Source organism: Aythya marila (genome assembly GCF_965140915.1).
Source record: "Aythya marila genome assembly, chromosome: 1".
In the NCBI taxonomy this organism is placed as follows: Eukaryota; Metazoa; Chordata; class Aves; order Anseriformes; family Anatidae; genus Aythya; species Aythya marila.
Window position 1 is genome coordinate 149290916 of NC_139042.1, and position 141310 is coordinate 149432225.

The following is a 141310-nucleotide window of genomic DNA, read 5'->3' on the forward strand; positions in this document are numbered from 1 at the left end:
GATGGAGAATTTAATCAGCTCAGCAATGAGTCTGACATATGCCAGAGCCAGTACAGTGAGAGAAGAACTTTTTTACAGATGGAGCCAAGGAAGATTAGCTGGCTAATTTAGCTGGTTAAACCAAATACCCAAAGTTGGGTCATATGAACTCCTCAGTTTATCTCTACAGCTATTTCTGGCAAGGTAACACTTCTTGCTAGTTACAGCTTACAGCTGGAATTGCGTGGCTTGCTTCAGTGAGCAGGCTTCTCCTAGGACAGGTGGGTGAGCTGATATGTTGCACTCAGAGTACTGGAGAGGCTTGCTCTACTGTTTGCATGGAAAAACACATAACCTGTACCGTGTTTCTCTTATCATCACATGCACTCATGTTTTTAGTCAAAAGAGTAAATACAGCACTTAAATACACTTTCAGTCATTATACACACAATCAAGAGTGTGCAGAATTGCTTTACAGGACCTTTGATGTAGCTAAGTTCTCATCCTGAAGCACTGTTAGGTCTTAGCAGTTACACCTTTTATTTGGTATTAAAAGCTGAAAGGTGATATTCAGGCTTCTTTTGAATGTCAGCACAACTAAGATTTTTAAAACTCCTTTGATTTTTCTTAAGCAAAAATTAAGAACGAATTAAATAAATTTAAGTGGAAATTCTGAGATTTGCTTAAAACGTTAACTTGATGATATGTTCGTAGCTTTAAAATAGCTACAATAAACAATTTTTAGAAGTTTAATATTAAATCAAAGTTATTTTCTTCAATTGCCAACCTCCCTGTAAAGAGGTGAAACTTTCTTTGAGAGAGCATAAGTACACAGTTGCCTCATTCTTACCTATCACTTTTGTGCTACGTAATACAACTGGGCTTTGAGGAAACCAAACAGTGTAATCTATATGCAGCAAACAAGGCTAGTCTTGACCTCTAAATTCGAAGCATAGAAACAGATTTATCAGATTTCATGTCTCCTTCAAAAAGTAAAAAAATTTAAATACCTATATTGTATAATAATAAGAGTAAAGTAATCAACAAGAATTGGATTTCAACAAACTTAATCTAAAATCTCTGTTGGTTTAGCATAGTCAACAACAGAATTGGTTTGCATTTCTGCTACTCCAGCTGCCAAAGTTCAAAAAGATTGCAATGAAGCATTACATTTTCCCATTGCCAAGAAAATAACTACTATAACAAAACTGCCACAAAACGTGTTAAGGCAAGAGTTCTACGGGTTGGAGATAAGTTTACTCTGCAAATATGTATGGACATTAAATGCCTATTCAGTCATTGAGCAACATACCTCCCTCTAGGAACATACACATTATTAGGAAATCAAATCATGAAACTGCTTGTTAGTGAGTTTTAGAAAGGACTAACTTTGTCTGTTTGAGAGTGACAAAACTGTACTTCCAATTAAGTACTTGTAAAGTAATTCTCTGAGTTCAAATAGGCCTTCATGAAAACATGGCAGGTTTTTACATATAATCCTGGCACTGAACCCTCCCATACATATTTTCCTAGTCATTCTCACAGACATTTCAGCAGAGTAACTTTCTCAGGAAGGCAAAATGAGGCTGTGACACTTCAAGTATCTTATTAACATAGACATGCAGGTGCATTAGATTTGATCACTTTGTCAGCTGTCAGGGATGGAAATATCCAGCCTTCTGAACATGAGGCCTACTTTTACTCAAATTCACAGACTGTAGCAGGTTTTCACATTAAATTCTCTGACATTGTCACTGCAGGAGCCGGGTACGTGCATGCTTGTGGGTCCCCCCATGTCAGTGACTCGTGGTGGCAGCTGAGGTGGGCACCACTAGCATGCAGCGGGCAGGGACCCCCAGGCATGAAGGGAACCATGGCTCTCGGCCTCGAGCTGACAATGATGTCCTTCTTCCAAGCACACTCAACACCACGGCCCCAAGGGCAGGCTGAGGAGTCAGAATAAGAGGGTGGCTGTTGTGATGAGCACCACTAAGCTAGAAAGCACGGGGACCTGCCAAGTGCCCAGCTCGTTTTATCCCAGCTTGCTTTTTGTACCAGGGAGGTTGGAATTGGGTATCGGGAGGAATTTTTTCACGGAAAGATGTGGTCAGGGTTCAGGACAGGCCACCAGGGAGGCGGCGGCGTTGGCAGCCCTGGGGATGTTCAGGGGATGCGTGGACGCGGTGCTTAGGGACACGGGTCGGCGGTGGGTTTGTGGTGGGTGGACGGTTGGATGTGAGGATTACGAAGGTCTTTTACAAGTTTTTATTTTGTTTGGTTGTTTTTGTTTTGTTTTTTTTGTTTTTTAAGTGACTCTAGGGCTCCGTGACCCCCACGAACACCGCCCCTCAGGGCCGCATGAGGGGCAGCCGCGCCCAGCCCAATCCCCCCTCACAGCCCCGTAATGGCGGCCCCGCCCCACCCCGCGCCGCCAGGGGGCGCCTTGTGCCCCCCTCAGGACTACAACTCCCAGCATGCCGCGCGGCGCCACCGCGCACGCGCACTCGCCAGTAGCAAGGGGCGGAAGAGGAGGCCCTCGGGGCTGCCGGGAGAGGCCCGCCGGCGCCGCCACGACCGGAAGCTCCCGTTGCCGTGGCAACCGTGTCCCCGGTAAACATCCCGGGTGCCCCCGGAAGCCGTCGGGGCCGCGCTGCCCACGCGGGGCCGCTGTCACCGCTGCCCGGCCGCGGCCGCGCCCCACGCGGCCGGGGCGCCAAGCATCGACGCCTGATTGGTCGAAAACCCGCCGCCGGCCCCGCCCCTTGAGCCCCTCCGCGCAAACGATTGGCCGTCCGCAACGCCGCCCGGCCAACCGGCGCCGGCCACGCTCCGTCCGCAGGAAACCGCACATGGAAAGCCGCGATTGGCGGCCGCCGCCGCGCGCCCCGCCCCCGCCGGCTCGCCATTGGCCGCGTGTTTGGCGTGGGGCGCCGCCATTGGCCGGCCGCCGGCTGCCCCCCTCGCGCTGCGGCGGGGGCGCCGTTGATAAGGCGGAGGGGGAGGGACGCGGCTGCGCCAGCGGCATCGGCGGCGGCGGGGCCGGCTGGGCAGGGCTGGGCCGTGCTCGTCTCCGCCATGAGGTCGGCCTGGGCGCTCGCTCTGGGCTGCGCGCTGCTGCTGCTGGCCGGTGAGTGCCCCCCACACACGCACAGCCCCTCAGGGCGGCCGCCTTCTGGAACCTTCTGGCGGCGGAGGCTGAGGGGAGGGGGTGTGGGGTGTGTGGGGGGGGCGCCGGGCCTGCTCATGGCGGGTGGGGGGGCGCCTGCGTGCGGGTCTGGGCGTTATTCCCACCCCAGGAGGTGGTGGGGGTGCAGGGGTTGGGGGTGGGGGGCTGGTAATTTCTGTAGGGGCACCCCCGGGGGCTCAGCTCGCTGCCTGTCTCGTCCTGTCCAGCGTCCGTTAGCGCCGAGGAGGTGGATGTGGATGCAACGGTGGAGGATGACTTGGGGAAAAGCAGGGAAGGGTCCCGGACCGACGATGAAGTTGTTCAGAGGTTAGTAGGCGTGGGGTGCTGGGTAAGCGGCTTTTAAAGCATCAGGAGGTTTTCTCGCGTTCAAAAAAAAAAAAATCGGTTTTGGTATCAGGCATGCTTAAACTGGCAGAGCGTGGGGTGTGGGGGTGTAACACGCAAAAAGAAACCCAGTCAGATGTTAAAAATAAAATATATGAAGAGATTGTTGCCTTCTATAAAGAGGTGAGCCTGAAGACTCGGACTCAGAAGTTTTCAACTTGGTTTTGTCCAATATCAGTAGTACTACAAGAACCAATAAATAAATAGGGGTTATTCTTGCACATAACTGTATGTGGCAGGTTAGTGCCCACTGGTTGAATAGCTCTACACCAATGAACTGCTTCAGATCCTCAGATGTGTACCTCACATTGAGCGTTGCAGCAGTTGTAATATGCCTCTGTTTTTCCCTCAACTTCATAATAAAATAGTCTTACTTGCAGTCATGGACTTTCACTTGCATTTTAGATTGTGGTTAGGCAGTTGACGATAGCAAGTCTCACAGATCTCATTTGGTCACCACATTTGGGCTATCAGTGTCAGTGGTTTAAAGTTACTGTTTCTCTAGCTAGACCATCGTTGTGGGTGCTAGACAATTAGTGGAAACTGTACGTAGGCAGGGTTATTTGACAGTTTTTCATTATTCTTACAGAGAGGAAGAAGCTATCCAGCTAGATGGCCTAAATGCATCCCAGATTAAAGAAATTAGAGAAAAATCTGAGAAGTTTGCGTTTCAAGCAGAAGTTAACAGGATGATGAAACTTATCATCAATTCTTTATATAAAAATAAAGAGGTTAGTACCTGTATCAGTAGAACATGCTAGAACTGTTCATGTGTGTTCTTGAATTCCTGACAACTGGATTCTGTTTCAGATTTTCCTGAGGGAGCTTATTTCAAATGCTTCGGATGCTTTAGATAAGATACGGTTAATATCCTTGACTGATGAAAATGCTCTTGCTGGTAATGAGGAGCTCACTGTCAAAATCAAGGTAAGAAATGTCAGATATATCATCTACATCGTCTCTTACTGAAGAGCAGTGGCAGGAATGTAAGAAGACTGTATCATTAGGGTATTCAATTTATTGCCTAATACTGATGCAAATACAAATTAGGACTGTGTTAGGATCAAGTCTCCTTAATACTCTTCCGTGATAAGTGTATTAGGTAGTGAGATTTAAAATAAAGTCAAACTTAATCTTTTTCTTTCTTTTTTTAGTGTGACAAAGAGAAGAACATGCTTCACGTTACAGATACGGGTATTGGCATGACAAAAGAGGAGTTGATTAAAAACCTGGGTACTATTGCAAAGTCTGGTACAAGTGAATTCTTAAACAAGATGACTGAAATGCAGGATGATAGCCAGTCAACATCTGAGTTAATTGGCCAGTTTGGTGTTGGCTTTTATTCTGCCTTCTTAGTAGCAGACAGAGTTATTGTCACATCAAAACACAACAATGATACCCAGCACATCTGGGAATCAGACTCAAATGAATTCTCTGTGATTGATGACCCAAGAGGAAACACTTTAGGACGTGGCACAACCATAACGTAAGTATTAAGTTTCCTTGGAAAAAAATAAATGTTTTATAGATAAATCTTTCTCACTGGAATATGTGGATGACTTTAGCATTGTGACTACATGTAGCATTTGATTCTTGGAGTATGGATGTTTTCAGTTCAATAGAAACCTCCAAACTATTAATTGCATGCAGAATGTGAACTGGTAATGTAGCAATATGATTCTTTATTCTGTTAGATGAATGAAAAAAATCAATGAGCTTACTGCCAACTAACTGTTTGCAAGCAATTTCAGACTTTAACAGACTGTAGATTCATTCAGTTTCTCGATGCAGTTGTGGTACAACAAAACGTCTACAGGGTTGTAGAGCCTTCTCTCAGAAACAAGTGACTGTTAATACACCAGTCAGACTGGTCTGATGCGACTTTGAAGTTAGATGTAGTTTGACAGCCCTATTTTTTTTTTTCCACTTTCATGTGCACATAAGTTTCTTTGATCTGGGCTTAGAGGAGCCCTTCAGTCATTTTCAGGACTTCTTTCTACTGAAAGGTAGGGCATTGGCATGCCAATGATACTGGAAGGAAAACGTTTGTCTTGGTCCTCTGGGTCCAAATGAAGTCAGAATGCATCAAGGTCCTGATCACTGTTAATTTGAGGCCTTTGTTTTGATTTACAGGTGGTGTTATGCCCCTAATTGTTTTAAAAAAAGTGATTCTATCTGATTGAAGTAGTCTTAAAAGAGATTCAGTTTTTGAAGGAATAACTGAATATTTGCTAGTTGAGCTGCAGTTGAATAATTTTGGGTCACTAGAGCTGCAATAGTGGAAAGATGAGTCTCCTCCAGTAAGACTGCTTTAAACTACTAGTCCAACACTCTTACTTGTGTATTTTCTTCTAGCCTTGTCTTGAAGGAAGAAGCATCTGACTATCTTGAGTTGGATACTGTTAAAAACCTTGTCAAGAAATACTCACAGTTCATCAACTTCCCCATATATGTGTGGAGCAGCAAGGTAAGTGCATTCAACAGAGCATTGTACGCTGAGCTGTATTTCATAACTCATGGTCTTTCAAGGGCCAGATACTTCAAGAAGGAGGGCATAGTATAGAATTTTTACTAGTCTAACTTTCTAAATTTTTACTGGTTTTGGCTACTCAGATTTAGTGGAAAGGAAGAACTGGCTAGTATTTTGCTAGTTACTTACTACTAAAGGCACGAACTTGTGCTAAGATCACAGACTTTGAAGGAACTTGGTTTTATTAACTCATTTTCTTTATTACCCAAAGAAGCAAAGCTTTGCAAAATACTAGGAAGGAATCTTTATTTCACATGCTTTGATTAGTATCTGGAAGCTTTGGAAAGCTCTCAAGCATGCTTAGGTGTCCTTCTCAATATTGGGCAGCACTTTAACTTTAAGGATTGTTCTTGCAATGTTTTTCTTGGTGTAGCACTAACTTGACATCACCCAGTCTGATTAAAGTTGGTGTTTTGGTAAAGGTGAACTGTAAAGCTATGAAGAACTTAAATTTTAAGTACAGTGTACCAGAGTAGCAAAGGATAGCATGTGGTCATGAAAAACGTGACTGAAAAAACACGTCTGTGGGGAAATGGTTGCTACAGGCAATCAGTCTCTCAGCACTGCTTTAACTTGGGTGATTGAGGACACTTGAGAGAATAGTTTCCTGGCAGGTACTTCTAGTAAATAGTCTAAACACCACTTTGAAATGTCTACTTAGACAGAGACTGTTGAAGAACCTGTAGAAGAAGAGGAAGCAAAAGAGAAAGAAGAAACAGAAGATGATGAAGCAGCAGTGGAAGAAGAAGAGGAGGAGAAGAAGCCAAAAACGAAGAAGGTAAGCTGTTTCAGACTACATGAGGTCTTCTAAGTCATGTCAGATACTTCAGCAGCTTTCATAGTCTTCTACAGGAGTGTTTGCAAACAGTCCCACTCAGCTGTAGTAAGACACCTTGTAAGATGGTAAATAACATGTGGTAGAAATGAGGTGAATAGGGAGCCCGCCGGCCCTACTACAGGCAGGGAGCCCGCCGGCCCTACTACAGGCAGGGAGCCCGCCGGCCCTACTACAGGCAGGGAGCCCGCCGGCCCTACTACAGGCAGGGAGCCCGCCGGCCCTACTACAGGCAGGGAGCCCGCCGGCCCTACTACAGGCAGGGAGCCCGCCGGCCCTACTACAGGCAGGGAGCCCGCCGGCCCTACTACAGGCAGGGAGCCCGCCGGCCCTACTACAGGCAGGGAGCCCGCCGGCCCTACTACAGGCAGGGAGCCCGCCGGCCCTACTACAGGCAGGGAGCCCGCCGGCCCTACTACAGGCAGGGAGCCCGCCGGCCCTACTACAGGCAGGGAGCCCGCCGGCCCTACTACAGGCAGGGAGCCCGCCGGCCCTACTACAGGCAGGGAGCCCGCCGGCCCTACTACAGGCAGGGAGCCCGCCGGCCCTACTACAGGCAGGGAGCCCGCCGGCCCTACTACAGGCAGGGAGCCCGCCGGCCCTACTACAGGCAGGGAGCCCGCCGGCCCTACTACAGGCAGGGAGCCCGCCGGCCCTACTACAGGCAGGGAGCCCGCCGGCCCTACTACAGGCAGGGAGCCCGCCGGCCCTACTACAGGCAGGGAGCCCGCCGGCCCTACTACAGGCAGGGAGCCCGCCGGCCCTACTACAGGCAGGGAGCCCGCCGGCCCTACTACAGGCAGGGAGCCCGCCGGCCCTACTACAGGCAGGGAGCCCGCCGGCCCTACTACAGGCAGGGAGCCCGCCGGCCCTACTACAGGCAGGGAGCCCGCCGGCCCTACTACAGGCAGGGAGCCCGCCGGCCCTACTACAGGCAGGGAGCCCGCCGGCCCTACTACAGGCAGGGAGCCCGCCGGCCCTACTACAGGCAGGGAGCCCGCCGGCCCTACTACAGGCAGGGAGCCCGCCGGCCCTACTACAGGCAGGGAGCCCGCCGGCCCTACTACAGGCAGGGAGCCCGCCGGCCCTACTACAGGCAGGGAGCCCGCCGGCCCTACTACATTCTTAAGGTTTATACAGTGAGCTTCTCAAAGCAGTACTGGATTAAATAAACAGAAACTGAGTGGTTTAAATTGAACATAGTCTTTGCTGGGATGTCTTTTTCAGTGTGGTAGAGGAAGAGTAATCACAACACTTGAGTGAATATGAAATGTGCATAGGGTACACTGAAGTGTGGACTTGCGTTCTGTTGCCATGTGCTTATTGCTAATACATACACTTGTGTGACATTATCCAGGCCACTCTCTAATTTAGTTTGTTGATTAGAAATACATATTTTTCTAATGCTGTTATAGGACTTTATCCTCAGTGGAGATTCTGTAATGGACTCAAAACCTGAATTAAAGAACACATCTTTATTCTTGTGTTTACATGCCTAGGTTGAAAAGACTGTCTGGGATTGGGAGCTCATGAATGACATAAAACCAATCTGGCAGAGACCATCTAAAGAAGTCGAAGAAGATGAATACAAAGCTTTTTACAAAACCTTTTCCAAGGTAAGCTGTAAGCTTCAAAACTTTTCCAAAGCAGTAGGCTTGCTGTAGTATTTTTTTGTTGTGTAAACAACACTGAGTGCTTTGTTCTTAAGAATAAATTGCTGCCAGGAAGAGGACTGAACTGAAAGCTTTCTGTGAGGTGTAGCGTTCAGCTAGGAGCTGCTCTCTTCTTCAGAGAGAAATTTTAAAAACTGACAGGGAAATTTTAATGTAGTCTAAGAGTGTCTATGTTTGTGTTGTACATGATAGGAGGAAACAGTGTGTTTCTACAAAGCCCTATTTACAAGTAAAGACAGTCTTAACATGACTTAAGAATATCTTACTGTGGTCTTGGCATCGCCTTGGTTGGCTTTAAAAAAGGGAAGCATCTTGTAGTTCTTAGAAGGTAACTTCTGTGCAAGTAACTCAGTAAAATCTGGAAATTTTGGTTCTTTAAATCATGGTTAGGTAGCTTAATTATGTAATAACTTGCAAATTCATCTTATAAGTAGAAGAACTGACTTGCCAATACTTTGCCAACATAGACTTAAATGAAATTTCACTTCACAGGAACATGATGATCCAATGGCTTACATCCACTTTACTGCTGAAGGGGAAGTCACTTTCAAATCAATCTTGTTTGTTCCTAATTCTGCTCCACGTGGCTTGTTTGATGAATATGGATCTAAAAAAAGCGATTTCATTAAGGTAAGACAAGCAAGTGATTATTGATATGGTTTTCTGTTTAAAAAAAAAAACAATAATCCATGACCTGATCATTGTTCTTTCTGTAATTCAGCTGTATGTTCGAAGAGTGTTCATCACTGATGACTTCCATGACATGATGCCCAAATACCTTAACTTCGTTAAAGGTGTTGTAAGTATTTAAAAAAAAAGTAAGTAAGACTTAATTTTTATTTCCAAATGCTGCTAGCTATACTTAGAACATTTCTTCTTCAATTAGGTGGATTCTGATGATCTTCCTCTGAATGTATCTCGTGAAACACTTCAGCAGCATAAATTGTTAAAGGTAAGATCCTGTCTTTAATTGGGGGCACATCCAAAGTGAGTAAGTAGATAAGTCAAGACACTTAGCATCTAAATCTTAACTGTTTTAAATATTGTTAGGAGTGTGAAAGTAAAGTATTGGTAACCAAGCATTGCTGTTTTCAGACTAGTTTTGTTTAAGTCAGAACACTTGAGTGTCCTGATCCCGTTCTTTGCAGTGAGGCTGAATAGAGGGATCTTTCAATTGCACATTGCTGCAACTCTGTATTACTGCTTTTTCTAGGTGATCAGAAAGAAACTTGTTCGTAAAACTCTTGATATGATCAAGAAAATTGCAGAGGAAAAATACAATGACACCTTCTGGAAAGAGTTTGGTACTAATGTCAAGCTTGGAGTTATTGAGGATCACTCCAATCGTACACGACTGGCTAAACTTCTTCGCTTCCAGTCCTCTCATCATGAAAGTAACCTTACAAGCCTTGACCAGTATGTGGAAAGAATGAAAGAGAAACAAGACAAAATATATTTCATGGCAGGTGCCAGCAGAAAGGAGGTAAGTGAGCAGGGAAGGAAAAAAATATTACTGCTATGGTTTTATGGTACAATAAACATCGTGAACTGCCTGTACTCGCTGTAAAGCGTGGTGTAGCCATGGTCATGTTACTACAGTTCAGTTTTCCTTGTGTTAATATTTGTAAAATAGCAGTACAATTCTCAGTAGCTGCTAGTATTAGTGTTAAACTGGTATCTTGGTCTGTCCTCATTATAGGCTGAGTCCTCACCGTTTGTTGAACGTCTTCTGAAAAAGGGCTACGAAGTGATCTACCTGACTGAACCTGTAGATGAATACTGTATTCAAGCTCTGCCAGAATTTGATGGCAAGAGGTTTCAGAACGTAGCAAAAGAAGGCGTTAAGTTTGAAGAAAGCGAAAAATCTAAGGAGAGTCGAGAAGCCTTGGAAAAGGAATTTGAACCACTCTTGAACTGGATGAAAGACAAAGCTCTGAAGGACAAGGTTAGAAATATTTAATGCCTGTTTGTAAATGCTGCTCTAGTTCATACAAAGCCTTGCAAATTCTGGGGATGTGGAGCTGACCATAACTTCTTGGTCTGTTCTTCTCTGGATAAAGAAGTGTTTTAACACCTTTACTTCAGGAAGGCAGTGAGTTAGAATGTCACCTTAGAGCTTTCATAAAATACTGAAGTGGCCATGTGGTAGCAAATTTGAGCTGTTTAATTCCCTTGAAGAGTTGTTCCTTGAACTAATATCGAGGCTTTTTTCTGCAGATTGAAAAAGCTGTGCTCTCTCAACGTTTAACCCAGTCTCCATGTGCACTTGTGGCTAGTCAGTATGGATGGTCTGGTAACATGGAAAGAATCATGAAAGCTCAAGCTTACCAAACTGGGAAGGACATATCTACAAAGTAAGCTTTCAGATAGCAGCAAATGTGAAATGCAGTTGATAAACCTTGGTTGGTGTGGGCACAAGAAGCTTCCATGTGGTTCAAATGATCCTCCATAATTTAAGGTCATTTCTAAATAAGCTGCAACCTCTATAATAGTCACTGTTTCAAAGCCTGTTAGGTAAAAGTCTGCTTACTGAGCAATACTTCTCAATACTTGTCAGTAGTATTTGCATCTGTCATTTGGTGACAAAAGATGAACTATCACAATAACTTGTATTTTTAGAGGATCACTAATACTGAAGCAGGGAGGGGGGGGTAACAAGGTTAGTAAGCGTTCTTGAGTTTAAAGGGGTACCTGGGTCCCATTCTTCAAAACTTAATGATGTGATTATTCCTGTTTCTTCTATTCTTTCCAGTTACTATGCTAGCCAAAAGAAGACATTTGAAATAAACCCCAGGCATCCACTGATCAAAGACATGCTGAGGCGAGTCAAGGTAAATAAGTAACAGTAGTGAAATGCTGACTGCAAAGCTGTCAGTGCAGCCTAATTAACAGCTGTGTTTGTGGGGTTTTTTGTGCTTCCATATTAGGAAAATGAAGATGACAAAACAGTTTCAGATCTTGCAGTGGTACTGTTCGAAACTGCAACTTTGAGATCAGGATATATGTTACCAGACACCAAAGAATATGGAGACAGAATAGAAAGGATGCTTCGTCTGAGTTTAAACATTGACCTGGATGCAAAGGTTAGTTGCCAACAACTTATAACTGATGAAGAAGCAGATATTTAAATCTATTAAGATGTAACTGCAGTGGTGTAGATTTGCATATGTACCTAGTATCCTATACTGAAGTGGTGTCAGGAGTCTGATCCAAGTTTCTGTCTGGGAAAGTGATGAGCTAATGAGCCTTTTGTGCTTGTATCCTCTTCCACTGCCACTGCTCTTTGCAGTTGAATGGGATTCTACTCTTCCATTATGCTCTTTTCAAGTATTGCTGTCTTTAAGTGGTGGTTCTATGGGAATAAATTAGGGGCAAGATAGAGGCATGTGCCCACTTCACAAATGGAGAAATTCATAAGTTGAGTATAGGTCTTCCCTCAATGCTGTGCAAGAACTTAGGCTGGTATTCTGCCAGGGGAAATACAATAATGTATTAGTGCAAAAAGAGAATCCAGTTTCTCCTTCAGTTATCCTGGCGCACGTTATGAACTGATAGTACCATAGCCTGTATTTAGCTAGTCTGTAACTAGCAAACATTGTAAGCAAAACTTTGAATGCATAGTGAGGTGTTTATGACCTTCCCACAGGTGGAAGAAGAACCTGAAGAGCCTGAAGATGCAGCTGAGGAGGCAGAGCAAGAAGAAGAAGAGGTGGATGCTGATGCTGAAGACAGTGAAACACAGAAGGTAAGATCTCAAGTTTGATTATTCTTCATTCTTTTATATCTATGTGCAGCTTTACCTGGTGCTTCCTGACAACAGATTTCTTCACCTAGCATTCTGTGACCATAGCTGTCAGTGTAAAGGGTTTTCCCTCCAAGAAAAGCTTGGAAAAACACCTACTGCACAAATCTTTATTCCGTATCAAGTTTCTTTATAAGAAGAAAAAAACAGGTGTATTCAGGGTTTGGAGCTAAATTAAGCTAAAGATATTGTAATGAGTGCCCTGTGGCAAAAAGTAGTAGTAAATCGCCTACCATGAGCTTCCTATTACCTTTTCACTTTCCACAGCTTGTGGGCAGTAGTCTCAACAAATTGGCTATCAAGTACTGTGGTTTCTCAGTGATGTTAACTTGTAAGTTACTGTGAAGTCCTGACTGGACCTGCTTGCTTAGGCTGCTTTTGGAAGAGTCCTGTAGCAGTACATCTTGAGACTAATAAAAATACAAAGCTTTTAGAGATGTATTTGCCTACTACTATCTGTCAGATCACGGAAGAATACATTGAAGAACAATACTTACTGTATTGTAAATAATTATATTAGTTTTGATGCTATCACTACTGCATTTACAGAGTAGTATAACCTGTGTGATAGCAATAAATAAGGGAGCAAAGTTATGGGATGTTTACTAATACTATCCCTGAAAGGTAACTTAAAGTATTAAAGATAGTAAACTAAATTTGAGTGGACTGAAGTTTTGTTTTTTCAATGTCTCTTCAAAAGTTATATCACTTCTGTTAGTGCTTTGGGAAGTATCAGCAGTCTTTCAGTTCATCTGAAACAGCTTTTGTAACCTTTTGCACTTTGAAAAAGCAATGTTCTGATTCTCTTGTTTGTCTCCACAGGAATCCACAGATGTGAAAGATGAACTGTAAACTGCACTTGCCTACCATCCTGCATTGGAGGGCTAGGAAGGGATGTGAATTAGGTTTTGTTTTTTTCCACTGTAAGAGGTTGAGGGATGGTGTGGGGGTTAAGGGCAGAGGAGATTTTTTTTAAGTTGACTTTTCTAAAACATTCCTCATGAATGTAAATTTGTATTATTTAACTGACTTGGTGTAAAATCTTGTCATGTACAAAATAAAATGTTCCCAAACACCATTAACTCTAAATTTTACATAGTAAGCTCCCCTCATCTTAAAGAATTAAAGGGGTTGTCTTGAGTGTTCAGGTCCTTTGTCCAACAGGGAGTTTGCTGTCCTGAGGTTGTTCCACACTGGTACAGCCGCACAGTCAAAAACATGCTTAAGGCTGGGTTTTGTGTTAACAGATGTGCTGTGCTGTTCAGTCCCAAGTATACCTGGCATTTAAGAGTTCTACTGAAACTTGTTTGTGTGGAATAAGTATTCAGGAAATTTTATAGTACTGACATCTTAAAGATGAGAGGGCATTTAAAAATAAGTGTTGGAATTGAAAGTCCTGCTGGCAATGTTTATAAAAAAAAAAAAGTGGGTTTGTAGCAGGCTTTCTGAAATATGCTTAAAATACAGGGGCACTGGATGTGACTTTACTGCACTTTACAGAACAGGCAGTGGTAGCTATTGCAGCTGAGATGAGCAAAAGCTTGTCCTTTCATTAAAAGGTTGAAGAATAGCTGGAAGTGATTTACTCTCTGGGAGCCTATCCTTATCCTCCACTGTAGTAACCCTGCCTTTAACTCAGGTAGCTTTCCCAACAGCTGCAGTAGTCCTTTCTCCATTTTTTCATGTGGAAGTTCTTTGCTGTTACAGTTCCTCTTTAATGCTATTATTTCTGAACTTTTTAGCTCTTGTTCTGTGTCCCTACTGTGACAAATCACTGTACCTACTTAAGCTAATTCAAGCCACATCTGTTGACACCAAATGGAATACTGTGTAATGTAGACAAGTTGGACACGCCACTGTCTCTTCTACTTCCTGCATTAGTTTTGTGGTTGCATGAAGCACTGTTTTCTCACTAGTGCCTCTACTTCTGAAACAAATTTTCACAGAGTTGGCAGGAAAGGTTTACATTGATTCTTCATTTGCCTTCTGTGAAAGTACAGAGTTGTTGTCTAAGTACTGTTCCTACTTGAGAACCACTCTTGTTAACTAGGCAGGCAAAAGAGTGGACTTCAAATCTTATTATCTTAGGTGAAATCACCTATAATTGGGTGAAGACACCTAAACACTGAGGTGAAAAAGCTTGTGTTCCCATTTACTTTTACTAGCCTGTGTTGCCCAAATACTTAATTAGGGTTTATTTGTGGGCGTAGAGTTTATTAAAGTATGCTGTTTAAGACTGCCTGGAAAATGAGCTTAATTGGGGTGGGGGTTCACTGCTGAAGCATCTTTAATACACAAAGTTGAGTTAGGAGTGGTCCAACTCTTGAGTTGTTTAGCAGGTAGCAGTATCAGCTGTAATAGCAGCAGTCCTTTGTTAGTAAGTTCTTAAATAGGGCAAAAGCACCATTTTTAAGGCATGTATTTTGTAGCAATTAACTACTTCTAAGGTTTTCATTTAATATTTCCTAAAAATAACTTGCAGTGTTCCAGGTTCACTATATAAAGCTTGAAATATGAAGTAAATCCTTTAATGCATTAAAAGTACGCATGCCCATCTTACCTATGCTTGACCAGCAGGCGTGGCTTAGGCCTGCTGTCTGGTTTTGCAGCTCAGAAACCTGGTAGGAATGTTACTGGAGGTGTAGGCTTGTTTGCTGTGGAATCCTTTTCTGTTTATTCCTTACAAACTTTAAACCACCTTTTGCTCTGTCCCATGGCTGGAGTTCTGAAGGCATTGATGGGTTACAGGATGCCCTGTCTGCTTCAGTGTCAAAAATAAAGAGCACACTTTGGAGTCATGCTTTGTGCTTCTTCATCTTCCTCAGCTGAGGCTATCATGTGCAGCACGGTTGTGGTCCAGCTGCTTTATTTACCCTGGAGTGACAAGTGTTTGCTATTAATAGGCACAAACATGCAGCTGTAACTTTTTATCAACTCTGAAACAGTGTCACTGCTGGAAGAAGGGTCTTGCAGTCATACTGAGTTGTTTTTTTCACTCCTGTAGGTATTCTGATTCAGGGCAGTAATTGCTATTCAAACCAGGCACAGTGGTGGCTTTGCTGCCACTAGGTGGGCACTCATGAGAGGTTCCCCCTGTGCTAAACCATGCTCCTTGTTGCTCAGTTTCCACTACAAGCAGGATGCATTTGGAAAAACGAAGCTGAATTTGTGATTAAATTTGCTGCAGCCTTTAGATCTGAAGTCAGTCAGCAGCAAAATGACAGAGTCTGATAAACTGTAAGTGAATCAGGTAAGGTACCTGTCCCTTTAAAGAGAAACCACAGTGGGTTTCAGTTATCCCTATTTAGAATAAGAACAAAATACTGCCGAAGTGTCTCACCTACCTTCAATAAGCTGTTACCTGGCTCTCAAAGCTATTGAGGTGTACAGTTATCAATCTAACCACTGATAGGTGCAGCAAAGCACAAATTGCCACCAGCACTGAGCCTAGTTAGATGTCTTCTGCTAGATTGTTTAAATTTCACATTTTGTGCCCAAATGAAGTCTTTTACTGTTGGTGCTGGTGGAGGGGTCATTGAGGTGGTCTCTGATCTAGCAATGCTAACCCCAGGCTGCAGCCTAAACATCCGTGGGGGCAGGTGAGAGCAGGGAATGATCTCATCCCACCTCAGCTGCCTTTCTCAATCAGCAAATAATTGCAAGAGCTGTGTGAAAGGGGAGGCCTGTAGACATGCAAAGGGGCTACAACCTTTTCCCTAGGAAAACCAGTTCCAGCTTAAGCAGGTATAAAATACCAACTTCACAGCTGAAGTAGATGTAAAAGTATTGTGCAATCATTTCTAGACACCTGTGTTACTACAGGAACTCCACGTATGCTGCCAGTAGCAATTAGTGAGCTTTTTGTTTCCTAATATGAATCATCTGCCACCCCATGTTTTCTCTTCCCAAGCCCAATGGGAGTGAGATTTGAGGTTGAAGCCTGTGCCTAATCTGGGTGCCTTTGTCAAGGGAAAGCAATTCCTAGCCTTCACATGCTCTGCTGCAGACTGTGCAAAAAGTGGTTGGCATGCCATCCTTGTCATGCCAGGTCAGTGTGTATCTTCTTGAGTTCCTTGTGCAAGAATGTCGTGGGGAGCCTGAGCCCTGAAAGGTAAACCTGCACTTACAGTACCTGCACAGAGTTGGAGGACAAACGATTTTGCTGTTATCTGCACATATTTGCTCCATTTTAACTAATACAATCAAATAGATTTCCCATCAGTAATACAGATGAACCCAATGTAACTGCTGTAACAGCAGTTAACCAGCATTAGTCCTGTACAAGAAGAGCTGCAGTAAGGAGTCTTTATTTGTTCATGCCATAATTTACTGCACTAGGTTCTGTATTATATAAAACAAAACATCTTGTAGTATAAGAAGAGGGTAAGTGCCAACAGTCAATGTACTAGAACCCCCAGAAGAACAGACACTCATAAAGCTAATGAGTGTCAATAAAAGTTTGATTTTTTTTTAATGTTTTTACATGCTTCTCTAGCTTCCTATGCTTGTTCATCAGCTGTTGTGGTTTAACCCTGGCAGGCAGCTAGGCACCAGACAGCAGTTACCTCATTGGCCCCACTGGAGGGGGATGAGAATGGGAGAGGTAAAGGTTAGGAAACTCAGAGGTTGAGACAAAGATAGGTGGGTAGGTCAAGTAAAAGCTATGCCCCCAAGCAAGGCATTCAGTTGCTGCTTCCCCTCAGCAGGCGGATGTCAGCCATTCACAGGAAAGCAGAGCTCTGGCACAACAGCTTCCTGGGAAGACAAAGGCCATCGCTCTGTTCACACATTTCTTCACCGTCCAGTTTTAAATTTGAGCACATCCCAGGGCACAGGCTGTCCCTTGGGTCTCCTCCCAGCTCTGGGTGCATCCCCAGCCTCCTCACTGGCAGGGCAGCATGAGAAACTGAAAAGACCTTGCCTCTGGGCAGGCACTGCTGCAGCAACTTAAACATCCATGTTATTGCTGCTATTTTAATCAAAAATCCAGAATGTAACATTATGTAAACATCTATGAAGAAAACTTCCTGTACCAAAACGAGGGCATCATCTGAAAAGCTTCAAACTCCAACAGACGTGGTCAATGTGAGTTCACACCTTTTATTTTGGAGGATATTTACACTGCAAATCAAGACTAAAATAAAATCATACACTCTTTGGTAAACAACTGATTGGATTTTTGACAGTATTCATCACGCATTTATTTACAAGATATGCCACCTGTAAATTCTACTTTGGTGAAACTAAAAAGCATAAAGAACATCCCATGTGGATTTCTGTAGTTGAGATAGTTGAACAAACGCTTTTATCAGTCCCAGTTCTCGGAAGTAAATGTGGTCAGTGCTGAGATGTTTCAGCTTTGTTCGATCTTGCTTTCACACCCAACAGTTCTGTTCTCAGCTCTCCAGGCTTAGGAGGTATTTCAGGTATACTCTGTTAAAAACAGAAAGACATCAGTGCTGTACCAGAAAAAAAAAAATAAATAACAGAAACAGCACATTAACATACCTGTAAGAGGTGGCATTATATCCAAATTGTCATTACGTCTCCCTCATTTTTGAGCAGAGTATAATTTTTACAAGCAAAACATATTGAAAATTAACCTACTGCCTTTTTGTATTTTGACTTCTATTTCAAAGTAGCAAAACGCACGGAGTGAAAGGAGGAGGAAGGCAGCGCAGGCCGGTGAAAGGCACCGAGCTGCCCTTTGCCGTTTGGGGCAGAGAGCTTGGTGTAAGGAGCTTGGTAAGGAGCTTTCCTCCTTAAAAAATCTTGCTAGTCTAGAGGGATACAGATCACTCTGAATATTTAACTCTAATAAAGTTCAGATACTGAAACCCCGTGTGTCCTTCCACTTCTCCCTGAGCAGCGGGGCTTGTATTTTGTTGCCGCTTCTATTTTGACACGGCTGCGAGTTCTCAGGCCTCGAGGAGCCCGAACTGACCCACCCCAAAGCCCGGCCGCCCCCTGCCCCTATACCCCCCGCAGCACTCACGAGGTCGGGCCCGTAGTACCTGTGCACCACCTCGGCCCCCGCCAGCATGGCCAGCAGGCTGGCCGCCAGCGTCTTCAGGTAGGTGGGCCAGGGCACGCCGGCGGGCATGGCGGCGGGGCGGGGAGACGAAAGGCGAGGAGAGGAGAGCAGGGGAGGAGCAGGATGCGCGTCAGGGGGACGGGGCCGCCGCGGAACCGGGCACCGAGACCGCTTCCAGGTCGGGCGGGCGGCGAGCGGGCGGCGGGCAGGGGGCGGCGGGCAGGGGGCGGCCGGCGCGGACAAAAGCCCCATGGCCGCCGGCGGCGCTCCGGGGCCGGGCGGGGAGGCTGAGGAGCTGGGCAGGTAGCGCCGGCCTTCCCTTCCCTTCCCTTCCCTTCCCTTCCCTTCCCTTCCCTTCCCTTCCCTTCCCTTCCCTTCCCTTCCCTTCCCTTCCCGGGAGGGGACGCTTGGTTTTTCGGACGGGCACCGAGAACAAAGCGCCGGGGGTCCCGGGGGCTTTCATCTCCTCAGCCCGGCTGCCGTCCCCTGTGAGGCCTCGCGGTTAAAGGGAGCTTGCCCGTAGTGGCAATTCCTTCACGGGAAGGGGATTTCGTTCATGTTCCCAGCAATGAGACGTGCGTGACAAGGAGACATCTTGGCAGAGGCCACCCGTGGCTTAGACGCCTTCGTGTTGCTCTCGCTTCGCGTCTCTCTCGCTGCTCTGCTCTGGATTTAGGCCGCTATGAACCAGGCTCTTAATCTCTCGGCTGCGCTTTCCTATGTAAACCTGGAAATCTGCCTTGTTGGGTTCAGTAACCGCATCGGTATTTTACATAAAATGCGACCGTGCCGGCTGCTGAGGGCTGCGCTGTGCCCAGCACATCCCCTGCCGCTTTGCCAGGCAGCCCCCCAGAAACCTGGGCACCAAAGTTCAAATTTATTCTCCCCGATTCAGGGCAGGTCCTTGGGTCGCAGTTAGTGGCCTGATGGCACACCTGCGGGCTGCCCCAGCCTAAATCTGACTGACAAGGTGGTTATTAAAGATTATTAAATATCCACTGCGCAACAGAGGATGACCCCTTCACATCGCAAGGGCGGCCTTTGAGTTATTTCCGTACACCTAAAAATTATTTGATGTTTTTATTGAATAGCTTTCATGAAAATATTTCCAGAAAATTTACTGTTTGTGCCGTCTGCTCAATGTATTTGTGTTGCCGTGTAATTCACAAGCAAAGCAGCTACGTAGGCACAAGGGAATGATAGTATGAAGCAGAATTTATTTGGGGGTGAGAGGGCTTTGTATGTGTCTTAACAAATATGTGGCACAAAAAGCTGTAAATAGCAAGATGTCTGTGTGCATAGATGGAGATCGAATCCGTGTGTGTGAGCATCAAATACAAGCAATATTTGTGTTAGGATCCAGTGTGGGATAACTGGACAGCATCTGCCACGCTCTTTGTTAAAGCTCTTTAATAATCTGCACTGTAACTGATGATTTGTGTAGTTGTAATTTTCCGTAGCCCGAAATGATTCATCCATCCATTCGTTGTCACATCAGATAAAGTAACCGATGTAGCATTAAGAAATCGAAAAGTTGGGAAACTTTTAGAAGGCCAAAGAGTTTCAACTCCATTCTGTTGAGAGTTGTTTGGTAGACAGTGGGGCTAAAATATCACTAAAATATCACTAAATTTCTAAATTGTTGATGACTTACGTCTTTTTTTTTTTTCTCCCTTTTAAAGATACTACGCGTACCTTCAGCAAGCTCAAGCTTTTTACACGTTTCCATTCCACCAAATGATGACAGCGCCGCCTAACATGGAAATCATGACTGAGCAGCCGACTGTAGAGGGCACGCCAGAGCCAGAGTTAGCTCAGGAACCTCCTAAAGGTAGTTTGACTGGGCCTACACTAAGTGAGCAAAACTGTTAGGAGTTGTTGGAAAAAACATGCGTCTGTATTGGTCTCAATAAACAGCTTCCTTAGAGCTGTTGGATTTCCTTTCCTTGGTGCTCTTTGAGAAAGTATTTGGTTAATTGTATTCTTCTAGTAACATTTGTTATCGTACAAGGAAAAAGCTGAGAAGAAAACCCTGGTCATAGCATTCACGTTGTTCAGTCTCACAAAATTATCTTGTTCCAGGAAAATCAGGCTTTTGCTTCAATGGGTAAATGTATCATTTTTAGCTGACTTTGTGGGTTTTGGTATTATGTTAGAGAAGGAAGTTTTCTTTTTTCCAGGCTCAGTTGAAATTTATTTATTTATAATTTCTGCCAGAGAAGTACAGTATGATATTGTTTGTTTGAAATATTTAGCTGGTGGTTTAGTGTGTTGCAACCGCAAATATTGAATTGCTAATAGACGCTAAGGTTTGTTTGTTTGTTTCAGTGAAGCTTATTTAAACAAATACAAAAAATTATGGAATCTGTCCCATGTATGACACAAGTTCTGTATTTTATGCACTTGTGTATTGCCTTTCTTTTCTCTCACTAAGGATTTGTAGAGTTAGATTTCACAGTAACCATGCCAAGGAAAGAAACTTTGTTACTCTTATGCCTGCTGTTTACCACTTAAAAAGGCAGTGGTTTCTGCCGTGCTTAAATTCCGATTCTGCAGCAAATATGAATGCAGAGTTTAGTCTTGCTTTTAACACCTAGGTGGTCAGAGCTCTATGTACCAAAGCAATACAGCAGCCTATTCATGCAATGATGTTGCTTACGTGCATCCTTTGAAAAGCTTCAATTTTTCTTTATAAGTTGTAATGCTTGGCCAGGTGAAATCCTAGGAAGAAAGCTCAATTTTTAAATAGATGGGACTGCTGAGTTCATTCACTGCATTACTCACTGCAGTTAGTGTGCATCCCCCATACTGTATGGTAAGGCTTCTTTTGCAGCTTTATTCTTGGAATAACGTGAGTTACCACGAACACAGGGACTGTACTTTCAAGTATTTTTAGATGACTTCAACCTCGCATTATTAAGCTATTCACTAATATTTTTGTAAGAATTGGAAGCTGAATAAAGCCTTGGAAGGCAGGGCTTGCAAACTTACCAAATAGCTGTTAAATCTGCAGGAGTGTGTATGAAAGGCAAAGATTTGACGTCCAACTACGTGCTGTGATAAAAAAGGAAAATGTTCAGGATTGCCCTCTGAAGGGCTGCCCTGGCATTGTGGCCAGGCAGTTCATCTTTCATGGCAGTGTCTGGTTGGTAGGTGTCTCACCAGCTTGAGAATTAGGAGAATTTATCCTGCCTCATTTGAAATACTTTAACTACTCTGAGCTGGATGACTCTCCTGCATTTGGTCATTACATGAAAACCTCCTAGTTCTTCAAGGGATAGGAAAGAAAAGCTGCTCGTATGCCTCACCAAGTCTGCACCTTTCTTGTCTTTCCTTCTTGTGACTCTCCTGGCTGGAGTACTGTTACTACAGCTTTCCTAAGCAGTTGCTCCAAGGGTGTGGTGGGAATTTCACGTGGCTTTTGTCCTGCTTCTTGCAAGAAAGCTGACTGCAAACAAAAACAGCCCCCCAAGAAGTTAGCAGGCTTAGGGCAGTGCCTCAGTATCAATCGTATTTGTTTTCTGAGGGAGAATGTCAGCTAGAAACTGAAAACATGATGAAGTCTCAATGTTAAATTAATAGATTACTTTGGCTCTTTGCTGATTGCTGCCATGTAAGTTTCCCTATTTTCAAGTGGTGTTCTGCAACTTGACGTTATTAATGAACAACGATAGAGAGTGATTTCTAGGTTTGTGTTGTGACTATTACCTGTGCTGTTTCAATCTCCAAGCTTAAGGGACCAGAAGACAAGGAAATTTCAGTTGAGTGGGTAGTGACTACTTTATATTTGAATTTTGTAAATAAAAATTGTTTGGTGTCAATCCTTCAAATTGAGACCTATAAGCTCTCATACATAGCCTTGCCATATGATGCACTGAGCTGTATCTGTTCTGTAAATGATAAATTGTGAATAGCTAATGCAGTGCTCAGTTCCTGTGTTTGTTTGTCTGACAAGTTTATACCTTACACTGTAGGTAATATTTGAGACCTGTTGCTCTTGGTGTGCAGTTTGGTTTCTTTGATATGTAATCCATAACAAACATTCATATTTGGAAGCTGAAGTGTGGATTGTAGGCTATAATTTAGTTTAGCATTGTTTGGAATGCTAAATAAGATTTTAATCTATAATGCTAATAAGATTTTATGCTCTGGCATATTCTCCAAAAGAAATGAAACTATTTCCAAAAGATTGTTGCATTCAGCATGTAAGCAACATAACCTAGCCAAGAAATTATTCTTTGCTTGTATCCTAATTCAGTGCAGTTGCCTGTAAATAGAGTGTGTGCCTGTGGTGCAGAGACACGAAAAGTGGCTCCGTGCTGGGCCTGGAAAACTAAAATTCATCTGGTAATTGTTTAAGTTCTTAAATTTTGAAGACAAATTTTTGTTTGATTTCTTTTTGTATTCATGCATTCCGTTCAGTCTGTCTGAATGTCCATGCTGCAGCATTTGAAATGTACAGAATATATATTTGCTGTGTTTCAGAAGTTAAAAAAGGAGGAAGGAAGAGAAAAGCCAAAGCAACTGAGCCAAAGCAACCCAAAAAGCCTGCTGCTAAAAAAGAAAAACCAACTAAGTCAAAAGGCAAACAGGAGAAGATCACAGATACTTTTAAAGTCAAAAGAAAAGTGGACCGCTTTAATGGAGTATCTGAAGCTGAACTTCTGACCAAGACTTTACCTGATATCCTGACCTTCGATCTGGACATCGTAATAGTAAGTAGCTCACAAAGACCTGGTAGAAATGCTCTGCGTCGTCACTTGCAGTGGTTGTGACTTACATTCCTCCTGCATGCTCATCTGTATTACTTATACAGCAAGATCTTGCAAGATAAAGTATCTGAACTGCTTCCTGTGTGTATAGCTGCTTTGCATTTTCTGTTAAAATTAATAGTAATATAATTCTGATTTCTAAGAAGTCTAAGGCTTACGTATACTAAATAGTCATGGAAGCCCATTACTTGACAGTTTACTGGAAGTGCTACACCAGTGGTTATATAAAACATGCCACGAGCTGCTCCTTTGACATTGTACCTCTAAATGAGACCCTGCTCTAAAATTGTCAATTTTTTGTACTAGTGATGGAAGATATCAATAACGTGGTTTTGTTTATTGACTTCGGAGAATTGAATAAGCTTCCTGGCTGTAACTTGATGACATTTTTGACTAGAAAGCCATGTTCTAATCGTTAAAACAGACTGGTATCTTGCTTTGTAGATTGGCATAAACCCTGGCTTGATGGCAGCTTACAAAGGACATCATTACCCTGGACCTGGAAACCATTTTTGTATGTTTTTCATTTTCCTTTCTTTTTAACTATTTCCTTATGTTTTTTCTTTTCCTGTCTTTTTATTGAACTTGTAGAGCCCTGTTAGAACTTATGGCACTTTAAACCAGTTTGGTTTTGTTTTTTTTGGGTGGGCAGCAAGATTTTGCTTTTAACACTCAGAGATTGACTTAAATGCTGTAACTTTCTGACAAACAGCATACATAAAAAGGAATAAAATAAAAGAGGAGTAATCAGTGACTTTCAATGCAGGTTTAGAATTGTCAGGTAAATGCAGTTTAACAGGTTATATTAGTAAATAAAAATAGGTTATATTAGTAAATAATTTCTTAGTGTGTTAGTGTGCAATATAAGGAATAAAAAATTCAATTTCTAGTGCTTGACTTAACAATGGTAAGTGAGTAGGCATCAGTTTCTAATACAGAATACGACTACATGCATTTTCCCCAGAAAGTATTTCAGCAAACCCTTTTCTTCTTGCATTTACTCATTTCTGCTGAACAAGCTTTCTAACTTAAAAAAAAAAAAAAAAAAAAAAAAAAAAAAAAAAAAAGCAACAACCACTGCCTTTTCCCAGCAGGCATATGTATCTAGCATACCCAATTCTCCAGACAGTTGTGGGTTTTTTTCGAATGTGTTTTTGCATTTAAGTAACATTTTCTGCAGCACGTTCTCATACCTGAACTCTGTTGAAATACTCTGGTTTGCTCGGTGGGAGTCATTCTACCTGTGGTGGTAGGGAGTTCCCCGTAGGCTAATTTGCAGCCCTGTGATACTCCAGCCAAAATGCTTCAGGTATCCAGCAGACCAGTAAATCAGGCTTGGTTATATTTTCTAGTGTTCTTTACCAAGAAGCAGGCCAGATATACGTGCTCTGACAAATCCAAGCATCTGTAAGTTTCTTGGATCATTAAGAACTACCTGTGCTTAATTTGTCCTTAAGAGATTGGCACTGTACATCACACACACTATACTTTTTTTTTTACATTAACTGTTGATATAAGATGTTAACACGTTCTGTTGGAGAGAGCCCAGCACAAGAAGCAATTACAAAGATGTAAACCAAAACTGTTTCTCCTTACATTTGCCAGGTCTTTCCCTTAAAATCCGTATTCACATTCATACCCTTTCTAAGTGATTTACAAAATGTGAAGCTCCATACTGAGCTTCTAGAGTGTAAGTCTGCTTTCCATACCAGTGATGGTGGTGAGGGAGTCTTGTTGCTCACAGGGCATTTTGTGTCCTCTTGGAATAGGTGAAGTGAATTTGGTCATTTTAAACTTATGTAGATAGGGCAATAGATGTTTTTGTTGGTGGTGTGGGTTGGTTTTGGTTTTGTTTTTTGTTTGTTTTTAAAGACAAATACATATCTTCCTACTTCTCAGGGAAGTGTCTCTTCATGTCTGGTCTAAGCAATGAACAGCTGAACCATATGGATGATCACACCTTACCACATAAATACGGGATTGGGTTTACAAACATGGTGGAAAGGACAACACCTGGAAGCAAAGACCTCTCCAGGTAGGATAACACAGGAGAATGTCACACTTGTTAATGAATTAATTGTTACAATTTTGAATGATTCTTTTTTTTTTTTTTTTACCTTCTCTTTTAGTAAAGAGTTTCGGGAAGGAGGGCGAATTCTGATGCAGAAATTACAAAAGTATAAACCCCGTATAGCAGCTTTCAATGGAAAATGTGAGAATCTTAATTTTGAATGAGTTTGTTTTATCAGTGGCTTTTTTTTTTGTCTACTCATCCCATCATCTTCTCATTTTTAGGTATTTATGAAATTTTTAGTAGAGAAGTTTTTGGAATAAGAGTTAAGAACTTGGAATTTGGATTGCAGCCACACAAGGTGCCAGATACAGAAACTGTAAGTACTGATACTGAAGAACAACAGCAGAGCACTCCATTTGGGTTGTTCCAAAAGCAATGAAATCTTAGGGCTTACCCCCACTTACAGTAATGTCAAAGTTTGACCAAAGTACAAGGAATGTGAAAGGCTTTTACTTGAACAGAGAAAGTGGGATTGGGCAATCTTCAGACACATCTTTCATACAGCTTCATCAGACTTGAAGATTTTATTTAGGGAATTGTATATTATGGCTAGTAGGGTAGCTCATTCTCTGAGGTGTATTTAAAATATGAATAAAACGTGCATGCCCTTGTAACCATCATCTACTTTCCTCTGATTATCTGTGTCCAATTCTCTGTATGCTGCCACTGAGTCTTGATACTGAACATGACCGTGGTGCGGGTAGTGCCACAGTAGAGGAGAAAGAATAGCAAATCCATCATTGTGCTGTTCCACACTACAGCACTGCTGCTCTGGGCATGCCCAAGCACTTTAATCAGACTCAGTCTTTATAAGCTGATTTGCAGCTTGAAATTAAGTTAGACACTTAAAGTACAACATCTTGATGAAGAGTGCATTAATCATAGACATCTAGCGCTGGAAAATACCTCATTCATCACAGACATCTGCTGCTGGAAGGTATCTCAAGAGACCAGCTATGTATCATCACAAATAGGTTTGTTTAACCTGCTCTTACAAACCTCCAGCAAAGTCAATTGCACTGCCTGCCCAGGCAGCTTATTCCGAAGCTTCATTGCCTGTTCAGTTCAAACTTTTGGGTTGTTTTTCTTTTTCTATCTATCCCAAATTACTGGTGCTTCAAGTCTAATGGCGGAGTGTTACTGTTGGAGTCTAAAGGGCTGTTGGCGATAAAATGCTTCCCTCTTAAGTAGTATTTGTAAAAGATAAATAATCCTGTTTACAAGTACTTGTTCAGAAATTCTGCGCTGTAATAAATGCACTGGATACAATTCCTTCTTTCTGAACTAACTTCAAGCCTTTAGAAAGGGCTGTTGGCAGAGACAGGGACACTTAAATTGGCTTCACCCATGCTGACTCCAGAATTTCAAACCCTGGCAAGCATGATGCAGACGTACTTGGCCAAGAAGCAAGGCTAATTAACCCGTGATGCCTTTCTGACTGGGGTGGGGATTTTGCATACTAGCACGTACTCCTCTGTGGACTTCCTGGCTCCAAACTCCACTTGCTCAGAGAGCTCTGTCGTGTGCTCCACTCTCAGGCATACACTTGTAGATTTTAAGTATTGTAACACACACTTGCACTACCTCTCCTGCAGCACATAATCAAGTGGTGAAAATTGTCCTAGTTTCAACAGCTGATAATCAACCTCTGTCTTTAGGGCAAGATGTTTTGCTGGCAGGGAAAAAAGAAGGGCTTCTTTTGTCCTGTCCCAGAACCACCTTCATCATTAGCTGACGTTTGTACAGAGGTTTAAAACAATAACATGAGCTTAACTGTTGAGTTGTTCTTGATGCAGGATATATTAGCTAATAATTCAGGGAGCAGTAATGCTATTTTTCTTGTTCCGTGTCTCAAGCTCTGCTACGTTATGCCATCATCCAGTGCAAGATGTGCTCAGTTTCCTCGTGCACAAGATAAGGTTCATTATTACATAAAGCTAAAAGACTTAAGGGATCAACTGAAAGGCATCACACCAAACACAGAGGTGCAGGAAGTGCAGTACACATTCGACTTGCAACTTGCACAAGGTATGGTGTTTATTTTCTTAGTGCTTTATAAAGGTGTAGCGTGACATACAACTAGCAGATGCACAAGCAAAAGGAAATTAAAAAAAATCTTGTGTGTGGGGGGAGATGTATCATCCACCCTAAATCATGTGGTATAGAGCTAGAGATTCTGCTCTTTTTACTGCAGCTTTAATCATCTAAGGAGAGCTGGAATTACCTTGTAAAATGCGTGGCTGTTTGTTCAAATGCTCTCTTATAAAAATGCTCTGTGATTTTTATTCTTAATTCTTGAACTCTTCTCCTTCTGCAGAGGATGCTAAAAAGATGGCTGTCAAAGAAGAAAAATATGATCCAGGTTATGAAGCAGCATACGGAGGAGCTTACTGTGATCGTGCACCATATGAAAGTGAACAGTGCAATTTCTCTTCAAACGGAACTGGTAAGGAGTGGTGCTTGAGGCATTCGGTCTGTAAACCATTATGTATAGCTTTTTATTAACATTCCATATACTAAATTTTCTACCCTTTCAGCACTTCCACAACTCATACAATAAAGTATAGCATCAGTTAGACTCTTATGTGCAGTCTTTCTGCGATGGAGGGGGGAGAAAAGCCATTTTCTCTATTTAAAATCATTTATCTGTAACTTCTAACTGTTGTCTGTCACATCCTGGGAGACAGAGATCACTAGTGACTTACACAGTCACTGTTTTCAATTGCATTGACTTCTGTATAAACGCACCATGTTCTCCAGACAAAAGTTTGTTTTTTTTTTTTTCATTCCTAAGGAAAGCAAAGACAGAGAATGGTGAAACAGATAAAATCACAGTACAATACAAAGCACAACGGAGATTGTTCCCTTACTGGTGGGGTAGATGAAGGAGGAATATTTGAATGGTGTCATCCAAATAATGTAATGTGTTAGGATAGCTGGTATAGTGACCATACACTTTGCCTTGAATAACATGAAGACAGACTACTATTTTTACATTATGGGTGGGAAATCACCAAAACCCAGACCATACAGCAGTTTGGTATTCTTCAGCTTTTAGTGTGGAAGCAGTTTAAGAGTGGGAGAAAAACAAACTTCCACTATCTGTAGGTTTTCTCTGCTTGAAGTTCATACAACTTCTTGAGTAAAGTGTGATTTTTAGTCCTGACTCTTTTGGAAACATAGTGAGTAAATAAAAAACAAGCAAATAAGAACAGAGTGATGAATGTAGTGATATTGCTGTAATTAAGAAGTTGGGAATTTTACTTCCCAAAATACCACCAACTGTAATTAGAAAAACATGAAAAACAATGGCAGAGGCCTTTCTGAACTTAAAGGGGGCTAAAGAAAAAAAATGGACAAAGTAGTGGTTTTAAACTAAAAGACTGGAAATTTAGGTTAGATGTTAGGAGGAAATTCTTTGCTCAGAGGGTGGTGAGGCACTGGCACAGGCTGCCCAGAGAAGCTGTGGATGCCCCATCCCTGGAGGTGTTCAGGGCCAGGCTGGATGGGGCTTTGAGCAGTCTGGGCTGGTGGGAGGTGTCCCTGCTCATGGCAGGGGGGTGGAACTGGGTGGTCCATAATGTCCCTCCCAACCCAAACCCTTCTATGATACTATGAAGCAGTAACTGTCACCTTCATCTGAAGTCATGAATTTTAGTCCTAATCTCATTTATGTTATAAATTGAACTTACATTGTCTACCATATTTTGTTTAAGAGAATGTCCCTTATAAATAAAGTTCTTCTTCTCTAGGAAACACTGCAAAATAAGTATTCTTTTAAACATTTAGACTCTTAATTTACCTATACACCACCCTTAAATTCACTCTTCAAAGAAGATATGAAGAAAATATAACTGGGGAGAATGATCTGGATCTACAGAAGTAGACACTTAAAGGAAATAAGTTGGAGTCTGAATAGGTAGCTGATAAGTAGAATGAAAGATGGAAACTGAAAATATCTTTAGGGGTAGGGATGTTTGGGGGGATGTTTATTTTTAACTCCTTGATTTTAGTTGATGGTATCAACTGCACTTTTTAACTCTATATTTTATTGTGTTTGTTTTCTAGCAGCAGGCAATCCACAGTATTGTGAGGGGTCATCATCCTTTGGTGAAGTTCCTAATGGACAGTGGATGACACAGTCCTTTGCAGACCAGATTCCAGAGTTCAACGCTGGCATGACACAAGAACCAGAGGGAAGCAGTGCGTAAGGGCTGTTTCTTCTCAGCTATGCATACATGCTGCAGTTTTAATGCAGTGGTGAAGATTGGTACCTCGGTTCTCCAACTGAAGCATTTTAATAGTATTTTATCTCCCTTAGTTATTTTATTATAGTCCAAAGTAAGTGTGTGGTAGGCTCAAATCAACGAACTAGGTAACTTTAAGGAACTGTCCACAAACTTTTTAAAAAAAAAGTTAGCCTTTTTTGTATATGAGTTTTATATTTAATGTATGTCATTTCTTGCAGTTTTTGACAAATTGCTTTCTCATTGTGTCAATTTCTTTGGGGCGTTAATTTTATTCCATGAATTGTAATGTAGTAGTAAGAACAGCAGCATAATTTTTATTGATGCCTCAATGTTTTGGGTATCTCATGGTCCTTTTATATATCTAGAGGGGAAAATGGGAAGTGTACCCTTACCTTACATGAAGTGGTGTTTTTAATTACGCACAGTTAAACAAATTGTGCTTTTTAAACCTTCTTACTTCCCAAAAATTGCGGAATGTCTGCAGCTGTGAGTACTGAGTATTTTCTAGGGCAGGAATAGAGAGGTCTGTCTGTCTAGTGATTGGACCATATTCAGGGCGAATGGAGCAGAGACATCGCAAGTCAAAATGCTGGGGAGGAAAATTTGTGTCACGCAGGACAGGACCTTAAATATTCTAGCTGAGCTGTCTTAGGGTAAGTTGTTCCTATCATTCCTTCTATTTTCCCCTTAAATTCTAATGTAAGGAACTGGAATTCCTTAAAAAACAGTGGTTCTTGAATCTGTGGCATTTAAAGTCTGAGTCACTTGTATGATTAGTCTTGACTCCTGACCTCTAGCAGGAGAATAGGTTACCTTGCAGGGAAGTGAAAGACCATATTCCCTGTAAAAATATCTACAGTCATGTTATTTCTATCAGGTACAATTAGCACAGGGTGAAAGAAGATTATGGTTTAGTTGTTTTTAACATTAATTTATCTTCAATCTGTAAGACCTTAGAGGGTGTTCTTATTACTCTTACAAGTGAAAGATACTAAGGTGAAGACAAGGGCAGCTGTTCCATGAACAAGAAGTCAGCTGTTGGAACTAGAGCTCTCTTCTTTGGAACTTGCTGAAATAATACACACTTTTGGCTGATACTAGTGGCCTGAGAAAGAAATGAGAATCCGTGCTTGTGCCTAACTATCATCTTCTTTCCCTCTTTTATTATGTGAGGAAGAGATGAAGTAAAAGCAATAAGCTGATCAAAACATTCAAGTTTTGATGATCTTATGAGAGAAGGTGCTTCACATACTTGAAAAACAGATACAAACAGTATCTCCACAGTCCATGCTGGTCAGAAATTCCTGTACCAGTCTTATCCTTTCCTCACAGCCACTGACAGTTGCCATGCATTGAGTGTAAGTAGTTGGCATAGATTGTAATCCTGCTGTAACATCTCTCACGGAGATCACACACTGTCACCCTGCTGTGAGGCAGGCATGATGTTTACAGTTTTCTTCCCAAATTATGTGGCTTAATTCTGAGCGTCTGAAATCAAGAAGCGTGCATTATGATTATGTTGATTAGCTCCAGCATAAAGCTGTTCGATATATTGTCAAAAAGGTATAGGGTTTGTCTTGTCTGTTATTTAATGTGTACTGTATCATGTATTGCTGTTTACATGGACATTTTCCTGCAGGTGCTCTAAGTATCTCATATCAGGGACTTGTTACAATTCAATTTTATTTTTCAGCAACATCAGAAGCATGTAACTAGCACTGCTGATTAGGTGGTACAGTAGTACGTAACTACTGTACTGCTCTCCTGTTTGATTTGAAGGGAAAGGTCTCTTCTTGACCAGAGGCACCTACTAGATTATCTGGGTGTAAAATACAGTTAAGTATATAATGACCGTTTCACTAAATATTGCAATTTCTATGTATTTCCTCAGAACTGGTGCTCTTTTCATTACAGTAATACAGAGGTTCATAACCTGTCTTAAATCTATCTCTGTTTCACAATAAAATCAGGAATTGTATCGCAGTGTCTTTGAATATGCTTTTGCATCTTGCTAGCAGTGCTCTGAATACACTGTGGTGCAGTCAGACCGTACTACATACACAAGTACAGCACTCTGCAGAGAAACACTGCAGAACAGTCACCATGCAACTGAACTCAACATATTAAAAGGCTGCACAAGTTTTATTTTGGGGCTGTTTAATTGGGGCTAGTAGACTAAAGCCACCTTATATGTAATATTGCAAGTATTTCCTGTGTCAGTTTTCTGCCAGCAGCTACTGGAGTCTTATTTATAAAGATCTTGCATTAAAGCACATTGTCTGATTTCACCTCTGTAAATATTTAATGAAAGTATTTCATTGTCAAGTAAACTTGTTTCCTCACCTCATTTGAAAGTCAGGATAATCTGAACTATAACTAACTCTCCCACCTCCCTCTCCACCCATAAGCCCTCAAAACTGACGGTCATTTTATGACAATATTTAAGAAATGCTCAGTTTTCTAAAATCAGTTAATTACACAGTTTGGCATGTTGCTTCTCAAACTATTGCATGCTGCAAAACAAAGTATAAATGCATTAAGTGTTTTCAGTATCAGCTGTCAGGACGAGTTAATTTGAACTTCCCTGAAGGGTCAGGAATAAACCAGTTTTCCCAGAGATCAGTGTGAACACTGGGATAGTCCCAAGGTTTATATCTCCCATTCCAGTGAAGTAATTTAGCTTCTTGAAGGAAATGTTCTGAATAACGGGTATCGGGACTCCAGCCTGCATGGGTACATGGAAAAAAATAAAAGTTTCTTGTAATGGAAGACACTACACAGTTAAACTTTTGTTTTATAAAAATAAGTCTGATTAGTATGGTTCCACTTACTTGTCAATAGACAATTATTTGTATGACAGAGCAGCATTTTTTCAATTAACACCTCTAATTCTGCATCTGAAAAATCTGTTTTCTCTCAACAACATCTTGGTATATCTGAGATTCACTAAAAACATTCCTTGTACTATTCATTTTATTATATATAAAGCTATTATTTTTTTTTTCTCAGGATAATTCACCATTCCCTTGTGAATGCTAACTACATGTTGACTACACAAAGACTGCCAGGTGTCCCATGATCTTCTACTCTAGCTGCTAAAAATGTCAGTTTTTTTCAGTCTCTGTGACGATATTCACATCTTTCATATATTCTTTCCATGGTTTAGGACAATATATATTAGTTGGTCTTCAATCATGTAGTTTTCTCCTTGGTACCTTTTTTTCCCTTCTTATCTAATTTAATGACTACTAGTTATTTTTGGAGGGGTAAAGCTATTTTATTTGCTTGACCTGTTAAGGTATTTGACAATTACCAGTGGGATATTGTCGTGGTTTAACCCGGCTGGCAGCTAAATACCACGCAGCCGTGGTATTTATAACTGAAACCAGGACATCTATGCACACATTCTGCCCTACCCTGAAGCAAGCAGGACTAGTGAGTGTTAGAGGAAAAGGAGGAAGCATGGGTTACATAATGTCAGTCTGAGCTATAAGGTAATGTGGTGAGGTAAAGTAATGTAACATCCTACACTGGAATCTTAAAAACTCTCACTTTATTTAGTTCAAACTGCAAATGGTGGAAAGCTAAACTTACCAAGATGCCGTATGTGCCACATAGGATTAATAGCAGAATACTTTCCGTGAAATACAATCAGCATTGGAGAGGTCGCCACACCTCCCCCGAGGGTGCTGCTGTAGAGGTTTTCCCTGCAAAAGAATGAAGTATTCAAAACCGCACTCAGAGTCTTTGGTCTGGAGATCAAAATGTAAGTATTCTGGTAAAATTCAAAAGCATTTTGAACACGCTTATTTTCAGCATATTCTGTTCTAATGCTGTTAGTTGCTTGCATTTGCAACTCCAATTCTTGTTGAGTAGATGGTTGCTACCAAGCAAACCCAACATGAAGCCAATTACTTCCAGATGCTGCCTGTAGTCTATGAGGCTGGCAAAATCAAATAGGAAAAAAAAAACTGTCAACATAAAGGAATTAAACATATTTCAGTTTTGTTTGCTACAGAAATGTACATGCTTTCATGTATTTCACTCTCTCTCTTCCCCTTTGCCTCCTTGCCCAACTTTTAGACCTGTAAGTTAACTTCAGATCAGAAGTGACAATCTAGTTAGTATAAACTAACATCTAAAGGATATTAATTTCCTGTGAACTGTGTGAAAATTCCAGGGCTTGAAAAAGCCAAACATTACTGGGAGGAGAGGCTTTAAGAGGCAGCAGCCAAATGTCTGGCCACAGGGTGCTTAAGGCCTGGCCAGTCAGCACATGGGAGCATCGTGTCACCTGCCTAGCCCAACGAGGTGGAAACCTGGAAAGTATCAAGAGGGGCTTAGAGGCTACAGAACAACAAAAATCGAAACCTTCAGAACTGTTTCAGCTGCTAACTAAGCAATTTATTTCACGGTCACTTCAAAACCCAGCTAAAAGGAACATGAATGTTTTATTATGATCGAAAATCATCTTTGTAGATTAAGACCTGCAGTTAATATTCATGGATTTTTTTCAAGCTCTTAAAAATCAGAGCAATATCTTCTCGTAACGTTACCTAAGCAGAGTGAGACAGAGAGGCATTTAGCTTTTTATTCAGTCACATGCTTATCATTTGTGTCTCTCCTGCTTTGTTCTGAAAGTAACCAATAATGGAGGTAGTCCAAAAGCACAAGCAAATCTGTTTCAATTTAGTTTTAATACTAAATTTAAAATTAACTCTTTGCAGAGAAAACAAGTAAACATCAAGTTTGCAAATGCAGGTTAGAAACAAACATTAAAAATTAACAGTGTTTGATTCATTGTGTTCATGACTTATTTGTGGTCAAAGCCAAAAAGTTATCTTCATGTCAAGTTTGGTCTGTTTATAGAGAAAGCAGCGTTTTCTATTGGTATTTAACAAGTAGGGTGTCCAATTACTGTTTGGCTGACATTATGGTAGGGGAGACCCCACACAAACAAGAAAACATTCCTTCTTCTCTAAAGTGGCCTCAAGAAGGGAAGATTTTAAGTGGCTTGGTCCCAAGTGAGGTGGGATCAAAACAAGCCCCACATGGTCTCAGTGTCCCTCAGGATTAAGTGCGGTTTGCAATAAACACAGGACTAATATTCCAGGCGGCATTTTCTGGTACGCTTTCAATCAGATATAACCACATGGAAATTCTGGAACATGAGTTACTTTGGTATCTCACAGAACAAAATAAAGTTTAAAGTTGCAAACTTTAAAGAGCTTACAAACAGAAAATTATAGTTTCGATCCTCAATTTCCAGTTAAGCACAAAGCTAGGTTTCTCTATACATACTCTACGTTTCTTTGCATCCACTTTTCCAACTGCTTTGTAAGCCGCTGATGTTTCCATTCAGTCATGTTAGCAACAATTACGCCAGGATTAAAGGAGCAGGTGCTGGGGCTGATGCCAAGATCTCTAATTGCTTGCTTTCTGTAGTCCAGGAATCCCATGTATGTGTTCTGGGAAGTTAAAAAAAGAAAATTTCGAAGCATGTTTATCCCCTGTGAATCTCAATAAAAGTGAGAGTAAACGCATCTCTATGCTGCCCACATGGAGACTAAGTATGTGCTTCCAAAGCTGAGTTTCTGTGATGATTACCTGTCTCAATTGCCATGTGACGTGGGGCTGAAAGGCAAGGTGTGCCCAGCTACTGAACTGCTTTTTCCATGACATTGTCACACTGGAAGTGAATAGAGCGCTTTCCTCACCACATTTTTTCTTCCTGTAGCTTACTCTAAATGATGTGTCTTTATACTTTTGCAGCTGTAATGCTAGAGGGACTGACAGTTTTGGGGAACTCAACTCAGAAATTTGCTTTCAAATACTTTTGCTGAGTTTTGTTCCCAATTCAACTACTACAAACTACAAATATCATATACTCTGGCTTCATTTAATACTCCAGAAGTGCTCACGATCTACTGATAGCAAAATTAACTTAATAAAACACCAAACATAATTTAGTAGAATCCAAAGAGCAACAAAGATTTAAACTACTACAGGAAACAATTCTGATAGCACCATATCGTTACAGAGTTACTACAGAAAGTAGTTCTTAATTACCTGTAAAACTGGTACAAAAAATATTAAAAAAAAAAAAAAAACTTTCACTTTGAGGAAAATATATAAAATCACGTTATGCTTATGAGTCAATACATTCATGATTAGAGTTCCAAAATGACGCCTTACCTGCATGCCTACACTTCTAACCATTTCATGCGTAGAAGGCAGGTCACAATCATCTGAAAAAGCCGCAGCATGTCCAGGAGCTAACTTAGTCTCATAGAGCTCCTGGATGTCACCTGGTTACACAAAGTTGAAAAGCTTAAGAGCAAGCCTATTCTCTGCTACATAGCTGATAGGATAACTTCTGTTCTCACGTGTTAATTACAAACATATTAATTTTAGGGGACAGCTCAGATGTTAATGAAGGCTGAATTTTGCTATATGGGAAATTTTTGAGTTTATGTCCCATATATGGGTGTCTATCTTCAGCTATTGCCATCAGTATTCAATACATCCTTAATTTGGTTCAAAAGTCCAAGATCAGCTGAAGCAGCCGCTGATTACACTGTTAAGAAGCTGGTTACAAAGTTATGCATTCGATTAGCTCTTATTTGGAAAAAGAGGGCATGGGCAGATGACTTCAATCCCTCAGAAAAGTCTCTTCAATTTCCTTCACAGATCAGTTTTTTTCCTCTGTTCCTGTGTTTGTACCTTGTAGTAAAATACCCGGATTCCCAGTGCTTACTGATAAGCACTGGCCAGCTGAAAGGTGCCTGTCACATTTGTGGCTTCCCAGACTGCCCAGCTCCTTCCTGATGGAGGGAGATAACGTAACGCATGATGCCTCACTCACCATCTGACAAGCACATACCCACTGTGCCAGAAGGATTTCAGGGCCGGTGGGAAGCACAGCACCACCACTGTACAGCTACAGCAATTAGGGGAGCCTGCATCCAAACCCCTTCAATCTACTGGCAAGGGTCACAGGTAAGATGAATTAAGTTGGCAGGCCCATTAGCCTGAGGTAGGCCATTCCCCACAGGTAGGCCATAAAAAAGTAAAGCTGCTATTAGCAGGAAACCTCGATAAAAGACTAGAAACTGAAAACATTCCTCATACTGCAAAGAGCAGAACTACTGTTTCTGAAAGAAAAATTCTCCAAACTCACCAGCCAGGTGGAAAACTTGGGACAGAAATTACATCCTAATAATAATAATAATTCAAATGGGGCAGCTAGTAATTGTTTAAAATTAACAAGCCTTATCAGGTGCTTTGTCCTGATTCTAAATAACTTGTGTTTTTTCAAGAGAAAAAGCAGAAAAAAAAATGTGATGACACCCAAAATGTTTCATTCTTACTTACTATAGGAAATAACTGTCCAACACATAAACAGTCCCAAAGTTAAACCCTGAAACTCCCAATCACTCCTTACCCTGTCAGAACTCCCATTCCAGAGACATCTGATAGAGAGCAGTCTCACATTACAGTTAAAACATGAGGAACAGCTGCCAAAACAGATGCACCCTCCCTCTGCCTCCACTCCCACATGCCCATCTTTATTCCCCTCTTTTGGGTCCTGTGATTACATGGCCCACGGGTGAGCAAGTAAAGAGGAAAACAAGTTTTGTTGTTTTTTGGTTGATCGGTTTTGTTTGTTTGTTATATGGCCAGTCTTCTGCTGGGTCAACCAGAAAATGTCAGCTTATTTCACAGCTGCACAACTGTAGGTGTGATACAAGAGAGGCAACAGGAGCTGCCTGCGGACAGGAGAAGCCACTTCCGTAGGCAGCAGCCTACCATTAGCTGTAATGTAAAACTACACCTCTATCCTGTGGTTCCAGAAACACTATCAGCTGACAATCTGACACCCCTAATGAAAGAGAAAGTCCTACCTCACCTCTTTTACCAGTCACCCCAGTCGTTTCTGCTGGAGCACTGCCTTAAGTCATGCCAGGAAGCTAGTTCAGGCTGAAAGGAATCACCTTTCTGGGGAAAGCTGGTGCAGGCACATGAGGGAGGGATGCAGGTGAAGAGGTGGGGTCAGCTTAAAGTGTTTATGCAAATGGAGTGTAAATGAAGACTTAAGAACCTTACAAAAAGTTAACTGTTAATGACTGAGGACAGAATAACAAAAACAAAAAGCAGAGATAACCAGTAAGCATACATGTTGAAGAAACTGTAATAAGTTATTGTAAAAGAAAATGAGACAGGCAGAGAAGATTAATTATATTTTATAAAGCAGCTCATAGTAGAGCAGCATTTGCGGGAATTTGAATGCTAGCAGGAAACACAAATCACACTTAACTACATACTACAGCATCCAAGTGAAAACCATGATACCTTATCTTTCAGCAACTGACCGAATCCAATTAAAATGAAACCCATACAGTTGATTTTGATTAAAATCAACTATCAAAAACACATATGAAGAGAAGGTTTTCTTCAGAATTTCCTTTAAATACATAAACAGAAATTTTGTAGTTTTCCCAAGTACAATGCTCCTAGAATTTTCCTCAATTTCCATTATACTCTTGTATATCCAGACAACTATAAAAGCTGAAGTAACTTTAATCCTAATTCTGCTGGAAACTGCTTTTTGGATGTCAGCTTACCTTGAACAATTATATCATCATCCAAATATATGACTTTCTCATGTTTCTGGATAAGCAAAGGAAGATAAAATCGAACAAAGTTCAGCTGTTAAACAGGGGGAAGAAAAAAGGAAATACTAAGTGTTAAAGCAGTTTAATGCATTAGTCTCTCTTTACTGACTAATAAACTATTAGTTCTTTTACTGACAAGCTCAGAACTGGACACAGTATTCCAGATGCAGCGTTACCAGTGCTGATGGTACAACAAAACACCAGCAAATCAGCTTCTTCTGACAGCCGGTAACATTCAGGTTAGTCTTTAGTCTCTAACTTAACCTCAGACATAGCAAAATGCAGCCAACTCAGCATCATGGAGAAACAAGTAGCACTAGTGTAACTTTCCTCTGATAAATTGTTAATATATTCTTAAATATATAACACATTCAAAACACCAAGTTTATACCACCAAGTAGGTGAGGTGCCAGCAAGACAGAAAACTTGCAAGGAGCTTGTTACAATGCACTTTTCCTTCTTGAGTGACAGCTTAGCATTTGGACCTGAAGTGTTTTTTTGGGGGTTGCACCCCTCCTGTGTAGTGGAACAGAGACTAGGACATTTAAAAAGCTGTAATGTGCATTAAATTCTTGAAAATGTGTTGTGTGGTGTTTGTTTACTCACAGGCTGCAGTAGTTCAGGACGTGCTGCATCTTGCCTGATTTTTCCCTTTAGTACCATGGGATTGAATTCCACAACCTTAAATTTTATTTCTTTCAGTTTAGAATTTTCAATCCATTTTCTGTGATTAAAAGAAGTAATAAAAGAAATATTCAGCAGGTGGAGAGTACTTCCAGTGTTAACTCAGACTCACAGGAAAATAAGAGGCTTTGGAAACTCACTTCATCTATCCTACCCCAAGACAAAATCACTTATGTCTACAGCTATTGCACACAGACATTTGTTTAACCTGAAAAAAAAAAAAAAAAAAAAAAAAAGTGCCAAAACCAGAGACTCCACACATTGTACAAGCAACCCATTTTACACCTTTGTGATCACTAAATATTATTTCCTGGACTTTCATGCTATGGTTAAAGACCATTTTTTTCTTATCCTATTTGCTATGCTTTTAAAAAATAGGTCAGTCTTCTCGTTTTTACAGTTTTATGTCCTTCAAGATGACTGTCACATATTCACAGTTTAGCGAAGGATTATTTTTTTTTTTCAGACTAATTTTTTTCATTATTTTGTCAGATTTCCTGTCATTATTGCTTGATGTTCGATTGGCCTCTCTTCTAAATCTTTCCTGAAGTAAGGCACATTAAACTAAATGCCATACTTTTTCTGATGTGGTAGAAATGTCTAGGAGCTCAGAAATAGTTTTCTCACATCTCCAGAGGTCATATATATCCCTGGCTATATTTCACTATGAAGCATGCCTTCCGTTACCCTTTTTTTTTGCACAGTAGTGTGGTCAGTTATCAGTTATAGTCGTGTAGGTTTCAAAATGAGTGTTTCAAAGAATGAGGGTCTCCAAATACACAGTAGGAGAGCATACAGACAGCATCTATCCCTCCACTCCCGTTCTCTCACTATAATCATAGTTAACAAAGCTTCTGTCTGACTTACCTTAAATTGTACTTGTGTTATTATGCAACTGGAGTCCCCATGTTATCTAGCAAGTCCTAACAAACTCCTGCTTGACCTTGACTCAACACAATTACCAATTTCCACCTCTACTGAATTTCATCATGTTTTACAGCTCATTTTTCCAACTCATTTGGAATTTGTTTTCAGCTCATCTTTGTTACTCAATATATTTTCTGTCTCTTCCAACTTTGTGCCAACTGTAGAGTCATAGAGAACATACTCCATTCTATTCTCTAGGTTACTGATGGACTGGATTGGAAAAACTCTCTCTGGAACCGCACTTATCACATCTTTTCATTTTTGACATAAATTGTAAGTACACAAGCTACAGAAGTAGAGGCAAGAACTGCTTAAAAAAATATTTGAATCTTTGGTTCACACCTTCCCTCTCCCATTTCCCTGTTTTAGAGAACATCTGCAAAAAAAAAGCACCCAAACATGCTTTAATTACTAGCTTCTTTGGGCCTCTATTTATAACATTTACCCATCTCCCTTACCTGAAATTAGCTTTAGACAGCAGGCTTTTCTGCTCTGAAACTAAAGACACAGCTTCATATGAGCTGCGTGCAGTGCCACAAAACGGTCTTGTGACAAGTAAGCATGTATGCACTTACTTACCTTACTACACACTCTCTTCTGTAGCTGACCAACAAAAGGCAAAAAGGCAGAGATTCAGGCATGTTATGGTTATTTCTCACCCCTTTACACCAGCAAGTGCCTTAAGCAGGGTACAAAGATCCTTTTTCCTGTGTGTAGGGAATCCTGGGGACAGCTACCAAGACACTACTTAAAAGGAAGTACTTTCTTCCTACAAAAGGAAGAAACATTTCCTGGAAAGTTCTCCAAAGCTTATGCTCATGCTAAGGAGAACCACAACCTGATCCTAATTACAGCCTGAAATAAAATAAAGCACTCATATACCGAATATGAGGGATGGTGTTCTTCAGCCCAACTATGTAGAACAAAACATTAGCCTCTGTGTTGCTGTAGATGCTACTGATTGCTGCTATAGCTGCACCCATTCTGCCTGCAGCAGCACAGATTACGACTGGGATTTCTTCTTCCATTTCCTCAGGACTCTCCAAATCAACTGCAAGAAACAAAATTATGCATTATAATAGAAAATTGAGAATCTTTTTGTATCACATCTGGGTCATAAGAGTGAGCTCATAGTTCTATAAACAGTAGAATCATATAACATTCACTCCACTTCCTTCCCACATCCTTTACACATCCACATCTGCCAAGGCACACAGCGCGAGCTGTCACTAATCCAGAACTACATGCGGGCTGACTTAGATGCTTCCAAACAGAACACAGAAAAGAGTTATCTGTATCTTCTGCTCCATGGGAGAACAAATCACCCTGTTCTCCATGTTGCTGCTTACTCCCACGAAGCCTAAAGAAGTTTGAATACCTTTGAGACTTCTACTTCTCAGTTATATTTAGTACAAATTGAACAATTGGCTCCAAAATTATCAAAGGAAGGAGGTAAATGGAAGAGCTAGTATAATGGAAGAGCATGTATACCACATGGTGTAGTGGAAGAGCATGAGCTTCACTTCTTTGGGAACCAGGCTAGACAGGAATAGTGCAAAATTTTGTACCACCAGGAAGTTGCTAATGATAAAAGAGAAAAAAATCTGAACAGTACTGAAACAGCTCACATCACTGCTAAGGAAAATTTGTACCCCTAGCACTGACTAACTTACAGAACTTGTATGAATACATTTATAATGGTTAAAACATATCCATTAAACTCATAACAGCCCAACAAAACCATACTGAATAGAAATGGTTTATACTAAGACAGAATTTGTTTATCTTAGGAACAGTGAATAAGCTATTAGTATAAACACTACATACTAGTCCAACCATACCAACCCAAGCGGGTTTTTGTCACTATAAATATTCCAGCAAGAACTTCCGCTGAAAATTATATTGATAATACTTGATTATCTATCTGACATCAACAGGTAGGCCAAGCATATTCCCAAAGGACAAGTTCTGACTGAAGTTTGTTATCACCTGGCAACTCCAATAGTATTCTTAAATAAGAATATCCACCAGCTTCCATCTGCATCGGTGACATCTGGATAAAAGTGTGAATCGGGATGACAATTCTTAATTGTACTATCAGTCTCCTACTATTTTATTTGAAGTGGCTCATCTGCTGCAGGGCAAACAGGCTTAATAATAACAAGAAAAATAGATGTTAAATGAAGAGGTAAGAAATATCAAACAGGAACATAAATGAAATGGAAGTCATTTACCTGCTTCATTCTTTAATGCAGACGGCACTTTGTGAACTTTGTTGTACAGAATTGCACATACAGTTAAGACAAGAAGTAACAGTAAGATCTGGTTAACTGAAAAAAAGGAAGAATGTGTTAACAATCACTCTAAAAACTAGAATACTAATTGTACCTTTTAAAAATCAAATTTGCAATTAGTACATATCAAAACCTGTATTTGCTGTCTTTTTTTCTCTTTTCTCTCACTATTTGATCAAATTAAAAACATTATGCTAAAAATGTAATGATATCTCTGTCCTTTTACAATTATTTCCAACTATCTGATTTTCATGGATTGTTTGCTCACTCATTAAGTACACACGGGTTATCCATAATATCAAAGTAATGTTTCTAAGTATTACTAGAATCCTGGAACTTTCTTTCATTGGCTACATCATAGGACTTCAAGAACTAATTATTTTACCTAGCTTTTTCCTTCTCTCATACTTCCTTCAGACCCAAATAAAATTTTATTTGATTTCAGCATGCAGATCTTCAAGGTATATTTGAGCAAAACTCTAACAGTACTAGAAAAATAAACCCAGCATGCCACTGAAACCAGGTATGTTCCAAAAATATTTGAGAATACATAAACATTTTGATATTGTAATTAGTAAAGTCAAAACAAACCATGCAAAAGCAAAGACCTTACTGTATATTATGATTTTCCAGTTCCTACCAGATTATCTTGGACAAGCCTAAGCCATCCAACATTAACCAACCATGAGCTGTTAACCAAGACAGCTCAATGATAGGACAGGGAAGGAATATGCTACCATCACCGACAGTTACCTTGATGATGGAGTTCTTTGGGTTGACTTCATTACTTTGTACCATTGTAAAGGTGATGGTACATATTCAAGGTATGCAAAAGAGCAAAGGGAACAAAGTTTTGAACTGTTTGATTCAAAAGGGCCAATTAACCAGAACTAGGCATGAGAATAAGTTGAAATTGGTATGCATGCATCACCAAACCTGCACTTGTTTAAATCAGCTGAGGAAAGTGCCCATTCACTTCAGTGATATTTTGGTTGTATAACTGAAGACTCACAGCCGTCCATTTTCAGTCATTGATCACAACAGGTGATGAGAATCCCAAATTTCTCAGGGCCACATTTCAATATTGAGTATGAACAGTATTAACGTGCAGAGTTCTGTTTAAAAAGTCCAGTTGGGTGCTCCTGGCACAGCCCACATGAAACTGGCAGCTACCTGCACTCAGTCTCATGCAGCAAGTAGTGAGTAATATTAAATTAATAGGATTTATTGCTGTACTTATTGCTGATTTAGTTTACAGGAAAATATTTATTTTGATAATAAAAGTTAAGTATAATTTAGCAAAACTAGTTATAAATTTGCATGCAACTGTTACAACAGGTTTACGATAAATTGCATTTGACATCTCTGCCCTCTTTTAAAAATACATATTTTAAATGTTTTTAATCTTTCTTACTTTTCTTTAAAAGAGCCATATGTTCTGTTGGATATGAACTGTGGTCTGTAGTAAAATTTAAAAAAATAAAAAATAAAAAAGAGAGAGAGAGGGAAAAATCATGAATACAAGCAGTGAACACTAGTTAAATATTTCAGGGATAAGGTTTAGCATTATCAACCAGTAAAAGAATTCTGTCTTTGTAAATAACTTTCTTGCAACAAATAACTAATATTTTGAGCCAGAGCTATTAGATATTTTAATATTCAGCCTACTAATAGACTGAAATGAATTGTTTTAATAAATTCAGTCCAATCAGCTACACCAGTAATAACTATGATTTTTAACACATTTTAAAATAATGTACAAAAATTATAAAAACACCAACTGGTGCAATTTGTAAATACATCTGCCTTTATATCTGATCTCACCTAAAACATAAGAACAATCACGAATACTAAGCTTTTGCTAGCATACAGTTCCCAAACACATAGGTATCATACATTGGAGCAGTGACTCTCAGACCATAAGAAAATTTTAGAGTAATTGTGAAAAGATTTTCTAAGAGAAGTATCCTTCCTGCAACAGTAAAAGGGGAGCTTGTGCAAGATGGGTTGTATTTAAGCACATCTGTGATGCTTAAGATAAAGAAGTAGCCTTCCCTAAAACTGTACTTCTAAGCAAGGCGTGAGAATGGCCACAACTTTGTACCTGAGAGGAAAGAACACAATCCCTGAAATTGTGGAAAAAGGACAACATTCACATAAGTTCTGGCAGCAGTTGTATTATTTATGAAAAAAAAAAAAAAAAAACAAAAAAACAATAAAAACCACCATCAGAGTTTGGGGCAGGAGTGAAGGAAAACTGAACTGTGTGATCTAACCCTTATACAATTGTAGCTATCTTCAAGATCAAAACCCATTTTTCCTGTTTACATACATACAGATATGCTACAGTATAGACAAGGAAACACTGCAGTTTCTATCCACGTATTAAAATGAAGTTCATTCTCATTCCTTGAGAAGGAACACGAAACAGCAGAAATTCTTGAAACTTGAGTCACAAAAACGAGCACCCCTCATTGGTTAATGCTGCTGGTGAGGGAGCATCCTGAATTAGCCTCTACTTTGACTAACAAGTAAAATGGAAATAAAAACATAAATAAAGCTAAGATGTGGCTTTGTTTACAAACCACTTACATTTGCATATATTTAGATCCCAACAGATGACTAAATCGTAGAGAGAGGAATATTTCTGTGATTCCTTTCACATCTGCAGTACTTGGCTGCATTCCAGCAGCTCTCTTCATGTGGCATTAATTTACATAGATACGAAAACAACCTTATCAGTTGAAAAAAAAATATGCTGCTTAGAAATCCCTTCTCTTGCACATTACACAAGTATTGTAGTCTTAGACACTTAAAAGCTTATTCATTTAGATAAGGAGAGAGACAACAAAAAACCCTACACTCGTGGAATAACTTTTTAGCCTCGCTTAAGCCAGTAGCAATTTTCACTGACTTCAGTAGAGCTGACTACAGCCTTTTAACTAAATTTGTAACAATAGTCACAAATAACACTGATGATCAGGGCAAAATGAAAGTTGGATAGTCACAGCCTCATGATCTCTTCAGAGATGATTAAATCAACATACATTGAACCATGTTTTAAATTTTAAAATCTAAACACAGAAAGTTTCATATAAGAAAAGTTTGAATTCCAAAACTACAAAGTTCCTAAGTCTCAGCAACTCAGATTAACTAGCCATTGATTTTTAAAGAAAGGAATATTTATTCTCCTATAAATATTTACTCATTTTTTTCCTGAATTTATACATTAGTTCCTATAACCTGGCAGTCCCTAAGTCAGTTGCTAAATCCTGTCATAAAACAAGGGGCTGCAGAAGGGAAAGCTCAGAAACATGACATTACTGCTCAGATATTTCCTGCTTAATTAGTCTTTTTACCTCTTCAAAGCAGCACAGTATTCGGGACTCCTTTCTCCAGAAGAGCTTTTTACTTGGATCCTAGATAGCCCACAGATGTAAGCACTCTTGCCAAAGCTTCCTTGCCCATCGTCCTCCTTTAAAGTCCCCTGTACAAGGGCCTTACAGGGCACAGAAACAGTTTTAAGATTCGATTCCTTTTTCAAACTCTTCAAAGTTTACTTTGGAGTTGTGCTGGTTTTCTTTTCTCTCTGCTGCTGAGGAATAGCAGAGAGTCCAGACGCGGCACTGAAGGAATGAGAGCCCATAAACCACTTCCAGATGTGCTGAACGATGATGCAGCCCTAGATCTGGCAAACTTGCCTTAGAGCTTCATCTAGCAGATTGCGAACAAATCCCACAAGACAAAAAGTCTTAAGGGGGTGGAGGAAAGAGAAGGAAGCAAACCGTTCCAGAAGTTACTTCAACAGTCTAGTTGCAGGTTAGGTTTCTAGTCATTATTTGTGGTAAATGTGAACAAATAACTAGTGTGCAAGAGCCAAACAACAACATGCCAAAGTCAAAATGAAAGCCAACGTTTTCCCAGTGTCTGTTTGCACAGTTGTTGCAAGTATGAAATGGAGTGAAACTTGCAAAATTCAACTGAGCATGCACTCTGACTTGAGTTGTATCATCCCCAAATCTCTGAGAAATTAATCTGAACACATGGGTTTGGTTTGGATTCAGATGGACGATAGATAAAGGTATCATGTAGATGTTAATATTCTGTTTGTTGATACTCTATCTCCCAAATGCCCCTGGAATGCTTCTGCACTTTTATTTCTATCTCACTTCTTTTATTCCAGTTCTCTGCCTCCTTTCTAGGAGCCTTCCTCTTACACACTAAAGCAGTTTTATCACAAGACTTTCATCACTGGTGAAAGGAGGAAGAATACACCTTAAATTCTGTTTCACATTTCTGGCATGAGACAGCACACAACTTATGAAGAGTAAGTTAAAATGCAGGGTTTATTTTTAGAATTTTGACTGAGATTTTTGTTCCACTCCCAGGATCTGAAAACGTGGGCTTTTAACCATATGTCTCAAATACGCTTCAAGGGTATTATCTGTGTCTGATTTACTACAGAAAACAATCCTTTTGCAGAGCTGCTTGTTGGAAAAATACATGAAGAGCAGTACAAGGAGTTGCATGCTTCGTGTAGATGGTTGCAGCCACCACTTTTTCTGTTGTGTAGTACTTTTTATACAGGATTACGTTCGTGTTCATCGAAATCCACCTGTTTTATTAGTGTGCCTTGCACTGTCTGCACACTGCTGAGCTCTGAGGTTCGTGTGGTGGCAGCGTGGGGACCACCAGCTCCCCACACACTGCCAGCAGTGCCTTCTCCAGGCTTCCCTTGAACCCAGGCATTTACAGCCTCACTTAACGCCCTGATCACAGAGGGAAAAGCCCAGCTCCCACCCCACTGACCGAGATCTCCAGCTCGACACAACCCAAACCTCAACTTCTTATCTCAGCACCTCACTCCCCTCACGGGGCGATACCCAGGGCGCCCAGTTAAGCCTGAGGGGCCGCTCCCGAGGATGGCACCACCACAAACATCACCCGAGGAGCCGCGGCCACCCCGCGCCCCTTCCCCTTCCCCCCCTTGTCCCCGCCGCCATCACCCCCTCCCCTGCGGCCCGGCCCGCCGGCGCGGGGCATTGTGGGAGCGGCGGGAAGATGGCGGCGGCCGCCGCTGGGCTGAGCTGGAGGCGGGTGTCTTCCTTCACGGGGCCGGTGCCGCGCTCCCGCCACGGGCACCGCGCCGTCGCCATCCGCGAGCTGGTCATCATCTTCGGCGGCGGCAACGAGGGCATCGCCGACGAGCTGCACGTCTACAACACGGGTGCGGGGCGCGGGGCGGGGCGGCAAGGGGAGCGGGGGGCGGCGGGGAGAGGGCGGTGGCGCTGCCGCCATGTCCCTGGGGGCCTCCTCCTCCTCCTCCTTCCTCCTCCTCCTCCTCCTCCTCCTCCTCGTCGTCGCCCCCCGGGCTCGCCCCGAGCTCCTCGTCCCCTCCCCGTGTGGGGTTTCCCCCGCTGGGCGATGCCCGCGCCGTGCCCAGGTCCCCCTCTGGCGGCCGCCCCCCGCAGCCCGTGGGGGCGGGAAGCCGCCAACGGCCGCTGCCCTCGCTGAGGGCTGAGGGGCCCCGGCTGGGCGCGATGGAGGGCTGGGAGCTGGGAGGCTGCCGAGAGCACGAAACTGCCTCAGCTTTCGGCCTGAGGTGAAATGCACCCCAGGCGTGAAAGTTCAGAGCACGTCAGCCGTCCTTACAGCTCACCGACCTCTAAAAATCGTTCAAAAGTACCCCCCCCCCCACGCTCCAAAAAGATTATAGTATTTTGGCTGAATGGCTTTCTATTATTTTTAATTTTTTTTTGAGGTAGAATCCGTGAGGGTGGAAATGTTCTGGATATAGTTCGTTACGAGGAAAATGCATAGTGTTAAGAGTTCTTCCAAGCGGCTTATTCTGTGAGAGCTTAAAGATGACACATTTCAGAAAGCTGCAATCTCTTAACCTCGCCGTTACGACAAGTAACCTAAGTAAAGCTCATAGATAAAGCAGTTACACTGTCTTCTAGAACAACGGTTGTGGCAGATGTCTTCTAAGCGGGTCTTAATGCCACTTTATTTATTTTCCTGCCCAGATTCCAAAGGGGTTTGCCCCTTTGCAGCAGTGACAGAAAGGACCGCCCGTGACTCAGCCACTCCAGCCCCCAAATGTGGGTTTGGCTCGATCTGACCTCTTTTCTCAGGGCTCAGATGTAGGGCTGTCACCTGGGGTGTCCGAGTGTGGGATGGCACCCGTTATTCCTGCTCTGAGCGTGATGACACACTGAGGACCTCTTAATCCCCTACAGCAGTGTTCTCTGGAAGCTTTTAATTTCACGCATTTCCTCTTCTTATTCATGAAAAAAGCTTAGGAAAAGGAGACAGCCATCTCTTGGAACTGCTCAGTTCCAAAACACTTTGAACAACAATATGCAACGGTACCAGACAGTCTCAGTTGCTATTCTTGCCTCTCCTTTCCCATGTATCAGTGCAGTACTGTGTAGATATTAACATCCCAAAATAGTGTAATTAGTTTTTCAATAGGGCTATTAAGTCCAGGCGCACTGCCATGCTGCTGCTGCAGCTATAATAATTCTGTTTCTAGGACTAACTCTCTCCGAGTGCCACTTTTTTTTTGTGAAGTCTATTAAATTGCTGAACAGCTTTTGGTAACTGACTTACTGTGACCTCGTGCTCGTTTATATATTGAATAACATCGGTTTGATAGAGGTGTGTGTATTTGTTTTAGTGTCTTAAATTGGATTAAACTGATTTCTTATTTTAAAAACTTAGTATTAAGCAGCCAATTCATGGTCATCGACAGTTAAAAGGTAGTTCTTTAGAAAGTAGAGGTGTTTAGAAATACACTTTCCTTTTCAGTGTTTTTTTCTTTATTTCTTTTTTCTTTTTTTTTACTTGTAGCTACAAATCAATGGTTCCTTCCTGCTGTAAGAGGAGATATTCCTCCAGGCTGTGCAGCGCATGGATTTGTTTGTGATGGTACCAGAATATTAGTTTTTGGAGGAATGGTTGAATATGGAAGATACAGTAATGATTTATATGAATTACAGGTAGGAAATGTATGAAAATGTTCCAGTTCTGAGAACTACTTTGTTTATTTATTTAGGAATAAAACATCTTATATTACCAACTGCAGAGTGCAGTTAGATGAGCTTTGCTTTGCTCAAGGAAAAATAAACTCTTTAAATAGACTCTGAAGATGGAGGAAATATAAATAACTTTGAAAAAAAGACTTCCATCTAATCAAAGTATAAAATATTTAATGTTTTATGAAGGTTAGCTTTTATGTATTCCTGTTAATGTATGCCCTAAGAAAAGCCAAGTGCTCTTTAAAAATCATTCACAGAATATACCAGGAGTGTTCATGTTATTTGAATTCATTGAGTATGAACGAATATAAATGAAGACATTTCTCAGCATGTATTTCTTGTCTTTAAGGCAAGTCGATGGCTCTGGAAAAAAGTAAAACCTCAAGCTCCTTCCACTGGATCACCGCCTTGTCCTCGGCTTGGCCACAGCTTTTCTTTATACGGTAACAAGTGCTATTTATTTGGTGGCCTGGCAAATGAGAGTGAGGATTCAAATAATAATGTTCCCAGGTATGCTATTTTGGTTTGAATTCAATGTCTTTAAAAATAAATGATTAGATGCAGCAGTTTTGAAGAGGAACATTCTAGGGAGGCTGTCTTGCTTGCTGACTGCCCGTATTTGGGTTGGTTGTGAGATGGATGGTGTTGCATGCAAAGAAGCTGAAATATTTCTTCCGCTAATCCCATTTTATGGAACACAGACTGAAAGCTCTGACACCTTTGGAGGGAAAACTAAATAGGGTTTGGTTTTCTTCCTTAATACTTTGGGGGATGTTTTTAAGAATGTGAGCTTGTGAGGTTTACTTAAAGAAGCAAAGTCTCATGAGTCATCGGGGAATTCACAATGGAAGTTCCTTCTACAATGCTCTGGGAAACAATCTGGAAAATTTTTAAAGTAACAGTTGCAGTTGCCTTTAATATCAGCAAACAGAACTGTAACGGTGAAATTTTATACCATGCTCACCTGCAGTTGAGTGCTTATATCCCCTGAGCTACAAACTGGCAATCTGAAGCTCATTAAATGAGGTATTCAGCGCGAATGCCAAGATTCAAGTCATCTAAAAATAACATGCCAATAGATTCTTCAACACATGGCTAATTGTCTCTTGGCCAGCCTAAAGAACCAGCTCCTTTTCACCTTTGTTACCTTAGAGTTGCAGAAATTCTTTAAGGTCCCATGTCATAGTGCATTTCCTACAGCTTTACACTCTACTCCAGCTTTATCCATATGTGGTAATTTCTGCTAAGAACGTTGTTTACCAGTTTTGAATGTTTCTTTCATGAACTATAGCGTATGAAGTATGATGTAAGTATGGTGTGCATTCCTTAGAGGCAACAAGTTATAATAGTTTTTTGTTTTGTTATTGTTTTGATACTGTCCACAATGCCATCGAATGTTTGGGGATTTTAAATTTCTCTGCTCTTCCAAGGCAGAAGTTGTAATGCTTGTAAGCAGTCAGGATTTAAAACTCACTTAAATCATGTTTTTAAACACGTTTTTCATACTGTGTCAATAATACCCTAGATATTTAAATGATTTCTATGAACTGGAGCTGCAGCATGGTTCTGGAGTTGTTGGCTGGAGTATTCCTGTGACAAAAGGTATCTTGCCATCTCCCCGAGAATCTCACACCGCCATTGTATACTGCAGAAAAGATTTGGGAAGTCCAAAGATGTATATTTTCGGAGGGATGTGTGGCTGTCGGCTTAACGATCTCTGGGAACTTGACATAGGTGAGTTCATCTGCCAGTAGAAGTCAGTTCAGGGGCTTCACTGGCAAAGAGGAAAAATTAAAGTATGTGAGGATTAATGGCATGCTGTAGTGCAGATGTTATTGGGACTTAAACCATGGCATTAATCTTCTGTAATTTTTGGAATGAGATGCATACAGCATCTATTTTTGCATTTATTATCCTCATCCTCAAGGATTTGGGTTATGCTGTGAGATTGTTTTGTTTTCTTAGGCTGCATTAAAGAATGTCACTGTGATAACAGAGTTGAATAATCATTAAAAAATGAGCTTAATATATCCTTTTGGAAAACTGATAGAAAATTCTGACTAATTGTTTATGGATTTTACTGCACTTTCTTTTTTAAAGTGTCCATCTTAAAAAGCTGAAATTTTGGTTTGTTGAATGTTAGAGGTACATTCCTAAAATCTAAGTTGAGAAATTCACAGTAATAAGTTGATTTAAGGTTTTTCTTCTTTTTCTTTTAGAAACCATGACCTGGTCAAGACCAGAAACTAAAGGGACAGTTCCGCTTCCTCGCAGTCTCCATACGGCCAATGTAATAGGAAACAAGTATGTCTGTTGTTAAAAGCTCAACTATAGAAAGGTACACGTAGTAGGAGAACAATGATGCTTATCCACTACTACTCAGTATAAACCATCAGCCCTGTAGAGTGCATTTCTACTTCTATTACCCTATCTCCATGGAAATTAAAAAGTACTGGTTTTAATTTAGAGTTCACAAACCATCAGTGTTTCCATGCAGTGGGATGATCTGCCCAACCCACAAGTAGTTTTCCAAGCTCCTTTATGCATCTTTGTGCAGTCAGGGGCAGTATCAGCTGGACCTGGACCTGAGCTGGCTCTGTCAGGAGCCAACTTTGGTGCCTCTGAATCTGTGACAGGGAAATAGGTACACAAATAAACTGACCCAAAGAGTAGAATTCAGGTCTAGGCAAAGCTGTTCTGTATTTTTGTGGACCAGTTTTTCTGTAGTCTGTTCTTCAGTTCTTTGCTTCTTGCCAGCATGACTTGTTTTGGCAGATAGCACTGACAAAATGGATTTCAGTACGTTTTATCTGTTTGCAAGTCAGGGTGAGGAGAAAGAGGCAGGGCGTGGGGAAGAAGTGAGAAACTGTTTCCTGAGCCAAGAGCTTAGATTTTTTATATATATAATGTTATTAGGTTGTAGCCTGCATTATGGTTTTAGGTTTTGATAGAAATTCCATGTAAACACATGACTTCTGGAGTGTATTAGCAGGTTGATGGTTCGTAAAAGGATCGCAGTATTAACTTCTGTTTCTGGGGAGTTGTTTGAGATTTTATTTATTTTTAATTGGTTAACTTACTCAAAATTTCCAGAAGGTAGATGTCTGCAGCAAGACACAAATTCTGATGTAAAGAAGAACTGTAAAGCACTGGAAATTTTCTATTTTGTCCTAGTTTGAGAGAGCACATGCAGCAGGTCTGGAAATGTTAATTCACTTTTCTTTTCTTCTTCCCTCTTCCCTCTTTTCCTATATTTCAGAATGTATGTTTTTGGTGGATGGGTTCCACAGTCAGCAGGAGGTGAAATTTCTGCTCATGATGGTGAATGGAAATGTACCGGTTCATTTTGTTATCTTAATTTGGGTCAGTGTTTCTCTCTGTCTTGGAGTGGGCATTTTGAATTAATCCTTTCTTAATGGAGTAGATTAAATATTCTAAAGACCCTGAGATAAGTTTTAAGATAGAAAGCTGTAAACATAGTTGATTGCAGAAGATACCTTCTTTTTTCGTATTTCTTAAGAAGTGTTTTTTTTCTTTGATAATTCAGCAAGTTTGCTGGTGCAAATCTTTGTTCATCCAACTTTTAATACTAGGTAATGTAGATGGCACTCCTTCATTTATAGTAGGACACAAGAAAGATCATAAAATTATTTTTTTTCTAAATTGTGATTGAACTGTCCCTTGATCCTCAATTTCTGATCTTCTGTTCATCTGAGATGGGCAACCAGAGGTCAGAAAATTGATCCTGAATCAAATGAACGTATCTTACAAATGAATTGGAAAATGACCTTCTGTTTGTAATATCAAAAAATCCAATGCGGTCATTATAAAAACAGATGTGATTTATTTTAATTTTCTCTGAGCAGTTAAGTGTATTAACCCCTGTATTGCATGCTTTGAAATCCATCTAGAAACTAAAGTTTTTGAGTTTCATTTACTAGATACCACAGAATGGATAGGTCTGATCTCAGATTGCCAGGAAGACAAAAGTAACTTGTTACCAGGGCCAAGAGCAGGACACTGTGCGGTAGCGGTTGGCACTCGTCTGTATATCTGGAGTGGTAGAGATGGTTACAGAAAAGCTTGGAACAATCAAGTTTGCTGCAAAGATCTTTGGTACCTTGATACTGGTGAGTCAGAAATAAATGAGAAATATGTTCCATATTTTATTAATGTATAGGAACCTGGCGTCATCAATGCTCAGAAGCTCTAGCAAGCACTAAAGTGTTTTAAATTTTAAAGCTTATTCAAATAAGCCACGTTTCGCTGTTGATTGTTTGAAGACTACAGCTGTAATTCAAATGGAAAAAAAATAGAAAGGCATGTTTAAAGCCCCTGAAAGAACTTTGTGGCTAGATTCTGTATTGCATGCCACAGTTGGTAGATAAAAGGTGCTAAAGGGTGTTTTACCTAAACTCAAAGTTCCTGGCCTCTCTATAGAGTGATCTCTTCTGCTACTACTTACCTTTTATTTTTTTTTAACCAACCCCCTCCTTCTCTTGGGATCATTGCTGCTGCTGCTGCTTCCTCATCTCCTGGACTGAAAAAAGATACTGTTGAATCAGAGAAAGGACCAAATTGTTCTGGGGCGTAGGGGATTTTGGGGACTATTAATCACTCATTAGTAGTTGACATGATGGATATTTGTTTGTTAGCAGGACACAGAGATGTTATCAGGAGTGAGGAAACTAGAATAGCACTTTCAGGAGGGAGTTGTTTGCTCAAGCAGAAGTGTCAGAATGGTTATTGGAGAATGTGAAACATTTAGGGCAGTGGAGATTTTTTCTTTTTTTTTTTTTCTTTTTGCCTTTCTTTTTTCCCCTCCTCTTAGAAAGGTTAGAAGTAAAGGAGTGGCAGGGGAGGGATGTACTTGAGAGTGCAACCTAGTCAGGCATCAGGGCAAGTGAGGAGAGCAGGTCATTGGCATTGAATCGTGCCTGGGCTTCAGCCTGTGCAGAAGTTTGAGGGAAAGTTCACTTCAGCTAGAGAGAGCAAGCAAAAAGGAAGTTCAGTCTTCTGTGAATTTCTTCTAGGAGCATGTAAAGCTTTAGGAGCCAAAGAGCTACACATAGCCTTTTAGGACAGGAAAAGGATCTCTCATATTGTAATGCCTATGATGATGGATATACAACACAAAGACATACCAGCAGCAGAAGAGCCATTAAAACCTTAAGAAAATGCATCAAACATCCAGCGTTTTTGAACACTTCAGAATGTCAGTTTATAATTCTGTGCTCGATTTGGCACCCTTGACAATGTTTCTTGTTGAATTTGGTGCATATTATATGTAAGTGAAAAGGGAGCTATTGATTTTGCTTGCTTCATGTAGATATTTCTTAAGCTGTTAAAAGGGAGCAATTTCAAATATGGCACCTGTATTTTATTGGTTTCTTGTAGAGAAACCTCCAGCACCATCACAGGTACAGCTGATTAGAGCTACAACCAACTCCTTTCAAGTGAAATGGGATGAAGTACCTACTGTTGAAGGCTATCTTCTTCAATTACATGCTGATTCACCAGTGCCATCAGCGGCTGGAATACCTGGCACTGGGGCTCCAGAAACATCCATGCTGAGTTCACAAGGTAGTAGTCAGATCATGTTACACTAATGCTTGTGCAAAGGCAGAGTAGAGATTTGAGTAAATAATTGAGTTCTTTGTTTTAAATAAGATGACTCAGAGAGATATACCCTATTTCTTTGGATATTTCCAAAATGTGTACATCGTGATTATGGAAAATTCAGCTTTAACCTGCCTCTTGTCAGTTCTGGCTATCTGAATGCTGGAGATATTTGTGTAGTACTGGGCATGATTTGAGAAAGGGGACAGGAGGAAGGGATTTTAATTGACTATTTGGCCATGCAGTTTCATTTCAGTTTAACAACCAAGTCATTCTTTAGGCAACCTCATGTCTCCCTTGTGCTTACTGGAATAGATTCCACCCATTAATACTAAGTTTTATATAATTGATTGTGATTTGCTTTTGTTTACCTGAAAGGTGGCTCTTCTCTACATCAAACTCCACAATCATTGCCTAGTGTCCCTTGTCCAGAACTGAAGGTGGATCATCCCAGCCAAGCAAATAATGTCATTCCTAATAACGTAAGTGTAAACTGAAAAACGCTTAAGTGGCAAAGTAGCGTGGGAAGCACGAGAACTGCCAAAACACTTTCTCAGTTTTTGAAGTGCCTGCCTACTTCTTAGACCTTAGGAAGTTCATAAATCAAACAACAACAGACACCTGCTGAAGTGGTTTTATATGCTTTTTTACATCCTTCCTATTTTCATGATTGACATGGTCTTTAAAGTCCTCTTCCTGGTAATACAGAGAGCAAACTGCAACTGTGTTGGCTTCCAGAAAACTAACTGGGAGCCTGATAACAGGAGAAACACTTTTCACCCTCAAAATATTGGTGAAATTCATGTGGGAAGCAAAAAGGATAATGCATGTTCCTTCTTAGTTCAGGTTTTCATGCTACTCTGTTTAGCAGTTTCTACTGCAGTATAAACCCAATTATTATGTATTCTGGCTGTGCAGTTGTACATGTTCCACTGTTTTGCCAATAACAAAGAAACTGAGAGGAAAAACTCTGGCCAAAGGATCCCATTTTTAATAATGTAGACCTTTTCTTAACTGTGTAAGCCCTTAGATCTGTATGGAATTCATAATGTGTTCCTGCAGAAAACACACATGGAAGCACTGTGAATTTTACTAACAGTAGAAATATCTTAGATATGTGCCAGGAAAGCAGTGGTTGAAAGCCTCTTTAAATTGTGATTTTGCCCCCCTGCCTATCCCAACCCCTTTCCCCCCACCCCAATAGGCTAAATGTATGCATTAATGAGCTTCTGTGTGATAAGAATGTGAGCTCACTCAGATAAAATGTAGCGTGGGACAGGGACATTTCCAAGTTAACATAGTTTCAGTCTTTGTGTTATGATGGCTAGAATAATGTGGATTGTGATGTTGGTTGCTTGTTGTATTTTAAAGTGCTGGGGGATTGGTCAGAGGATTTTTGTTGTTTTTGAGCAAGCATTTTCATGCCATGTTTGCGACTGAAATTTACAAACTTCACAGTTAACCAAAAGAACTTATTTGTTAATGTTTAGGTCCAAGTTTCCCTTCCATCCAACTCATTATTAAAAATAGAAGGAAAAGAAAAGGTTGCAGCACCTGAGAACAGGATTACACAGGAGACTATGAAAAACCATGCAGATGCAACAGGATTCAAAGACTCAAATGCCCCTTCTCTTTTGCCTGGTTGTACTTCAAGTAAGATATGTATAAAATAAAAATTATTTAAAAAGTGAGAATTGAAAAGTCATCTCAAACACAAAATAAGATTATTTCTGTTTTGCAATTTACAATTATTTTAGATGGATTTTAAAAAATCCTTGTGCTAGTTACTACTATACGTAATTAATATAAAAAGGAAATCCTAAGCTGTTTTAAGTATCACAAGAGAAAATTCTTAATATATTAAATATTATGATGGCAAATGTGTCTGTTTAAACATAAATAGCCCTTCTTAACATCAAAGACCAGATGGACAGTACCAGGTCTATTGTACTAGGTAAGGTTATAGTAACTCAAGGCTCCTTTTATAGTACTTCCCTGTCTGTTAGTAATGAAAAGTTACTAGCCTATTTAAAATTGTAGATGACGTAGAGAGGAGCATGTTTTTCTCTGGCTACAGAGGAAAAAGAAACTGACTAGTTACTGATACAGGCACTTCACTGAAAGTTCATCGGGGTGAATCCAGGCCCACACACCTGATCTGTTTATTTTTGACTTCTACGTAATTTATGTGGTGTTACATTTTTCATTTTCTTTGCAGTGTGTTTTAATTGTTGTGTGGAAGTTCGGGATCTTAGTGCTGAGCAAGAAATAGACTTCCACTGATGCTAATATGAAATTGCTTGTTATGAAGCTGTGATATTAATTTGTGTGAATACTTTTTTTCCCCCAATTTGGTTAAGAAAGGATAGATACAGAATACATTTAGCACAAATGAAATTGCTATTTGAATACAACTGCTAACATGTATTTGGTTATGACTATATAGACAAGTTCTTATTAAGATAGTTACATAAAGAAAGTGTTAGCAATGCATATAATCTGATCTATTTTAGTCTAAGCCTGAGCTAACATCTGTTTTTATGTGAAACTAAAGCCATTAGATCAAGTTGAGACTTGCTAGGTGTCATCAGTATTGAATTCTGGTTAATATTTTCTTTTCCTAAGGTCCTCAGACTTCAGCAAATGTAGGTGAATTACATGACTTGGACAAAAGAACTGTAATGCCTGATGCTTCTGTATCCAGTACTGTCTCCAGCACACAAACTATGGTAACCCAGCAGGCTGTTAAAACTGAATCATCAAGTACAAATGGGGCAGTTGTTAAAGATGAAACTTCACTAACAACATTCAATTCAAAATCTGAAGGTTTGAAATGTGTTTCACATACTGTATTTTGAGCCATATATATCTAAGGCCAGCAGAGTTCCTGTAGTGTGGTGGGATTCCCATCTTGGCTAGTACCTGGGATTGAGATAGGGCTTTGGGCCATGGACGTTGGGCAGCCTGAATGATCTCTGCTATGATTTACACGTCTTTTAAAATCAGGATGTTCCTTTTATATTCTTGTAAACAACTTTGTTTCCTGTAAGTGAAAAATCTTTTAAATCTTCATTTATGCAGAAGCCTGTTTTTTAAACAGCAATGGCAGCCAGTTTTGTTGCCTGTAGGATATTTGCTTTCATTCAGTGATTGCTTGTTTCATCAGCAAAAGTCTACGGATAATAACCTTACATGGTTTTGATTTTAAACAATTGACCCCTGTAACAAACATGGCCAGCTTATATGGCTGTGGCTAGCTCACCACTAGCCGAAGGTGGTGACCTCTTCACAGTATGTTTGAAGTAAACAAAATAAGCACCAATACAAAAACTAAACACTTTTCCAATTCTGTTTTTCATGAAAATCAACAGGCTGTGCTTGCTATTGTTTTGAGTGTTAGCTAAAGTATTCTCTTACTGAATACAAGTAGTGTAATTTTTACTGAACAGTATTGTTTTTTAAAAACAAACACAAGTATAGAATACTAATATTCCCTTGAGTTTTTCATGTGCTTTGGTTTCTTTTTTTTTTTCTTTAAGATTCAATTTTAAATTTAGTAATTGTTCTTTTCCCATTTGTTAGGTTTGTTTTAAAGATTAATTGCTCTTATTCAGAATTCAAACTGTATTTATTTCTGAAGCAGTGTGTAAGATTTCATCCTTAGGCGATTCATACTGTGTCATCAGTATGTGCCTCAATCTGATATTTATCACTTGTTCACAAATATTTCGTACTGACTTCATAATTCTGTCGTATTTTAGGATTTTCTGAGTCCTGTCTGTATTATCTGTAGCTGTCTGCAGTGCCAGGCTCTTATAATTGTTCTCTGAATATAAAGCAAACCAAAATTAGTTGTTTATGTTACAAATAAAACTGCATGCAAAAGAGCTTTGAGACATTTGCAGCAAACACTTGTAAATGACTATTGAGGTCAGCTTTTATATTATGTGGACTTTGTGTTATAAAGCTTAATTTGTTTAAAAAAAAAAAAAAAAAAAAAAAAACCTTAAGTGTAATTTTTTGTTTCTAGCTGCTGAAACTGCTTATATCATGCCTTCAACAAGGGTCAATACTGGACAGACAAATGACTCACACTCCTCTGTAAGTCTGCATAAGTATAATTAAGTTCTGTTGCTCTGTTGGTTGTAAGGGCTCTTCTGTTATTTTTTAATTGTATCTCTTTGAACGAGAAGCAAGGTATATTTAGGGTTTGAAGTGAATAATACAGGGTAAACATTTTCTGTTGCGAACTAATTTCATTGTGCGGGTTAGATTTGAATCTAAGTAGCAGTTGTGTATTCAGGAGGAGCTCCAAGTATGTGTTTCAGCTGTTGAATCATTTTTATTGACTGGCACAGTGGAGCGGTCTTTCTGCTGTATAATGTGCAAATGTAAAATGTTTTTCTGTCTGCACAAGTGAATTTAAAATATGTATTAGATCAGATATAGTGTTAGCTGCTGATCTGTAGGTTTGAAACATAACTGAACTGACATCTTGATGTTTTTCCCTAGAGGAGATGGGGACTGGCTATGCAAGCTGTAAATACTGCCTGAAAAAAAAGTAAATGCCTCCTATTTCACCTGCTTACAACTTAATACACAAAACCAAGGTGCCACCAAAAGAGTGGAGCTAAGGGTGGGAAGAAGCAGCTGCTACTGAAGGGTTGGGGTGCTTTTGCCAATAGCAGCTGCCACTCCTGCCCCTCTTCCATGCTAGCAGGAACATCATCTGTCTGCTCTGGGCAGCACTGCCAGCGCTCTCCTTGGTGCCTGGAGACAAGCAAGAAAGGCGGCTTGTCTTTCTGGGCCAGTCACGAATAGTTCTCATGCCCTCCACAACCATTGCCCCATGCCACAGTGGAGGCCCTGATCTGAGATGCAAGTGAATTTAGTAGCTGCTTTCAAGGGAGTATGTTTGGGGCTGAGACGCAGCAGAATCCCAGGCGGAGCTGCTGGTGTACAACCACATTGCAGTGTTCTTCCTGGCCTCTGAGCAAAATTAACTCACAACTACAGCTGCTACGCACACCTAGTTCTACAGCTGTAAACTTCTTCCCCTTCCCGTTTAAACTAGGATGTCAGAGATGACGTCCCATCTACAGCTTTCATATTTTCTAAATGATGACTGAATCTAAATACTTGAGAACCAGTTGGTTTTGAACAGTATTTCAGTAACAGATGCACATTCACTTAAAGTATAAGGAAGTCATTTACTGGTATGAAAGGGGATTCTCCTGCACATACACTAGAGTCTTGAAATGTGTTTTTTATATATTATATTAAAGTGTATGGATGGTCTACATAACATGTTCTTCAAATACTAGAAAACTCTACAAAGACAGACGGCACCGGTGAAAACAAGAGACCGGCAGTGGTATGATGTTGGAATTTTTAAGAACAACAGTGCTATGGTGAACCAGTTCTACTTGCTGCCAGAGGAAACACTGAGCAACTCCAACAAGGTAGCTGCTAATTTTTCTCTGACAGACCTTGCACACAGGTGTTTTGGAGTCCAGTGTTCATATGTTTAATGACAAAATGTGGGATTTTGTGATACAAACTGGTGCTTATAGGAGTTTTAAGATCAAAGTTCCTGACATATTTGGCTTTTTTTTTTTTTTTTTTTTTTTTTTTACTGTTTTCTAAACCAGATGCATTTTTTTCCTGTTGTTTTTTGTCTAGTTATATGGAACATCTTATTGTACCATCACTAATTCTTTCCGTATTTCTATTTGTAGCCTTAGGAAGGAATTTTCAACTTCATGACATTTCAAAACAGTAAAAACTCTTAAAGAACTTTAAAATGTATTATTTCCATACAGTACTGAAATATTCCAGTCAGTTTCCTCTGTCTCAAGGATACATTTGTAAATATATTAGTAACAGTTTAGAATGTTTAAAAAGACTAGATGTGGAAGAGTAGTGGCTTTTGAATTCTTTTTCTATAAAATAATGTTGTTAAATATGGAAGTTTGTATGGGAAAACACTATAGACATGTAATTTACAAAGCCTTTGTAGTCTTGAAAGTGTAGACTAATGATGTCCAAGTGGACTAGAAACAAAACTGATGGCTGTATGTCACTTAAATGGGCAGAAATACCTACAGCCAGGAGGCTGCTTCTCTTAAGAAGATGCAGGAGTTGATTTCAAAACTCAGGAATGAGCATTTGCTTCCTTGTATGGAACCTGTCTGTCAGCAAATGGCTAAGTATTTACTTAGCCGTGCTTTCCTTCTGCCAGAACAGGTCTCTGCCTTACCTGTAGCGCTTTGCCTGTTAGTAAGCAGCTTAGGTATCTTACTGGCAGATAGGACATGTAAGAGAAAATAAAACTCATGGATAGATTTTAACCTCTGCTGCATATGTGTGTGTTAATAGGCAACCTGAGCACTCTCCAAACCTCTCAGTCTTCTCTGTACTTCTGTAAATACTGACTATGCTGTCCTGTTATATAAGGTACCTATCTTTTCAAGAATGTATTTATAGGACTGATTGTATAAAAAAAGAAACCTTCACAAACAAAGAGTAGAACAAGTTGCAGGCACGTGGACTTTTTGTTGATAGTGATGGTTTTTAAACCTTGTTAGAACTTAGATGTTTTTAGTAAGAGGGGGTTTCATGGAGAACAGGTTTCAGTCTTAACCACAGGTTAGACAAAAGCTGTTGTGTTGGTATTTGAGTAGATTGTTAGTGTTAGAGTAGATGAAGGTATTCAAGGTGCTGTCTTACCCTAGTAGATGAAGGTATTCAAGGTGCTGTCTTACCCCAACAGGTTTTCTTAAAACACAAAAGAAAAGAATGTTTTTTTTGAAAACACTTCATTATAGATACCCCACATACCAGTTTTAAAGAGTATATGTAGTATATTTTACAGTGTTTATATTGTGATTTGTTACACATTATTCAAGAGGAAAATAGTTCAATAGGAAGCTTCAAAGATGTATCAATGCATGTGTTAAGCAAGGAAATAGAGTAGCACCTGATGTTTCAGAAACTTGCTTGTTACTAACTTACTGACTCTGCTTCTCTTTAAAAACATTTAGGTTACCTATTCATAAAGTGCAACTCTTAACTATAGGAACAAGTAATTTTCAAATAAAAATATTTTTGAGGACAGAGGAGTATAGTAATTAAGTAATAAGCTATACAGTTAGAAATGCTACTTTATTTTTACTTTCCAAAGTAAATCTAAACAAGAAGTGCAGTTCAATTTAAATGTCTGGGGTTTTCATGTTATTTGGGGAGAGGGAATTGTTCTTGGAGGAGCTGTTCTGAGGCAGGCTAGTGCCTCAGTCAGAAACTTTCTGATTCAAATACAAAAGCACTAGATCAGGTTTGGGTTTCAATTAAACTTAACAATCTCAGTTTATTGCTACCCACCTCATGTCATTTTTTTATTTTTTTTTAGGCTAATTCTGTTTAGAATACTTTTAAAAGTAACTCAAACATTGCTTTATTTTCAGCTGGAAAATGCAAATGTACCAGACTACAGATTACTTAAGAAACAGGATCTTTTTCCAGGCACAGTGTACAGGTTCAGAGTCGCTGCAATTAATGGCTGTGGTGTTGGGCCTTTCAGTAAAGTCAGTGAATTCAAGACTTGTATTCCAGGTTTTCCCGGAGCTCCTTCAACAGTCAAAATCACCAAGGTGAGAAATGTAAATAGTTCTTGTTCTGATGCATAAAATTCTGTTCGCAAGCTTAATCATGGAACTCTTGTTTTTGGCTAGTTCTGGCTTTTTTTTTTCTTTTTTTTTCTTTTTTTTTTTAAGTGAAAAATGTTGAATAGTGTTAAATGTTTAGTTGGTGACTTCTGCTCAACATAATATTATTTAAGAAGTTTGCTAAAAATATTTTAAAACATAATGATCATGTTGCAAGATGCATCTCAATTGTCTGATAATTTTCCCATTGTTTTCTTTTCCTGCATTCTTAATTTTATAGGGGTTTACCATGTTTAAAACAAAAATTAAGACACTTTGCCTCCAAAGGATGATTAGGTTTTAGTCTTTTTCCATAAAACAACAGTGATGTTGGTAAAATCAAAGGGCAATTCTGGGTAATGATTTGATAAGCTAACGTGTTTTCATCTCTTAAAACTGCTAACTTTCAAACAGATAACTTTTTACAAACCTGTAATCCAACAAATCCCACCTTAAAAATACTTGGGGATTTTTTTCTTTCTTTTTCTGGGGTTTGTAACTTGTTTTAATGGTAGATGTGTTTTATTGACTAGTGTTTCACCTTGCCTGACATACTGTCTTTTTTACTAGTGAAAATTTGGCACATCCACACATACAAGTAAACCTGTATTTAGAAGTGTAGTATCTTTCTTTTTTGAAAGAATGGATCAGAAAATAAGCATTCTTATTTTCCAAAATATCCTTTGGCATCTGTGGTGATTCTGCATTAGTACCAGAAGAAAGAAACAAAAGGTTAATTTTAGAATAAAGAATAACAGAATAGGTGAGAAGTTTAAGATGCACATTTTATGTATTTTTAACTATTTTAGGGTTTTATGTATTTAACTATTTTTAGGTTTTTATGTATTTATAACTATTTGTATTATATATAGTTGAGTGTCTAATGGTTAGCTGAATAGTATCATATTTTTCTCTTTTTCTTCAGAGCGTAGACTGTATTCATCTTTCTTGGGAGCCTCCAGCTTCACCTTCTGGAAATATTTTGGAATATTCTGCCTACTTAGCAATCCGTTCCACGCAGTTACAGGAAAATCCAAATCAGCTTGTATTTATGAGAATATACTGTGGGCTTAAGACATCTTGTATAGTGACAGCTGCCCAGCTTTCAAATGCTCACGTTGATTACACTTCACGACCTGCTATAGTGTTCAGGATTTCTGCCAAGAATGAGAGGGGATATGGACCGGCCACACAAGTTCGATGGCTTCAAGGTAAAGTCAGTGTCAGACGCAGCATTTAAGTGGGCTGTGGCGGAGAAAATAGCTGATTGTGCCTCTACAACCAGCACTTTTCTCAGCGGCACATGTCTCAGCAGTGCACTTTTCTCAGCAGTGAAATGTCACTTAGTTCTTTGTAGAAGTTTTAGGAAAAGGTGGTTGTTAACTTTAGCGTAACATTGAGAGATGGGATTTGTTCATGAGCAAAGATGAGCAAGTACTGAGCGTTGGTTATTGAATCTCACTTAGTTTCTCAAATAATAAACTGCCAGTAAACTTCTGATTTCCCTGGACTTCACTTCAGCTAAGGAGTTTTCCATTTTTTTAGTAAGCAATCCAGTTATATGCGGGAATGTAGTTCTTTTTTCCCCAGTCTTTACCCCTTCCTTATCAAAATAATTTTTCATAAAGTGACATAAGGTGCATTTTTGTGATTTAATGTACTCTTTAAAGTCTGTATTAGAGCTAGTAGGAATGGCTTTTGTTATCTCATCCCTACACTCAAATTTGTGATTAGTTGGGGATGGGAATGGATCGACTTGAAATTCCCACCCTCCGGGGAGTAGCGGGCTGTTGGATGTGCTTGGCTGTCCTGCCAGTCCCTGCGCTGGGATCCACAGGGTGCAGTTGAAAGTGAACTGTTGAGTACACCTCTGGTTGTTCTGAGTGTAGTTTTCTGAGATGGGCAGCAACAGTGAAGTTGTCTTCCTACTGTTCAGTACTCTAGTGCTGTTTTAACCCTGATCCCAGAGCTATATATCCCAGAACTATGAAACAGGAGTTGTTTGATAGCATTTGACCATGTACGCGAGTTAAATTATGAAATGTTTAACAGTGTCTCCTTCTTCTTGCAGATATGAAAACATCAAGCTCAAAGTAGAATCAAGATAATAAATTTCAAGTTTCGAATGTAGTGTTTAATGTAACTCTTGTACTATTTGTAAATGCTACAAATATTTTATTTTTGCATTGTTTTTATCTTAAAATATATAACCTTTTTTACGTTTGAGACATCAGCGTTACAGAGCCTTGCTCAGGTATGAGTACCATATGGAAGCTATACTGAAGATGGTGGGGTGGAGGACCATACTCTATCCAGTAGCTTTTTGGTAGCGATAGTTAAAATATTAAATATATATATATATACACACAAAGTTTCAAATAAAAAAAAAAATAAATTGGCATATGCAGTACTGTTTGAGGTACAGTCCCCATGATTGCTAGAGATTTTGCATAAATAACTCAAAAAGATTTGGTAAATGAAAAAATTGTTTGATTTCAGTTTCTTATACCACATTCTTCATTGTGGTGTCTGAGTACAAGGCAAAAATTTCCAGTTATTATATAGTAACTTAAAATGTATAAATATTTTAATATATACTTTTTTTTGTAAAGAAATGATTTTTCTACTATTTGTAACAAATATCTTAATCCTGAAAGATATCCCCTGAAAATTTAAAAGGAAAAAGATACTTAGTCATTTGTCTTATTACAAAACAAAAAACAAACATAAATTCATTGTAAATGCACTACTAATATTTAGAATTATCCTTTTGTAGTTGTACAAATCTTCAACTTGTAAATACCAATGTTTACAAGAGACCTTTCTGGTCTTGTATTAAAACTTCCATGAGATTCATTCTCTTTTTTTTTTTTTTTTTTTTTTTTTTTTAAATCCATATGCTTTGCTTTTAGCATATGCTTGCTTTTTGCACTAATAATAACTTACCTCATTCCTGTGTTTGTAATCACTTGTGTTGCTTCCATAACGTTTCTGTAAAACTTCAATCTGAAAACTTTAACCAAAGTTTAGAATACATGGTAAGCAATTTTGCACATATCGTATGGCAACTTTCGACATATTTATTCCAGTTAATCTTCTTAAGTGCTTGTTTGCTTTACCAGTATATTCTACCAATCAAGTTCAGTATCTCCCTTTTACTATGCATCATTTTACATTAACTAGCTAGCTGATAAATTCAACAAGCATTACTTCTAGGAATAGGTTGATCCATTCCTATGCTAGATGAAAAATTTGTTCACAGTAGTGAAATAAAGGTAAACATTTTAAATGCTATTTATGTATCTATATAGAAACCTATGTTTACCAAAGTGTAGAGGAAAATGGCTGAGTTGGACAAGGTCACTAGGTGAATAGATTGAGGCACCTAAGATTTATTTTAAAATAAAATCTAAATTTCTTTACCGTGCAATGAAGTTTATACTTTGCACTTTAATTTTACCCTGAATGCCAAAATACAATATACATCAAGGTAGAATTACTTGCCTCTGCCAGTTAAATTTGTCTTAACAGCATTTGTAAATAAAGAAACTAAATAAATTGATGTGCCTGGTTTGGTGGGAGAAGTATCACTAAGATGTTAAGAGATTTAACAGCTCAAGTATCCCAGAGCAGATTTTATAGCCAAGTTCTAGCTACCCTGAAAGTCAGGGTTGTAACAGAAGTGCTGATACAGCCTTAATTATTGCAACGCATCACATGCTATAATAGCATATAAAAAGTGCTGGGGACCATAAATTGCTATAATAGTGTTAATTGTGGCACGGGAGTAACACACACGGTTTTACTCCAGAGAAAAATCCCGTGATTATGACAATGACGGATATCCCAGATTCACTTTAAACAGTGTTTATAGTATGAATGTATAGGAATTTTTCCTGAAGTTAACTGGCTTTAAAATACTTGTGTTTTAATGGTCCATTTCATCAGGTATGATCTCACTACCAATACTGTCTGATAACTAAAAGTAATACTGTACACGAGCTGTTAACTAGAAAAATATGACTTGGTTTTTCTTATTAGTACTGTGAAAGAAGCCTTTAGAGAAAACACTTGTGGCTTTGATTTTGTTGGTTGATAGCTGTGATTGTAGAGTTGTTATTTAAGAATAAAATCTGTTGGGTATGTCTGGGTGAAGTTTTTTTGCACTTGGTTTCACATGGTTTGCACAATTTCTTTTCCAGTGGGTATGTCACAACTACCAAAGGGTAAAACTGTGGCGTTTTCAATGAAAGTATAATTTCCTTGTAAGTGTGCTTTCTTCAACTGACTTGACATCAGATGTCACTTTCTCTTCTTTGTCCAAGTTGGGTGATGTTGAATAGTGATCATATGCAAATCTTCAATTCCTCGCAGTTTTACTTTAAGATGAAATTGTGGTACACGCTGTAAAATACACTTTGTGGTCTGTTTTAGAACTGTATTTAGAACATGTCTAAATCTCACCTGTTTGCCTATCAACTAGATATCAGACAAATATTGATTGTTTGATTTAAAATTCATTTGCAAGACTGTTGACATCAGCTCCTTGAGAATCCGTGTTATCCACTCATTTCCTAAGTCACTAAATGACCTGTAACAAGCTGAAATCTATCAGGCGGCAGTACCCGTGTTGCAGAAATGTCTGGGTTTGCTGAACTTGCCGAGGCAGTTGTGACGTGACCGTCGGTGCAGGACAGTTGTGCCGGTTACGGCAGGCGCTGCTACAACTTCACCTTGAGGAGGTTCTTGTGGAAGTGGAAATAGAGTGAACGATAACCTACACTTTGTGTTTTCAAAGTAATTATAGCAATATCTTTTGAATGTAGTTTGGAGTAGAGCACATGATCATGCCATAAATTCTGAAGATATAATAAGTATTACTGTTGTTATCTGATATTTCAGGATAGCGAATTTGACGTGAACTTAGTCTTACAGCCTGTTACTTAATGACCTCTACAAGGAAACTGACATTTTGTACAATTAAAGTTGATCAGTCTTATTTCAAAGCATTGTTTGTTCTTTGTAATAAAGTGGTTGTCCTATCAAATGCGTTGTAAACAGTGAAGTGTACGTCTGCTTCTTCTGAGGGGATAATACAGAGAAGAGAGCGAGCGTGTTTGTCTTGGGGAGAAATAAGAGGGCTTCTTGATGAGCCATGTAATACTGAGTACTGCTCTTCCATAAAAAGTGCTTCCCAAGTGACTTCTTGGTTATGCAATGGTTTGTCTGGTTGCTTTTTTCTTCCCTTAGTTGTGGTTCCCCAGTTTCCCACCACCCCTTCTGCTGCAATTGCTGCACTCCTCACCTGTTCTCTGCCCCCTTCCGTGCCTTTGTGCCATGCAGCTTGCTGGCCCCCATCTGGGACAGGAATGCTTAAAATTGCTTTCCTTGTCTATAGAACAGCTCTGTTGGTGCTGTTCAAAGTGATTGGCAAAGAGTTTGGTGTTTCTTTGTTACAGGTTGTTCAAAGGAAGGGACTTGAAGGAGCATTGAGTGCGCTCAGGCGGCTTCCAGCTTCCAGCTCTGCTCAAATGTTGGGGTCTCGGGGCAAGCTGCTGAGCTCAAGCTGTGGTTGGCCATGGGAGTCTCCTGGGGAAGGATGTAAGATTTGCTTCTAAAAGCAGAGGAGGAGATCGAGTGGACTGAAAGGGCTCCAGAGCGGTTTCTGAACCTCTAAGAGACTTCACATGACAAACTACTAAAAGCTGTCCACTCCAAATTGATTCCCTTGTTGTGCTCCAGCTATTGTAATAGGGTAAATGTTTTATTTTCAATTGTTTGATCCTTGCATTAGTGGATAACAAATATAACAAATGGGACATCCTAAGCAATCAATGAAGAATTCCCACAATGTGTTATTGTTTTTTTGTTGTTTTTTTTTTTTCCTTTCTAAAATTCTCCGAATGTAACTTATTTTCTCACTAAGGCTGACTTGAATTTTCTATGTGAATTTATCCTAAAACCCATTCAGAACTATCGTTGTTTTTCCCCTCATAGTGTTAGCTGGTTTCTCGTGTAATTTTTATAACATTTTCTAGCGAGCCAAAGGGCAGGGCTTTTATTCTGTGGCTTCCAGTTCTGCCGCTGGAGCTTTCTGAGATTCCCATGGCGAGGGTGGAGCATGAGCTGCGGGTATTGCCCGAACAGTTGCTGTGTTCCTCCTCCTGGTAGTAGTTGCGAAAAACTGGTGCATTTTTCCATTGATCTGAAGCTGAGTTGAGTTCCCTTTTATTTCAGTTTCTAGAAGTCAGCTGAATGTAGGAGGATGGGCTTGTTCTAGGCACCCGCTTTAATCTGAATTTAAATGGATGTTAGGAGCTAAACAGCCCGACAAAGAGGACGGAAGAGGAGGGCTGGGACAGGAGGAAGGCCCAAGAGATTTCTGTTGGCTCCATTTGCCCAACCCCAACCATGTGTGCCTAATGTAGGTTACGAAAACCCAGCATCTACAAAGGCAGAGCGTGCCTCCTCCTTGCTCGGTTCCCAAAGTCCATCAGAAGCCAGAGGTACTTCACAGTGCTTGTTGGATTTATACTCCCCCCAAAATAATCTACTTGATTGGGACCAGTTTTGTTTTGCTGTCATTGTTTTATTGAGGAAGCCTTTGCTTCTTACGAGCATCTGCTTTTAATGTGTGACATAATTCCGAAGTTGGTAGAGCAGCTGTTTAAAATGGAAATCAAAGCTCGGATACGGGATCTTCAAAGAGAGAAAGGGAAGAAGGCTTTTTCAGTGTGTCCCAAAGGGTAAGTAGTGCTGGGAGAGTTATTTCTGTGTCTGGCGGAATTATAAAATGCTGCTAGCCACACATGAAAGTCATAAAAATATTTCCAAGAGGTTCTTAAAATAGATGTGCTGGGTGTGTGCCATAGGAGGAGGTTCACGACCACCAGGTCCCCGGGTTTGTGTGTGCCCTCCTGTAATCCCTTCCTTCTCTCAGGTAAATGACTTTTGCCAGTGTGAGAAACGCCGTAGCCAGGAACAGGCTCAGGGGAGGATCTCAGTGAGGCAGCATTTTTATTGGCGATTGCAGTGGGGGGCGTCCCACAAGAGGAGCACACCTCCTGGGCACACAGCACGGTTTATAGATTTTATTTCTCAATGACCGGGCCCCTCCCCTGTTTCCCCATTGACTGGGTTATCTGGGATCACAACCTGTCCAGTGCTTCACAGACAATACATGGCCTTCAGCTGCTGGCCTGTTAAATTTCAAATTTCTTTTGATTTTTTTTCCTGTTTGAGGTGGCAATGCTTCTTCACTTACCTGGCTTGATACCCTGATTTTCACCTAATTGCTCTAAGGAGCCCGGTTGTCTGCATTTTACAAGTCACCTGCTGAGCTTTCTTACCACTGCAGGTATATTTCAATGCCACGTTCCTTACCTTTAAACAGTGTAACTCTGTGCAAAAACACTTTTATTCCCACTCCAGAACTCCAACTGCATTTCGGGGTAGTTTAACAAAAAATGTGTAGGTGTGAGTAGTCGCTCATAACTTCAAGTGGCATTAAATTTCCCAAATACTTATTTCTAGCAGTGATTTTGTAATTATTTCTTTATTGTGTTTTGCATGTAGGGAGGAGACTTCTGAAATAAACCAGCACTTCATCATGGAGTGGGCTCCATGGGAAGCAGGTGAGTGCCTGCAGCTTTTATATTGCTTTGTATGGAGGGGTACCACCGGGAAAGTCCCAGCCAGAGGAGTGCACTGTTTGCTTGAACAGCTGAGGAAACGTGAGTGCTATTTATCTACCTGCTACCAGTGATCTGTCACAGTTCTGTGCAAGTCATCTGCTCTCATTCAGCTTGATTTTCCCATGTTTATTAAATAGCTTCTCTTCAGCAGCATGTTGGGGGATTTATTTCAGCCATGGCTGTGCAATTTTTCAGTGGGTAGTTGGATTCAATTTTATTTCAAATCAACTAACTTTTTAATAAGATGGATCTGTATCAGAACCTGTTGAAGCCCATTCTCATTCTAGCCATGTGCCAGATCTACTGGGTTTTATTTTATTCTGATCTGGAAAGTTGTTTATATTAAATAACAATAATAATAATTTATTTCTTCTGGACACTAATGTTACTTTGCATGGTCCTGCAGATTTTTTATTCTGTATGTAAATCCCCGTGTGTTCATCCATCTTGTAACGCTGTCCATGAGAGATGTAAGAGAAGAACTGCAGTTTATCGGTGACTTGGGATTTGTTTTGTTACTGCTGACTTCAGTCAAGAAATTAACATTTTTATACAGATTAAACAGTATTAATGGATAACAGCATTAATGAAAAGTATTAACATCCTTAGTTGAGAAAATTAACAAATACTGCCCTGTCTTTAATCTATGTTCACTTTCTATTAAGGAATGGACTCTAGATACCAAACAAGGTAAAGTACACAAGGTAATAAATACAAAGTACTATCCTCAGTCAGAAGGTTCAAACCAAAAAAGAGCAGACAGATGTTAAAGGATGCTTCACGGGCAGGGCCACGCAGATCCATGGCCAGTAGCCCGATCTCAGTCATTAGCAGATTTTCTTGGTAACTAATATCCGTAAGGGCTCTGTGAGAATGGGACTTGCAATATCTGCTGCTTGAGTTGATGCACCTTCTTCCATTTTAAGGAATCCTAAGTAGAGATTTGGAGCTCGAGTGAAACTAAATGGACAGTGTCTGATGTCTCCTACAGCCACTGCAGGCCTTGGGAGGACATCCCTGCAAGCCAGGGGTAGCAATGCTAACTGGGCGTATGAGCTGGTTGGTGGAGGTTGACACTTAAAATACCACTACTGGCAGATTACAGGGGAGCAGAAGGCACGGACAAAGCCCACCCAGGAGAGCCAACAGGGTAGAGCGTCAGCATGGGAAATGCTAGGGCTCTCTGTAAATTGAAGAGCAGGGGGTTAGCTGGAGGTCTGGCTCCAACATCAACTCATCATCTCTCAGGAGGAGCTAATTCTTCTTAAAAGTTGCCTTTGTAGACAGTCTCTTGCTAGTCCTTCCATCTACTTGCTCTGTCTGTCTTCAGATGGAGCCTGCACCCCCAAGCACTGGGGAAGTGGCCTTGCCACCTTTGGTGAGGTTTTGGATTGGGGTGGTGGTGATGGTCATCTGCTGGAAGACAGAGCTCTCATCTGTGCTTTTAAGTCTCTCGCCTTTGGCAAGTTACAAAGATAAAGCTGCAGGAAGGTGCTGCCAAGCCATCTGAAGCAAGATGCGAGCCTTCAAGCCAGACAACAAATAACTGCCAAATATCATCAATATGGCTTTTTCTGGTGAGTACAGAGCTTGATCTGAGTGCACCCACTCAAGAGAAACGCTTTGGGCCAGATCAAAAAACACAGGCACTTAGCAGACAACTTAAAATGATATTTTATATATAATATATATATATATATTAAAATATCCTATGGTGCTTGCTGGACACCCCAGCCTGCAGCCCCTTGGGCCTGGATGTAGGTTTTGCTGTTTTTCACCAGCAACCTGCCCCCAGCACCCCAGAGCCCTGGTGTGCTCTGCTGTGCCTGCAGCTGCTGCTGGCCTGGCATCTCCCCCAGCCCACGACTGCTCTGAAAGCAAGAAATGAGCCGGAGCAGTCGGTTTCAGGCTGATTTTATGCACATGGTGTCAAGCCACCTAGCACAGCCTGGCAGCTTTGAGCTGTTAAAAAAAAAAAAAAAAAAAAAAAAAAGGAAAGAAAAAAAAAGGCCTTTTTAGTTGCTTCATTTGTAAAAATGTGGCGGCTGCTGCTGGTTTTGAATAGAGCAAGGGCTGAACCAGGTCCCTGGGCCCCTGGTCTCGGTGTTCCCACCCCAAAAGGATGGAGCCTGCTAGCCCGTGGCACAAACGCTTTCCAGCTGGCTTGAGGTGAGACTTCTGGCTCCCTTCCCTTCTCCCCCAGCACTTAGCTTTTCCTACCGCCTGGCTCCAGGCGGCTTTCTGCTCGCCAGATTGCTTTCCCCGGCGTCTTGTTACACGGGGAACTCAGGCGTCTGGCTGGCTTTGGGTTTCCTGGCCAGGGCTGAGGAGACGGACACCCAGGGACAAACCTGCGCATCCCGGAGTCCTTCTGTCGGCGCTGCGCTCTCCTCTCCGTTGACGGGACCCAAGCTCTGGTGGGGTCGGCTGTGAGCCTTCTGGGGGTGAGTACCGAGCCAGGAAATGCTGCAATTTGTTAGCCAGAACCAAACCCTGTCAGGCAGAGCTGTCCTAAAGTCAGTTGTTGTCTCCGATTCTCGGCCACATTCAGTCTCAGGCACACCCACGTGCAATTTTCAGCCTGAAGGACGTTGTTCTCCCCAGCAGATTTAACCCCCCAGCAGCTTTCTTCCATACAAAGGCAAATCAGGTGTCTCACTGTGTCTGATAAATGGATCCTCCTGCAATAAGATATTCCAGGAAATGACCCTGGCAGGGTGCCTGGAGGGTTTCCTAAACCAGGGTAGCTGCCTCTGCAGCCAGAGCTGGAGACTGCAATTTAATAAGTTCGGTGCAGCTGGCACCAATTTGGAAACTATTGTGCATACGAGCAAACCGCGCTCATTCCCAGGGGTATTTGGCCTTGGATGTGAGCGCAAGTGGAATTTGCACTGAGTTTCTACAGAGTTTTCCATGAAATTGTTACATGCAGAGGGTCAGCTGTGGCATGCCGTCCATCATCACGCCAGTTTCACAAATCAATAGGTAAACAGATCAACCTTCAGTTGCTTAAGTATAATTTTTTTTTTCCAGCATTTTTAAGGGTCAAAGGGAGTGATCATGCCAGAACCGTCTCTCTTACTTTCAAAGAGGGAAATGGATCCCTGCTTTTACCTGGGTATGTCTTAAACTCTACCACAGCCAAGAGGCGTCCTCCCACCACTGCTCTTGTTCTTTTCACCAAACCTTTTTGGAACAGGAATAAGTCTGCATTATCAATATTTAACTTCTGCCCCTGGAGGCCTTGGACTCTATAAAACATCCCTACAGCATTACTCATCCTAGAATCTGCATATAAGATTTTGATTTACAAACGTTAAGAAAATTCACTTACGTTTAACTGAAAAACTTCTTTTCCTTTATTCAGTGCAAATTAAATGTCAAGAAAGTTTAGCTCGCACAATTTGGGAACGCCGTGATTTACAAGCATGTTATCTTCTCTCTGTAAATATAGTTGAAGCAGAAAGTCTGTGTGACTTAACTGGAACATTAATCACATCCAAAGCTCTACAGAATGAAGAGTTTTATAGCTATAAGCAAGGCTGCTGCCAGCTCTTATCATGACAGCGAGATGGTGGGGGAAATAGTAGCCCTCAGCTCTCCGCTATGCTCTCTGCACCTCCTGTGTCTGTGCAGTGGCCCATATCCTTCCCCTTCTGCTGAAGGAAAGGGAGAAATCAATTTCCATCCTTCTGCACCTACGGATGCTTAGAGCACATTAGTGGGCAGCGTTGGGAAACTCTGCAGTAGGGAGCAGCTACTTACCTGACTTAATTCACCCTATTTAGGGTCCTTTCAAGGAAGACAGTTTAAGTATAGCCCACATCATTCATACTGATTTGGGGGCAGATAAACATGGGTCAGTTAACATTTAGGATGTGCTGCCTCATGCCACAGCTCCCTAAGTACAACATCCAGACGTATCTTAGTGTATTTTAGTATACAGCAGAGACCAGAGCCAAGGAATAAATACAACGATAAAGATGCATACGTACATCAACATGACTGGTAAAGGCAGAGCCTCGGATCCCATTAAACCTGTGGGAACAAAAATGTTTTTGCACAGTTACATTGTTTAGAGGGAAGGAACGTGGTGCTGAGATATGCTTGCAGTGATAAGAAACCTTAACAATGCAGACAAACAAACTCCTTAAAGCAATTAGGTGATAATCAGGGTGTCAAGCCAGATAAGCGAAGAAACATTGCCACCTCAGAGTAAAAAAGTCAAAAGAAATCTGAAAAATAACAGGCTGGCAACTGAAAGCCATGTATCAGCTGTGAAGCATCGGATAGGGTGTGAACCTGGATTACCCAGTCAATGGGGAAATGGGAGGGTCCTGGTCATCCAGAAATGAAGTCTATAAACTGTGCTCGGTGTTTCAGCATCAATGCTATTTTGAGTAAACTTTCTCCAAAGTTTTACCACAAACTGCCACTGCTATCTTCATCTCAAAGTCAATTCAGGGCTGTTAGGTCAAACAAAACATTCAGGGAAACAACAGCAGTTTTGTGGAAGCAGATAGGATACAACAGGAATGGGGAGTGGTCACTCTCATTTTTGATTTTAGCCATTTTTAAAGGATTAGTGTATTTAAAAACAGGAAGGTGAAATTTTTTTATTTTTTTTAAACAAAATTAAGAACTCACAGTGGTTGAGTGGCTGTGCTAACTACCATTGACTAGTATAAATTAGGTAAATTCCCTTGGTTATTTCCATGTATAGGACCATGTGTGCTTTACCAGCACTACAGTACCCTACAAACTTTATTAGTTTGCTTCAGAAAGCAGCCACACAACATATTGTACTATTACTTGTACATGTTTTTTTTTTCAAAAAGTGAATAAACAAGGGTTTTGTCAGTCAGCCTTGGGGGAGGAGTGGGGTGGGAGTGAATACAGAAAAAGCCAAACAAACCACTGTCAGCTCTTTTGCACCTATGCTGGTACATAAACCACAAACTCCAGAAAACACTTAAACCTTAACTCACAGAAGAGCAGGTGGATTGAGAAAAATATAGCTGCTGTCAAGCAAATGAGACAGACGACCTTACCTCCCTTTGTGCCCGTTCAGCTGCCAAACCTCTAGCTCCTCCTTAGCTGTAATCACAGCTTTCTCCGTTGCGGATTTGGGTGCAATTGAGAAGAGGGTATGACGGCCTCAAATAAACAGAATACAAACAGAAGGGGCTCTTGTACTGATCGTGTTATTCAGTTGTATATTTAATGAAAAACTCCATTCGTTTAGTCATAGCTGCTGAAGAAAGACAGACTGCCACAAAACCCAGAACATCTGCCCAGACTGCTACAGGACACGCTGGATCTCCTCCAGAGGCTCTGGCAGCATAATGCTGATTTGTAAGAAGCACTGTTGAAATCCACGCATACATAGAAGTTTTTGAGTAACAAAGAACTGGCTATTTCAGGCTTCTGGGACGTCTTAGTTGAAGCTATTTTTCCATTATTAAACGGTTTTGTGGGTTGGTTTGTTGTTGTTTTTTTTTTTGTTGTTTTTTTTTGAAAGACAAAACCAGCAAGAAATTATATGGCAATAGATTTAAGGTATGGTTTGTTTAAATTAATGTCAGGTATACGGAAAGATAATTATTACATTTAAGTCAACTGCAAACAGTAAAAATGCCAAGGTTCCAAAATTTAGTCCAAATGAGATAATTACTAAAAACACCACCCCTATCCTAACAGGCTAAGAAATGGCATCTAACAAAATTACCCACCCAATTATTAAAGAACAGCAATGCTACTAAGAACAGCTCACTAAATTTACAGAACTACATTATCTAAAGTTTATTGCAAAACCAGAAAAGAGACAGCAAACTTGAAGTCTGTCTTTCATTTCAGATTTGTATCGCTTGTCCGAGTTTCACTCACTCACATACACACACACACGCGCAGCCTGTACACAGAAAGTTGCTAACACATTTGAGTTCCCACAGTCTCGCAAGAAACCTTAAAACATTTCAGTAAAAAGTTAAAATGAGGTCTTTTACCACAAGGACTATAAAATCCCCCCTCCCGCCCCCCACTACCGTCAAATTTCTAAGTTTTGGATTCTAAAAAGCATACATAAAAAGGAAGTTATTTCAGTAGCACAAAGACTGCCTTAAACATAGCAAAGTACGTCTAAGGAGTTAGTGCAACTGAAAGAAAAAAAAAGACCTGCATCATACACAATCAGTGTTTTAATTAACACTGCTGATAAGCTCTAAATCTCTAGCTGGAGTAGAGCATTGTTTGTTTCTGATCAAATTTTAATTCTCAAGTTACATTAAAAAAAAAACAGTTGTAGCAATTCTTCTGAGCTGCTAGTTTCATGAGAAAAAGTCCCTTTCAAAATTTCAATAAATATACTGACATCTAAAGTTAGTTGAGGTTGTCATGCAAGACAAGTTACATAACCAAGACCAACTCAATCTTTATAATAAAGGCAACTTGCATTCAAAAATGAACTTTACCCTTACATTTTTATTCAAAGGGTAAACATGAATTAACCCAGCTGTTTACCTGAATTACAAAAGTAACATGATTCAATATGAAAATAAGAAACTGTCTACAAATCTCTGACAGTAATAAATTGCAATATACAATGCATACAGGAGTTATACAGAGCAACAAACTCTTGTACAAAACAAAAATACTTTAATACCTTTAAAATCCAATTTGTTTTTTTTTAAAATCATTCATGAAAAAGATTTGAGTCAGAATTCACACCTCAATTAGTCTAGCTTCAGGTAGCTACATTACAGCTATTTAATATACAAAGAGATAAATCTCTCCACCAGTCATTAAAACTGTCTTTTTGTTAGAGTTTCACTGCTTCTGCGTCTCATGTTCCCAGATCCAAAGTTGTCTTCAAATCATGAGAACTGAATTTGTTGAACACCGGAGATCTACAGAAAGAAAACGGAAGCTTACGTTCAGTGTAACCTTTTTTTGAAATTGCACCATCGTTAGCAGCCTCGAGTTGTCAGAGCGTTGGAATGTCATGACAGCCACCAAAAGACTAAATCATTGATTTCAGGTTTTCAGAACAAGGCAGCTGAACTAGCGTTTGAATGTTAGCAGCAGAAGGGAGAACAGATGACGGGATACTGTACCTGTTGGTATGATGTTGTGTAGACCATAACATTCTGCTGTTGGCCGTCTGTAGTTATTAAGCCTGCTGGCAACTGATTAGCTGAAAGAAAAAGCATTTGAAGAGAGTTAGACATGATCTGCAGGCTACGTGGAGCCCTGTTTGTAGCATCTGTCACTTAAATAACATTTAGTTGTGGTCCACTCTGGGACTACAGAGCAATTCCTCTCAGGACAGCTACATACTACACTGCATTCAGTCATGCTTGTTACTGAGTGTGAAGTGTCAATGAGCTTATTCCCATTAGTACTTCAGAATCCAAATCCATTATCTGATTTTTCATCACTTAATCTGCACGTATCTGAACAAGAAACCCAGTGAAAAAGTCATGCTTCTTTATAAGAACAGGGACCTGAACGTGGAAGAAGCACAAAAGGTGGTAGAGATGAACAGAGGCAGGCAATGAATAATAAAAAGAAAAAAAAAAAAAAAAAAGAAGCACTGGCAGAGGTATTGACAGGAAGCCAAAGACCTGACATTATGCCAGATGACTTCAGCATTTCTTTCAGGGTACCACACCAGTGCTCTGAATTTCACAGAGGAAAGACACGGCTAATGAACTGAGTAAAAAGCACTTCTGGCATTTGGGGAGAAAATTCAGGGAGTGATGCTCTAAGTTAAACCCTGACAGTAAAGTATATGGTAAGCTCGCTGACATTCAGAGTAAATACACGTTACAATTGTTAGTTGGAAGTAAAGCAGCAAAACTTCCAAGCTGTAAGTTCCTATAGCACACCATTCTCCACTAGGAGACAAAAAAGGGACTTTTTTTCTGTTCTGAATTATGGCTGTTACTATGTACAAATAAGATGCAAACCCCATAAAAATCCAAAAACCCAGTGTAATCCTAACAGCTTTAATATGAAAGCTGGTGCTTGGTTTTGTTGAACATCATCATATTATCTTTCAAACACTTAAGCTGCACATTAAGAGACGTATTAAGATCAGAGTTAGAAACAGCTTGGGCAGGTCTAAAATTTTAGCACCCTTCAACCCAAGTTCCACATCCAACAGCCAGGTCAGAGACCCAGCATTAACCTCTGGTGAAGATCTAAGACCAAGAGCTCAGGGCTATGCTACAGTAACACAGTTTTCACTACTGCTGCTGCTGCAGCAAGACCATCACCCTGAAGGGATCTATAGCTGCACCTCCACGGAGAGAAATGCCTGCAGCACACGACACGATCAGCCACTTCAGAGACATATTTTTTTCCTCCTCTTCTGTTATCTGCTACTGCAATGTCTCCCTTGGCACCCTTCCAGGACTTAGTATTCTCTTCCAAAGCTGCTCTTTTCAAATCACAGCAGGTTAACGCTTATTTCATAGAGCACACTGAGTCTCCCAGGCCTGGGATATTTGGAAAAGGGGGCAGGAGCAGATCTTCAGCCTTCTGCCACTTAATGGGGGCCGTATCAAATTTGTTAAGGGGTCAGAGCATCCACAGATGGAATGGGATTCCTTTTTTCTGGTTTCCAATTTCTGGTGGGCATTGTACTCAGGCCAAGCAGAGTATGAGCATCCCTGAGAAAAAACTTTTAGTGAACTCACCGCTTGGCCCAAAAAAAGGTACTGGATGCAGACACAATCAAAACATTCCAACTATTTTTCCCCCTCAACTCCTGAGCTGCAGTTTAAATGCACGAAGACCTGAGCATATACAAGATACAGTTTTTAGAACAGTATCTATATATTGATTTGACAACCTTTCAAGCTGGACAGACCTCCAATAGCTGCAATCCAGGAATTACAAGCAACATATCCAAGGTAAATAAATTGGGTCTGTAGTTTCGTTGGTACCCTACTACTTCTGAACCAAGAACTATTACGTAAGTGAGTACAGATAAGAGTTTGCTATTTGCATTTCCTAATCTTCAATTGGAAATTTAAAAAAAAAATAAAAAAAAAAGTAAAAAAGAAAAAAAGAAAAAAAGGTAAGCTTTCTGCAAATCCCCTGTAGTATTTAGGTTTAGATTCTTAAATTCCAGCCAGTTTTATGAACTTATCTTCCAACCTAAGAGAGAGCATAACAGTCTCTACTGTTTTGTATAGCTGAAGTCATCAAACTAGGAGCAAAGTGTTCTGTTCCAGAACCTGAGTAGGTCATCTCTGTTCTCAGACTTTGAATTTTTGCTAGCTCTGTAGTATACCAATGATCTCACCAGGAACTATGACAAAAGCCACACCTCTTAATTCCTGTACCACCTTATCATGTAAAAGACAAGGTGAAGGCTATGCAAGAATCCAGCACCAACAACACCAAAAAGCAGAGACCCAACAAGTGTCAGGCCTTAATTCACAGCATAAGGAAGAAAAATTATAGTAAATGCATATGATGTTCCTTCCCCTATATTTTTTAGGTGCTAATCTGTTCGTTATTTTGAAAACATAAGAAATACTAATTGCTTCAGAATTCTGTGAAGATTATGTTCTCCACTGGCTCTTTCTGAAAGACCAGATCCCCAGGTCATCACATGATGTTTACTTTAGTTTGTCCCCAACAGTCCTGCAAGTAGAAGAAATGGAGCCTAAATGTGTAGCTATTTAAAAAAATATATATAAAATTCAGGTTTGCATCTTTTATTACAATACGTGCTTATGTGTAGAAAAAAATACTGTCCCTAATGTATATATTTAAAAATCTTCCAGAGCTGACATTAACTATTACTAGAATGTCAGCATTTACCAGTGTATTAGCTCATTCTGACTGTAAGTTCTACTGACTGGGAAGAGTTTATCTTGGCACAGGGTATACTCCAGACATCTCAAATGAAAGCCTCAGGGGATGTAACACAAGTGGTCAGTCCAGAATGTCTTCCTCAGTTAAGAGTTCTGATGTCTAAAGGAAATGCTATCTTTTGAAAAGCCATAGCAATAATGAAATCAATTAAGGAGTGCTACTTACTAAATGCTTCCTCTGTGAGCTCCTCACTTAGACCGTCTCCAGTTGTAACTGTTCCCCCAATTCCCTTTTCTCCTTTCATTGCCTGGAGAGAAGAAAAAAAGTATTTGTATTAGAGTATTGTTGGTGTGAGATTGTTTCAAGGACCCAAGACCTCTATCCAAAGTTTGGAAGTTGAGCTGGAGTTTGAAATCCAAGACCTGCAAAACTATTGTATTTAAGACTGTGCACAGTATGAGAATACATAAAGGGTGTTTTTCATCATAGCTATACTCCTCAGAAACAAAAACTCAAAAATTGAGATTGAGTAGAAAAGGTTTTCAGCTGCTGCACAGAGTCAGAGATCTGCAGTAACCCAGCAGCAGTCAGCACGTTTGCAAGAAATCACAGAACCTCAGAACTACTGAGTGTGCAACATTTGCTTACCAACAATATGCAAGCGCCATCCTCATACAACTAAGGGTTGACATTTAAAACCAAGATATTGGATTTCTCTCCCCACAGCAAGGACTAGAGCCAGAAAGGGTATCGGCACAGAAAGCCAAGGCTCCTAGTCATATGCATGCAGTTGTACAACTGTGAGGCTCTATTACATAAGAATACACAGGAAAATATTAAAGGTAAGAAATGTGTTCTCTGCACCTGTTTGATGGAGAATAAATGCATAAGCTTCAAAGCAGCATTTCATACAGTACTCTGAAGAGGGAATGGATGTTTAAAATTGATAGGAAAAAACATCCAAACCATTACTTAGCTGAAAACCAATCCCAACGATCTGCTACTACAGTATATACATCTGCAAAAAATAGACCTCTCAGAAGAAGAGCAGAATAGACCTACTTCAGATTTCTCCAGAAGAACTGCAACTAGCTCAGCACCACTTGCATTTCTAATTAATGCACATGCCTGTGCCATCCAAAGTGCTGTAACTGCTAGAGAGAAGTAGAAAAAGACAGCAGACGGCAGTGCTTCAACTTTTAGATTTCACCTCCTGTTACTCAGTTAAACACCCTCTCACAATCCACCATAAAAAATGATCTTCTGGAAAGGGGAAGTTTAAAGTGCTATCAGCAAATTGAGTATCACTAATGAGCCTTAGTGCCATTAATTGAAAAAACTTTGATTTGCAGAACAGAGAAAGCCTGAAGAACGTCGTCTTCTACAGTACTGTTAATTCAGACATCCCTGCTTCACTCATGCCAGTAAAACCAAGCTTATTTTCTTTCTTCTTCCCATGATTATTTAACCCTGAACAATTTCTTCATTTGGGTTTTTAAAGAAGGGAGGTCATTGGATAAAAATGCATTTGATTTGTTTGGTTAAATCTGGTATTCTGAGGTAGCAGAATACAAAGTAAAGAGGAAAGCATCATTTCCTTTGGTCTCCAAACAGCAAGGGGGGTGGGGGGAAAGAACAAAAATTCCAAGCAGAAGCAACTTCTTTTTTAAAAAAAATACATATTTCTGAAAGGAAAAAAAATAAGTCACTTTCTGCTAGAGAAGGGATAAAGAAAAAGTGCTTTTATCACATAACTATCAGGTACGAAGTATCAAAAGCAAACTAAGAAAAAAGTAAAGAAAAACCAACAGATTACAACACCACTGTAGCAGATAGCCTTTTATGCGAATAAGTATTCCAACATGAGAAAAAACTTTCTTTTGCATATCTGAAGCCCAGAAAAGCACTAGGCATTAGGCCAGATCCTCAGAGGATGCTGTCTAGTACAGTTTTATTGACTGAACCCAAAGATCGAATTAAGTATTCTTAATAGGCACCTTTAAAGAACAGAATGATTTACTACCAACAATATATTAGACAAAGTTATCTAGTTGAAAGCTCTAACATCTTTGAATCAGCAAGTCTAATCAAAATGCCTTTTTTTTTTTCCCCCGTCTTGTTAGGTTCTGGAACATTTTAAAACATCACTGTAGTCCCAATTGGCCCCTGACAATAGCTGTGAGATACAAGGTGGCCATTACACAATGATGACGTGGAGCTTAGAATAAACACAAGCAGGTCAAATAAATGAGGAAATACTGAAGGATATACCAACCTCTCTGAATTTTTGGAGGTATAACTTCAAAGGTTCAACATAGCTATCAAATCCCAAGGTAGACATGGCAAAGAGAATATCTTCTCCATTAATGGTCTTTCTTTTCTCTTGGTGACACCTCTCACTTGCTTCTGACGTTATAAAGCTGATGAATTCACTTACACACTCTTGCACACATTCTTTTGCATCCTTAGCAATCTAGGGAGAAAAAAAAGTGTCACAAATTGATTCATCAAGACCAAAGAACACTAAAAACACAAAACAGAACAAAAACCAAAACCAAAAAAAAAACACAGCAGGTTGCAATAGATATTAAAGGAAGCATCCCAAAGCCTGATAATAATACCCATTTAGGCAACAACTGTATAAGGGAACCACTGGATGTCATCACTGCTCTGTGGAAGCACAGCTGCAACATGATTTTAACTGAAGTTTTACTATTTCAAGCAGAACAACCAAGTGCCAGGATCTCCTGAACTCATAATTGTGTTCTGTACAAGGTTTTATATATAGATGCATCTCAATATTGTGCCTGAATTTGCTTACCTACTACGTCTCTTACAACCTGCTCATTACAGTATCACAGCCCACTTTCACCTTCCTTTCAACAGACCCAGCAGCTCCAACCCCACTGTAGTACATTCCCACAAACCTGGCAATGACAAGTATGTTTATCCTGACTGGATTAAGGGACTAAAATATATGCCTAGCGGTGAGCTTCTCTAGTGCTTTAATATTCTGGTATAAATTTTGCAAATGAGAGTTCAACTGAAGAAACATACGCCCCTGGCAAGAACGAAATAAATTTGATTATGGTTTTCAGCTGGACAAAAGTAATTTACCTGACTTAAAATAACAGCAACCATTACTCACGATTACTTGGGAAGCTGACAGGAGCCAAATGAAGGATTATAATAATTAAGATTCTTATTCTTCACACGTTAAGAACCTGTTTGTATTTTCTTTTTTTTTATATGAAGCAGTAACAATACGTAGAATCTTCACTAGTTCCTCTGATATTTTCAGAGGAATAGAGCCAGATTTTCAGAAGTACTCATCAGCCAACAGCTTCCCTTGCAGCTTTTCACAAAGACCTCCCTGATTTTTCAAGATAGCTCATCATCCCATATGCTAAATTCTTGAGAAAAATCTCATCTTGATTGCTAAAATTCATGACAATATGGACCAGTGAAGAAATTTTCACAGCAAAGATATAAATGTAACACCCAGATCTCCAGAAAGCCCTAAACACTATGAAGTACAAGCAGATGCAAGAAAATTTTGCCTTCTATTTAAAGGGATCTCAAAAAAAAAAAAAAAAAAGAAGGAAAAAAGGCAGCCTTAGCGAGGAAAAAAATAATAGTTGGGCAAGAAGTAATTCTGGAATACAATAGACAAATGGCAAGTAATAGCAATCCTGCAAAGTTTTAAGATCAACTGGTAGAACATTCAAACACTTATAACCAGTCTTAGCTTAAAATTGATTTAAAAGGTCTGTTCTTAGAAGAAAGAAATAAAAGAAGTCTTTCAATATCTGGCTTTACTTGCTACATGATATAAGGCAGGCTTCTTAGGTCATTTTGGTATTTGGACATGTAAAAATTGAGGCAACAGATGACTAACCATTTGCTTTCCTCCACGATGAGAAATAGATTTTTATTTCCCCTACTGTATTTCACTTATTGCAAATTTTAAACAACTCAAACAAAGCACAAGATTGAATTTTGTAGGAGAGAATTACATAGAAAACATTCTTGCCAACATGGGATTTTCACCAAGTCTGCCTTGTTATGACAATTTCAGAGAACACATCTTGGAAGAAAAAAAATGCCCTTGAAAGCCCTATGAAGCTCACTCTCAGGAGCTGAAGATCCTGTAATGATGGAAATTATAAAAAGCTTTCAGAACCCTAGGAAAAGTGGACAAATTTTATATATTTTGAAGGCTTTCCTCCAATAAACAGGGATCATTTGGGAATGTTGTGCTACCAGCTTAAATGCACTCAGAAGGAGTAAAACTCATTAATACACTTTCTTTACCAGATAAAGACATTACCTTTCCTGTTTGGGGTATAGCATTTTTCATTATCCTTGCAACATTTGCAATTGGAAGATAGATATCTTGTTCTCTAAAACTCTCTTTTGACCCATTTGTATCTTCATGATCATTCATGCTGTCCTCTGTGTCTAATGAAGAAAAGGAAAGTTAGCAGAAATCGTGTTTGATAGACAACAGGCAATAATTAATCAAGCATAAAATATTCCACTGAAAGATTAATCATTTTTGAAAGAGCAGTGTATTAACATTGTATAAATAGCCACAAAAAGCAACAGATGTGACATCAGGGTATCTTTATGGACGTTCAATATCATATTTACCTTACAATGCACAGAAATCTATGTGGCTGCTGAAAACCAAGCATTCTTAATGTCACGTCAAAATAAAAATCCTTTCTTAAAAGATCGAGTTGTGCTTTTTTTTTTTTTTTTGTCATCACCCCCAAGGACACAGTATCAACGTTGATAAATCTAAAACTCACCTTTAGATTACAGGAAAAATGCATTATACGGTGAAGCATTATGAATACAAACAACTGCAAATACTTAGCATGAGAACTGACAGCAGAGAACCGTACAAGAGGTGGAAGGAAATTACACACAGAGAGAAACAGTACTGGTACATTTCTTACCATCGTGAGGCTGTATCACATAGTGACTGCCACCAATGTAATCTCCAGCAATTCCTAACTGAGAAGCATCCGTCGTGGAGCTATCACCGTCCATCTAAAACCAGAAGAAGCAATGCTTTCAGGTATGGTTGCTGTGCCGGAAGGGCAGCTATTGCTGAAAAACCACACTTTAAGAAGCTTATGAGACCAATTTTTACAGAGCTGTAAGTATTTTGCCATTTGGGAACAGCACATTCATTGGTGCTGAGCTTTACTCATTGCTTTGGTTTTGATCAGTTCTTTGGATGCAAAATACTAAAGAATTATTGCAGCTATTTCTCTCGTTCATGCAAAAACGAGAAGTTAAAGGAACTTAACTAAAGGAGAGGTAGGTTCATACATTCCATTAAAACAAAGGTTAGCACTTCCTAGTAACTTTTTCTTTTTGACTATTGCCCATTCCCAGATCAGGTATCAGGGCCAAGCACCTATGGAGATGAAAATGCAAAGCCACAGGCAATCAGACTAAACTGTAAGACCACGCTAACAAGTGGAGTGCTTACAAGCAGTTTTGCTCCCCTTACCTTGCAAAGTAAGGACAAAAAGTTTCATTATAAAGAGTTTCATTATTTTTCCAGTAGTAAGGCCACCTAAGACTACTCATACAGCAGTACAAGATGCTTTTGACATTATTCAAGTCCCAGCTGAATTTCAGCTGTGAGTCTGAAGTCTGCAGAACACAGCGTCACAGGCAAATTGTTAGCTGCTTTTCTGACAGTGAAAATAATGAAACTGCTTTGTGAAACCTGCCCAGAAATTCAGCTGAAGGCACAGGCCGTGCACAGGAACATTTGGTTCATGCACCACAAATCCAGATAGCAACTTGTGCGGTTGCAATGACAGGCTGACCAGAACAGGTCAAGGCATCTGTTTCTCCGAACAGTCCTCAAAACCTAACCCCAGTTCACCAAATGCATTAACTACAGTTCTTACACAGAGCGCACCCTTTGCTTTCCATTGCCCAAGCAGCTTTTCTCAAGCTGACCAACTTTTCCTAGCCAGACCTTGGGACCAGCTCTCCATCCTCATCCTTCCTGAGGCAGGAGTCACTCCTGGCTGTCTTCTGAGTCGTGTTTGCCTTTGCTTTCCCAGCTTCTGTCCTGCCTCGCTCCTCATTTTTCCTCCTCTCACAATGTTCCTACGTGGCGGCCAACAAGAATTCTTCGCCTTCAGGCTTTAGAAACTGGGCACAGTTCAATGTGGGATTTAAATACTAGGAGAAGGAGGGATGCCAAGAGACAGGCTCCCTTCCCTGCTGCCTTGTCCCAGGAGGCACCGACTACATTTCAGCCAGAGGAGTCCAGGAGATGCACCTGCCCTTCCCATCCTTCTATCCCAGTTATTTGTTGCTAAGTCCCAAAATTTGGGAACAAATTTACTTTGTAAATGAGTAGAAGTTTGTATCCCTTTTTATCCCTTTCCACCAGGAAGCAGCAATCTGGTACATCACTGCCTGCTGCATCCCCATTTTGTCACAGGACACAACGCTCGGATACACAACAGCGAATGCTTCTGCCCAGGCAGCCAGTTACTGTATCACATTTGCTTTTCTACAGAAATAATGAAATTTCTCAAGCACTACCACCAGGCGCTCAGTAGGAAGCTCAGACCAATGTGAAACCGTGGCAGACAATGGCTCTGCTTTCAGAGGGGTTATTTTAGTGGTGCCAAGTACAAGTCTGGATTTGAGTCTCTTAAAACTTGAGCAATCTTGTGTTGTTTTTTTTCCAGTTGCAGATGTCTTGAAAATTAGCGTATTAAAAAATAAACTTTTCCAGAGCATTTAGCTCCCATACTTCCCAGATATCAGGTTTTTGTGGTCTGGGTTTAAATACATAAGATTGTAATGATGCTGCTTTTGGAGAGGGGAAACAATGCAAAAAAATTATGGATGGAGAAGGGGCTCCCAGCACATGCAGATCTCTTTCAACACTGGCTCACAGATTCAAAGATATTTCTGAGTGCGTTTACAGACACCTTTGCTCCAGATTTTCTTTGCTGTGGATAACATTTGACAAGCCTGCTAACGCTCTGCTGCTCACCTGCTCCTAGACAGTCAGCTCTGCCAGCCCCGTTCGGCACCCCACGCCATCCCTGCAAGATGCAGGTACCCCTCCTGTCCTTGGGGAACCACCTCTGTCCCAGGAAGGAGAGGTGGAAAGGGAAGGATTTTGTTGTCGCTGAGCCCCCGCAGCTCACCTGCCTCCATTTGCCTGAAAGTGGGGGGAGGCAACCTCGTGCTATTTTTGCACCTACCAGAAACATGAGTAACGCAGCCTCTCTCAAATCTGAACTTTGCCTGTGGCCACAAGGGCTGGGTTTTTGCTTTCAAGCTCTGAAGCAGCATCTGGTGCCACACATGGCCACAGATGTGCAGGTAACCTGAATGCTGAGTGCTGCTCACATTCACGGCAACGGTGCCGCCGCTGGAGGTGGCCTTGGCGCTGTTTCAAGGAAAAGCTTTTTCCTCTTCTTCACCGAACTGACTGCTGCACACATGACCTGCTGCTTCTTTTAAGGCACTTCTGGTCGTTTTTGATGGGCATTTGTAAAATGGTTTTGCCCAAAGGGAGGACAGCACTTTATACTTCAGCTTTCCATGTGCCAGCTGCCGTGCCAATTCACTCCGTCTGCATGCTGCAGGCTCTTTGCTTAACGTTGATTCTCAATTTTTCAAAGGGTTTAGAGTTTGCTTACTCAGCTCACTGTAATGACAATGCAAGGATATGGCAATCCTGAGCATCAAGAACACGAAAACTGACATCACCCTTCCTTAAAACAGTCGTGTCACTTTTCCTTCCTCAATCTGGAGTGGTTACGCTCTGCAGTCTGCTAAATCCCAAAAGCTGCTTCCAAAATTAATTTCGGATTTTCTGGTAGTCTTGTTCTCAGTTTCAGCTCTGAATTTAACTCCAAATTATGGACTCCAAAAACTTTAAGCTTTGAGTTTTATTCAGCCCCAGCTCTATTTTAAATGCCTTGAGGTTCCCCTCCACCCCCGTCCCTTTCTTTTTTCGGTTTTCGATGAACCATATCTTCTAAAACGTCGTCTTCTGACTGCAATGTTCTTCAAACTTCTGCAGTGATGTGACAATTCACTTGTGTCTGCTCACCCATTCTGCAGGCACTTGCATTTTGTACGTTACCCTTAGCATCCAGCACTAGGTGAACACTAAAGCTTCTCCATCCATATCCATCTGAACCTTTGCTGCCAAGCCCCCATAACATTAGGGAACCAACGCGCTTTCATTAGCCTCAGTGGCCTTCAAAAGACAATTCCTGTTTGAGTCTCTTCTAAAAGCGTCCTGCATCTCTTGGCAGCTTTGACCTCATTAGATTAATGCATCCTCCAAGATCCGTATTTACTTTTATTCTCTTCTGTGTCCACGTTTCCATTTCTACTTATAATATGTGTCATCTGATAATTAGTGAGAATTTTCTGCTGCTTATCACCATTACCAATCAAAACCAGCAATTAGATCAGCAAAACCGAAAGGAAAAGGCTTGCAAAAGAAAAAGGCAGATCTGTCTCCGATAAAGCAAACAGGCACGGACAGCCTACTATCTCCTGAAATTACTTCTGTGGCTATTACTGCAAGAAAGGTTTTCAGCTGCCAGGACAACCTTGGGGCGGTGTAACACCCTTCTGTGTAACACTTGGCAGGGCCAGGTGCTAATCCAGGATCACGGGACAATTTGGCTGGATCACAGGGGAAATTCCAGCTGGAAGGGGCTCAGGAGGTCTCCAGGCTAACCCCCTGCTCAAAGCAGGGTCAGCTCTGCGCTCAGAGCGGGTTGCTCAGGGCTTCGTCCAGTTGTGACTCAAAGACCACCACGGATGGAGAGGGCCCAACTGCCCCAAGAGCCTGATCCACTGCTGGACTGGCTTCATGGTGAAAAGTTTTGGGCCCCTCAGTACAAGAAGGACACTGAGGCCCTGGAGTGTGTCCAGAGAAGGGCTATGAAGCCGGTGAAGGGCCTGGAGCACAAGGCCTGTGAGGAGCGGCTGAGGGAACTGGGGCTGTTCAGTCTGGGGAAAAGGAGGTTCAGGGGAGACCTCATTGCTCTCTACAACTACCTGAAAAGAAGGTGTGGGGAGCTGGGGGTTGGCCTCTTCTCACAGGTAACTAGTGGTAGGACTAGAGGGAATGGCCTCAAGTTGCGCCAGGGGAGGTTCAGGTTGGCAATGAGGAGACATTTCTCCTCAGAAAGAGCAGTCAGGCACTGGGACGGGCTGCCCAGGGAGGTGGTGGAGTCACTGTCCCTGGGGGTGTTCAAGGAAAGGTTGGACATGGTGCTTGGGGACATGGGTTAGTGGTGACATTGGTGGCAGGGGCTGGTTGGACCGGGTGATCTTGGAGGGCTTTTCCAACCTTAACGATTCTATGAAAAGCAGCAGCATTCCTACACATTACTCCAACCCCAGCAAGTTCTGTGGGACAAGTGCAGTCAGATTTCATTTTGGTTTTTAATTCAATGCTAGATCACGGTATCTGAATTTAGCAACTGCACTTAATGCACCGTACAGTCACCCTACTAATATTTCTTTGAGTTCAGAGTTTGACACAAACATGACCTTGCCGAAAAATGTGGCCACTGCTATCCCACTTACTTCATAAAGAACACACAGGTGCTTCTTCAGGTATTATAGTTTATACTTCAGATGATCAAAACTCCAGAAGTCACTTAGATCACCATATATTGAACACTGAAGGTCAGCACAGAGTCCGTAATACATACAACACAATCCAATCCTGAGAAAATACTGGTCTAATACGTTTATAATTAATTTCCCTCCAAAAAAAAAAAAAAAAGAACAAAAATAACAACCTTCCAGTGTCACTACAGTTGCTCTGAAAATGCAATACAACGTAGCATAGAAACAACTGCTGCCTGCAGTAACTGAAGTGCCTAGGAGACTAAAAAAAACAGCAATTCTTCAGCTGGCAGGCTTAGTAGGAAAAGAGTGACTTCTTTGGATGGAAGTAGCTGCTAAATTTCATAAACAGACAGAATCCTGGAAGATATAATCCTAAAACTCGTGTTCAGAAAGGGGCCGGGAGGGTGGGTAATCTCAGAGCAGATTACCACAGGACTTGCCACAACTTGAAACACTATTTGCAGATCATGGATCTCGTTTGCACCGTGGCAGTTCTGGCATGCAGAAATTGCAATGTTTTTTCATACAAGGTGGTGTCTCCTGCATCTGTGTGGCCACCGAATCACGAGGAAGGAGGGCTCCCAACACATTGCTCAGTAGCAGGCACTACACGAAACTGCAGTTTTGTGAACTAAACCGCACGCTTGTGAAAGGCACTTCCATTTTGCAGCTCACCCTTCTTCGCCTCCAGCACAAGGAAATCACCGACGCTTCTCCACACATACACACACTGACTGAAGCAAGACCAAGAACCAAGGATGTCAGAAATGACAACGTGTGGGTTTTAAAAGTCACAGAACTGTAGAATCATTTAGGTTGGAAAAGTCCCTTAAGATCCTGAAGCCCAACCACCCACCTAGCTACCCAGCCCACCACTAAGCCATGTCCCTGAGCACTGCATCCACACACCTCTTAAAGACCTCCACGGCTGGGGACTCCACCTGGGCAGCCTGTTCAGTGCCTGACCACCCTCTCCGTGAATAAATTATTCCTGATAGCTGACCTAAACCTCTCCTGGTGTGACTTGAGACTGTTTCTATGTTGGCAAAAAGCATCTGGACACAGAAGCAGCACAAAGTTGATTTTTTTTTCATGCCACTGTCATCTCTATTAGAGGCGACCAAGAAGATACAAATGAACAGATCCAGGAAAAGCAACCCCAGAAATATGTTGAAAGGGAAACACTCCAGATCAAGGGCATCAAAGAAAACTCAATGATAAGCTGCAAGCGAGTGCACATACAGGTTTACACAGCCATCTGGTAGAAAGTTTTCTGGGGGATGCTTAAAAAATATGCTTCTGTCAGCTGCCGACAACTCAGACAGTTCCCAGAATATATCTACACTGAATGAAAAAAAAAAAAACACAACTCATTACCTTAAAGGAAATCTTGCATCCTGCTTAATCTTAAAAGTTCTCTTAAGAGACTGGTATCTGTGGCTCAGCTAAATCGTAAGGAGGCGAGAATGCAAGCCCAGAACTGCGAGCACTGAGGCGAGGATGGGTCTTAGACTTACATGAGCATGAGAGGCAAAAAACAAATGAAAAGATGGGAGGATCTTGCCTTCCGAATTACGTGACAGCACTTTGTGAGCCTGGTCTCTCAAGGGAAACCGTGTCTCGTCTTCTAAGCACTTAATGAGGTATTCATGCACACCACCACTCTGCCAAATTTGCTGTCCCACAAGAGTCCCACCGCAGAAAATTGTACATAAAGAACTGAAGCACCTGGAACTTGCCATGTGGCTGTCCCTGCCACTGAAGAAGGACAGAAATGGTAACTAAAGCTGTAGGTAGTAACTGCTTCAGCTGTTGTAGATTTGTTTTGCCACAATCCCTTATCACAGGAAATGTAAGCCTGAAAGCCTGTACGTAACATCTAAGAGACAACAAAGTTTTACTTGGGCTTTCTGTACCTTCATTTGCTGCTCCTATATTGAAATACTGAAAGACTTTCTAAATTGAAAATACAGCATTAATTCCCTTTGATTTTCAGTGACTTCTGGAGAATTTGATTTTCCACTGAGTTCTCACCTGGCAGCGAAGCACTGTCTCCTACAGCTGAAAACACTGACTGGGAAATGCATTGGCGGGCACAGGGCATCATTCCAGCAGATCCACAGAAACATAAAGATAAAACCCCTTGGCACGTGCCCGGAACACAAACAGATGCCATGCCGTCTCTCTCAATCTCCAGCTCCCCTAATCTCTCACAGAGTTCTCCCCCACAGCAGAACAGCCTCAGGAGTGGCAGATTGATGCCGAGAGAACCCGACAGCTTCACTAACACTTGTTAGCCTGCACTGAGCTCCTTCCCCTGGACCACAAGAAGGAATCCTCCCCCTTATGAAATCCAAGCAGGGCCTCTCCACCCTTCCACCATCCCCATCTGATGATGCCAGCCACGTTTATGGCCCATCTTACCAGCCCTAATGTCACAGGCCATGGGCTCCCTCACCCTGCAGCGTGGATCCAGCTGTGCTCTGGGAAGCAGTGACTCCTACCCACGCTGAGGAGCTGCTCAGACACACCGCTAGCTGCAATATATACAACAGCTGGACTAACAACACGCACATTTTTACATCAAACGCGACTGGATCGGTGCTACAGAGAAGCTGTCTGACCATCCATGACTTCATTTCTGGCAGAGGGAGGAGAGAGAAGCTGGAGACAACCTCTAATGAGCAAGGGAATTTAGGTGGCTTTTTTTTTTTTTTTTGCAGAAGCCAAAGCAGGGCGACAGTGATGAAGAGACACAGCCCCAGCTCCCTCCTGCTGCTGCACTGACCGTAAGGGCCCTGTAATGTTTCCATATTAATTTTTTGGTGCTTTCCTAGCATCTCTGGTGAAAAGCTAAGCTCATCTGTTTACTAAAACAGCAATCCATAAATCATTTTTATTTTAGAAATTTGCTAACATTTGTAAGTTGACTATGTTTTTTCCTTCATTGTGGTATTATCTCTAGTAAGTGTCAAGGATAATTTATTCCTCTCAAGCAACAGGGCAAGTAAGAGTTTCACAATGCTATTTCAGGACAGGCCACTTTTTTCAGGCAAAATCATCGAAACTGTTGACACTTCATTTTATTCTATCAATGTTATTTATAAAAGGTCATCAGTATGTGTGTACAGTGGCATATTTTGCACTTTTTCTGAGCATCCTGCCACTAAAATATTAATTCCCAAACACTACATTTTTCCAAAGTACCATTGTAAGTCTCTTTTCAGTTGACATTTCTGCAAGCGTTCCCCCACCTTTTTTTTTCTTTTTTTTTTTTAAATAAAAGAAGATGCAACTTCAAAACAGTTTGATAGTGTTTCGTGTTTCCTGTCTTCGCAGTATCTTGGACTGCCTTCGTTTTCCTCTCAAATTCTGTACACTGCCTCCCTCCCTTCATGTAATTATTACCACAAATAGGAGGTTCTCTATTGAACTTTGAACTGCTGTAATTGTCAATTATTAAAGCCTAAAGAGTCATATCCAGTCTCCTTGGCTTCTTTCAAACGTAACTTCATGGCTGTACACAATAACAGCCAAGACCATATATAATCACCTGCTCAATGCAGAGCACAAGGAACTCACGCAGACCTCATAAATAATGATTCAGATTAAACCATCGTGGATCTCCCAGAGAATTACACATGGATCCTTCCTTTACATTGAGCTGTCATGCCATAGGCCACAAAAGCAAATTAAAAAAAAAAAACAGTAATCGCTAAGCTTGCTGTTTAGAAACGCTATGCTAATGATTAAGCATAAACACCATTTCTCCATTCCTGCTAGCCAATTAAAGCCAGATTGTGAATAACACCCAAAGCAGATCCTTCCATTTTGCCACTATTGCCTGGGCTCCTTTTGAGAAAGCGGCAATGCTTTGCTGTGGTTGTTTTTAATTTGACAATAATGTCTATCCAAATCAAACCATGTGTTGCAAGGTAGGCAAGGGCTGAAATTCATATTTTCACTTCCCTGCCTGCCTAGAAAAGTTCAGGTCATTGTCAGCAATTATTTTGCCACCCCTCCAAACCAACCCAAGCCCACTAGGTAACTTTTACACGACAACTCTTTACAAAGCCCGAGCTTTTTGGCTAAGTCCCAATGGACCTGGCAGAGCTAGGATTTGCCTGGCTTTGCGTCCTTTCAGCATTACGCTTCCAGCGGGACCCGCGATACGTTTCCTTCATCCCAAGAGCTGCAGAAGCATTATCAGAGCACGTGTCTCTTTCCCTTTCCAGCGTGATTCCCTGCGAGTAACCTACACGGAGCTCTTCCTTTGGGGTCCACCGGCTGCAGCTTCAGGACGGGATCACGGCGGGGATCAGCACCTCGCTCTGCCCATCTCCGCCACCTGCCACGCGTGTTCCTGGCTGACCCCCCTACCTGGCGACCTGCTGGACCTCGCATCCTGACCTTCAACACTGCAGCAAGCAGCACCCAGCGCTGGGGCAGGACGAAACCCTCCTTCCTAAACCCCCTGCACCCCCCCCACAGCCCCACAGCCCCCCCAGCCCCGCTTTTCGGCCCCCCCACGCTCCCCGTGGAGCTTCGTGGGGGGCTCCCCACACCCTCCCCAATTTCGGGGCAGCCCCAACGCCGTGGGCGTGGTGGCGGGGCCGCGACCCCCTCAGCACCGGGAGGAGAGAGGAGGGGAAGGGAAGAAGGGAAGGGAAGAAGGGAAAGGAGAGGGCACGGCGGGGCCGCCACCACCACCACAAAGCCGCCCCCCGCCGGGCAGCGGGGCCCCGGGGCCGTCCCCGCCTCCTCCTCCTCTTCCTCCACCTCCTCCTCCTCGGACACAAAATGGAGCCGGGAGGGTGGAGGGGGGGGGGGCCGCCTCCCGCGGATAGCGAGAGGGCAGCGGTGGGGGCGGCCGCGCTGAGCCCCCCTCCTCCCTTCTTCTTCTTCTTCTTCTTCTTCCCCACCACCGCCTCCTCCTCCTCCTGCTGCTGCTGCTGCTCCCCGCCCGCCTCGCTTCGCCTCCCGGCTCGGCTCCCCCCCAGCTCCTCCGTGCACAAAGCGGCCGCGGTCTCCGCGGGGCTGAGCTCGCTCGGCTCACCCCCCCCCCACCCCAACACTTCCTGGTCCCCGCTGGCAGCGGCGGCAGCGGCGGCGGCAGCGCCGGGGCCCGGGGAGGGAAGACGGACATTTCATTCGAGCCTGCAGTGGAACCGGTTACCAATCATTGGCCGGAGCCAGGCACAAACCTCCAGTGCGGCCCTGGTTGGCTCCCTCCGCAAATCGGCTGTTTGGTTGGACGGAAAATGGCTGCGAAGGAACCAGTCCCAGCGCGGAGCCCCGCTTCCCGCAGCCGGCCTGCCCTCCCTCCGCGCCGCCTACCCCGCCACGCGCGCCGGCTCTTCCCCTCAGCGCGCTGCCTCCCGCCGCCAAGCGCCTTCCTTCCTTCCTTTATTTATTTATTTGTTTTAAGTCAGAGGTGCTGCGAGGCCGTCCTGCCCCTTCCCTCTGTTTCCTCTACACGCACACCATCCCGCTGAAGACCTGAAAACCTTTTTTACCACTCCCCCCCCCCCGCTCCATGACACGGGGCCTAAAGGGCCTGGTTTCCTTCCACTCTCGGGCTTTGTTGTTGTTCTTAACGCACACGGCCTAGAGCTGGCTTCTCCACCGAGATCTATAAACCCCTGTTACAAAGCATTTATATGAAACACTTCATAACACACCACTGCTGCCATTCACTAGGACTGTAGAGAATGATTTTTGTTTTTGTAGGTGAAGGCAGCCAAACACACTCCCCACACCTGCCACCAACATGTGTCCATTTGTGATCTCCACAGCAGAACAGAACAATTTCGTTTCATACTGCCCTTAATAACCTGTAGTAATTCTTCATTACTTCAGAGTCCTAAGTATCTTGCTAAAGTGTAGTAAAGAAACTCATGTTTCACAATGGCCTTTGTCAGCGTTCTTTACCAAGTTAATACCTGATACACAAATACGTTCCTCTCCAGGTTTTCTTCTGGCATTTGGATTTAAACAAAGCAAAACCCAATAAACCTTATAAAGTGCCCCTTGTTTTCACTTAGGAATGTTAGTTTCTTATATTTCGTTATACCAGAAAGATTCATGTTCACTCAAAACATCCATGGATTTAGACTGAGTTTCAGGTTTAAAAGGAAACATCAAATGAGACAAATTTTACATGACCTCAGGTTTTTACTTCAAATGCTATTTGCGGCTTCATTCTGCCTCCTGGGTACTGTGAGCAGTAATTAGTTAATTTTATTTTTTTTTTAAATGCCTGGAAGATGTAAAGTAATAAAAGAACATTCACTAACTTTGGGGCCTTAGGGAATGCATTTGTCTATTTTACAGCTTGTGTACACTGAATATAATACCACGACAATGCCCTATTCATCTTGCAATGTTCTTTTAAGATCCTACGGATTCTCTCATCTCAACCTGGAATTTCACAACTGAGTAGAAAGACAAATGCTCAGCACTGTGCAGGTTCTTCAGGGCACAGTGTAGAAGCTGCACTTTATTTTGAACAGCTAGTTGACGTTTTGATTGAAAGTGTGGCCCTTAAATCTTATTACCGTATGTTTTTCAAACTCTAAACAAAAATACTAATTGTTTTACCTGTGATGGTTTTGCTGACATTTCTCACGGTTGCATTGATGAAAAAATTACTTGTCCAATGATTTTATTCAACATTTTTCTTTAGGACAGCATAGTGGGAACAAGTGCTCGCTGTTACTGGTGACAGAAGAGCTCTCAGTAGTTAAGTATGTCAGCTAGCTGAAACGAGGAGATCCAAGACTTCAATCAAGAGTTCTTCTTTACATACCTCTTATCTTGTGTTCCTTTATTAGTAACAGCTTCTATCACACATTTAGTGTGGAGTCTTTAATTGGTTAATTGTTTTATCCATATGCTAAGTGCATACTTAAGCTCCATATATTTGCAACACCATGTGTTCTATTCATCCCATATATCCTGACGAGGTACATTTCAATGTGTCCAATCTGCATCTCCCCTCTGCTCAATATTAGTGGTGTCTTGTGAGAACCTTGATAAAGTATCTGGTATAACACTTGCTGCTTTGTTATCTACCTGCTTATCAGTTGCAGTCTCAAATTCCTCATCACAGCATTTAGATGTTATATTTTCCAGGCCTGAATATAATTTCTCCTGTCTGTAGTGTGTTCCTTATATTCTGCAGTCAATCCATTTCTCCTTTTAGACCAGGTCAAATTTTGTCCATACAAAAAGAGGGGAAGAATTTGCAAGAGTGGGTGGACTTAACTGTAGTAAAATGTAAGAGTTTTCACAGAATCACAGAATTGTCTAGGTTGGAAGAGACCTCAAGACCATAGAGTCCAACCTCTGACCTAAACCTCACAACCTTTTGTGAGGTTGTGATCTATTTTGTGAGGTTGTCATTGATGTCTGAAATTTCCAGTAAGGAAATCAAAACCTTCACATATCTTCTGTTCTATCTGGTTAGCTAAGAAAGCTCTCAGAGGTGAGCAAGTGTGCTACAGGTATTACTACAGAACCTTCTTTAAACCGGGATACATCAGCCCACTGCAGATTGTGTCTCAGTTGTGGTCTGGACTCTGTCATTTGAAACAATGTGGTTAAAACAAGAAAATGCAATTTTAAAAGAAATAGCACTGGATGGTAGTAGGGGGTTCATCCGACATCCTCCCGAGTTCTCATTACTGTGCAATTCTGAGTGTAACAGACTGGACATACACGTAGGTCTGTTGTCAAACTATGAACTCCATAATGCTTCAGGAATCTTTTCACTCTTAGCAGATTTATGGGCTAGAGCATTCTTATTTGTAGTAGAAAGTCCTAATTAAAAGATACTTGGAAGATACTACAGAGCCCAACAGTGCTATGTGAAAAAAAAAAAAAATTGAATATGGAAATTCAGGAGAGATTTTCTACAGGTAAGTAACCAAGCTCAGGAGTCACAGTAGGGTGAGATCAGATGGGATGAATTAAAGTTCAGGACATTTTTAATTTTCCCATAGATCTGTAGCTCTCACTCATGTTGAAAAGAATCTTTAGCTACCCCAGTGTAGCTCGCTTTTAGATTGTATTGCCCTTTAAACACTAAAAATTCTGCCACACTTTGAAGGAACTCAGTGCTTGGGCAGCATTCATGCTGTGGTCCCACAGCCCTGACAGGGAGTTGTGCAGGGGCTGTATTGTGACAGTGCACCAAGAGGCAGCTCTTTAATAGTAGGCGGCTTTGACAGCCCCACCATGGGGACCAAAGGAGGTGTTTATTCACAGCACATTGGTATCCAGCCAAAAGGAGGCTGGACAAAGTGTGATTATGAAGTGACTGCAGCCCATCTGGGTGGTATGGTCCAAAGAGCACGGTGCAATCTTGGATTCAATTCCCTGCGCACTTCTTGGGCAAATCACTGTAAATCAAGGTCATCAAATGTCAATTGAGAGCTGCATAAATACCTTTGAAAGTCTGAATTTTAATTATATTGTGCCTCAATTCCCCATCAGCTACATCAGTAACAATACTACTTTCCTACTCGGAGATGAACTGTAAATTGCTTAGACACTAAGAGAACAAGACAGGTAAGAGTGAAGCCATTTCCTGAAGACTTCTTGCGACTGAAATAATTTTTGAGTGATTTCCTTGCACTCAAATACTTTTTTTTTTAATTATTATTATTTTTTATTTTCCACAAGATGTACAGAAATTTAGTATGTTGATATGTATACCACTAAGTAAATTTGATTAAAATTGGCCAACGTTTCAAAAGTTACCTAGGGAGCTAAGACAAATAGGCAGTGCATGAATGCATAAGTCTTGTTCCCTTAGATAAAAAGAAAAATCAACTCATTGTTTTTACCCGTGGAACAGCTAGTCAAGCAAGTAGATCCAAAGATACTACTTGTAGTTTAGATGTACTAGTTACTCTCAGCCAGGTGGGGTTAAACGTGGCTAGCAGCAATCCCTTTGAAATGTACTTGCAGCAGAACTGACTTGTAATCAGGTAATTGATTTGTTAAAACATGTCTAAAGCATCAAGTATAAATGCACCACAAGAGCAACAAAGAACATCAAAGTACACGTGCAAGAAGGTGGTCCAGACAGAATCGTTTAAAAGATAAGATGAAGTCTTGGCCGTGAATAATACAGCAACAGTTGGAGGTGAAACTCTAACTTTGTTTTCCACAAAGCAATGCCACACTTTTATTGAGATGCAATCTGACAGGAGCCTTGCTTTGTGATTATGCAATTATAGCCTCCCGGATAAAAAAAACGTGTGCAATGGTTCAGGCTCCTTTTGAAACACAGGGGGAAAAAAATCAATGTTCATTTTAAATGGCAAAGGATAACATTATTTGGCTTTTCAAACCTTATGACAAGTAATACAAAGTATAGAAAGAAAAGCTTCAGTATCTCTAGTAAAACTAGATACTCTAGCAAAACTTTTCTGTAGCTAGATATATGGCACATTTGCAGCTGTCATTCACATGGGTTTATTTGTTATCATCTGCACTCAGCTGTATTGTGTGGTTATGTGTTTTTGGTCTTCTCCTATTATCAGCTATATGTGGGATTGAATTTACCCAGTAGCATGAGTATGGTGAAAGACATCTTACTTCATTCTGCTGTGTAAGAGAACAAGCAGCTGCTTAATGGCCATGCAGTGAAACTTGACATCTCCCATGGGTGGAAAAGCTGCATTCTGTTACAGCTCTGTTTTGGGCATTGCTGAGGGAGCCCAGAAGGCACGTTAGATGAAGATGGGAAGTGAAGACATGGATTACTGCCCAGTTCAATTGTGATTACAAAGTTACAGTTAGGAAAACCCTAAGACTGCCAGTTCTGATACACCTGGCTTATGGAGTAGGGGCTCCAGAGGACTACAGAGCTAAGTTTTGCTCTGTATCATCAGATCTTCTTTTCCAAAGGGTACGTTCCCACATTTTGTCCATGTGTTTGAATTGCACAATGCTAATAGATTTGATGACTCAGTTTTGCTTGCAATGACTGGAGGAATTCAGCGTTTTCTTGGAAGTATCTGACCTTTCCAGAGGCTGTGACACTTGTACATATTTGTAGTTTCACCTGTAGAGGTGACTGTATGGGATTCCAAACTGCAGAGCTGAAAGCTTGCCACTGTCTCAGTGGCATCACTAAAACAAAATTGTTTTCCAAGTCAGAATCTGTTACCACAGGCGGATCTTAACTGTGCCCCTCAACTATTGCTAAGATACTGACACTGTCACATTTGTAGTGTAGGCAGAGACATAGATTTCTTCTGTCAACTTCATCATGAAAGCTTGAATTCTCACTTGAATTTGCCCAAACTAAGGGCTAGGGATGGATAGGCCCACTCTTTAGCAGTGGAAGCCTGTCTCTGGAAGATGAGTTGCCATCTGGAGATGCCTGTCTTTCTCTGCAGGCTACAGAACGAGCTTAGATCAAGAGCTTATAAGAGAGGCCAAGCTCTTAGGTGGCTGATGTAAGGTAAGAAGAACCTAAGTTTGCAAAAATGACAGGTAGTTCAATGGCATGCAGAAAATACAAGGACTGTGCCAGCTTTAATAATGTGAATATTTAGGTTATTTTGCATTCGGCACCAATAATTCTGCAACTTATAAGGAGAAGGTGGCACTCTGGGCGCTTCATTTACTGCGACAAACCTTCCTCCTAGTTTATATATAGATGGAATGTATAGAAATCTATTATTTTGATGGTCACTTTTATAATAGCCACAGGGAACTGGGAATCAATTAGCTCAGAAACAACTGAGTGACTGGTCCCACTGATGTATCCTTTAGATTATCGTGACTCTGTTGCAGGGTTCTTCACTGGGAGTCATGCAGCAAAAATGTTTGCTATAACTTATCAAGATTTCAAAACAGTGTGAGACACCTTACATTTCATCTTTATAAAAAATGTTATCAGTTAATATTTTAATGTAATTGCTATTTTTATTAATAAGTATTTTGTAGACTTCTTACACGTTAATTGAATTTGTCACAGCTGATCTCTTAGCACCAACAATGGTATTTTATGCAGTCTATGCTTTATGATAGTCCAGTATTCAAGACAGGACACTATGCGTGAGATTTTCAAGGCTTTCTTTTGTTCTACGGATATTTTTAATGAGACAGTCATTGCTGTCCTGCTTCTTAACATGGCATTTTTGAAGATGTGCACTAAAGTTTCATGTTGATGGAACTAACAGACTAGAAGACAAACCCAAAGCATATCTAAATCAGTGCTTTGGAATGGAGTTGAAACAGACTTTCAGTTTCCCAAAAATTTCAGTGCTCAGACTTATCTATGACTCCAACAGGGATTTAAATTCATGCCTGTATCAAGGAGATACTACAGGATCCAGGGTGTCCTTAAACTTTTATGATCCTGAAGACTGCTCTCCGATGTGTGTCCTTGCTACTGGAAAAGGACAGCGTGAAGATTATTTATGAGGGGGACAGTAGTAGAAATTGAAATGTCAAGCATGTTCTAAACAGAGAGGAAGATAAAGTCTCTCTCCCAAAGAGTCAAAACAAAGAGAGAAAGGCAGAGAATAAGGAAAAGATATGTAATGGACAGACAAGGCACCAGGAGATCTCACTAGTAATACAGCATTTTTCTTTCATCCTCTTCCATGTGGCATTCTTGTTATCATGTTCTGCTTTCATTTCAGTGGCACAGCACTGGACCTCATGTACGCTTGCAGTTCAGCCAGCTAAGAATAAATTCTAAAATAAATGGATGTGCCTGGCTTTTCATAAGCCTCAGAAAGTGTAAATTCTAGGAGAAGTTAAAATAAAAACTTAGATACTTCTTGGACTCGCCCAGAAAGAAATCTAATCTGGGGGACATTGTAAGAGCAAACAGAAGACCAGACCTCGATGGAGAATCACACAAACATGGTAAAAAAAGTGGATATAACTGGAGAGACGATGCTCTGGCAAAATAATAAATCAGAAAAAAAAAAAAATGAATTTTATAGGAACTTGGGGTTGATCACAACCTGTGACTCATGTGAAACCATGAAGCCCATGGAAAAACTGGAAAGGAGATTTCTTACAAAGGCTGAGATCAGGAGTGGTCTGATTAAAAGAATAGTTAAGGAAAGTTCTCAGGCTGCACTTTGAATGGCCTCAAGGCAGTATTAATGAGGTGGTTCTAATAACTAGGGTAAGAGGTGAGGTGTGCAAGTAAAACTGTGTAGGAAGAAGCAGCAGATTGGGAGGAGTGGGATGATGAAGAAGGTGAAAATGAATGCTAGTCTTTGGATGCAGCATCAAGGCTCTGTTCTGCAATGACAGACTCTTTGGGTTACTATACTTAAAATTTTAAAGTGACTTTGGAAAATTAGTATTTTGGATGCACTGTTCTGCAGTCTTATGAAACATCTCAAACGTTAGACTTAGTTTTTTCTCCTTCAATATGTCTTCACCACATCAACTTGAGTTGTTTTTTTTTTTTTTTCTTTTCCTAATGAAAGCAAACATGATGGGAACATAATTGCAAAACAATACGCAAAATGAAATATTGTGAATGATTTCAAGGACAGAAATAGCACACCAAGGTATTCTTTAAACTTGATTTTTCTCACGTTGACTGATTGTCAGCTTGTAGTCCCCATTTTATGGAAATATTGAGATGGGGTTTGGCAGAATAGAGTTTCTTCCCTAAGCTTATTCAGCAAATGATTTTAATAACTTTAATTCTGAAGCTGTAATAACCCCTGAATGCATGTAACAGTTATTATCCCCATTATCATCATAATTTATGCTGTTACAGATATCTGTATTGAAGACATTATTTCTGAAATCTCAGTGATCATTCCCACAGTGAGTTCAGAGACTTTTTTCCACTTATAAATTTAGTTGTCTTTTTTTTTTTTTTTTTATTAGAAACTCCAGCTGACACTGGAGATCTTGCTGCAGAGTGTAAGAGTAATACAGCATCACAAATGGGAATTGCTGAATTCTTGTGTGCAAAAAAAAAAAAAAAAAGAAAGCTGAGGACTGTGAGGTAATGCCTCAAGCCTTAAGATTCCAAAGTTTTTATCTTGTTCTCTTCCCTTTCTATTAGTCCTTTCCTCTGTCGCTCGTCGTTCGTTACTGTTGGGTCAGAGTAGAGAGCCTTTGTTTCAGCGTTGGGTGTAACAAGCATTAGCAAGGTAATTGTAACTCTGAAGGTGTTATAGGGTAACTAGATGGGGGATATTTGGCATGATTGACTTCCTCAGGACCACAGACCAATTGTCCAGTGGTCTTAGGAACTGGACTAGGAGCTCCTGTGTCTACAGCATGCATTTTGTTGCAGTGCCTTGGCATGAAGTGTTTGGCCCTACCGAGCCCAGCAGCTTCCATACCCAGCCTGCAGCCCAGCAGCCAATCTGTGCAGCTAAAAAGCTCCATCCACCAAAAAAAATCCAATTATTTTTTTAAAACCTTTCCAAAGAAGTCATTGTTTCCTGTAAGCAAGAACACAGATTGGATAAATTGCCACGTTTGGTGTAACAAGGAAGGGTGAAGAAAGTTCAAATGGGAGCCGAGGGTACCAGCAGCGAGCTGTTGTGTTGCTGCTCATCCCACCCTTTTTGTCTCCTCTGTTTAGGCCAGGAATCTCCTCGGCAGGCTCTGCTCCTGCCCTGATGTTGTGGGAGAGCCACCAAGGGGGCCATTAAGAGCTCATTAAGACAAGGACCTCCCGGATCCCCGAGGGGAGCGGGGCGCTCAGCCCCATCCCACTCGGTGCTTCTCTTCCAGTTAGGGACATGAATTGCCACAAAAACACTTCTCAAACACCTGCAGCTCCCTCCTAACATCGGCCAGGCCCCGGCCCGGCTCCGCCTGGGCACCGCCAGGGGTCGCGCCAGGCCCGGGGCTGGGTCTAAGCCCGGCGCCATCGCGCTGGAGCCGGGCCGGGGGCCGAGGCGCGGCATGGGGGGCGCCCTGAGGAAGGGGCAGGCGGTGCGGCAGGCGCCCGAGGGCTGCCCGCAGGGGAGGCGCCCGGCAGGTAAGGGGCAGCCGCCGGGGGTCGTGGCCGAATCGCCGGGGGGTTGCGGTTGAGCTTGGGGGCAGCCAGCGGGGAAAAAGCAGCCCGCCGGAGTGAAAGCGTGGCTGCTCGAGGGGTGTTTTCGGCTCTGCCGAGTGCCAGGGAAAGGGGTCTGCCTGGAAAGCCCGAGTTACATCTTCGGTGTTTGAAGAGCACTGGAACGAAAGCGCCTTGGCAGCTTTCAGGTAACGCGTTTCAAGGGTTGTTTTGCGGAATGGGAATCGCCGGTGGCGTGGCGAAGAGCGGAGGTGGCTGTGCAGCGAGGGGCTGTGCGAGGCAGGAGCTGGCGAGGACACGAATGAGGTTTATAACCCTTTAAAAGTCTCGAAATGGGCTTATCGTTGTGGCCGCGTATTGCTTAGTAACTTTCTGTTGTACAAACAGAAAGGCATGGCACTGGAAACACTGGATGGTCTTCTACCTTAACACACAAGACTGAAGAAAAGATCATTTTCAAGCATTTGTCAAAAGCATCCAGTTGTCCCTGTGCTTCCAGGGTGATGCAGCTCCCTGAGAGCACTCAGGGTAACCCACAGCACTCACCCCATTAGGGAAGGTCCCTCACCTAATGCTGCCATTACCATGTTCCTATTAAGAGTAGAAATGCCCAATTTAGCTTTAAACCAGATACAGGTATGGTAGCACAGAGTTTGAGGCAGAATAAATATCTGTTTAGTTATACCCAACCCAGTTCCTCTGGACAACCGTGTATCTGCTGACACAACCTCAGAAAGGAAGCCTGCATCGTAACCAGCTATTGCAGCCTTGTGAATCTGAGTCATTTGGGCTAACCTGACTTAAAAGAACATATTGTTTGGGCTTCAATTTATACACTCTGCTGTATCTTGGTTTTTCAGTATAAGACGTTACTATTCCCTGCTACCCTTTCCACAATGCTGGGAGTGTCTTAATTCTGTAGTAAAGTTGCTTTAAACTCTGATGTTAAGCTTTATATTTCAGCATCTAGGCAGCTTTGCTTCTGGGATGGTCACATACGAGTGGATTATTCTGTTGAGCCCAATGAAGAAACAAGTCAAATATTTCAATATCCATCAAGGACAAGAGAAGAGGGGAGTTGTGGGTGGTGTTAAAAGAGGTTAAATAAGAAGATTAAAAACAAATAATTACTGAAATGCAAATAGTGACGTGTAATTTACTTGAAAACTGAAACATAATTCAAATAAGCTAGTTACTCATTGTTTAAATGCCTCTGAAACAGGGACTATCTTAAATTAACTTTCTATAGTTAGTCATACCAGGGAGTGGGTTGGTTTTGATTGATTTATTTATTTTTACCTCTACGTACATCTCTCAGACAAGGTGCATTTAAACTTGTGCCTCCTTTCAGTAGCAGGAGGAAGAAATTGGGTCATTCCTAGCTTTAAGAATTTCTTAATTACCTTCTGGATCTTTTCCCACCTTTCCACCATTTTAGCAATGGGAATAATAAACTCAGAGTTTTGAATGCACTGAAAGACCTAAAATGGTGTTTGACAAAACCAAAAAGTAGTAAGCCAGTAATGAGAGAAACTGGCAAGGAGAATGATGGCTATTGTAGGAAAAAGTAAAAATTCTAAGATAAAATGTGTATATATGTTTTGTGTACCATAGCTATTTAAAACATTCTCTTGTCCTTAGCTTGTGCTTTTAAGATGGTTATCCTACAATCCTCAAATAGTATTTAGTTTACTTTACCAGTTTCATTTCAAATAAGCAGTATTTATGACGCACTTTGTGGGTGTTAAGGTATGAAAATTGGAAATAACTCAGAAGATAATGCTTTTCCTGACTTCTTGTTAATTTGTCTTCACACAGGTTAGGGTTTTTAGTGTGTTATTAAACCGACACATTATTGCAAAGAAGGAATCATGAGAAATACCAAAACTGATGGTCAAGTTTCACATCTCAGAATTGAGATATCCTGACTTGCAGCTTTTGCCTTATAAAAATATACTGAAATGTACTGTTTGTTCCTGCAGGACTCCTCAAGTGCTGTTTTCCCCCCCAGCCCAGATCCTCATGCTAGATGAATTTTGAGTGGCTGTGTTTTCAGTTCAACTTACGCACAAGTCAAACTGAAGTTGCCCAGCTCCTTTCAGGACAGGGCACTTGGGACACAGCACATACCCCGGTGGACCTGGAAAGGTCTAGTGGACTTGGAATGGGATTTGGGTTGGATTCTAGCAAGTAAATTAACAAAGTATTGTTCAAATCGTTGCTGCTTGTTTCTGGTGCTAATATGAGAGGTCCTAGCTCTGCGCTGGGCTAACAGCACTGGTGGTTATTGAGTTGCACCGACATTCACGTGTGGTGAACATGTGAGTAATGAGGCCCCAATTTTTAAAAAATTATTTCTGTAGTATTTCCTGCAAATGTTTGACCATATAATTTGCCTGTGAACTGCTCAGGTGTAACAATAACAAATGTGTCATCGCACCCTTTGTGGAGCAGACTTGGCTCCTGGAGGTGACACCATGGTTGCCCATGCTCTTCCTTCTCCCCTTTTTCACCAGTATGGCACCCCCTTGATTTCCACTGTGACTGGGAGCAGTGCTTGCCCCTCACAATGTACTGTACTGGTCCTCTTTATTCCAAGGCCATTAATATGGTTTCTCTGTTTCCAAGACTTTTTTGGAGAGAAGCGGTGGCTTGTTCCTGTCTGAAGGCTGTTCCTTCATTAAGCCTATCTTGGACATCCCTTGGTAGGATGTCTTACTGTCTGTTCGGCTGTGCTTGCTGAAAGCAAACCAAGTACCAGATGAAATAATGCACTATGGCTTAATTCAGTAGGTTGGATTGATAACTTATTCTCCTTTTTTTCATTGATTTAAAGTGAGTGAACTTTACACCTGCTGTCTCCTGAGAAAGCTCTGTCTTTGATGCCTCCTGTATTTTGCTATCTGCCTGTTGAATGGACGCACAGCAGTGGCATAAAGCTACACCAGAGGAGGTTCAGCCTGGACATTGGGACAAATCTCGTAACTGTGAGGGTGGTCAAACACTGGAGCAGGCTTCTTAGCGAGGTGGTCAGTGTTCAAGAGGCATTTGGACAACGCCCACAATAATATGCTTTAACTTTTGATTAGCCCTGAAGTGGCCAGGGAGTTGGACTTTATGGTCTCTGTAGGTCCCTTCCAACGAAACCATTCTATTCTAGTGCAGCTGCCTTCCATTCCGTAGCACCTGGACTTGGGTATTTCCTGAGAAATTCTTTTTCAGATCTTGTTTTCCTCATTCATACTTTTCAATAACCTCCTTTCTGAACGCGGTGTCATGTTGCACGTCTTCCTGGAAAAGCCGTCCTTTGACTTGCCAAGCCGTACCTGATGTTTTCTCTCTTTCCTCATCTCCAGCTTGGCTTACTTTCTGTTTTTCTTCTAAAAAAGCTCACAGCAGTTGCTCTCCTCAGCTTATTGTCATTGCTGTTTGTACTCTCCATGCCTTGTACTGCCGTAGTCAGACTTATCTGTGTTAAACCCCGTGTGACCCCTGTTTTTGTTGGCTGCTCCAACTCTATCTACCAAGCACTTTTATTTGCATACCTTTTTTTTTTTTTTACTGTGTGCTTCTTCCTTTTGTATTTGTATCTCCTGCAATTAGAATCTTTAAAGTAGTGTCTGCAGATAAGATTTTGTCTCCCTTCTAATGGTGCATGTCCTTTTCTTCCCTTGGTGCTATTACTTGGCGTGGGATAGAAAACAGTAGGAGCCTATTCTAGCGTAGTCCTGAGCTTTTAAGAATGTTGTAAAATTTCAAGGAGTAAACTGAGATATCTTCTTACTTCATCTTCTGCAGTAGCAAACTTGCCTGTTTTGCTCAAAGAAGGCATCGTTTGGCACCGCTGTCTCCCGCGTGTTCTGGCACTGCGTTCCCACTGTGGCAGTAAGGAAGCTCTCTACTTCCTTAACTCCACCACTGTTTGCACAGCCTGACACAAAGCAAGCACGCTCCTGTGCGTTGTTTCTCACTGCATGAATGTGAGCTGTTTGTTGTTTTCCACCCATCCTGCACAACCTTTTCCAGTCAGACCTTTGTTGGAATCTGCATGCGGCAGGTTGGTGGTGGGTTGCAGCAGGTACGTAGCAGGAGAGGTTTGAGGGCAAGGATCTGCTGGGTTGTGCTGTTCTGTTCAGCTCGTAGAAATGCAATGTCATTGCTCGCTGTGCTGCTACAAGCAGGAATAAATTGTTCCACCCAAGTTCTTCTGTTTTTCAAGGACAAGAAAAGTTGGTTACTCTGGGTTAAAAACAAGTGCTTCTTTCCTCCTATTAAAAACCCTGCTCAGATTAAAAACAAATATGTCAGGCATCCAAGCAAAGAACCCAAATTCACTTCACAGATTAATAACTGCTTTAAACTTTTTGCATGTTGTGGGAGATCATCTGCAAAACCTTTGTGTTTCCTTTAACCTTGCTCACTTTTAATATTGACTTGTTTGGCAAAAAGAATGATTCTGGGTGGGATGTTTCCCTCCATTTTTTGATGTTTTGTATGACTCAAACACAACCCTAATTACAAAGAGATGTATGGAGCTGGATAAATGGTTTTAACTGTGGTAGAAACAGTAAAGGCATGGCTGGTGGCGGTAAGGTCTAATGAATGGCAGACTACCAGGAGATCCTGTTCCCAGCCCTGCTGAGTACTCACCCTGCTGAGTTTCACCTCCCAGTGCCTCAGGTGCCATACTTGTTAAAGTGTGGCTGGTGGTACTTCCTCCTCTAGCAGCAGAGTATTAATCACAGTCTGTAGCGGCCACAGGAATTTCCAGAAAAAAAAAAAAATCAGGAAGCTCAGCTTTTGCAGGTCATCCCAAATGAAGGGTGAGCACAGCGAGAATGATACACCTACAGGTAGTCATACCAGAAATCAGCTTCCTTTGTTTTGATTTGGATTACTCAACGCATTAGACTACTAAGGGTAAATCCAAAAGCAGCTGGGATTTTTGGTGGGAATAGGCAAAGCTGCATGTTAAAAGTTACTGGTGCTCTCAGGTGATGATTTCCATGAAGGCTGCATGTAATTTATATGGGATGTTAGAAGTTTTACTAAAGTTCCAAAGCCAGAGAAGGTTTATCCTGGGTTTTTCATAACCTATTTAATTTAGCTCACAGTGAAATAACATGGAATAAAATGAAAGGTGGAATTGTTCAAAGATACCTAACTCATTTAGCGTTACTTGCCTTTTTACTAAGGAAGAGAGAGTCTGAAGTTTACCTCTGGTTAATGTACGCAGCTGGTTCTGTTTCAGCCAATAGTTTATACTGTAGATGCTCTAGAAATATTTGAGGTTAGCATGTGATGTTATGCTCACAGAAACATCCCTATTAATGCTAATTAGAGCAACCTCACTAAATCCTATATGGTTTACTGTAAACAGTTACATAAGAAGACTTTCTAAGATAAGTAGCAATCAGTGGTCTTACACTGCCAAAGGCTTTGGTGGTGTGAGAGCTATTAGGGAAGTCTGTGTGAAAACCTGGATCTTCTTGGAGTGGGCTGTCAAGTTCCCTAATTTTTATGGCAAAAACGTGTCTCAAGGCTTTTCGTCACAAGCCATGGAGCATGATGCTGTCCCTGCTGAAATCAGTAAAGCAAAATACTTTGTCACATTACAGTTGGACTTGGTGGCACTGCTGCATGGACACTTAGAAAAATAGAAGGAAAAGAAGTGACTGAAAGTAGGAGTTGCTTCTTTTGCTAGGACCTGAGGTCATTTTCAGAAGCTCTTTTGCACACTGTCAGGATGGGACAGAGAATGGCCTGCAGTGCCTGGTTGTGTGCAGGCAGAGTAGGAGATATTTTGGTGTTGAGCTGCTTGCATTACATTAGCAACTCTTCTCGTTCTTGGATGCAAAGTTGGTGCCTCGCAGTCTGCTCATGATACAAGGTTGACCCATCCTGAGTCAAAAGCAGACTGAAGGAATTTGCTCAGTTGGTCCCCAGATGCTCATTAGAAAACTGAGCTGAAAGGAGAGAATCTCATCACTTAGGGCCTTCATTCAAGCAAGAGCTTTTGAAGGGGCATCGAGAGCTTTGAATCCGACCCTCAGAGAGAAGTCACGAAAACGTCTTTTGTGTGCTGCAGCATTCATCATTCCTCTGTCAAGATCTATCTTTGTCTTGTCTTGGTTTTGTAATTCTTGCTTTGCTAGGTAGAGGTTTGTTTAAAAGTTCTGAGCACACTTCTATTGTTCTTTGAGAAAACAGAGCTATGAAGCGTTCCATCATTTCCTATCTTGTTCTTAGGTTAATTGCATTTAATTTGCTGGGGATAATTACATTTTTTTCTCCTATTGCTTAGAACTTAAGTTGAAAAGCACTCAGAAGAAAATTCGTATCTACATGTTTTTTCCACTTACGAAAATGCTTTTAAATGCCTTTTTTTCTGCCCAGATAGTTGTGATAAAAAGGAATTTATGCTTTCATGAAGGACATAGGTGTTTTGGGGTAACACTATGGACTAGATTCTTCGTTAACAGAAATCTGTGCTAAAATAGAGCCCCCCACTTTCTGTTAATGTAGCTGTGTTTCAACCAAGTGCAAAGTTGTGTTATTCCACGTTATGTCTTGATGTTGCTCTCCATCAAGCTATGCTTTATTTAAATGGAAGAAGTCTTATGCTCGTAGGTGTAAAAAGTGGATTAGGAAGAATACAATTCAAACTAAAGCGCTTTGCGACAGCATACTATATAGATATAGATACCATAAAAAAGTACAGAAAACTTCACGTTTCTTAGGAGAATATGCTTTGCTCTTTTATTTGTAAGTCTTGAAGCTTGATGGGTTTTGGTTTCAACAGGGAGTGAGAATCCAACTATGTCCGAAATTCCTGGTTCACCTTTGCTCTTGAATTCAGTAAGTTTAGGGCAATGAGTGTTGAAAAGGACTTCAGAGGGCCAGGTTACACATCACAGTCTTTTGGGGATGTTAGGGCTGGCTTGGATCTACTCTTTTATATCGATAGCCAGTAATTGCAAGGAAAACTGTAATTACTCAATGAAGTAACTCACACCAGTGGGATTAAGGATTTACTAGTGGGACATGGAGAGAGCATAAAGCCAAGGTCCTCTTAAAGCCAAGAAAACCTGTGCATCTGCTTTCTGGAGAGATGTTTCCTATGAGAACCAGTGCGAACACGTAAACACCTTTGGGGCATTTCAGCAATATGTCAAGTCACTGCTGTTTTCTAGGCTTCCACATATGGTGCTGCTTTGTGCTATGTGAAGAATGCACGCGTGGGAAGCTGGCAGATAACAGAACAGACCTGTGATCCAGGGAGAAAAGGAGGGAAGCCTGCCATGGGCAGAGATGCCACCCACTAGATCAGGTTGCTCAGGGCCTCACCGACCTGGTCTTGAACAGTTCCAGGTATGGGGCATCCACAGCTTCCCTGGGCAGCCTATGCCAGTGCCTCACCACCCTCTGAGTGAAAAATTTTCTCTTAACCTCTAATCTTAATCTTCCCTCTTTAGTTTAAAACCACTCTCCCTTGTCCTATCACTATCTGCCCTTGTAAAAAGTTGCTTTCCATCTTTTTTATAAGCCCACTTTAAATGCTAAAGGTTGCAATGAGGTCTCCCCAGAGCCCTCTTTTCTCCAGCTCTCTCAGCTTGTGTCTCTCCTCTGGACCTGCTCTAACAGCCCCCCATCCTTCTGGTGCTGGGGGCCCCAGGCATGTATGCAGTGCTCCAGACAGGAGCTCGGGGGGGGGGGGGTTACGATCCCCTCCCTCCACCTGCTGGCCACTCCTCTGCTGGTGCGTGTAGGTGGGAAAGCTGAAGGAGGCAGTTTTCTTAAACTTCTGGGTTTTGACGCGTTGATATTTGACATTTAGGAAAAACAAAGATCTTATCTAGCAGTGTAATTTCTGTGCAGTGATGATGACACATGGTGTTTTACCCATCTTTAAGGACAAGCAGCCAATTTCAGAGAGAAGGCTAGAGGTGCTAGTACTAGGGTGTAGCATATATCCTGGTCCTGCGTGTAGGCAGCAGGATTCAGGGCTCGCATATACCAGCCTTCAGTAGTAGCAGTCACTCACTCAGTGCTCGCTTCTGATTAACAGTGCTCGTCAGTGGGCGCTGAATTCTGTGTGTATAAATGATGTCAGGATGGTTTGTCTTCATGTTAGTGACTTAGTGTGGGATCAGACTTTGGCAGTGTACAGGTGGGGAGGCAGATGTACCTCTAAGCTATCTTTAAACTTCCTCTGACGGGGCACCCAGGTGCTGAATCAGCTCTTGGAAGGAATGAAAATCGCCACAGGGCTGCTGGTTTACCCTGTCAAAGGTAACGGTGGTTTTTGGCCAGGATCACTAGAGCACAGCACACGCAGTCCTTATCTTAGCAAGCCCTGACATTTCTACACCAGCCAGCTCAGTTGCTTCTCTTGGCTAGCTGTAAGGCTGCTCTGTGTCTCTGGCACAGTAAAAAATTAAAGCGTGTGAGATAAGTTGAGGGTCTAACTTATACCACTGGCTCATCAAAATATAGTTTCTACTTATCATTTTTTTAATTTCTCATCCCCTGATCCTGAATCTCTTGAAAGTACAGGTGCATTGTGACTCCTCTGGGGTAAAGCCAGTTTAAGAGGCTTTCATCCTTTCCTGCCTTCTGCCCCACGTTTTTTTTCCTTCATAGTTTCACTGGTTCAGCTGATGGCAGGGCAACCTCTCAGCGTGGATTTGTGACACGATCCAGGCTGGAGGCATGCATATTTTAAAGGTTTGGGTTTTTGTTGTAATCTGGATCACATAATGGCTTCATTGCCCATCACTTCCAAATATTTGAGCTTGTGCAAGCGGGGAGGTAGTGACCTGTGCTGAAAGGGCAGAAATGAGCAGGGAGAAGGAAAAGCTGAAACTTTCTCCACCTACAAAGCTAACTTGAGCAAAAGGTAAATCTTCGTTGTCGTATGAAACATCCTGCATTCCTCAGCTGCCTGGGGATAAGACTTTAAAGCAAGCCACATGACTCTTTATAAGCGTTACAAAATTAGAGGCATCTCCTACATTACCGAAGACAGCTATTTTTTAATTACACGATTTTGTTAAAAATATTGCGAAGTTCCTTCTCGTTAATAATGGCCTCTGCGTGACATACAGAATCCGGCTAAATCACCACATACTTCTGCCTTGAAGCACCTCAGGCTACTTCACTGCGAGCAGTTGCAAGGCCTGGGCTTTCTGCTTAGCCCCACGTGCTGCCCGTGCGGCTGGTGAACACTTCAGCAGAACAAGGCAGTTCTTATCCCGGAGTATTTTTGCTCACGAAGCGGGTCTGGGCTGTTCTCTAGGGCTTGTCAGGTTCCTCTGTGGTCAAGGCCTTCTGAAACCAGCTGTGCCTTTCTTCACCCCCCGCCAGGAGTTACACAAGTCTAAAGTTCAGAGGCCAGGCCTCCGTACCAGCATGAACTTTGGTTCATGAGGAAGCTCCCTCCCAGTAAGGATATGAGTTTAAAACACTACAGTTCATTCTTTCTTGATCTGCATGAGAAGTGGTAGTGAGGCCTAGCGTGGTCTGTGTCAGAAATTTATTCAGGTAAATGCTAGAAAGGCAGTTTCTTGGCTGATTTAACAACCTGCTGAGCCAATCTAGCAGTTTTGCTGGCACCAATGAGAGAAATCCTGCTGCCTCCTCTTCCTCTGCTCTGGTCAGTGTGGATATACTGGCTCCCTTGTACCAGCTGTGTCACTCGGGGGATCCTCCTGTGAGGGGAGGGACCTGGTTAGCCTGGTCAAAACCCGCCCATGTTTTCTCTTCTCCTGGGTTAGTGCATTGGTTTAGCTCGTGTAAGGGTCTGTTGGCTGCCAGAGCTGGTGCCAAGCATGTGGACAGAGTATAGAGGCAGGAAGGAGAAGAAAAAACAGCATGGTGGAAGAGAGTAGCCTTAGACCCGAGAAGGTTTATCCCCTTCAAAAGCAGTGCCTTGGTGCCTCAGCTCACCCCACATCAAGGAGCACTTGGCAGGCAGTAGGGGAGGTGACACACAGCAGCCACCACCTGGATTGGGACTAACAAAAGCCAAAAAGTGACAGTGCAGAGCTGGAGCCTCGCTGGATCCTCCTGAGGTAGCCACAAACTGCTGCAGGTTTGCTGAAGGCAGTGCTGATGCCGGCCAGCAAAGAGAATAGCCCCTCGTGTTGCATATCTCAGAATGGTCCAGAGCAGCTCGCTGACCCAGGTGGAGTTCAGCAATCTCAGCCTGAGGAATGGTATCTGCTGATCGATTTCTGGAAGGCATTGATTCACCAGCGGTGGCTGTTATAATTGTCGTTAATGGATGGACTTTTACGGGGAGCCAGCACATGATGCTAAAGTGTTTTTTGCTTTGTCATTCTGTCTGTGGCAAATTGCCCGGGCCAACAAGGGAGAGGCCCCTAGCAGTAAGAACCTGCAGACAAAAGTCTTTCAAGTTTCTGCCAGAGGTTACGGTTGCCTTTGGGTTTTGGGGCCCTTGGTAAAGCTGTGAACCTCTAGCAGAGATCTGCCTGAAGATAGAGGTGCTTATATAAATGTCTGTGTTGTCTAACTAGTAGGTTTTTATCTGATTTAAGATACAATTTTACATGAACATTCCTGAGGCTGTTCAGACTTGTAGGAAAAAACTACAAGACTTCAGTTGCTTTAGGTACCCTCAGGACTGTAGCTTTGATAATGTATTGAAGAAAAATTCCTCCGATGTGCAGATGGTGACCAGTGTTCAAGCCTGTGTTTTCGCTTTTCCCGGGTGTGTCTGTGTGTACATGCAGACATGAATTCCTGGGTTCTTTCCCCAGGCTAGAAGAGGCCAAGAATTCTCCATCATTAATATTGCTATTAACTCTTGTGTAATGACTCAGATCTTTAAACCCCTTTGTCAACATCAGTCGAGTTACTCTTCCTAACACCTTTGTGAGATAGAGGGATTTTATCACCAAGCTGCAGAAGGGAAAACCAAGACAGCAAGCTTACAAACCAGTTTTCAGTGAGTGCCTTTTTGTGTTTGTGTGCGTCTGGGTGAACACTCTTCAGATTTGTGGGCTCCCTGCCCAAGGAATGTCTACACGCTCAGTGTGTCTGTTTGTCTAGCTATGGGCACGTGTCAGAGTTTGTTAATTAGTGATGGCTGTGCAGTGTGAAGGATGTATGTGACAAACACAAACAAGTGTGTACTGACCCATTTGTTGGAAATGAAGGTTAGCATAACTCAGAGTTATGTATAGGAAGGCAGAGCTGATAGTGGCTTCCAGTCATATATCAGATTTTTTTTTTTGCCATGCAATGCCTAGTGAAGTATCACCATGTATAGAGATGTTATTTTTTTCATGCTGCTAATATTTTACCTTTTCTGTAGGATATCCTTATCAGTTGTGACCAGTGAGTCGGCACAGATCTTTTCCAGACTTTTGAAAATGCTTATTTAAAGGATTTCAAAGGAGGAACAAACTCTGTAAGGCAGAAATTATTTGGAGGGAGAAGAGGGGGGCTGCATGGGGGAGGGGGGAAAAAAATGTGATTATATCATTAAAGATTTGAGAGAAATTTCCAGGGGAACTAATTGAAAGAGCAAAATGGGAACTTGTAATTCACTTTAAAATAGTTAGACTGAAAAAATGGTAGCACAACAGCACTAAAAAGTCACTTTCTGAGTAAGAAAAGCAGAAATCACCGTTTTGCTTTTAGACTGAAGTTGCGGGCTTAGCCACAGCAGATCGTATTTCCTTGCTTTGTTTCAGGCATCTGGTCAGATTGGCAAAACGTCCTGGAATCCCAGCCAGTTCTCGTATGGGATTTTTCTTAAAGACAAAAATATAGCAAGTCATCCTAACGTTGCAAATGACTCATCAGTTGCCTTAGGAAACACTCCCCTGAGACAGGCGTGCTGCTGATGAGGAAGTGATGAAGCTGCCAAGGCCACTCCCCCGGACAATTTCGCTTCAGGAGCACAACCTACATAAAGGGCGCCACTCCAAACACTACATTGTTTTGTCCTTTATTTCACAGAGAGTGCACAGAAGCTGCAAGAAGTAACCACAGAGACTTCACAGCCAGGTGTTTTTGTGCAAGAGAAGCAAATAGGAGGTCATGAGAAATCTTTAAAGGTAGGGGGACATGCATTTTAAACTCTGTAATTTAGTTTTGGCGTGAAAAAATAAGAAGAATATAAACTTAAAAGAAAAATTACAGTTCTTGGGAGAAGAAAGGAGGAGATACATTCTCAGTATGGGGTCGCAGTCCTGATTCATGGTCAGGAACAAGTTGCCCCCTTAAACGGGAAGCAAAGCTTGTCCATATCCTGGCTGTTTTAGAGTGGAGTTCTAGGAGGTGGTTTCATCAGGGAAGGTTATAATCTACTATGTGTGATCTAAGCTTTTAGTATGTTTTCATCAAGAGCTTATGGAAAATGAGCCAAACAATGGGTTTGTTCCATTGAATGGAAACAAAAAAAAAAAATAAAACAAAGCTAATGGTTCCACCATTGATGGAATAAAAGCTGAAGCTTCTTAATCCACATGTAAAAATACAAAGCATTTTTTCCTAAAAAGGAAGATTTAAAAAAAATTGGCATTATGAGCAGTGATTTAAGCAAAATCCATGAGTAGATATTGTAGTTTCTTTATACTTTACATCTGTACACATCGTAAAGATGCGATTCTTGGTAGTTGGGTCTGATGACTGCGTGGGAGGTAAGTTTGAATCTGCCCTTAAGCTTCACACCGTCCTGTTGTCGCTGAGCGAACAAGAGGGCATACTTCAGAAATGAACAACGTGCTTTCTCTTGTTCTCTGTCCCTAAATAAGAATAAAGTGAAACCGCACACCATAATGCGATACATGCTCCTTTTTTAGTCTTTCTGATTGCAGTGGGAAGCTTGTCTGATGACTGTTAGAAAAATAGAAAAAAGGAGAACTGAGTGCAGACAAGATTCAGTGGCAGGGTTATATGTTGGGGTGACAGAGCGGGAAGAGAAAAGGAAGGAAGACAAGGTATTTTTGGATGTTTTCACAGAAACGACAGATGTCTTCGAGGTTTTGGTTTTTACTAATAACATGCTGGTTATGAAAGACTAATACGAATGTAACTTCCTACAGGCAGAAGTAGAGTCTGAATTTTTGCTGAAATTACTGTGTGGTCTGGTGGAGTGTCAGGGATTTTTTGTCGCTGATACAGATGCACTGGCACCAGTTAATGCTTGGAGAGAGGGACTAATCTAACCTCAGAGAAAGGCAGTTGTAGAATGGCTTGAGCTCAAAGGGAAGCTTAATGCAAAACAAAATTTAGACAAGAAGAGAGGGAAAACGTCTCTGTTTTCTTGTGTTCTATTTACCATGGCAGAAACACTTGAATAAAAGTGACCAGATTTGTAAAGTGACGTAGTGAGGTTTCTTTATTTACTTTTTTTTTTTTTTTGTTAAGTCTTAAAAGTTTTATCATGTGTTCAGTTGATACTCAGTGATTTGTATCAGTTGAGGCATCCCGTGTTTACTTACTCCAAATCTTGTTGGGCATTTTGAGAGGCATTGAGAATTTTCCCAGCAACTTGAAGGACCTGAGGGTCTGAAGTCCTGATTCATTGGAACTCCACAGTTTGAGTACGAAGAATCATTTTAGAAAAAGTATAAGAAGATTAATGTAATGTTCTGTGTGGCACAGAGCGGTCAGAATGCATTTTAGGACTTAGGGGATTATTTTCCTGTGGTTGTAGTCATCTGATCCAAAAAAAAAAAACAAAAACAAAACCTCTCAGAAACTTTAGTGATCACACTTGATTTGTTTGATTCCAAAGTTAGCTACTGTGATAATCTAGTTATGTTAAAAAAAATGTCGTTTTCAGAAAGTATTTTCTTCAGATAGTTCTGTTCATTCAGCTGGTAAGGCTGGTAATTGCAGATTGTTATGGTGTTGCATATTGTTGTATTTTCCTACTCATATATGCAGCAGGAGGGGAAAAAACTAATTAGGGAAGTCCAGGGCAGATGAAAGCAATAAAATAAATCCATAGAATGCCTGTGTCAGCAGGTATGCATCTCATCCTGGTGCCCACAGTGTGAGGAGGCACTGGGGTTGTGGCGATGCGGAAGACGAAGCTCTGCAAGGAAACCCAGGTCTCCAAAGAACAAGGAAATTCATAGTTTGGTATCTAATAGGTACTGAGCTATCCAACAATGGATTAAGAAGATGAAGATTTAAAAAGCTAATCAAGAGCAGAGCTGAGAAAATACAGATGCACTTACATTCCCATATCACAATATTTGCTGCTGAAAATGCTCATTTTTAAGCACCATGGGTAATGTTTCAATATTCTCTAATCCTTTTTGCTTTCTCTGTTCAGGCACATAAAGAAGGCAATCCTCAGAGTCTGCTGGAAATGAACGGGCATACAGCGGCGCCCCATTCCTACGACTATGACCTCATTGTCATCGGTGGGGGCTCAGGCGGTCTGGCCGCTGCCAAGGTACGGGACAGAAAATACAGATTCACACTGCCCTTTTAAGTGGGTGGCTGACATCCTCAGCACCTTGGATCTGGATATCTTGAACACTTGTAGAAACAATTCTGCCTGTTCAGCAGGAGTTCTTTTGAAGTTACCTCCAGGTTAAAGACAGTCTTCTCCATATCATAGGTATAGAATACAATAGTATTTTCCATATGTTCAGAAGCAGAAAAACATTAAAATGTCATGGTGTACATTTCAGTGGAGTGAAACTTGGTTCCCCTGTATGCCCACAGGTCAGAGATAATGCTGTTAGAAGCCAGAAGTTACTCATCTTAACAGAGTGAGAGTGCACAGCTGTGGTGGATTGTAACATGCAGGATGTCTGTAATCTATATCGGTAGTTTGTCCATCAATAAGGCACTGTTGTCGTGGCCGAGGATGAAAGATAAGATCTACAAAAATTCAGAGGACCTGGAAAGAGAAGTTTTCAGGGTCTAGGGGTGCTTAATATGAAGGAGTAAAAGAGAACTTGCAGGAATGCAAAACCGGCTTGGACTAATGAAAAGCCATCTGTTGAAATTCCCATTAGGAGGCTCCTTTGCTTTGCTGTATGCATATGCGAGGTTGTGAGACTGTAGCTGCGGTGATTATTGCATCATTTCTCGGCTGTGGGATGGAAAAGGTGTGGGGCTAGAGATAAATTACCTTATTCAGCATATAAATTATATTGCCTCTTAGTGTACTCATGTGATTGTGGAGCAAAGGACGGTAGATCAATAAAGTCACCATTGCTATCAGTAGTCATGTGTGTGTTTCAAAACAGCTTCGTTAAGTTGAAATGAAGCTGTTTTATGTGGGTAGGCTTCTGACTAATACTTAGTTTATTCAGTATTTTTAGTGCTTTAAAAATCAAAACAAAACAAGAACAACAAAAAACAACCATACAGCTCTTGTACCAAGTTCCGGATATCTACAGCAATTTAACTAGGTTGATTACATGTTTGTTTTTCATTATAACACATGCAATATTGTGTGAACAACTTCCCCTTCCTCTCCATACGGTGCTCAGAGCTTTTTATTTTGGAGGCTTGTCCCCACAGTGAGTGCCAGTGCTGCCAAGCTGACTCTGAGCAGCACAGCCACAGACCCAGATCAAAACTGCCAGGCCACCACCAGTTCACAGAGAACAGCTCCAGCCCTAAGCAACCTTTGTGTTCACAGCACATTGCACTAAATCCAGCAAGGTCTGAAAGCCTACAGGGCAAGTTTTGTTACTGTGGGCTTATCACCGTGCAGATGTGGTTCTATCTGTTTGTGATCTCTATTGAGGTGGCAGTACAGTGCTGTGCTCTGTTATGTACAGCTCCATCTAGCTGAGTGTCAGCTTGGGAATGGTGCGTTCTGGTTAGACAGCTAACGCCGGTAATGTGCTTTCAAACTGCTGTTTGAAAGAGTTGTTGTTGTAAGGAAGCATTAATAACACATCTAAATCCCTAAGCACCTTTCTGAGAAACTTTATCAAAGGTGCTGCTAATGCATAAAGTGAGCCTCTTGGCCAACCTTGATCTTTAATTGGAAGCAGAAATTTCATACGTTAACATTTTCTTAAGTTGTCTATAGCCTATGTTGTTTGAAATATGATTTGTGTTTTGCATGAAATGAGATGCATTTAAAATTGAAATTTTGATTGTCAACTATTTGGATTAACGAGTCTTACTAGTAATCTAATGCTGAAAGCTATCCAACTCCTCCCAAACCAAACCCAAGGCCTTAGGGTAATGTCCTGTGCCTATAGTTGCTATTACATGTCTGAGAATTTATCAGGTGATGCAGCACAGTTGTGGTTATTCAAAGTACCAAAGCTATTTTGCTGCATCTCGTGGAGGAATCTTTTGTTTCTCAGTTCTGTAGTGCTTAAGTGTCTTTCTCTGGTACCAGTTATTACCATGGATTTTTGCCTTTCTCTTAAAAAAGCACAAAGGGAATACTGGAGTCAGTGTAAAAATTCCATTTCTCAGAATCATGCACACACATTGCTTCTATATTTGCTAATGAAACTTCTCAGGGGAGTTATCATAAAATAAATCATTGCTTTTCCGGAACAGATGACATCTGTGCATCCTGAAAGTCGAGTCAGGGTGCCACATGTTGACTAGGGTGAAGAGCAAGACCTCATCCTGACAACTGTGTATTGTACACAAAATTGAGTGTTTCTTTTCTACAAGGAGAAAGACTGGATGAGTGTAGTGGTAATGCTTGGCCACGTGAATGCTGATGTCATTGTGTGATGTGGTTTCGAACAAACATTTGAGGAACCATCTATGAATGGAAAACCATATTAATGAAGAACTTGTTAAATATATTAAAAGCAAATGTCATGTTGGGAAATATTGTAAACATAATGATGGGATGGAGGCGAGAAGAGGTCTGACTCCCAGAGTCCTTGATCAACTGGTGCCATGCTCATGTTTAGCAGAGTAAATGCCTGTTTTTCCCCTTCATCTTTTTTTCCTACCGACTGCACAGACTAATTCTGAAGATTAATGGCTGTCTGGCTGTTCTCTTGCAAATCATTCATTATTGCTTAATTAAAAGTCACAAAGCTTTTCATCAATGCATGATGTTATCATCTACTCCAAATTTAACCTCTAATATTTAGATACATGTCTTATTTAATTTGTTTTGCAGGAGGCTGCCAAATATGGAAAGAAAGTGATGGTGCTGGATTTTGTCACGCCTACGCCTCTGGGAAATTCATGGGGTAAATTTTTCTTCATTGCAAATTTGTTATAAGGGAGCATTATTTACTAAGAGTCTGATTGTTCTTTGGGATCAGCCACACAGATGTGAAAAATGCATTCTGTGCCTTTCTCTCAGGTCTTGGAGGAACTTGTGTAAATGTGGGCTGTATACCTAAAAAATTGATGCACCAGGCAGCTTTACTGGGACAAGCCTTGCAAGATTCACGCAAATTTGGATGGCAGTTTACAGAAGAAGGTACAGAAGGAGAACTTTTTTTTTTTTTTTTTTTTTTTTCACTTTTGTCATTTGTGCTGAAAATCCATAGGTTCTTTTCACAGTCAAGTGTTTGTTGCACTTATGTGCTGGCTTTAACAATGTTAGGCAACTTCAGAGTGACTACGCATAAGCTTAAGTGCTTTTCAAGTTTAGAGCCACAGGACTTACTGCCTTGCAGCACTTGATCTGTTTTTAATATGTTCTCATTGTGTCAGTGTTTGATTTATTCACACTGCTCTGTGAATAAAAGCAGTAAGATATTACTCTATTTCTGAATGTAACACAACATCCAAAGGAATACCCCAAAATGTTTTTGTTAGAAACAGAAGCTTACTAATAATTGCAGGCAAGGGTTACTGTTCCCTCAGTCTGCATTGCTTCTACATCAGAAGCTGAATTTTTCTTTGTATTAGCTCTAGAGTGCATGGTTGTAGGATTGGGATCTATTTATGGTGTAATTCTATAAGGGGGAGCATGCAGAGGCACCTCTGAGATGCGTAATCTTCATTTGTTGAGCAATGTCACCTGCTCAGAGCATGTGTCATTGGAAAACGATTAATAATATGCAAAGTCTAAGTGTTCCATGTGTCAAAGGCTGCGGCTGTGCTAATAAAGGGAGGAAATATCGCAAATGCTTGGCAGAAGGCAAGTCGTTGATTGTTTAAGGCGTATCTGGTTCACTGACCTTTCGTTTGGTCTCTGCTGATGTAGCTCTTTGAATTTCAGTAGAGTTACCTTGGAGTGAAATAGGAACAGGACAAAGGTGACTGGGTCATGAAAAAAGTCTGTCTGGGAATATGGGGTTGGCCGTGGAAATAAGTGTCAGACTGAAAGACAAACATCTGTTTTGTTTCCAACAGTCAAACACAACTGGATGACGATGACAGAATCGGTTCAGAATTACATTGGCTCACTGAACTGGGGTTATCGAGTAGCACTGAGAGAGAAGAAAGTCACATACGAGAATGCATATGGAGAATTTGTTCAGCCACACACAGTTAAGGTACTGCCTAGCCCTGTTTGCTGGGTCTTCCTGTAGTGTTTTCTGAACGCAGATGTTTGTCAAAGAATAATATTTCCCTTAGTAGGACTACAAAACACTCACTTTGGACTATTGCTTTGTTCACAGGCAACAAATAAAAGAGGAGTTGAAAAACTGTACACAGCTGAGAGGTTTCTCATTGCCACTGGTGAAAGGCCACGCTACCTGGGTATCCCTGGAGACAAGGAATACTGCATTAGCAGGTAAAAACAGGAAGAATGTGAAGTCATTCACTGTGTGTAAATGCTTAACCTGTGAGAAATAGTGGTAAAGCATAAGCAGTGCTGTTTGCATGGTGTTGTTTCTCTATATTGTTTCTTTCTGCTTCTTAGAGGAGAGTAAGGAGAAGGAGAAGAGCTAGAGACGGATGTCAGGGTGCTGGGAATGTTGTCCGCTGGACACCACTGGCCTGTGGGTGGTAGGCTAGAACAGTTCCATTTCTAGCTGATAACAGAGCAGCTTGAGAATCCCAGAAATCATTTGCGTGTCTGTCATAAAATTAATTCATCATTTGTGCCCTAGTTACTGTTACACACACTTTGTCCTCATTCTTTATGGTCTTTCCATTCATGTACTGAGTTTTGTTCATAATGAAGAGCACAGTCTGCATGGAGAGAAACTCCGGCTCCAATGTCAGGGAAAGGGGGAGTTTGAAAGTAGCTGATGTTGTGAAGCTGGTTGAAATGTGCCTGTCCTCACACACTGTGGGAGTCCCAGTCTTGAAACCTGAACCAATTTTTTCCCAGCTGCTTAGGGGAGTGAATTCAAATTCGGGGAGAATCTGCTTCAAATGTCTGGCTAAAAAAAAAACAAGGAACTTCAGCACAATTTTACATGTGTGCACACATACAAAAAAGTGATATGCAGATGAAATGGATAAAATGTGCTTTCATATCAGGCTAACTGCTAAATTACGTACTGTAGAAACACAGGTTGGAATTACAGGCTTGCAAACCTGTAATAATGAAATAAATGACTGGCATAATCCCTGTGAAACTCAAACACCACGTTGTATGTTTCCCTAATACTAAGTGGTAGTGAAATTAAAGGTAGTAGATTACATAGCTGATAAAGTAGGGCTTTAAAATAACAACAAGGTGGAAGGGTCAGGAATGCCAGAGTTACAGGCTATCAGAGTGAGGCTGGCTGTTGTAATCTTAACTGGGTTCCTTGAGAGCTAGGAGCTATGATGTAGCCTTTAATTACACAGGCACACTTCATTCCACTGCAGCATTTGCAGAGAGCATCTTGTTTAGTGGTTGCCGCTGATGGCTAAAAAAGTGAAGCTTTTTAAAATGTAAATCTTTGGAGAATTTTCTTGCCAAACTCTTCCTGCATTTCTGCTGAGCAAGCACAATGCCTCCATGAGGCCCTGGTTCCACAGCCTGGGTCTAATTCCAAGGTGTGTCAGAAATGAGATGTTGATGAAGCAGTTGAAAGAAGTGGAAAGCAGGCAAATAAATGTTTGCTCTAATTTTGTACTCCTAGCTCTGCCTGTTACTGTGGTTTGCATTAATTTGTTTTATTGTCTGCATGTATTTAGCTCTTTGTATAATTAATTAGCAAAAGGAGAAGTCTTCAAAGAAGTTAAGGTGGTGTGTTTATTTACGTGCTAAACCCTTTCCTCTTCCTTCTAGCTGTCAGGAGCTAAAATTTGCAGTAAAATATTTGAAGCAATTCAGGAAAAATATCCTATTTTTTCAAAAAATTGTCAGAAGTTTGTTAAAAAAAAATCTACATTTTATTGTCTCTTTTGGAGTATTTCATATTTTTGTGTGTGGTCCTAATTAGAATGTTTTAATCTGTCATATACTGATCTAATATTCTAGTATGATTTCCAAAAATAAGTTTTGTTGTTGTTTGTGATCAGGAAAAGGAATAAAATCTTTACAAAAGAAAGTAGAAAAATATAAAGTGCAGTATATTCTCCTGTTTTTCTCTAACTTTTTTTATTTTGTTCCCCCTTTTTTCCAGTGATGATCTTTTCTCCCTGCCTTACTGTCCAGGGAAAACCCTGGTGGTTGGAGCTTCCTATGTGGCCTTGGAATGTGCAGGATTTCTTGCAGGCCTTGGGTTAGATGTCACGGTAATGGTGAGATCCATTCTTCTAAGAGGATTTGACCAGGATATGGCAAACAAAATTGGTGAATACATGGAAGAACACGGAATCAAATTCATCAGAGAGTTTGTGCCGATCAAGGTAGGCTTGAGGTGGTACTACAATTGATTGTAGTACACCTTTCATAATGAGTTAGTGTTTGTTACATTAAAAAGTTGTTTTGCCTACTTGTCCTGATCCTGAAAATATTGAATATACTTAAATTCTAGCAGCTGTTGTGAAGGCTTTAAGACTTCTTGTGGACTGATAAGTGGGAAGATGTACATGTATACTTCCTGTAAGACCAGGCCTAGTGCATCACAAATAGTCATCTTTTTCATTGTCAGTTCTCAAATTCTCAGCCAGCAAATTCTGTTTACAGTGCATAGGACCAGAAAGTAAAGGAGTTTTTAAAGTATCCATCTCTGTCTTTTACTTGGCAGAGACCTTACATACATGCCTAATTTTCTTGGAATTCCATAGGGGTATGCATGCAGGCTGCTAGGTCTATGTATAGGCAAATTCAGGTTGCAAAGTAGATGAGATAAGCTCTGGAGCTTTTCTTATGTTAAACTGCCTTAACAAAGGCTTTAGAGAGTCCTAACAATGTTGTTTGTTTGGCGTTTTTAATGCTTTTCCACAACGATTAGGACTTAATTATGAAATAGGAAATATATTAAGCATTTTTCTGATTGGTGTTAAACTAGTATACTACTGAGTTTAACACTTTAGGAAGTAAAGTATTAAATAGAGTGAAAACTGGTGTGTTGTGTTTTTTTGTTTGTTTGTTTTTTGTTTTAAATTATTTATTTTGTTTCTTTTTCTTCACACTTACTAATATAAAGAATAATTTAAAAAATGCTCTGGCCAGTTATCACTCTGTAGATCTGACCCTACAGAGGGTCAGGGATGACTATCTAGCTTTTGATTGTTTCAGATTTATCTTTCTGTAAATTCTTTTGGTGGGGTAGGAAAGGAGGATATTAGTCTTCAAAGAAGCAGATCATTTCAACTAAATGGCATGTGGCCTCCCCCAGCCAGATGCAGTCTGCAAAGAGTCCCTCACCCTAGTCATTAAGTACACTTTTGTCTATTCCATAATGTCCCTTCAGTATGTGTTTGATTTCAATGCGAATAAAATATGTGGCCTTGTTTCTAGTTGAGAATAGCCTTTAACTCCTGGATATCTCCTTACTAGATCTTTTCATCTCTTTCTTGCATTGTTTTTGAAGTTCTGCATGTTCTGCTTATTATTCAGTGTGACACCTGAAGACAGAAAATGATTATAAATAATGCCACCTTGAAATAGGAGCAATTTAAAAGTGATTTTGTAAAGTTGATAGGATGGGACAGAAGGTTGGAGTTCTTTTAAATTAAAAAAAAAAAATAAAGGACAGGGAAACAATCAGGAAATTTCCTTTCCTGACTCCAGATATTGAATATAAAGCAGGAGCTGTGGCAGTTGTTCTGAGAGGGTAAAAGGAAGACTGCAGTTAAACATATAGTTCTCTCACAGTCCAGGCGAAAGAGAACCCGCCTATGTAGCTTCAAATTCCATTTGCTCGTTTGGTGTTGATTGTTTATTGGAGGAAAAAGGAGCCTTTGAGGGGGCAAAAAAGCCAGTGGCATCACTTTCTGCTTTGTTTTCTGGTTATGTAGAGGTTGCATGTGTTTTGGGAGGGTGTTTGTTTTAAACAAGCCTTTATATTTTATTACCCTCAGCAAAGAACACAATTGCAAAAAGATTCTCTTTTTTATGTGGGGGTGCTTTTTTTTTTTTTTTTTTTTTGCTTTACTGGAATAGGCTGTAACCCACTGCAGTTAGGATGGGGGGAGAGAAGAAGCTTGATCTGTTGCTAAAACTAGTAATATTTATTTCAGCTTACTTTGAGGAACTTGGAAGGGCTGTTTTTGTTTGTTTGTTTCTTTTTTTTAAGCTGGTGGTGTTTTTCAGCCATTAAGAGCCAACTGCTGCCCTCTCCTGCAAGACAATTGCAGCTTTATGTATTGGACTGATGTCACTCAACAGGGGTAGGGGCAGGGCTATGACTGTGGCTTCCCCATGGGTGAAAGACACCACGGTCCTCTAGGTGTGGCTTAAGAAAATGTCTGATTCTGTTTCCAGGTCTAGAAGTAGTTCCCTTCCTCCTCACTTTCCCTGTCCACAGTTGATACTGACAGCTTCTTGGACAAGAGTTAGCAGTCAATACAACTGTTGTACACAGAAATGAGGTCCTGTTGTGTTAATTATAAGAATAAATGCATGGAGATGAAACAAAATGTTTAAATATGAAAGTAATAATCACAAATCTAAAGAGTGGTGAAAATATCTTTAGAACAAATGCTTGAATTTTAGGTCGTGGTTAAACACTCACGTTTGATTGTAAGATATATTGTGGGACTTAGATATATGTGTATACTTTAATTTGAAACTAACTTTTTTTTTTCTTTTTTCTTTTTTACCCAAATGTAGGTTGAGCAGATTGAGGAAGGAACTCCTGGAAGACTGAAAGTTACAGCCAAGTCCACAAAGGGGAATGAAGTAATTGAAGGGGAATACAATACTGTGAGTCCTGTCTATATATGTAAAGAACATGGAATAACCTTCCAGTTAATGTTAAGCTTCCTGGGGTCTTTTTATCCATAGTTTAGCTTTAATTAAAAAAAAATATATTTTCAATTATTACAATAGGCTAATGGTACATAATCAACATGTAATTAATGTGAGAAAAGTCCTAGAATCCATGGGCATGAGTCCCACGTGCCTTACCAAATCACTTGCATGCTTTTGAAACCTGTTTTTTAGCTTAGGGATTTAGAGGAGCTTGGTCATGTGGAATCAGTTGCAGGATTTTTGCCCAGGGAAGTATTTGTCATAAATTATAAGTAATGATTTTTAATAACTGTTATAGTAACTGAAGCATGCTGTTCTGGAGTTAGCATAAAACAATGGTCATTACAAGAGCTACACAAAACAGGTGTTGCTGTTAAGGTGTTGCTAAGATTGTTTGTTGATGCCACATCTTCACAAAAACAAACACCCCATGGCAAGTCAGGCAGGGAATTTCATTATACACTGAAAGCAGTAAAATTACAGTGCAAATGCATGCAGGTCTGCCTTTATATGTTTGACTGCTTCCATCACCTCTCACACCATTCATTTTCTTAGGCCTTGAAAGGAAAAAGTAGTCTGTGCCAGTGACTTCATCTATCTGCACCATCCATCAGTTTATTCCATAGCAAGGATATACATCAGTGCCTCTTGAGTACTAATATTATGAGAAAGATAAACAATAACAGCAGTGCTGTTTCACAGAATTGTCATACTATTTTTCTTGGTCTATGGTACTGAAAGATTTTTTTAAACTTCCAAATCAGTGCCTTTTTTTCTATTTATTTATTTTAAAGAAACTTCTGATTTCTCATTGCTATTACATCTTTCACTGAAATGCTGTCGCGTATTATATGAGCTGCGTATGATGCATTTGAAAACCTTCAGCTCTGAAGATCTGGCAGGTTTGGTCATCTAAAAGACTAGAAGCAGATTTTGGACAACTTCAACACAGTTCTTTTGTCACTTGTACGTTGTGTAGTTAACTGGGCAGTTGTCCAAGACGCAAAAGCACAAAACACTTCTCTGCATGACATTATACATCGAAATTTGTTTTTCTAGTTAAGGTAGCCAAATTTATGGTTTGGGTAAGAATTTGGCCTGAACAAATGTCCAAAAAATCACTCTGAACAAATGCAGAAACAAATAATATTCAACAAATATTATTTGGCAGTGGCTTAGTTGAGGGCATATGTAAGTAAATGATATTTTCTGATCAAAACAAAGATTATTTTGTCTTCTATTTGCATAAGCACCTGAGTTTCCTTCCTAAAGAGCCCTTTCTTTAAAGAGTGTTTTAGTGTCAACATATGGGAATATGGTATAACAATTTAGTATGTATTTGCAAGGAAAGATGATAACAGATTTATTTAGAATACTGTTTATATATTTTTCCAGGGAAATATATTTGGCTGCATTTAATCCTATAGCTAAAACTTGGTATTGTTGGGTCATGATGGTAGTGTGGCTTGTGTAAAACTCAATGAACACGCAATGGGTAACTAATGTATTTATCTTAATGTGACCAAACCTTAGGTACTGATCCTTAGTCTGTAATTAAAATAATAGGTAGCAACAAGCAGGGGTGCTTTTGAGTTTTTAGGAAATCAGTAACATGTGCATTGCTGTTTTGCAGGTGCTGCTAGCAATTGGAAGGGATGCGTGTACAAGAAAAATTGGTTTGGACAAAGTTGGAGTGAAAATCAATGAAAAGTAAGAAGAGACTCCTTTATATCACTGACTACACAGCTGGTGCCATTGACTAGTGCAGTGGCAGCCGTGCATCCTCAGTCAAATGCTTTCAGGAGAAATTGTCTCCTGTTTGGATAGGAGGCTATGCAGCAGATAGCTGTGTTATCTTGCATAGTACAACCACATTTTCTTTTTTATACTGAAATGTCAGTTCCTAAATACTGAGAGTCAAATGTGTCTCTTCCACTCTGTCTCAGTTCAAAGGCGGGTCTGCCAGCTCCTTCCAGTGACTGGGCTTTCTAGGATCTGTCAGTTGTTTCTCATACTCTCTTACTCCCATCACCTTTTTTTTTTTTTTTTAATCTCTGCCACCTCTTGGGGCAGAGATGTGTTTGTTCACATGGACTTTTAGTGTGGTAGGGTTCATTTACATTTTTAACATAAATACTACTGTATGTTTATGTTGGAATATAAAATCAAAGTTGCATTCTTAAGCTCACAGCTGGAGTTGGTGATGTGTTTTAGTTTTTGGAGGAGTTTATTTCTTGCTTTATGGCTTCTACCTTTGGAAACAATCTCTCTCCTGCAGAGAATTGCAGGTTTAATGTAGTGAGGTCATTGCTCCAGGGGGTGGAGCTATCAGTAGCATTTTCAATATTGGTAACTTGAAAATGTATTCTAGATATGAGGGGCCTAGACCATGTTCCCTTTGATGGAACCATTAACTCGATTTGGTAGTATGTGAGAGAGCAGTACAGAGGGCAGCTTGTATATGAATACTGTGACCGATGTTGCTGAAGAGAACTGTTGCAATGTTCTAAAGTTAAAAAAAATAATAATAATAATTCAAAATTCAATTCAAAATTGGCAGACCCATATTGTCTTGTAGAACACTACATGTCTTTATTTGTTTGACATTGGGACATCGGTTACTAATTTAATAGAACTAACTATAGAATTAGTAGTATAATAAGTAGCATATATATATATAAGTAATAATAAGTGGTATATATTTGTTAACAAAACCAAAAATTAAGAAAGTTGCATCTTTATACAAAAATCGCTACTGGTCCTTCAAGGAACTGTGCAACTGTTTCTGTGCCTGTCTGATTAAGTTTACTCGTTAGATAAGTTTCCTGTAGTGATTACTATACTATGTCATTTATTAATGAAGTAGGAAATATTAATAATTTAAAACTTCCATTAGCTCAATACGTTTAATGCTAAAAAGCTTGCTGTATTTCTTAAGTGGAGTGTCTAACAACTTGACTCGCCTCTGTGAAGAAGCCTGAAGGTCAAGTTTATTGAAACTACTTCACCCACTGGACTGGAGTTTCAGTAGTGGAGAAATTATTTCAACCTACAGCTTGAGTGGGAGAAGTCTCTTCCTGGTATTTCTCAAGGTTTCCAGTACACGGTTCAGCTGGTAGTAGTGTATTTTGAGGAAAGCAGTTATGTCTCACCAATGAATTTATTCAGATGAATCAACTTCAGTGGCTACCTCCTTATCCAGTGTGTAAATTCCTGTAGTCTTGGTAGAAACCAAACTTTACACTAGCTTACTTTCTTGACCAAGGTTGTAAGGTTGTGACTATGACTTCTTCTCCACATATTTCAAGTACATGCCTATCTCTTGAAGCTTAAAGGGCCCAATTGCTGCAATGTTATTTACCACTTGAGTCTTCACAGCAGAATATTTACATCTTTTATTTTTGTTGATGCAAATCACAGAACAGGAAAAATACCTGTCAATGATGTGGAGCAAACAAATGTGCCATACATCTACGCTATCGGAGATATACTGCAGGACAGGCTGGAACTCACACCGGTGGCAATCCAGGCAGGAAGACTGTTAGTTCAGAGGCTTTATGGTGGGGCAACCACTAAGGTAAGTAACCAATTGCTACAAAACACTCATTGCTCTACTTCTTCCAAGGAGATGCGATGCTCTTAATTTTCAGTGTTACTCGCACTAGTATTTTCACATCCTTATGGTTTCAGTGTTGTACACAGTTTTGCTACAAACTGAATATGGATGCAAAGAAAGATGAAGTATGCCAATAAGTCAACAAGTATTTATACCTGAGAAGTTGAATTAATGAATCCAGTGTTTACATATCATACGAGTGTGATTGTAGGCTTCAGTCAAGTTATGCTGGTTCAAATAGGAGTAACATGGGTACTTTTTACATCTTAAGTTATAAATAGAAGGGAAGGAAGCAATGTTATCCAAGCAGCGTTGATATGGGTGCTTGTCTCGCTTTCATAACCAAGGGGATTAAGTAAAAACCCTTGCAACTGTAGAGCCTGCTGTACTCATATCAGGTTCTGTTATCAGCCAGATTTAGAGCTTGATTGAGTTGTTTGTTTTAGGCTGGCAGGTATTGCAGTAACAGAATCTTGAATTAGTGTGCCTAATGTCATTATATCAGTCAAGCAAAGTTTAAGTAAACCATAGCCGGAGCCAGGATTTCTTACTGCAGAACTACAGATCGGTCTTAATTTACATTTGATGCCAAATAACTGTCTCTCAGGTTATGAAAATCCTTATGCTGCTAAAGAAAGCATCATCGCTCTGAATGAATCCAAGAAATAAATAACTGCTTAGGTGGGATCCTGGCTTACACTGCTGTTTTAACTAATCTGGAAAGGGTGATAGTATGAAACATAAGTATTATGGATAGGTGGGGAAAGAATAGTAAACAGCACCTTAGTTGATACCTAGACACAAAGAAACTAGAGTTGAAATTAATAGAATAAAGTTGCTGGAAATTAATTAGAGGCAACCGACCTGCTAGCCTTTTGGGGCAGAATGATTAATTTGGTAAATATGGGGAGAGCAGTGATGTTGCTTTGATTCTAGTAGGGCTAGAGTAACGTTCTCATAGACAGGCTGTTCTGTGCCTGGGCAGGTGTTACCCCATGCACCAGCGTGGGTCGGGGATCAAGCAGTGGGAAAGTAGCTTTGCAGAGAAGCCCCCTTGGGGTGGGCTGGGGGACAAGGAGTTTACTCTGAGCCAGCAATCTACCCTGATGGCAAAGGCCAGCAGCATCTTGGGCTGTGTCCTGCAGATGCATCTTGGCAGATCACTGCCAGCGGAGTAGTCAGGCCTTTTTGACTTACATTGGATGTGACTGGGGACATAACTTCAGTGCTATCACTGCAGATGGCTGTAGTTCATGCCTATAGCATCTGCTAAAGATGCTAAAGACTTTAGACTGCAGCTGATGAAAAAGATGCTGGTTTTTGGATGGTGGTGTTGTATTTGTAGCAGTACCTCCTAAAAATAGAACGCTCTGTAGAAGCAGTTGAACTGACTGCTTTTTATCTCCCGCGTCACTTGTGATCTGGTGTGTTTTAAAGCAGGGCACTACTGCATTTCCTTCTCACTCTGTGCATGTTAATGTCACTGTGGCTTTGAGCTGTCTTTCTGTTCTTGCTGTAGTTAACACCTCTGAGAGGGACAACACCAGAACTGTAGCTTCATTTAAAATAAAGAAAAAGTAGTTTTCAGAGTTACAAATAATACAACTTTTATTCCTGACTTTCAGACTGCTTAATTTTTACTCGGTGTGCTGATGTTATTACTAATATCGTGTGTGTTTTTTATTTTGAATACCACACAGTGTGACTACGTGAATGTTCCAACCACAGTGTTCACTCCTTTAGAATATGGAGCCTGTGGATATTCCGAAGAGAATGCAATAGCGAAATTTGGGGAGGAAAACATTGAGGTAAATGCCTTAATTTCATCTAGATTTTAAGTTCCGAGTCTGTAATTTAAAATGATGTTAAAAGTTGATTAAAACAGCATTCTGTACTCTGATGTAAGGTCAGGAGGAGACTATATTTTTGTCTTTCTTGGCAATTCCTAAGCATGCTTTAAAAATAGTCCCTAATTCTGATAGTTCTAGTTGTAAATATGTTCTCTCTTTGACAAACAGGGCTTGTAGGTGGAATATTTATTATAAAAAAAAATCTTCTGTGCAAATACTTCAGGATAAATTAGAGGTGTTGGAAGTAATACATTGGTTTCAATGTCAAAGCTGAGCTTTTTGTAGCTACAGGATGGCAAATTCTTTGTCATGATGATTTTTACTTTATGAAAACAAATGTTGGTACGCTGTTTTTCCTGCTTATTTTGACTATCTAGGCAGATACGTGCTTAATTTTACTCACTTGAATAATCCCTTTTCATTCACTGGGACTGCGGTTGGAATGAAATATGTAGGCACTTGGTGTCCCACACCATTCTTACAAAATACTGTGGAGACCACATTACAGAAAGCATGAGGGAGGGTGTGTGACAATAATCTGAACTTCTTTTATGTCCACTTGGATCACTTGAGGGGCATTATCAGGGGAAATAAGCACATAAGTGGTGGTTCAGACAGCTGAGAACTTGTCTTCCTCTTAGCTTTGTTAAATATACCTTTTATATGTTGAGAAAAGAGGTAAATATGACTTAATATGGCTGCACATCAAGTGCTGTTAACCTAACTACAGGACAGAGGCTGAAATTCTGCTATGCCCACAGACTTTGTTTATACAGAGTCAATTTTTTGTTATTGAGTTAAGTTTCTGCTCTTCCATGTGAAACACTGGACCCTTTATTGTGGCAAATCTGCTTCTGTTTCACGTTTTTGAAAATATGCATCCAGAAACATTTGTGTTCTGGCTAAGCCCTAATCTAGTTGATCCTGACCTCTTTATCATGTCACACGGCTTTTGGTTTGTAAGCTTCAGTAGGAATATTGAGTTGCACCTGTCATCCAAACCTATTAAATTTCAGTTTTGTATAGCAATGGTTATAATTGCTTTGTAGCTCCATTAATACAGGAAACATTGATCTCTCTCTCTCTCCAACTTTGTGAAGGGGCATATTTTTACTCAAGTTGCAATCACTTAGGAACTTCTTTCAAATAGCAATTCGTTTCAGGTTATGATTTTCTAAGTGCTTTACTCTCCTAAGTCTGTTGCAGCTGCAGTCAGTAGTAAAGCTCTGGTTTTGGAAGCAGACAATGCAAATTTAAGATAAACTGGCAGTTTTTGGAAGATCTCTCTGAGACAGCAGATGCTCTCCGCTATGTAATTAGAACTTCTTCTCATCTGTGCTGTATTTCCAGGTATACCATAGTCACTTCTGGCCACTGGAATGGACTGTGCCATCCAGAGACAACAACAAATGCTATGCAAAGATAATTTGCAATATTCGAGATAACGTAAGTGCATCTTTACTTCCAAAGAAAACAGAAACTGTATGTTCATTGTAGGGACCACTGACACCACAATTATAAATAGGTTATTTTTAACAAGTTAAAAAAGAATTTACATTTTCTCTACCTTTTGAAATGTAATAAGTATTTGTAATGATGCAGTACTTTTGTTGATACAAAAATCACCATCAGTAAAATAGAAAATTTTGCAGTCAGCATTTGTGTAGGGAGTATTTTGTATATGAAAAATGACAAATAGAGAGCTCTAAGACTGTTCATTAATTTTAACCATTGATTCACTTCAGAAAAAATAATGGTTAGAAGTCACATCCATTTATCTTATTCTCCCTCTCCCAAACTAGGATATGATTTTTTTGGGAGATTTTTGTCTCTGAAGTGGAGATCACTCAGAAATCATTGCATCCTTTGACCTCTGCAAATCCATGTGTGTCTATAAAACTCCTGAGATTGTTCTAACAGGATTAATATATCTTGCCTGCACAAATCTTATTTAGAGTGATAATGCCAGGATTAGCCTTGGACTAGGATAAGACTTCCTGGTTAAGGAAACGTACAGTACCTGCTGAAGCACAAGTAAAATTGCTAATTGCAATAATAAGCTAATAGCATAAAGGTTCAAGCCCTAATGAAGTTTTGAATCTATTATGCCTGTTTTATTTTATCACCAGTTACAGATTTGTCTTCCTGCAGTCTTCCTAAGCATTGTGTCATTTTGTGAAGTCTTCAAATCTGCTTGGTTTTGCCCATCTCCTTTTTCTGGAGGAGTTTGCGCTAACATGGAAGTTATTTTAGAACCCATACTTATGTTCCTAATCCAAAGTTACTTAAGAAAATAGGAAGACTTTCTGGTGATTTAAAATGTTTTCTTGTCCTGAAAATTAGAAATATGTTTAAACATTTAGAGTTTTTGAGCTGAAAGTTACCCCGGATGGAAACTATTAAATTAACTATTTAAATTTATAGGGGAAACTGTAGTTATCTCAGCTTCATTTCTGTGGATTTATGTTTACATTATGTGCATATTTTTAATAGAAAGTAAGGATAATTCTATTTTAGATACTGTCTCCTGTTAGCTTTTCTTATTTAAATGAACCTTCTGGTAATTCCCAGTTGTCAGGCTTACTGAAAGAAAATAACCTTCCAGTGTAGTGGTTATCCCCACTCCCTTACATGTGATATTTAGCAGAAGGAGCAGATAACTCTTGATTCCCACCTGGGCTAGGTCTGTGATTAGCAAAATTCAGTTAATGTTCTGAAATCCACTGAAGCCCACAGCAGCTAGCTTTTGCTGAAGAAGACAAAACTCTTGAAGAAAAGAAAGTCAAGTTCAAAGGGCTTGTTCCCTTGGGTGTTCAGTAAGGATATGTGCACAATTCAGCGTATTTTGCAGCTGAACAGTAGTGGAGGTATGAGAAGTAATGTATGGAGTCATATTTTCTTCTTTGTAACTAGATGTCTTTCAGTTTATTTGGGGAATCTCTAGGTATATTATCTTCCAATGGCAGTGAACACCACAACAACAGTAGTCGTCAGTTTAGTTACCACACACCTCTTGTCACTTCTCCTAGCCAGAATTTTAGCTTATAGCTCTTTCAAACTATCAAGCAACTAAGCAACTATCAAGTTGTGAGTTCTTCTGTAGGTATGCACCATCCAGCCAGCTAGCATAGACCCTGATATTGCAAACCTTTATGCAAGATGTTTGCCTTTACTTAATCTTACTGGAATGAGTGGAACAGCTTGCCTGAATAAAGTTGTAAGGACATTTGCAATTTGGACATACACAATAACCAAGTGTAGATCATGATGTGTGTTAAATTTGAATGCTCTTGATATAAATGGAAGACTCATGCACAAAGCTTGTAAGGAAGCTGATTCGTGAATTCTTAGTTTAATCTTTTCCTTCTTGGAGAGAAGACAAATTTTTTCCCACTAAGTCCCTTCTGTTGGAGCTAATGATAGTTCACATTTGTGGTTACATTAATTTGTGGCATGTTTTGTGAACTGGTGAAATTGAATACTCTCAGTAAGACCTTACAGCTAACTGTGCTTGCGTTTGATTCTTTGTTATTTAGGAGAGAGTCATTGGTTTCCATGTCCTCGGCCCAAATGCTGGAGAAGTCACCCAAGGCTTTGCAGCTGCTATTAAATGTGGATTGACCAAAGAACAGCTAGACAGCACCATAGGAATCCATCCAGTCTGTGCAGAGGTTTGTATATGAAGTCACCTTCCTATCCCAGCTTCCGTAGCGTTCTGGGATAAGCTGCTGGAAATCCAAACATCAGAATTTTATTAAAGGCAGAATTAGGGGAAAGTAGAGGGGAGGGAAAGACAGGAAACTTTTTTTTTTTTTTTTTAATATTTAAAAAACTAACTTTTACTTTTTTTTTTTTTTTTTTCATTTGTGAAATAATTGTCATCTCCACTAACCCAGTGCTCCCTCTACTGGGAAGAACAGAATCTTCCTCCCACGTTTTGGAGGTGCTTGTCAGAGCTAATTTTTCTGGATATATGTACTCAAATTAGGCATATAAACTGGTGCTGTGGAAGGGGACCAGCCACATGCCAGTTCTTCTATTAAATTCTGTCCTTCTGAAGCTCTCTCCTTTACTCTCTAGGTCTTTGTATTTGAATTGAAGTACACAAGGCCACATAACAACTTCTTGCCTTCGTCTTGCTATTTGTCTTTAACAAAGAACTGAATTTTGTCTAACAAGGAGGGAACAGTTCCCCCTTGGTGTAAATCGGAGATGCTGCACTGATTTTAGTAGCATTAGGGCCACTTATTTTAGCTGAGAACCCCAGGTAACTGTATATGACCCTTGTAGGTCATTGTACAGAATCTGTGTTCTTACCTGTGTATTTTAGCTACAGAGTGTGAGAGGGAGCACCGGGATACCAGCCTGTAGAAGTGAAACCCACTTCTCATGTGCTTCCAAACTGATGCGGTATAAGCAATTTAATGTGAGCTCCTTTAATGGAATGGACTTCTAGCAATCTGAATCATCTTCAAAGCATCTGCAATACAGTTTTTTTTGTTTTTTTTTTTCCCCCGTAATATCATCTAGCAGTGTTATTTTCAAGCCCTTGAAGAGGGGCAGTAAGTCTTTATCTTATCAGGGGCCCTGCAGAGGGGGAACTTTGAGTGAGGCATTCAAACCTGTGAACTTGAGCAGGATATTAGCATATGCAGTGTGAAGAGAGGCTGATAGTCATAATTTATTCTGGACATCTGAGCTGCTAAAATTGAATAGAATGATGATTAGACATAATTTAGGGAGGTAATTTCAGATAATCATATTTGTTTGAGTGGGGGAGGAAGAAATTGGCTCAGGAGAAATACACTATTTAAAAGCTCCAGGGAACACTGATCATTTTTAATGCCAGTCTTTAGAAGGTTTTTTATGCCTGTTACTTAATTTAATCTCTTATGCAGTAAACAAAAATCAAAGTGCAAGATGGTACTCTTTGACTAAGAAAAAAATGTTTTAAAAATGTTTGGAATTTGTCAGGGCTGTGCATATCTGGCTGAATAAAATGGTGGATAATAGCCTTCTGTTTATGATGCATATATAAAGGCTAAGGAACATGAACTCTGATCTGAGCACTAAAGGGTCAGTGCTGCAGGATCAAATACCGACGTCTTCACTGGCATTAGTGCTAACTGACTGCTCAGAGAGACTCGTGAAACACGGTATTACTCAACTTGAAGACTAAGACTGAGGGTCCCATTTCTCGCTGCTTGTAAATTAGGGTGAGATTTCACTTCCCATATTTGAACAGCATTATATTCTGCAGAAAGCCTGAACTCTGAATGGAATTTCTTGCAAGGCAAAGTACAAATAACTGCAAGTACATATTGGTAGAAGGTCAGAAGTATAGAGAGTTACCTCTCACTTTGGGCTGTACTGCACTGCTTTAAATATGGGCACATATGATTGAGCATCTGTGATGAAGAAAAGGTATTTTCTGAAAGCTAGGATGATTCTGTGAGTCAGCTAAAAAGTTAGTTACCAAAAGACTCCCAGCTGGCTTACTGGAGCTGGGGAGCTCTGTGGTCCCCAGAGCTGCTGGAACTGGCTAGCAGACCCAGAGATTGCGGTTGGGACAAGAAGAAAGCAGGTGAAGCTTAATGAAAGGCTGGACCTGGAGCTTAGGGATGTGGTTTAGTGGGTGACATTGGTAGTAGGGTGAGTGATGGTTGGACCAGATGATCTTGGAGGGCTTTTCCAACCTTGATGATTCTGTGATTCTATAGCAACAAATGAAAATTCCCACAGGTTGTCAGTCTGTGGATCAGAACTGAAGAGTCAGAAAGCCTGTATCAAGCCATGCACCATAGTTTAAATATATTTTGGTTCTTCTGCCATAATATATTAAACATGCATTCGTCTTCCTGACTTTTGCATAATGCTTTACATGCTTGTAGAAAGTAGAAGAGCCATATCATTTATTGATGGTCTCTGACGAGCTCTGGCAGCTTTAATGCAGTAAAGCTGCTACTTACAGGACTGTAGGGCTTTCAGATCCCCATTTTCTTTAGATATTTCAGTGCTATTTGCATAAATGAAATGTCTATGTACTTTATTCTGTGCTAAGTTTATTCTTCCTGAGAGATGGCTTTGATGGCTAATTATTGCAACTTTGAACTATTTAAATAGAAGTGGGTTTAGTTTGGTTTCCCATTCCTTTCTATATTACATCTGTGCAAAACAATGCAATTATTTGCATAGTAAAGTTCTAATACTAAACACGTTATTGTATAATTTTTCTTTTTGAATTTTTATATCATTTAATTTTTCAATAATTATTCTTCAATATGTCCTTTTCTTTAATATGACTTGAAAGCAGTAAGGATTTGACTTTTCCAAGCTAGGCTTGAGTGTTTCTTAGCTATTGTCCAGAGGATACAAAACCCAGGCATAATACCCTCATCAGCAATCAGCTCCACATTTCCATAATATCTGGAAGGACACGGAGGCAAAAGCTAGGTTTTCTTCAAATGCTACAGCCTTAGGTTAACTTCACTTTCCCAACGAAGAAATTGTCTAAGCAATAAAGACACCTGTTAGGTGTACAGGCTGGAGAGTGTTATTGCTGAGCTCATTCGCACTGTAAAAACTTACCAGCAGTAAGGCAAAAAGTGCTATAAAGCCATGAGACTTCCTTAATTGTTTCTTTCCACCGTAAAAGTAAGGCCATGGGGTAAATGAAGGGAACAGGGGGGATTTGTGTGCGCACTATTTAGTAGCAAGGATTTTAAATGTAGGGGTTTTTATTATTATTTTATTACTTTAGGAAATGGCTGTGGTTTGAACATTATGCCCAAATTAGTCTTTGGAAGAGAAGATAGATTCTGGCTGTACTAAAAAGTATTTGTTCTTGTTTTTTCTTCTTTCCCTGAAGGTATTCACCACTCTGTCCGTGACGAAGCGTTCTGGTGAAAATACTCTCATGGCTGGTTGCTGAGGTTAAAGACCCCCATTCTTGTTATTGCCAGAGACTGACTTTCATCATTGTGGCTGACTTGTGCACTTCAGAAGAGAGGTTTCGAGAGAAGTCATCCTCAGAAGTCTGCAGAAGTGTGTACATCTTACCCAGAGCGCTCAGTTCGTCTGAGGAGAAGAGCTCTGCGGGAGTCGGAGTCGGTCACTAGTGGTGATGGGCTGGCAATCAGCAAAGCAATGGGTGTATTGAACTCTCCAGCTGGTGTTTGGCAGGGCATTTAACAAATGCTTTCATGAAGTCATAGCCTAAAACCTGCATTGTCTGGTGGGCAGTGATGGAAGAACTGCTGGCACAGCTGAGCAACAACTTTGTTTTTTTCTTCCTTAGTTTGCTACCTGAACAAAGAGCATCCTAACTCCAGAATGTCACCACAAGTTCAGATAACTGTGTAGTGCCCCGTGTACCGGGTTTTAACACTGCAAGTACAAGTCCTCCTCGTGAGCATGCATTTTCCCTGATCAGAGCTGTGTACCAAAACAGGGGAAATTACCTACATGTTTGGTCACGAGGAAGAAGCTATCACTGAAAGAAGTGTAGTACCATCTAGAATAACATCTCTTTGCTTTCGGAATGACTTGACTTTTTAGAGATGCTTATTTATAAAAATGTTCTGGGTGAGAAAGCCTTGTCATACATAAACTTTTTTATTTTCATAGTAACAACATTGCATGTAACAGATCTTCTGAGCTGTATCTTGCAGCTTCTGTGGTAATAGTTAGTCCAGTTTAGAATTGACAGAATCCTGATTTGAATGGATTATACTTCCAAGTGTGTTACATAACAACTATCAAATCTGAATAAATTCTTCCTTTTCAGGTGAGCAGTTGTATACTGCACGGTTTCAGGTGTGAACTGGCCACTTTAAACACATTGGTACTGAAGCTTTCCTTCAAGCTGGGGCAAACCACCACCACTCAATCTCTGAAAACCTATAGTGAAAATTCTTCTGTGTAGACAAGGCGTAAGAGCTAGATTTAGTTCCATGTATGTTTTGTTTTGTATTCAATTAAGAAGACAATACTTCTGAAATGTAGGTTTCCATGAAAAGTACAAGTGAGCTTCACTCTCTTGCTGGATAAACTCCATCCATATTTATCAGGAGGTGGTAAAATGCCTCTTTGTACCGGAAATGATTGTGCTTTTTGATCTGGTTTTTCATTTCCCTCTCTTTTAGCAGGAAGGTTCAGATTACTTTAATTAAATGGTTCTTGGGAGTTCATTGTGGTGTGAAAATGGGGTAAATTCTTCCTCCCTCTGGGCAGAACACCTTGTGCCTGAACTTCTACCCAGCAACAAATCCATAGTTTTCTACTGAGATTCCTGGAATGGTGCTTTAAGTTATTTTTATAAAGTCATATGTAATGGAAGGATTTTTTAAAAAAACTTTTATATGTCATCAAGAATGGTCTGTTATGTTGTTTTTCTGGCCAGTTTATTAAATAAATGGAATGTTTGCACAAACAGGTGCTGGCTTTGATGGCTCTTCTGGGAAAAGAAAGCAGGGGATAGCAAGATGACTTTTTCCATGGGCCAGCAGAGGGCACCTTGATAATCCCAGCTGTGATTCCTTTAAGTCTTCTGAGTTTTGAAGGCAGGTTCTTCTCTGGAAACAGGGTGTGGGGCTATTTCATGTGCAATTTTTGCATGTTAAACATATCAGGACATGCTTAAAAATAAGGAATGAACTAGGACCAACTCTACCAGTGCTTGCACAGGTTACTGTCTGTGTGTGTTCTGGAAAGCCAGGAGCAGTTCAGCTCTTCATATTGAAGCACAGGAACAGCGTTATTTTCAAGTGTGTCTACAAGAAGGTCTGATCTTGGCATGTAGGGAATAAAGATGTGTAATGAGCCTGTGTTGGCATGTAGGGAATAAAGACATAACGAGCATGGCTTTGCAAGATTGGACCAAATGTACCTGTTCTTTCTCATGGGTCTTGTTCTCAGTGTTGATGTACATTGCTACATTAATGACATAATTCAGAAAGGGGGTTTTATTACT

At 40.7% G+C, this 141310-nt stretch overlaps 7 protein-coding genes across 15 annotated transcripts; 4 read left to right on the plus strand and 3 right to left on the minus strand.

Annotated features, from left to right (window-relative positions):
• Positions 1–2951: 2951 nt before the first annotated feature.
• HSP90B1 (heat shock protein 90 beta family member 1) lies at positions 2952–13466 on the plus strand. The gene is made up of 18 exons (XM_082770011.1): positions 2952–3106; positions 3373–3472; positions 4140–4281; positions 4361–4477; positions 4705–5036; positions 5906–6017; positions 6742–6858; positions 8415–8531; positions 9081–9218; positions 9310–9387; positions 9475–9540; positions 9802–10071; positions 10288–10533; positions 10806–10942; positions 11341–11419; positions 11516–11671; positions 12235–12333; positions 13213–13466. The coding sequence occupies exons 1-18, from the start codon at positions 3055–3057 to the stop codon at positions 13240–13242; spliced, it is 2388 nt and encodes a 795-aa protein (XP_082626137.1). The 5' UTR covers positions 2952–3054; the 3' UTR covers positions 13243–13466.
• A 4008-nt stretch (positions 13467–17474) lies between these two features.
• Positions 17475–18558, minus strand: UQCC6 (ubiquinol-cytochrome c reductase complex assembly factor 6). 2 transcript variants are annotated; one of them, XR_014318344.1, is made up of 2 exons: positions 18405–18537; positions 17475–17823 (listed from the first exon to the last, which is right to left on the minus strand). XR_014318344.1 is itself a non-coding variant. In XM_082770071.1 (2 exons), exons 1-2 carry the CDS (start codon positions 18491–18493, stop codon positions 17728–17730), a joined length of 204 nt encoding a protein of 67 aa, XP_082626197.1. In that variant the 5' UTR covers positions 18494–18558; the 3' UTR covers positions 17475–17727. The 2 variants fall into 2 exon arrangements, 1 of the variants encoding a protein (XP_082626197.1); XM_082770071.1 differs by having other exon boundaries at positions 18386–18558.
• A 23-nt stretch (positions 18559–18581) lies between these two features.
• TDG (thymine DNA glycosylase) lies at positions 18582–31863 on the plus strand. 3 transcript variants are annotated; one of them, XM_082770027.1, is made up of 10 exons: positions 18582–18602; positions 20107–20255; positions 22910–23139; positions 23641–23710; positions 25096–25231; positions 25326–25408; positions 25492–25586; positions 27127–27298; positions 27588–27716; positions 29339–31822. In XM_082770027.1, exons 2-10 carry the CDS (start codon positions 20162–20164, stop codon positions 29479–29481), a joined length of 1152 nt encoding a protein of 383 aa, XP_082626153.1. In that variant the 5' UTR covers positions 18582–18602; positions 20107–20161; the 3' UTR covers positions 29482–31822. The 3 variants fall into 3 exon arrangements, with proteins under 3 accessions (XP_082626153.1, XP_082626152.1, XP_082626151.1); XM_082770026.1 differs by lacking the exon at positions 18582–18602 and adding an exon at positions 18626–18727 and having other exon boundaries at positions 29342–31863; XM_082770025.1 differs by lacking the exon at positions 18582–18602 and adding an exon at positions 18626–18727 and having other exon boundaries at positions 29339–31831.
• Positions 31864–32066: 203 nt separating this feature from the next.
• Positions 32067–45740, minus strand: GLT8D2 (glycosyltransferase 8 domain containing 2). The gene is made up of 10 exons (XM_082770056.1): positions 45460–45740; positions 43515–43559; positions 42041–42136; positions 40689–40857; positions 38802–38919; positions 38145–38229; positions 35716–35828; positions 34822–34988; positions 33115–33227; positions 32067–32245 (listed from the first exon to the last, which is right to left on the minus strand). Exons 2-10 carry the CDS (start codon positions 43531–43533, stop codon positions 32073–32075), a joined length of 1053 nt encoding a protein of 350 aa, XP_082626182.1. The 5' UTR covers positions 43534–43559; positions 45460–45740; the 3' UTR covers positions 32067–32072.
• Positions 45741–47161: 1421 nt separating this feature from the next.
• HCFC2 (host cell factor C2) lies at positions 47162–68532 on the plus strand (the record flags this gene model as incomplete). Of its 2 annotated transcripts, XM_082780123.1 has the most annotated exons (16): positions 47162–47327; positions 48953–49101; positions 49490–49650; positions 50666–50874; positions 51360–51444; positions 52400–52503; positions 53082–53270; positions 54538–54723; positions 55138–55241; positions 56250–56412; positions 57385–57585; positions 58790–58860; positions 60084–60221; positions 62223–62408; positions 63388–63673; positions 64534–68532. In XM_082780123.1, 16 exons carry the CDS (start codon positions 47162–47164, stop codon positions 64557–64559), a joined length of 2424 nt encoding a protein of 807 aa, XP_082636249.1. In that variant the 3' UTR covers positions 64560–68532. The 2 variants fall into 2 exon arrangements, with proteins under 2 accessions (XP_082636249.1, XP_082636248.1); XM_082780122.1 differs by lacking the exon at positions 64534–68532 and having other exon boundaries at positions 63388–64506.
• A 7658-nt stretch (positions 68533–76190) lies between these two features.
• On the minus strand, positions 76191–94954 carry NFYB (nuclear transcription factor Y subunit beta). Of its 3 annotated transcripts, none has more exons than XM_082751969.1 (7): positions 94852–94954; positions 84949–85042; positions 84315–84445; positions 82260–82457; positions 80210–80291; positions 77269–77348; positions 76191–77061 (listed from the first exon to the last, which is right to left on the minus strand). In XM_082751969.1, exons 2-7 carry the CDS (start codon positions 85040–85042, stop codon positions 77029–77031), a joined length of 618 nt encoding a protein of 205 aa, XP_082608095.1. In that variant the 5' UTR covers positions 94852–94954; the 3' UTR covers positions 76191–77028. The 3 variants fall into 3 exon arrangements, with proteins under 3 accessions (XP_082608095.1, XP_082608096.1, XP_082608097.1); XM_082751970.1 differs by having other exon boundaries at positions 94824–94942; XM_082751971.1 differs by lacking the exon at positions 94852–94954 and adding an exon at positions 93907–94045.
• Positions 94955–103568: 8614 nt separating this feature from the next.
• TXNRD1 (thioredoxin reductase 1) lies at positions 103569–140770 on the plus strand. Of its 3 annotated transcripts, none has more exons than XM_082765613.1 (15): positions 103569–103643; positions 115668–115765; positions 117997–118119; positions 120790–120862; positions 120979–121098; positions 121980–122122; positions 122249–122364; positions 124136–124361; positions 126733–126825; positions 128507–128583; positions 130294–130450; positions 132190–132297; positions 133690–133785; positions 135876–136010; positions 139208–140770. In XM_082765613.1, exons 3-15 carry the CDS (start codon positions 118033–118035, stop codon positions 139268–139270), a joined length of 1494 nt encoding a protein of 497 aa, XP_082621739.1. In that variant the 5' UTR covers positions 103569–103643; positions 115668–115765; positions 117997–118032; the 3' UTR covers positions 139271–140770. The 3 variants fall into 3 exon arrangements, with proteins under 3 accessions (XP_082621739.1, XP_082621740.1, XP_082621741.1); XM_082765614.1 differs by lacking the exon at positions 103569–103643 and adding an exon at positions 113667–113896; XM_082765615.1 differs by lacking the exon at positions 103569–103643 and adding an exon at positions 114256–114648.
• Positions 140771–141310: the final 540 nt, after the last annotated feature.

Excerpts from the sequence above, each read along its gene's own strand:
- HSP90B1 (XM_082770011.1), top strand. The coding sequence starts at position 3,055 with ATGAGGTCGGCCTGGGCGCTCGCTCTGGGCTGCGCGCTGCTGCTGCTG. Across the intron at positions 3,107-3,372 it reads CGCGCTGCTGCTGCTGGCCG|CGTCCGTTAGCGCCGAGGAG; the intron begins GTGAGTGCCCCC and ends CGTCCTGTCCAG. Across the intron at positions 4,282-4,360 it reads CTTTATATAAAAATAAAGAG|ATTTTCCTGAGGGAGCTTAT; the intron begins GTTAGTACCTGT and ends ATTCTGTTTCAG.
- UQCC6 (XM_082770071.1), bottom strand. The coding sequence starts at position 18,493 with ATGCCCGCCGGCGTGCCCTGGCCCACCTACCTGAAGACGCTGGCGGCC. Across the intron at positions 17,824-18,385 it reads GGTACTACGGGCCCGACCTC|AGTATACCTGAAATACCTCC; the intron begins GTGAGTGCTGCG and ends TGTTTTTAACAG.
- TDG (XM_082770025.1), top strand. The coding sequence starts at position 18,675 with ATGGCCGCCGGCGGCGCTCCGGGGCCGGGCGGGGAGGCTGAGGAGCTG. Across the intron at positions 18,728-20,106 it reads GAGGCTGAGGAGCTGGGCAG|ATACTACGCGTACCTTCAGC; the intron begins GTAGCGCCGGCC and ends TCCCTTTTAAAG. Across the intron at positions 23,140-23,640 it reads TCGATCTGGACATCGTAATA|ATTGGCATAAACCCTGGCTT; the intron begins GTAAGTAGCTCA and ends CTTGCTTTGTAG.
- GLT8D2 (XM_082770056.1), bottom strand. Across the intron at positions 35,829-38,144 it reads TGATGATATAATTGTTCAAG|GTGACATCCAGGAGCTCTAT; the intron begins GTAAGCTGACAT and ends TTGTGTAACCAG. Across the intron at positions 34,989-35,715 it reads TTAGAAGTGTAGGCATGCAG|AACACATACATGGGATTCCT; the intron begins GTAAGGCGTCAT and ends TTAACTTCCCAG.
- NFYB (XM_082751969.1), bottom strand. The coding sequence starts at position 85,042 with ATGGACGGTGATAGCTCCACGACGGATGCTTCTCAGTTAGGAATTGCT. Across the intron at positions 84,446-84,948 it reads TGTGATACAGCCTCACGATG|ACACAGAGGACAGCATGAAT; the intron begins GTAAGAAATGTA and ends TTTCTTCATTAG. Across the intron at positions 77,062-77,268 it reads ACACAACATCATACCAACAG|ATCTCCGGTGTTCAACAAAT; the intron begins GTACAGTATCCC and ends TTCTTTCTGTAG.
- TXNRD1 (XM_082765614.1), top strand. The coding sequence starts at position 113,839 with ATGGTCCAGAGCAGCTCGCTGACCCAGGTGGAGTTCAGCAATCTCAGC. Across the intron at positions 113,897-115,667 it reads CAATCTCAGCCTGAGGAATG|AGAGTGCACAGAAGCTGCAA; the intron begins GTATCTGCTGAT and ends TTTATTTCACAG. Across the intron at positions 121,099-121,979 it reads ATGGCAGTTTACAGAAGAAG|TCAAACACAACTGGATGACG; the intron begins GTACAGAAGGAG and ends TGTTTCCAACAG.